This window comes from Pogoniulus pusillus, chromosome 40 (assembly GCF_015220805.1).
Source record: "Pogoniulus pusillus isolate bPogPus1 chromosome 40, bPogPus1.pri, whole genome shotgun sequence".
NCBI lineage: Eukaryota > Metazoa > Chordata > Aves > Piciformes > Lybiidae > Pogoniulus > Pogoniulus pusillus.
In genome coordinates, this window is record NC_087303.1 from 2,739,294 (window position 1) to 2,861,189 (window position 121,896).

Here is a 121,896-nt window from a genome sequence, read left to right on the forward strand (position 1 = left end):
CCACACAAAGCCAAGCAGTGGACCCAAACCCAGGCTGGATTTGGAAGCACCAAACTGCCCTTTGAAACGATTTGGGACAACTCTCAAGCTGCTGTGGTCACAGCTGGCTCAGGTTAAGAAGAACCAATTCAAAGCAGGCATTTTGAAAGCCTTTAGCAGAGGAGAAGAGGCTGGGACATGGAAATGGCTTCAACCAATCACCCCCACCCCCCCAAGCCACCCAGCTGCAGCAGGACCCAAACTCAAGCCCTCCAAGGGATGAGTTTGGCTAAGGATGTCCACTCTGGAGTGATGCTCTGCCAGGCTTGTCCAGAACGCTGCTAATTTGGGGTGGGGGTGGTGTTTCTTCCCACTGTGCCCCCAAACTCACTTGCTATATGCTGGCCCTGGAGGTTCCAAGGCCGTTTTAAGCTGCGGAAGAAGCCAACGCATCCCTTAACTCCTCACAGCCCGGGCCGGGAGCGGCTGCTGACCTCCAGCTGCATCCCACGCGTGGGGATGTGTCTGCAGTTAAAGTCAGAGCTGGGGGGGGGGGGAGGGAAAGCTTCGTTCGTTTCCCCTTTAATTGCCACAGGCGATTCGGTTCCTGTCGGGTAAAAGGCAGCTGCAGAAGCCGTCGGGAAGCAAACGAGCGGCGGAGCCCGGTGCGGGCACCCCGAGGGAGGCAGCGGGGACGGGGATGGAGGCGCGGAGGGATGCAGGACAGCGGCAGCAGTTTGCCCACACCGGGACCGGGGAAGCAGCGGGGTTGGTCCTCACCTGCCGTGCTCCGGCCGCGGCTCCAGCTCCGCCTGCGGGGATCGTCCCGGAGGGGACCCGGCACGGCCTCGCCTCCCTCCCGGGCTCCGCCACATCCGGGCCGGCTCTGGGCGGGCGGAGAGCGGCGCCGGGCGGCGGCAAACGGAGCTGACCCGGAGCTGGCCCCAGTCCGGGTATTGCCCGTTTCAGGGCCCGCCGGTGATGGCCAGCGGTGGGCACTGGGCAGAGACACGGGCACCGACGGGGTGGGTACGGGGAGCTGGAAGAGAACAGACGGCGTCTGTCCTTGAGGAGCACCTCCACAACGGGAGGATGACTCCGGTTGGAGGCTGGCACTGGTGCCAGTACCGTGGTGGTCCCCTCCAGCAGCCCATGGAGGGCACTGGCAGGCGATGGGCAGTGCCCGATGGGCTGCAGAGCACCCCTGGGCGTCCCAAGGGAGTCAAAGCACAGCAGTGGAACCCTGCACTTCAGACAACGACCCTTGGTTTGTGGAGAGGTTTCCTCCCCATCAGAGGGGCCACGGCAGGTGCCCAGGCAGAGACCCCCTGGGAGTGAGCCCAGCAGGAGAAACAACCCAACCTCAGAGGAGTGAGCCCAGCAGGGAGGGCTTGGACACACTTCTGTGGTCAGGACTCACCCTGATGGCTCTCAGATGCCCACCATACCCTGGGCTCGGTCAGCAGCTCCCTTCCAGCTCACATCTCCACCTGTAAGCAGCAGGTTCCACTCCCCCCAGCTCCTTCCCTGCTGCCAGGCAGGAAGCTCCTGTGCAAAGGCCACCAGCGAGCTGGACAGAGCCACAGAACCATGGAGCTGTTTGGGTGGGAGAAGACCTTTAAGGTCATCCAGTCCAACCATTCCTTAGCTCTGCTGAGGCTGTGGTCCCTCAGCACCACATCTCTGCCTCTTTTCAACACCTCCAGGGATGGGAATTCCACACCCCCCCCCGCCCCGGGCAGCCTGTGCCAGGCTTTGGGAACCCTTTCAGTGGAGGGTTTTCTCCCTGAGTGGGTTAAATATCATCATGCACAACCCACTGTGGATCCAAACCACCACTTAGCACTTCAGGGAGCCCTTCCTCACCACACCTCACCACGACCTGGGTCGAGTCCCTCAAAGGGACAACAACAACTCACAGGGTGAGAGGGAACCACTCTGCCTTGGCAGCCTCTTGACTCGTTTCATGTCAGGCTGCAGAGCTAAGCTCCTGTGTGCCAGGGCTGGGGTGGCAGCTGTGATGCCCAGAGAGGTGGGAGGGTGACTGCTCCACAGGCTGAGTTTCCTCCACACCCCACTCAAAAGGTGGCTGGGATGGCCTCAGCTGCTCCCCAAACGCTGCTTTGCTTCAGGTTACCTTTTAATTGTGTGCTCTTCATTAACAATCCCCCCCCTCCTCAGCCTCTTCATTAACATTTAATGACTGCAAATAGAGGTAACCCCAAACTTCAGCAGGCTCTTTGCTGCCCAGCAAAAAAGCCAAGTTGCAAAACCCTTTCAGAAGTCGTGGTGGTGGTGGTAGGACAAGGAGCAGCAGCCACAAGCTGGAGCCCAGGAGGTGCCACCTCAGCAGGAGGAGAGAATTCCTTATGGTGAGAGTGGCAGAGCCCTGGAGCTGCTCAGAGAGGTTGTCTGGAGTCTCCTCTGGAGACTTTTGAAGCCAATCTGGATGTGCTCCTGGGTGACCCTGCCCTGGCAGTGGGGTTGGGCTCAGTCTTCAGAGGTCCCTTCCAGCCCCCAGCATGCTGTGATTCTGGGTGAAATGAAAGCAACTACAAAGTCCTAAGGGGCTGCTAAATGCTGATTGCTCTAGCAGAGGCTGGCTGAGGGCTCTGAGCAACCTGACCTAGTCCAGGATGTCCCTGCCCACAGCAGAGGGTTGGCACCAAGTGACCTTTCACAGCTCCCTTTCCCAGCCAAAGCCTTGCGTGATTCGGGGTGGGAGGAGGGGGAAGGGTGAGAGATGCCAGACCAAGGCAGCCTCAGCCTCATGTGCCAGCTAAGCACAACTCACAGAGCTTTGCTTCACCCAAAGCCCAGAGCTATTTACCAAGAAATGGCCTAAAAAGGTACAAGTTGGCCTAGATCTCAGATCAGCAGAGAACATCAGCACAGAACAGCTGTGAGGAACAGCCTGTACCTGCTGTGCCTTCCTATCAGCATCGTTTGGTGTCTGCAGCTCCCAACTCTGGTGAGACAGAGAGAGAGAGAGAAGAGAAACCAACCCAAAACAACTAACCCCAAGATGCTGATGGTCTCCAGCATCACTTCAGCAGGCAGGAGCATCCCCAGAGCCTGCATCTCTTTAGTGCACCTCTTTTTTTTTCCATCACACTCAGCTTTTGGGTTGGGTTTGAGGTTGGTTGGGGATTTTTTTTTTGCCCCTCCATGACTCAGCTGTACTTTAAAACTGAGAAATGAATGTTTAGGGGTTGAGAGGATTGCTGGAGGTTTAGTGTATTACTGTGAGGGCTGAGGATGCTCAGCCTGGAGGAGAGCAAAGTTCCAGGGAGACCTTAGAGCTGCCTTCCAGTATCTAAAGGGGCTCCAGGAGGGCTGGGGAGGGATTTATGGCAAGGGCTGGGAGTGACAGGATGAGGAAGAAAGGCTTTGAGATGAGAGAGGGGAGAGTGAGAGTGGAGATGAAGAGGGTGGTGAGGCACTGGCACAGGTTGAGGGTGGTGAGACGCTGGCACAGGTTAAGGGTGGTGAGACACTGGCACAGATTGAGGGTGGTGAGACACTGGCACAGGTTGCTCAGGGAGGTTGTGGAGCACAGAATCACCCAATGTGATCAAAGATCACATTGGGTGATTCTGTGCTCCACAACCTCCCTGCAGGTGTTCAGGACCAGGCTGGATGAGCCTTGTGTTGGTGAGAGGTGTCCCTGCCTATGCCAGGGGAGTTGACACTGACTGAGCTTTGAGATCTCTTCCAACCCTTAAGGAGAGGAGATTGAGAGTGGAGAGGAGGAAGAAATTCTTGAGAGTGAGGGTAGGGAGACCCTGGCACAGGTTGCCCATGGAGGTTGTGGATGCTCTCTTCATGGAGATGTCCTGGCACCCCTGGATGCCCTGGCAGGGGGTTTGGAACTAGATGATGCTTCTGGTCCCTTCCAACCCTGCCTGATCCTAGGATTCTATGTTGAAGAGCCAGGCTGGATGAAGCCTTGAGCAGCCTGTGCTGGTGGGAGGTGTCCTTGCCCATGGCAGGGAGGGGAGGGGGTGGAACTGGATGTTCTCAAAGGTCCCTTCCAATCCAAACCACAGGCTGTAAACATCCTTAGGAAGAGAACATTTGTGGCTGTTTTGCAGCAGACACGTTAAGAACTGAATCATTTTGCCCCCAAGTTGTTAGCCTTGAGTAAAACTGAAAGCCTTCAGCACGTGGGAAAGGGGAAAGGCTCCGAGGTGGTCCTGATGCCAAAGAGCCTCCTGCAGCTGAAGGCAGTTAAAAATGAAAGCCCCGAGACGGTTTTTCTCCGCCTTTAACCGACCACTCGAGAGTTAATCTCCCCTGGGGGCTGAGGAAGGAGCTCTGTGGCTGCCCCCCTGCAAAGAGGGACCAGTGCTAGAATGAGGCAGTGCAGGCGTGGAGGGGAGCAAGGAGCTTGGGGTGGCATAAGGTGAGAGGGACACCTCTGTGAGAGGCCACCGGGCTCGAGGAGCAGTTTGCATCAGTGTCCTGAGGGCTCCTTTCATGCCTTGTTCAACTCAGAACCTGAGAGCTTCTGAATACAGCCTCTCTGAGCTCAGCCTCTCTGAGCTCAGCCTCTTTCAACTGAGCCTGTTTGAGCTCAGCCTGTTTGAATTCATCCAGTTTGAATTGAGCCTGTTTGAATTGAGCCTTTCTGAGTTCAGCCTCTTTCAGTTGAACCTGTTTGAGCTCAGCCTTTCTGAGTTCAGCCTCTTCCATTTGAACCTGTTTGAGCTCAGCCTGTTTGAGCTCAGCCTTTCTGAGTTCAGCCTCTTTCATTTGAACCTGTTTGAGCTCAGCCTGTTTGAATTCAGCCTTTCTGAGCTCAGCTTCTTTCATTTGAGCCTTTTTGAGCTCAGCCTGTTTGAGCTCAGCCTGTTTGTATTCAGCCTTTCTGAGTTCAGCCTCTTTCATTTGAGCCTGTTTGAATTGAGCCTTTCTGAGTTCAGCCTCTTTCAGTTGAACCTGTTTGAGCTCAGCCTGTTTGAATTCAGCCTTTCTGAGCTCAGCCTCTTTGAATTGAGTCTGTTTGAATTGAGCCTGTTTGAGCTCAGCCTGTTTGAGCTCAGCCTGTTTGAGCTCAGCCTGTTTGAGCTCAGCCTGTTTGTATTCAGCCTGTCTGAGTTCAGCCTCTTTCAATGGAACCTGTTTGAGCTCAGCCTGTTTGAACTGAGCCTGTTTGAATTGAGCCTGTTTGAGCTCAGCCTGTTTGAGCTCAGCCTGTTTGTATTCAGCCTTTCTGAGTTCAGCCTCTTTCAACTGAACATGTTTGAGCTCAGCCTTTTTGAATTGAACCTTTTTTTTTTGTTTAGCCTGTTTGAATGTAGCCTTTTTGAGCTCAGCCTGTTTGAATTTAGCCTGTCTGAGTTCAGCCTGTTTGAGTTCAGCCTTTCCAACTCACTCCTGTGCTGCTTGGGTCCACACTGGTTATGCAAATCCCCCAGCAGCAGTTTCGGATGCTCTGAGGCTGCACAATAAAGATGATTTCACTCCCTAGCCACAGTTCTGATCTTGTGTGGGGTCTGGTCAAAGGCAAGTCCCTTCCTGACCTTATTTGGCTGTTTTCATAGATTCACAGAATGGTTTTGGGGTTGGAAGTGACCTGCAAGATCATCCAGCACCACTCCACCCCTGCCTTGGGCTGGGTCCACTCCACCCCTGCCTTGGGCAGGGTCCACTCCATCCCTGCCTTGGGCAGGGACCTTCCATCAGCCCAGGTTGCTCAAGGCTTCATCCAGCCTGGCCTGGAGCACCCCTGGGGAGGGACCATCCACAACACTCACTCTGGAAGTGAACTCTTTCTCCTTTTAAGAGTTGCAAAAGTCACAACCAGGCCTTCCAAACCATGCAACTGCCTTTAAAGCCACCGAGGACAGCTCATGTGGCATCGTGGGGTGCAGCAGCTTTGCTTTTGAGCCAACAGCCCTTGGAGCCCAGCTCTTGCTTTCAGTCTTTCTCACAGCCATGGCAGGAATGATTTTGGGGTTTTAGCTGAACAGACACATCCCAGAATGAGTCGTTCCAGAAACCTGCAGCTGTAGAACACTGAAGTCTGCAGAGCTGGGCTGGAAGTCACCTCACAGCGTGGAGGTGGAGATGCTGCTCTGGATCTCCCTCTGCTTGTGGGGCACTCTGAGCAGTCAGCTCACAGCTCTGCATCCATTCCCTCCTCTCCCTGGAGTTTCCCATCCTTGCCCACACACTGGGAATAGAATCCCACACTCCCAGCATGGTGGAGGCTGGAAGGGACCTCTGGAGCTGAACCAGTCTGGTTGGGCACCCACAGCAGCTTGCCCAGCAGCACAATGTCCAAGAGGGGGTTGGAAGCTCTGCACAGAAGGAGACTCCACAACCTCTCTGTGCAGCCTGCTCCAGGCCTCCAGCACCCTCACACCCAAGGAGTTTCTCCTCCTGCTCAGGTGGAACCTCCTGGGGTCCACTTTGTGCCTCTTGTCTTGTCCCTGGGCACCACTGAGCAGAGTCTGCCTCCCATCCTCTTGCTCCCCACCCTTCAGCTATTGATCAGCATTGATCAGATCCCCTCTCATCAATGGGGAAACACCACCCAGGAGTCCAGACCAACCCTCCCTGGGCTGTGGCACAGCAGTGTGGTGGTTTCTCAGCCGTGGGGTTGAGTGGGTGGCAGCACCATGGCACTGGGGACATCCTTCCCCACCCAGGGCCCTGAAGCTCTTAGGAGCAAACCACAACAAACCAGCCCCCAAAAATGCTCAGTTTAGAGCACAGGGTGTGGGTGAGGAGGAGCAGGAGACCTACCTGCCCCCACCAAGGGGAGATGAGAGAGGGAAGTGACGCTGGTGGCTGTGCCCACTGGGGTGGTGGCAGGGTAAAAGGCTCAGCCCCAGGGCATGGCATGGTGCTGGGGGTGGCTGTGGTGGTGGCAGGGTTGGGGGTGGCAGGGTGAGGTGCTGAGCCCCAGGGCATGGCATGGTGCTGGGGGTGGCAGGGTAAAGGGCTCAGCCCCAGGGCATGGCATGGTGCTGGGGGTGGTAGAGCTGGGGATGGCAGGGTAAGGATCACAGCTCCAGGGCATAACATAGTGCTGAGGGTGGCTGTGGTGCTGGCAGGGTTGGGGGCAGCAGGGTAAGGTGCTGAGCCCCAGGGCATGGCATGGTGCTGGGGGGTGGCAGGATAAGAGGCTCAGCCCCTGGGCACCAGGTTGGAAGAGACCCTCAGAAGTCCTCCTGTCCCCCTCCTGCAGGGACATCACTCAGGTCACTGAGTCCAACCATTGACCCAGCACCACCAAACCATGGCCCCAAAGGTTTTGTCCACACATTCCCTGAGCACCTCCAGGGATGAGGACTCTACCACCTCCCTGGGCAGCTTGGGCCAGTGCCTGACCACCCTTTGCAGGACAGAAATTGTTCCTCATGTCCAACCCTAACCTGGTCAGTGTCTTTAGTGATGATCTGGAGCAGGGGACTGAATCCAGCATCATTAAGTTTGCTGATGACACCAAGCTGGGAGCAGTGTGGAGCTGCTGGAGGGAGCAGAGCCCTGCAGAGGGACCTGGGCAGGCTGCATGGGTGGGCAGAGGCCAAGGGGAGGAGGCTGAAGAAGGCCAAGGGCAGGTTCTGCACTTTGGCCACAACAACCCCAAGCAGCACTGCAGGTTGGGGCCAGAGTGGCTGAGAGCAGGCAGGCAGAGAGGGCCCTGGGGGTGCTGTGAGAGAGGAGCTGCAGAGGAGGCAGCAGTGCCCAGGTGGGCAGCAGAGCCAATGGCAGCCTGGGCTGGCTCAGGGAGGTGGTGCAGTGCCCATGGCTGGAGGTGTTGAGGCCAAGCCTGGCTGGGGCACTGAGTGCCATGGTCTGGTTGGTTGGGCAGGGCTGGGTGCTGGGTTGGGCTGGATGAGCTTGGAGCTCTCTGCCAACCTGCTTGGTTCTGGGATTCTATGAACCTAACTCTGCTCTGGTGCAACTTGAGGCCCTTTCCTCTCCTTCTATCACCTGAGACTGGGCAGAAGAGCCCAACCCCAGCTCACTGTAGCCTCCTCTCAGTTAGCTGCAGGATGACTCTACATAGACTGGTTTGGGTTGGAAGAGACCTTCAAGACCATCCAGTGCCAACCCCATTGCCATGGGCAGGGACAGCTCTCACCAGCACAGGCTGCTCAAGGACTGGTCCTGAACACCTCCAGGAAGGCTGTGGAGCACAGAAGCACAGAATGAGATCAAAGATCCCATTCCATGCTACAAAACCTCCCTGGGCAAACCTGTGCCAGGGTCTCCCCACACCTTCACTGCCAGCAATTTCTCTCTCATCTCCACTCTCACTCTCCCCTCTCCCAGCTCAAAGCCATTGTCCCTCATCCTGGCATTCCCATCTCTTGCCACAAGTCCCTTCCCAGCTCTCCTGCAGCCCCTTCAGGCACTGGCAGCTTACTCTAAGGCTTCCCTGGAGCCTTCAGCCTCTCCAGGCTGAACAACCTCAACTCTCCATCATGCCAGGCTGATGCTGATGCAATTCAAGCCCTTTAGTCCCTCAGAGTAGTGGCTGCTGGCTGCTGCCTTGCATCTCTTTGCACAGCAGAGCCACCAAACACCTGCTGCCTGTGGTCAGCTGCCCTGCAGGCTGTGAGCAAAGAGCTGCTGGAAGAGCTCTGAGCTGCAATCACAGCTTGCATCTCCTCCAGAGCCTTATCTACTCCACCACTGCTGTGCTACGTGTCTGGAGCTCAGGGCACAAGTAAACAAACAAACAAAGTTATTCATCACCCAAAACCAGAACAAACAGAGCCCTTAGCCAGAGCTGACTCAGAGGCAGAGCTGGTTTGGCTTGAAGCACAGAGGAATTTCTGTGCTTGCTCCCAAAGCTCCCCGAAGCTCTGCTCCCAAAGCTCCCCAAAGCTCTGCTCCCAAAGCTCTGCTCCCAAAGCTCCCCAAAGCTCTGCTCCCAAAGCTCTGCTCCCAAAGCTCCCCAAAGCTCTGCTCCCAAAGCTCTGCTCCCAAAGCTCCCCAAAGCTCTGCTCCCAAAGCTCTGCTCCCAAAGCTCTGCTCCCAAAGCTCTGCTCCCAAAGCTCCCCAAAGCTCTGCTCCCAAAGCTCTGCTCCCAAAGCTCTGCTCCCAAAGCTCCCCAAAGCTCTGCTCCCAAAGCTCTGCTCCCAAAGCTCCCCAAAGCTCTGCTCCCAAAGCTCTGCTCCCAAAGTTCTGCTCCCAAAGCTCTGCTCCCAAAGCTCTGCTCCCAAAGCTCTGCTCCCAAAGCTCTGCTCCCAAAGCTCCCCAAAGCTCTGCTCCCAAAGCTCTGCTCCCAAAGCTCTGCTCCCAAAGCTCTGCTCCCAAAGCTCCCCAAAGCTCTGCTCCCAAAGCTCTGCTCCCAAAGTTCTGCTCCCAAAGCTCTGCTCCCAAAGCTCTGCTCCCAAAGTTCTGCTCCCAAAGCTCTGCTCCCAAAGCTCCCCAAAGTTCTGTTATCAAAGATGGAAATGAAGGGGAAAAAAGAGGGGAAATAGAATCATAGAATCATAGGATCAAGCAGGTTAGAATAGAATAGAATAGAATAGAATAGAATAGAATAGAATAGAATAGAATAGAATAGAATAGAATAGAATAGAATAGAACCAAGCAGGTTGGAAGAGAGCTCCAAGCTCACCCAGCCCAACCTGGCACCCAGCCCTGCCCAACCAACCACACCATGGCACTCAGTGCCCCAGCCAGGCTTGGCTTCAACACCTCCAGCCATGGGCACTGCACCACCTCCCTGGGCAGCCCATTCCAGTGCCAATCACTCTCTCTGCCAACAACTTCCTCCTCACATCCAGCCTGAGCCTGTCCTGCCACAGCTTCAGCCTGGGTCCCCTTCTTCTGTTGCTGTCTGCCTGGCAGCAGAGCCCAACCCCACCTGGCTCCAGCCTCCCTGCAGGCAGCTGCAGGCAGCAATCAGCTCTGCCCTGAGCCTCCTCTGCTGCAGGCTGCACCCCCCCAGCTCCCTCAGCCTCTCCTCACAGGGCTGTGCTCCAGGCCCCTCCCCAGCCTTGCTGCCCTGCTCTGGGCACCTGCCAGCACCTCAGCAGCTCTCTGCAATGGAGGAGCCCAGAGCTGGACACAGCACTGCAGGGGTGGCCTGAGCAGTGCTGAGCACAGGGGCACAAGAACCTCCCTGCTCCTGCTGCCCACACTGCTCCTGAGCCAGCCCAGGCTGCCATTGGCTCTGCTGCCCACCTGGGCACTGCTGCCTCCTCTGCAGCTCCTCTCTCCCAGCAGCCCCAGGGCCCTCTCTGCCTGCCTGCTCTCAGCCACTCTGGCCCCAGCCTGCAGTGCTGCTTGGGGTTGTTGTGGCCAAAGTGCAGAACCTGCCCTTGGCCTTCTTCAGTCTCCTCCCCTTGGCCTCTGCCCACCCATGCAGCCTGCCCAGGTCCCTCTGCAGGGCTCTGCTCCCCTCCACCAGCTCCACACTGCTCCTAGCTTGGTGCCAGCTGCACACTCACTGCTGCTGCACTCAATGCCCTGCTCCAGATCCTCAATAAATACACTGCCCAGGACTGTGCCCAGCACTGCTCCTTGGAGGACACCAGCAGTGACAAATTGGAGCTGAGGAACAATTTCTTTGCTGTGAGAGTGGTCAGAGCTTGACACAGGCTGCCCAGGGAGGTGATGGAGTCCCCATCCCTGGAGGTGCTCAAGAAAGATACTGCCCTGGCACCTGTGGGCAGGGTTCAGTGGCCACAGTGGGGTTGGGCTGCTGGTTGGACTCAACGACCTTGAAGAGCTTCTCCAGCTGATACAATTCCAGGATTCCCTACCCACAGCACTTCACACAGACACCAAGCCGAGACCTCTGCTGGTGCCAGGGAGCAGATCTCAGCCTTTGCCTGGCAGAGCTCTTTCATTCCACACCCAGCCTGAGCGCTGCAAAGCAGCTCCCGCAGCCCAGCCAGGGGCAGCGCAACCTCGGCAGCTGCTTCCCTGCTCCCTCTCTCGCTTGCCCACAGATGGAGCTCACAAAGCAGTTTTGCGGTGCAGCTGGCAGCCTTCAGGAGGAGGAGTCCTCGAGGTGTGCAGGGAGAGGGTAGAGATGCTGAGAGCAGAGAGCTGATGAGAAAACCTCTTTTCGGCTCTTGGGTGAGGGAAAGCTTTGAGCTGGGAGAGAGGAGGCTGAGAGTGGAGATGAGGAAGAAATTCTTGCCAGGGAGGGGTGGGAAAAGCCTGGCACAGGTTTGCCCAGGGAGGTGTTCAGGACCAGGCTGGATGAGTCCTTGAGCAGCCTGTGCTGGTGAGAGCTGCCCCTGCCCATGGCAATGGGATTGGCACTGACTGATCCTGAAGGTCCCTTCCAACCTGAATCATTCTCTGACCTCTATGAATGTTCCCCTCAAAGCCAAGAAACCTCCAGAACTGAGCAGCCAAAGGCTCTGCACTCCCAGAAAACTTCAGCTCCATGACCTGTGTGAGAATCTTCTCCCATTTTTAGCTCTCAGCTCAAGAGTTTTTGTCTCCCTCCCCCCCATTATTTCACTGTCTCCCATCAAAAAATGTCTTTTCCAGCACAGGTCTCTTTCTTTCCTGCCCAGCTGCACTCAATCCCTCCACAGCAAGGTGAGAAGAAGCCTGGCATCAGGTTGCTGATCACTGAGAGAGCTCAGGAGGTTCTGTGTCAGCCACACTCAGCTCTGGGGGTGATTAACCCAAATCTCTCTGCCTTAGCATCTCAAGGTTTGCCTGGTGGTAATCCAGCTTCAGGCAGACTTTCTGGGATTAAAGGGGGATTGGTGGATTTGAAAGCATCCAGGTCAGGACAGCAAACTGCATTTTGAGGGCTCCTTTGTTCAGCTGCTTTGGTGTTTTCCTTCTGTGTGGCTGTGCTTAGGACACAGAATCATAGAACCAGGCAGGGTTGGAAGGGAGCACAAGGAGCAGGCAGTGCCAACCTCCCCCTGCCATGCCCAGGGACACCCTACCCTAGAGCAGCCTGACCACAGCCTCAGCCAGCCTGGCCTCAAACACCTCCAGCCATGGGGCCTCAACCACCTCCCTGGGCAGCCCCTGCCAGCCTCTCACCACTCTCCTGCTCAACAACTTCCTCCTCACCTCCAGCCTCACTCTGCCCATCTCCAGCTTTGCTCCATTCCCCCCCAGGTCCTAGCACTCCCTCACAGTGCTTTTTTGGAGCCCCCTTCAGATGCTGGCAGGCCACAAGAAGGTCACCTGGGAGCCTCCTCTGCTCCAACCTGCACAGCCCCAACTCTTTCAGTCTGTGCTCACAGCAGAGCTGCTGCAGCCTCTCAGCATCCTCCTGGCCCTGCTCTGGACACTCTCCAGCATCTCCACAGCCCTCTTGTCCCAGGGGCTCCAGAGCTGGATGCAGGACTCCAGGTGGGGTCTCACCAGAGCACAGTAGAGAGGGAGAATCCCCTCCCTGGCCCTGCTGGCCACACTGCTGCTGCTGCAGCCCAGGCTCTGGTTGCTCTCTGGGCTGCAAGTGCACACTGCTGGCTCCTGCTGAGCTTCTCCTCCCCCAGCACCCCCAAGTGCCTCTCCTCAGGGCTGCTCTCCAGCCTGGCACTGCCCAGCCTGGCCTTGTTCTTGGCATTGCATCGACCCAGCTACACTACCTTGAACTTGGTCTTGTTGAACCTCCTGAGCTTGGCTTGTGCCCACCTCTGCAGCCTGCCCAGGTCCCTCTGGATGGATCCCTGCCCTCCAGCCTGCCTGCTGCACCACACAGCTTGGTGTGGGCAGCAAACCTGCTGAGGCTGCACTCAGTGCCTCTGCCCATAGCACCCACAGAGATGCTGAACAGGACTGGTCCCAGGGCTGATCCCTGAGGGACTCCACTTGTCCCTGGAGCCATTGACAGCCACTCTTTGGGTGCAGCCATCAAGCCAGTTCTGTACCCATCTGGTGGTCCACCCCTCAGACCCATGTGTCACCAGCTTGGGGAGCAGGATGTGGTGTGGGGCAGTGCCAAAGGCCTTGCTCAGCTCCAGGCAAATCACATCAGTTGCTTGCAAACCTCCTGGTGGTGCTGCTGGGGAGCAGCTCTCTGGACAGGTCTTTTCCCAGCACCACCTGCTGCTGGTTCTGGAGTTGGGGGTTGGGTGGGGGTGTTAAAATCATCAAATCCTAGAACGGTTTGGGCTGGGAGGGTCCTGAAAGATCCTCCAGTTCCAAGCCCCTGCCATGGACAGGGACTCCTCCTGCTGGCTCAGCTTGCTCGAGGTCCCATCCAGCCTGGCTTTGAATCACAGAATCAAGGTTAGGAGCTGGAAGGGACTTGAAAAGATCATCCAGTCCAGCCCCCCCCCCTGCCAGAGCAGGATCACCTGCACCAGGCTTGGAGCCTCCACAGCTTCCCTGTTCCAGTGCCTCAGCTCCCTCACAGGGATGAATTTCTTCCTCATGTCCAATCTCAGTGCAGCTCCTTCCACTCTGAAGCCATCACCCCTGCTCCTGGCACTCCAAGCCTTTGGCACAAGTCCCTCCCCAGCCCTCCTGCAGCCCACTGCAAACACTGGCAGGCAGCTCTAAGGTCTGCCTGGAGCCTTCTCTTCTCCAGGCTGAACAGTCCCAACTCTCTCAGCCTGTCCTCACAGCAGAGATGCTCCAGCTCTTGGATCATCCCCATGGCCTCCTCTGGCCCCACTCCAGAGGAGCAGCAGGGAGAGGCCAACTCAGCTCCATCCCCTTGCAGTGTGGGAGAGGCCAAGGTGCTGTCTGAGGGTCCTGGCCAGGGCCAGCTGGCTGACACTGCTCTGTTCTCCTCCCAGTGCTCTGTGAGCCCAGAACTTCCAGTCCTAGCAGCGACCTGACCTGCCAGATCTGTAGGAGGCCTCGAGTCAGGGAGCACAGAGCAAGATCCTGCTCACAACACAACTTGGCAGAGCACAGAGCAGCTGCCAGAGCATGAAAGGCTTTGTGATGTTCTCCTTGTGTTCAACTGCCAGCAGCCACAGAACATCAGCACTCAGGCACCTCTGGATCCCCTGTGGCCAGGGACCACTTCAAACCGATGCCTAAAAGGAGATGTTCAGAGAGGGCAAAGCAATGGGGTGGGGAAAAAAAAAGGCCAAGACTGGCACCTGGCTGCCAGGGCAAGGAGCTTGGTTCTTGGTGTGGGCACCAGAGACTGCCACAGCTTCATGCTGCAGTTTGCTGAGGAGCTGTAGATGCTTCAGGGATTGGTGGCAGAGTGTCCTGGTGGAGTTCTGGGCCATCATGACAGATGACAGAGGCCCTGGGAGCAATTTCCAGCAGATATTAATAGGAGCCTTTCATCTTGGTGGTTTAAAAGCATTCCAGCTCTGCCCTTTGGTTTTCTCTTCCTCTTTGTGTCTGAGGTGCAGAGGCTGCAGCACTTAATGGGCCCCAACCAGCTTCACAGATTGCATAGGCTGGAAGGGACCCTCAAAGGTCATCTTAGCCAACCCCCCTGCACTCAGCAGGGACACCTCCAGCCAGAGCAGGCTGCTCAGGGACACAGCAAAGCTGATCTTGGATGTCCCCAGGGATGGAGTCACAGCCCTGGGCAGCCTGTGCCAGGGTCTCACCACCCACCCTCACTGTGCAGAGCTCCCTGCTGATGCCCAACCTAACTCTGCCCTGCTCCAGTTCCAAGCCATTGCCCTCCTCCTACCCCCACAGGCCCTTCTGGACAGTCCCTCCCCAGCCTGCCTGTAGGTCCCCCTCAGATATTGAAATGCAGCTCTAAGGTCTCCCTGGAGCCTTCTCTTCTGCAGGCTGAGCAGCCCCAACCCTCCCAGGCTGTCCCCACGGCAGAGCTGCTGCAGCCTCTGAGCATCTCTGTGGCCTCCTCTGGACCCTCTCCACCAGCTGCAGGTCCCTCTTGTGTTGGGGGCACCACAGCTGGGCACAGCCCTGCAGGTGAGGTCTGAGCAGAGCAGAGGGGCAGGATCCCCTCTCTCCAGCTCTGCCCACGCTGCTTTGGCTGTAGCCCAGGCTGCCCTTGGCCATCTGTGCTGCAGGTGCCCATCGCAGGCTCCTGCCCAGCTCCTCCCCCACCAGCACCCCCAAATCCTTCTCTGCAGAGCTGCTCTCAACCTCATCCCCCCCAGCCTGGATGGGCATGGACAAAACCACCCTCAGGCTGCACAACTTGGGGGTCCCAGAGCTGGCCCCAGCACTGCAGGTGAGGTCTGCCCAGAGCAGGGTGGCAGCTCTGGAGAGGGCTCTCGAGTCCAGGAGTGGGTTAATAAATCCCAGAGCCAGGAGAATTCAGGACTAAGCTTTCCTCATTCTCCTCTGCGCTGCTGCTCCCCAGGAAGACTCTGGATACCTCCCGGGGTTGGGGAGAGGGAAGCAGAGAGGCTGCAGAGCTTTCTCCACCCACCTCCTGCTGCAGCCTCTCCTTCAGCTGCCTCAGCTCCTGGCGGCAGAGCTCTGCTGGCCCCAGGTGCTGCGCAGCAGATGAGCTCCTTACACCAGCTGGAGATTCCCCTCGAGTTCACCGGATGAGGAACAAGTCCCGACAGGAATTGCCAAAGCTCTGAGCTAATAGGAAAGTCTCCTGCTCAGAGAAGCCTTTTGAAGGGTAGCTGCTGGGATCAGCAGCAGCAGCAGCAGCAGCAGCTCCTTCTGCTCACCCAGCTCTTAGCAAATGCTATTCTATTACTTTAAAGAGCTTCTCAAGTGACCCCCAAGCCCCTCAGCAGCCCCACACAGAGCTGGCAGAGCCTGCTGGAGCAGCCAACCTTGCTGCCAAGGTTGTGGAGCCACCACAATACCAGCTCCTAGAACTCAGCTTCAAGCTTTGGGAGCTGTTGCCTGCCAGCAGCTGCTGCCTTCCAGCCTCCCTCTGTGGGGGGGACAACGGAGAGCCCTCACTCTCCTTTCCTTTAGAATCACAGCATGGAATGGGTTGGAAGGGATCTCTGGGCATCAGCCAGCCCTACCCTCCTGCCAAGCAGTCGCCTTGGCAGGAGGGTTGGGCTGGCTGGTGCCCAGAGAAGGAGATCACCCAGAGAAGCTCACACAGAAGCACATCCTGGTGGCTTTGAATGCCTGCAGAGGCAGAGACTCAGCACCTCTCTCTGGGCAGCCTGCTCTGGGGCTCTATTCCCATCAAAGTAAAGTTCCTCCTCATGTCTAGCTGGAGCTGTGTGAAACTGAAGCCAAAGTGGCCCCCGTGGGAGTCACAAGCATGGTGTAAACCCACCCCTCCCCCTGATGCCACCCAAGGGAACCCTGCACCCTCTGCAGACACAGAAGCAGCTGCCCAGCACCCAGAGCCCTTCCTCTCCTCCCTGCACTCTGGGCACCCAGTCAAGCAAAAGCCAAGCAGTCACCTTGGCAGGAGGGTGCCCAGAGAAGGAGATCACCCAGAGAAGCTCACACAGAAACGCAGCCTGGTGGCTTTGAATGCCTGCAGAGGCAGAGACTCAGCACCTCTCTCCGGGCAGCCTGCTCCGGGGCTCCATCCCCAGCAAGTTCCTCCTCATGTCTAGCTGGAACTGTGTGAAAAGGATCCCGAAGTGCCCCTTGTGGCATCCGAAAGGAGGATATAAACCCTCCCCCCGCTCCGGATGCCAGCCAAGGGGTCCCTGCACCCTCTGCAGCCACAGAAGCAGCTGCCCAGCACCCAGAGCCCTTCCTCCCTTCTCTGCACTCCGGGCACCCAGTCAAGCAAAAGCTCAGCTCCTCCTCGATGACTGCAACTTCTTCTGGCATCCAGATATTTCTTGGTGGTCACTCATCCAAAAATCGAGGAGATTCAACCCGGTTTAACTTATCCTTTTTGACAGGAACACAGCAGGAGCCGGCGCGGGCACAGACCCCGCTCGGAGCCCTTCAGGATCAGCGCTCAGCGAAAGGCTGCGGAAGGAACCGCGGCGTAAGGAGCTCCCAAAGCGCCCCTGGGCTGAGTGCCCGAGCTGCCAACTGGACACTGAGTGCAAGCAGAAGGGCTTCAGGAGAGCTCTGCCCCGGAGGAGCACCACGGGCAGGGATTATCACGGGGTGGAAGCGCAGGGAGCAGGCTCTAAGGGCAGCAGAGAGCTGCGGAGCGCCAGAAAGGGGTTGGGTTGCAAGAGGTCTTCAAGATCAGTTTCAACTTCACCTCCCTGCCACGGACAGGGACACCTCCTGCTAGATCAGGTTGGTCAAGGCTTCATCCAGCCTGGCCTTGAGCAGCTGCAGGGAGGGGGAATCCATCAGCCTCCCTGGGCAACCTGTGCCAGTGTCTCCCCACCCTCACTGGCAGGAATTTCCACTGCCTGTGCCAGTGTCTTGCCACCCTCACTCTAAAGAGAGAAATGGTCCCCTCTGGGAGGGGAGGCTCTGCAGGTCCTCCCAACAACCTCACCTTGAAACCATGGCTGTCAGAGCAATGCCCAGCACCCAGAGATGCCCAGTGATGCCCAGTGATGCCCAGATCACAAAGGGACAGGAGGGAGAATTAAGAGAGAGTCAAGAGAGAGGCATGGAACCAGCTATGATGCTGAGCTCCCAACCACAGACATTGGAAGTGGCTTTGTGACTTTTCAGCTCTGCTTTGGCTTAACAGGATGCAGCAGGCTGGAAGGGACCCTCAAAGCTCCTCCTGTCCACCTCTCCCTGCAGTCAGAAGGGACAGCTCCAACTAGAGCAGGTTGCTCAGGGCCCACTCAAGTTTGGCCTTGAATGTCTCCAGGGATGTGACCTCAACCACACCTCTGGGTGACCTGTTCCAGTGTTCACAGAACCACAGAGGGGTAGGGGTTGGAAGGGACCTGCAGAGATCATCCACTCCAGTGACAAAGCTGGGGAGGGGCCTGGAGCACAGCCCTGTGAGGAGAGGCTGAGGGAGCTGGGGGGGTGCAGCCTGCAGCAGAGGAGGCTCAGGGCAGAGCTCATTGCTGCCTGAAGCTGCCTGCAGGGAGGCTGGAGCCAGGTGGGGTTGGGCTCTGCTGCCAGGCCCCCAGGGCCAGAAGAAGAGGACAGAGCCTCAAGCTGTGCCAGGGGAGGTCTAGGCTGGATGTGAGGAGGAAGTTGTTGGCAGAGAGAGTGATTGGCATTGGAATGGGCTGCCCAGGGAGGTGGTGCAGTGCCCATGGCTGGAGGTGTTGAAGCCAAGCCTGGCTGGGGCACTGAGTGCCATGGTGTGGTTGGTTGGTCAGGGCTGGGTGCTAGGTTGGACTGGGTGAGCTTGGAGCTCTCTCCTAGCCTGGTTAATTCTATTCTATTCTATCCTATCCTATTCTATTCTTGGAGGTCTCTTCCAACCTGCTTGATTTTATGATTCTATTCTATTCTTTTCTACTCTATTCTATTCTATTCTTGGAGTTCTCTTTCATCCTGGTTGATTCTGTGATTCTATTCTATTCTACTCTATTCTATTCTATTCTTGGAGGCCTTTTCCAACCTGGTTGATTCTGTGATTCTATTCTGGTCTTTTCTACTCTATTCTATTCTATTCTTGGAAGCCTGTTTGAACCTGTTTGATTCTATGATTCTATTCTATTCTATTTTATTCTATTCTATTCTATTCTAGGAGGTCTCTTTCAACCTGGTTGATTCTGTGATTCTATTCTATTCTATTTTACTCCATTCTGTTCTATTCTATTCTGTTCTAGGAGGTCTCTTTCAACCTGCTTGATTCTATGATTCTATTCTATTCTATTCTATTTTACTCTATTCTGTTCTATTCTAGGAGGTCTCTTCTAACCTGCTTGATTCTATGATTCTATTCTGGTCTTTTCTACTCTATTCTATTCTATTCTTGGAAGCCTGTTTGAACCTGTTTGATTCTATGATTCTATTCTATTCTATTTTATTCTATTCTATTCTATTCTAGGAGGTCTCTTTCAACCTGGTTGATTCTGTGATTCTATTCTATTCTATTTTACTCCATTCTGTTCTATTCTATTCTGTTCTAGGAGGTCTCTTTCAACCTGCTTGATTCTATGATTCTATTCTATTCTATTCTATTTTACTCTATTCTGTTCTATTCTAGGAGGTCTCTTTCAACCTGCTTGATTCTATGATTCTATTCTATTCCATTAACATCCATATCCCTCCACCCTTCCCTCCCACCCCCACCAGGGCAGGGGCTCCCAGGGTAGGTCAGACACCAACGCATCCAGGCAGGGCTTGACAATCTCCAAGGCAGGAGACTCCACAACCTCTCCAGGGGCCACCTTGCTCCAGCACCCAGCGAGAGGAAATTTGCTGCCTCCCAAATCCAGTGCCCACATTTTTGGTGCAGCAGCACTGCCAGAAGCAGCAGCAGCAGCAGCAGCAGCCAGGGATTAATGAGTCCTTTGCAGCAGTGCTTCATTATTGGCAGCCATGGCTCCAGAACTGTGGGGTTTTGTTGTTGTTGTTGTTGTTATTATTATTGGTTTTGATGGTGATGAAAACAACTAAAGAAGGTTCCACAACCCCAGGGCCATGGATGAAGTAGAGGCCAAGCTTTAATCAGAGCCCTAATTGCAGCCATCAGTTCTAATTAGTGATAAATAGGGGTTTTTTTCTCTCTAATTGTGGAAATGAAACAATTAGACATCCTTCCTTCCCTCCTCCAAATCTAATCAGCTCCCAAGTTCAGGATGCAGGCTGGGGGCCGTGGCTGCTGCCTTCTCAGCCGGGAGGGACTCAGCTTTGCCTTTCCTCTCCAGCCACAGAGCCCTGCACAAGCACAGCTCAGCCCTGACACGGAGCAGAGCCTCCAGCACGGCTGTTGGAGAGCTGAACCCACAGCCAGGTCACCTCTCCCAGGCTAAATCATCCCTCCCAAGCTGGCTGCAGGCTTCTTAGGGGGGGGTGCTTCCTAGCCCAGAACCCACCTGGTTGCATTGGCATTGGCTCTGACAAGCCCCAGCCTGCTGCTTCCCACCCTGGCAATGCCCTGGGCAGGGAGCTGCGGCTGGCACCAGAGCAGGTGCTGGCCCTGGGCACTCGGTGTCACCCAGCTCCGGAGGGGGGAGGGGGGAGGGGGCACCGGCAGGACCTTAAGGAGCCACAGCCCGATGAAGAGGGTGGCAGCTGGGGGCTGCCTGTCCCTCTGCATCCCTTGGTCCTCCCCAGCTGCTCTCGGGCTGTGGGAGGAGGGTCCCCAGGGAGGGAAGTGGCACGGAGAGGTCGGGGGGGAGACGGGGACGGACAGCAGCCATCTGCTCGGGAGCCTGGGGTCCGCAGGCTGTCTCAGCCCTGCCGTGCCACGTCTGGAGACAGCCGAGTGACAAACGAGGTTAATGTCCCTGGAGCGAGAGCTGTCACCGCGCGTTAGGGCCCAGGTGGCAGCTCTGTGGCACCGCAGCTCCGGCAGGCGCCGTGCGGGCAGAGAGCTGCTGGCAAAGCAAGGCAGAGCCCCGACCGAAAATAAAGGCTTTGGCATCAGGAAGGGAATGTCCCACACAGTGCCCGGGTCTGGTTTGGTGGGCACAAGAGCAGGGAGCAGAGCAGGGCCCCCAGCGAAGCATCCCGGAGGGCAGCAGTGGAAGGTGGCTCAGGGGATGGCACCGTGCCAGTGACCTGAGCCCCACCGGCAGGGCAGAGCCGCAGGTTGTTCATTTATTGAAGGCAGAGGCAGAGTTACCAAGGCTCTGGGTGTCCTGTTTCTGAAAGCAGCAGACCAGAGGCACCCAGCAGAGCTAGGCCTGGCCCTGGCAAGCCATCAGCTGTCGTGGGCACCCTTTGTCCTTCCTTTGTGGCCAGGGTGGGGACCAGGATGCTCCTGGCACAGGGCAGGAGGGGGGGATGCCACCCACCTCAGCTTCTCTGGTGGACACACAGAGCAGGCACAGGCTCCAAAGTAAAAGCCAATTTATTGTTGTATAAAGTAAGAACATGAAAGGTCCCTTAAACAAAACACAGGTTGGGTCAGACGGTCCCGGGCATCGCCACGGGCATGAGAGTGGCCACCCCGGGGATGCCCACGGGTGAGCAGCACCTGGGGCCATGGTGCAGCCTCTGGCAGTGGCTTGGTCTGGTGTCCCCCCAGCCCCTTTTACCTCCACAGCCTGTTGTGATGGTTTGGAGCTGCCGTGGGGCTGTGGGCCCAGGGGATGCCCGGGCTGAAGCTGGGGCATTTGTGCGTGGCAGAGCCTCCAGTCTGCGCTGGCAAAGAGGCACTTGTGGAAGGCCAACCCTGTCCCACGGCTCCCACTGGCACAGGGGCACCGGGGCCACAGCTCTGCCTGCGCTGAAACGTGCTGCCCACACCGGGGGCTGAGGTCAGACCTGGCAATAAGCCCCCCTGGCTGTGCCAGGGTAGCTGGAGCCAGTTCTGGCCTGGCACAGGGGGTGTTCAAGCAGCTTTGGTTGGTGCTCTTGGTGAATTAAGGCAATTTAGCTTCAGTTGGTTTAAAAATCAGTGGGCAAAACCAGCGAGCCAAACTCACTTAGCTCAGGGCCAGGTGCCTGGTTGGTAGAGTCTGGGTCTGCTCTGGCTTTGCTCTGAGTCACTGCTTGGACCCTGCGTGCCCGAAGGTGGGCACCAACCACAGACCCCACACCCCCACCCACACCAGCACCCGCTGCCACAGCCTCGCCTCTACCTCTACCCACACCGGGAACGTGCAGCCCAATACTGGAAGTGTCAGGAAGGGACTCTGGGTCGTTCTGGGGGCGATTGAGGCTCCTGCCAGCGGCGTGGGGTGGGCAGAGGGCAGAGGAGCCGCTCCGGGTCCCTCTGTCCCTGCTCCCTGTCACAGTGACCGGTCGGCAGCTCTCGAGTCCTCGGGGGCGAGGTGAGAGCTCTGCTCCGGAGCAGGCTGCTGCTGCCCACCTGCAAACACCCACCCGGGAAGCCCCGGGGGGAAACCTGCTTCCCCCCCAACCCCCAGCATCCCGGCGGGGTTGGACACACACACACACCCCCACGCTGGCCCCCTCGGCGGCTCTCCTCCAGGGGCAGCTGCACCCCGCGGTGGCCCTGGAGAGCTCAACCCCAGAGGGGAAGGTGCTGAGGTCTGCCCCATCCACCCCCATGCCACTCACTTCACGTGTCCTGGGAGTGCCAGGAAAGGAGCAGGGAGCAGCAAGAGGCTCAGATGGGAGATGGAGCAGCACTGGCTGGTACGAGTGCCAGAGCTGGGCACCCTCGGACCTGCCTCTTGCCTTTCCCAGCTGATGTGTCCTCAATTCCTGCCTCGTCCTTTGGTCCCACCAGGCTGCGGGCAGAGCCTGTGGCACTCCCGGGGGCAGTGACCCAGCAGGACACTGACCTTGTGGCTGTACCGCTCCTCCCCCACAGCCCGGCGCTGCCCACTGCCCGTCCAGGCAGGATGCCAAGCCCAGGCTGCCCAGGCTGCCGGGAACCATCCCTTAGGCATCCAAGGCTGAGCCAAGGAAGGATGAAAACCCTGATGAGTGCCCCAGGGGATCTCTGCAAAGGAAATAGAAAAGTTTGAAACCAAGTCTGATCGTCCAGGCCGGTCGGGTGCCAGGGTGGCACTCAGGGTTTCTCCATGACGCCAAGGTGGTAGGCGGCTACCACGGCTGCTCCGTGCCCATTGCTGTAGCCACCCCCAGCTGCAGCCACTTCACCCCTCGCTGTGCCAGAGACAGGCACCCACCAGCTCCCGCTGCCAGATGCCAGTTCCCAAGGAGAAGAGGACGAACCCAGGACTTGCTCCCGCGCGGTGCCAGCAGCTCTTGGCAGCTGCCGCAGCCGTGACCAGGCTGCGGAGTGCCGATGCCCAGCGCCGCCAGTCCCCGCGGCCCGCGGGGTGCCAGTGCCTCACACCACGGTGCTGATGGTGGACGACTCCTCCGACCTGCGCTGCTTGCTGGGCAGGGACTTGAGATACTCCAGGTGGCGCCTGGCATCCTCCTGGTTCTGCCGCACGTAGTAGACCAGGTAGGAGATCACCATGGCGAACCAGCCGAACATGGTGACCAGCATGGCGATGTCTGTGGTCTTCTTGTAGACGTTGCAGAAGTCTGTGTCGGCCATGACCTGCAGGAAGGCTTTGCCCACATGCTCCTCCTGGGCAGAGGAGTCGCAGACGATGCCAGCCGAGGAGCCAGCCGCCAGGTCCACCGTGCGGACCAGCTCCTGCAGGCGGCAGTCGCAACGCCAGGGGTTGTCGGACAGGTTGACCTTGGCTTTCAGGTTGCTGAAGGCTTCTTTGCTGACCGATGCCAGCCTGTTGGCAGACAGGTCCAGGGAGTGCAGGTGCTCTGCCAAGCCCTGGAAGGCTCCGCTCTCGATGCTGGCGATGGCATTGTGCGACAGATCCAGCTCCAGCAGCAGAGGCAGGTCCCGGAAGGCGTCGCGGGGCAGGAAGGGGATTCGGTTGGAGTCCAGGTAGAGCTTGTTGGTGTCGTTGGGTATGTCCCTGGGCACCTCGGTCAGGCGGGCGTTGCTGCAGCGGAAGGTCTTCAGCCCCTCCTCTTCCGAGGGGTAGCAGCCCTTGGGGAATGCAGCGGCTGAGAGGAGGCTGGAGGCCAGGAGGAGGCTCTGCAGGAGCAGCCACATGGTCACCGAGCGGAGGGGGACCCTCTGGGCAGCAGGCATGGTGCCACCTTGCCTTGGTCACGGGGACACCAGCCCGGCAGCTCACACCCGTGGTGGTTTCAGCTGGACTTGGAGCATCTGAGACAGAGACGGCAAAGGGGCAGCGTCAGACCAAGGGTGCCAAGAGGCAGAATCACCACTGTGCCCTCTGCCAGCATCAGAGCTACCCCAGCACAGCGGGATGGGGACCGGGGTGGGGACGAGGCCAGCCCAGCAAGGCTCACACATCCCCTACGCCTGCTACCAGCAGCCTCACTCAGGGCTCCTGCACAGCAGGATCAGGCCCCGAGTGGCCAAATGAAGCTGCAGCTCCTGCGTGGCAGCAGCTGGACCATAACAAACGGAGAGGCTCAGGCTGAGCCAGAGGTGGGGGTGAGCTCCAGCCCCGCCGAGGTCACTGCTGGAGGCTGAGATCCCACAGCAGCAGGCAGCAGGACGCAGCAGCGAGGCGAGCCCCAGCTCCGGCTGAGCCCCAGGGACCACAACAAGGAACAGAGGCCGAGCAGATTGCCAGCAGTGCCAGAGGCACGCACCGGGCATTTCCCTTTTGAGGGGAGGGGCACAGGTACGCGGCTGGGCACCGCTGTCCCCTGCCCGGTGCCATCCCAGGCGCGGGGTCGGGTGCCCGCATCGCCCCGTGACCATGGTCCTTTATTCCGGAGGGGAAAAACGTCAGCAGGAGAGAAACAAAAACAGCAAAAGGAAATCCACTGGAGCTGAGCGTGCAGAGAGTTCCCAGGGTGGCAGCAGCAGATAAGGGCCATGTCTGAGCCCTACGAGCGCTGCCCAGCTCTGCCAGCCACAGGTCCCTCCGCAGCCGTGGGCCACAGAAGGTCCCCGGCAAGGCCACAGTGAGGGAGACATCGAGGCAGGATGCAGGAGCTCTGCTACCTCCCCACCGTTAAAGGTACCTGGGTGAAAGGGCACCCCCTTGGCACCCCACCAAGGAAAGCCCCGTGCTGTGGGTACCCCCACACTGTGCCAACTGGGCACCTCCTGGGCAAGCTTGACTGCTGGTCCCGCCAAGCCCCCGATGCCCAGAGCGCTCTGGCCCCTGGCAAACGTGCTTTGGGGCTGCCCAGTGAGGGGCAGAGTTGCCCATCCAAGCATGGCACAGCCTAGGCCAGCACCTCGACTGCTGGGCACCATAACACAGCCCACCCGCGCCGCAGCACCCCAAGGTCACCCCAGTGTCAAAGCGACCCCTGCACTGCCAGCCCCACCCCGGGCTCCGAGGGGTCCCCGAGCGGGACCGGAGCTCAGAGCTGCCGAAGGGCAACAACGGGAGCCCAGCCCTAGGCTGGCACCTCCGCGGAGAGAGGGAACCGCCCCCGCCCCCCAGGTCTGCACGATGTGACCTGGGGGAGCCTCGGGACCCCCGTCCCGCTACCCGGGGACAAGCCCATGGCCTGGCAGCCCGGGATACCCACCGGGCTGAGGCGGGAACCTGTTCCCAGGCACCGGGGGTGCTTCCCCCGTGGAACCCAGGGGGCCCCCGCGAGTGGGACGCGGTTCTCACCGGCCCCGCGGGCTGGGGGCTCGGACGATACCCAGCCGCGGTTCTGCGCAGCGAGAACCGGCACAACCCGCCCCCACCGCCACAACGTCCCCAGCCTGCAGCCGGGAGCGGGGGGTCCCCGGTCCGGCACCGGGACACGCCACCAGCCTCGGGGAAGGCGGTTGTGGTTCCCGGGGGCTCGGGGCGATTACCCGGTTCTCCCTCACGAGCTCCAGGACCAGCCATGCAGCCGGAGATGCCCGGGGATACCCCCCCGGCCCCTCTTGGCTCCGGGGGCGTTGCAGGCGAGGGAAGCCCCGGTGCTTCCCCGGGGGAAGCTCAGCTCGGTGCTGCCGGGGACCTCCCTCTCCGCTGCCTCCCGCCCTGCCCGTTCCCATCGCCGGTGTCCCGGGGAGGAGGGGGCGGGGGAAGAGAAGGGGGTCCTGGTGAGGACTCACCTGCCGTGAGCAGCCCCGCGGCGGCGGAGCGGCCCCGCGCCCCGGGCCGGAGCGGCCGCGCCCCGCGCAGCGCGGCGGGCCCGGAGCCGGCGGCGGCGGGGCCGGTGGGCGGGATCCTCCGCCCGGGCCTCCCCGGGGCTCCCCGCCCCCGGACCGCCCCGCCGGGGGGGCCGGACAGCGCCGAGCACCCCCGGCCGAGCACCCGGAGCTTTTCCAGCTCCCCTCCCCGCCCCGCGGGAGAGATTCTGCCCCCGGTCCTCAGCCCAGGGTTGGGGGAGAGGGGGGGAAAAACCGGGGAGACCTGACCAGGAGCTGCCGGGACCCCCGATCCCGGAACAATCAGAGCTAGCATCTCCCGGAGAGACCCCCGTCCCGCCGCCTGTGCCCTCCCCGCCCCCGAATCGTCTCCTGAGCATCCCCGGACCTCCGGACCCGCCAGTCCCCCGGTGCTCTGCACCCCGCGGCTCTATCCCCGCCGCCTCCCATTGTCCAGAACCCTCCCAGCTCCTCCACAGACCCCGGGGCGAGCAGGACCCCCACACACACTGCGGCGGGATCGGGGTCTCCACACACACCGGCAGCCCCCGCCCGGCACCGGCATCGTTTCCTCGGGGAAACCCGAGCTGGGGCGGGGAGGACGGAGGGCAGGAGGGGCCCGAAGCGGCTCCCCAGCCCAGCCCCAAGCTGCCCAGGACCGGGGCTCGCTGGACCGGGCAGGAGCTCCGTGCTGCACGGGGTCCCGCCGCCCCGGAACACCAGAGGGGCCGGCTCAGGACCATGGAGAGCGGCCGCCGTTACCGGGCCCCGGTGCGTCCGGGGTCTCCGAGCTGGCCGAGACCCCCCCCCCCCCCCCCCCCCCCCCCCCCCCCCCCCGCTGCTGCTCAGGACACCACCGAGGCTGCAGCTCCGCCATCACCGAGGGGCGACCCAATGGGACCCCGGGTTGCAGGGCCAAGGTCGGGCCCTCCCCGCGATGGAGCAGCGGCCGCCAGCGCCCCGGTCCCGGTTCTCCCGGCGGGAGGGAGAGCCCGGCCCTGGGCGGCCGCATTGTGCCGCTGCTCGGGGAGGACCAGGCGGTTAGCAGGCTCCTGGCCTGGATCTCGGCTCCGTTAGAACAAAACCTGCCGGGAGAGACGCGGCCGGGCAGGGCCGGAGCCAGATGCCCTCCCGGGACCCTCCACGCTCCCGGGGGAAGACGCCCGGGCTCCAGCCGGGGCCGAGCCGGTGGTGCAGCAGGAGCCGGGACCGGTTCCACACTTCAGGGTGCTGCAGCCAGCGAGGGGATTGGTGGTTTGGCACACACCAGGGTGAGCTGTGGGCACGGCTCCAGGGCTGGGCTGCCAGCGGTGCCACGCTCGGGATGGTCCAGGTGGTTTGGTCATCGCTGGGGCTGGGACTCGAGCCAGGCCCGGTACAGAGCTGGGGGTCACTGGGGCAGGGCTGGCCTGGGACACGGCAGCAGTCAGAGAGCCACAGGCAGTGCCCTTGGACCCCTTGGCTGGCATCTGCCCACTTGGCAGGGAGCAGAGCAGCCATGCGCTGCCCACCATCGATGCCAGCACCACCGGGAGCTGTGCACAGAGCAGGACTGGTGCTGAGACCCGCTCTGAATCACACAGGGACAAGGCCTGCGGGAATCAGGGTGCCAGGCACGGCCCTAGGGGTGCTCAAGCTTTTGGGTCACCGAGCAAAGACCCCCCAGGTCTCCCCCTCCCCCTGCAGGGGATTCATGTGCCAGGACACAGCACCCAGTACCCCAAACCCCAGCACCTGCAGTGCAGCACCACCCTGCACAGACCCTTCCCCGCTGCAGCTGCAGCAAGGCTGGCTAAAAATAACCACCACTGGCACCACGCTGCTAAATATAACCAGCATCGACCGGGCAGCGGCACCGGGAGAGCGGGAGGTGGGCACAGCCCAGCAGCAGCAGCAGCAGGAAGGGCCTGGGAATCGATACGGGCACAGACCCGCTGGGAACAGGGAGAACCCAGGGCCAGGCAGCTGGCGGATGGGGCTGGCTCCCTCCCCCCCCACTTGGGAAACCCCCTGCCCCCCGTGCTGGGGTTCCCTGAGCTCGGCGTGGGGAACCCACGGAATGGGTGTCCCCCTCCCGCCCCCGCACTCTCCCCGGCAGCGAAAGGCTGCTGCTTGCTGCCGCCGCCGCCGCTGCTGCTGCTGCTGCTGCTGCATCACCGAGAGGGATTTAATATTTATGGGGGGTTAAAAATAGCTGCCGCAATCAGCTTGCCCCTCACGTGCGGTGCCAGCGGGGGGCGGGGAAGCTGCTAAATCCGATGGCACCGCGCTCGGGGAGCTCAGGCAGGCAGGAGGAGGGATAAAAATAGAGCCTGCCGTGCGTGCCCGGCTTCTCCTGCGGGGCAGGGCTGCATCCCGTGGGAGCTCCCCGCCTCGGCGTGTTGGCATCTCTCTTCCTTCTCACACGCTACCCCCCACCCCATCCTCCCGTGGGATCCCCCCGCCTTTGGCACACTGGCATCCCTCACACCTCACCCCCTCCCTGCTCCCAGGGGATCTCTCACCTTCGTACAGCAGCATCCCACACACCTCACCCCCACCAGTGAGGGCACTCTGGAGAAGCTGGGCAGAGACTTCGCTCTCCCTGGTGCCCATGAGCAGCCCAAGAGCCGCTTTAACCACATGTGTGCCCCATGGTGCCCAAGGCACACCGGGAGCAGTTTCCAGAGCTCTGGCTCCTGGAAACAGCCCTGGTGCCCTGCCAGCAACACAGTGCCAGCACATGGCACACAGGCAGCCCCAGCCCTGGCAGCCAGTGAGGTCTCCATGCCTTTGCCACGCTCAGCAGGCACCAAACCGCCTGCTGAGAGCTGTCTCAATCCTGAACCCAGTGCTGGGACTGGCTGGGGATACACAGGGTCAGGATGCCCGTCTCCACCTGGCATGGAGGCTCCGGGGCACCCGCCTCGGGGAACCCTCGGTGCCTTCTGTACCCAGCAGCGCTGTGAACTCACCCCGGCCGAAGCGGCAGGCTGGGAGCTGCCACGCAGGGCCAGGGGTGCTGCGAGTGGCACCGGCTGAGCTGCAGCATGGGCAGCCAGGGAGCATCACCCTGTGGGTACCACAACCAGGACTCTGCTCAGGCGCAGGACCCGGGCACAGGTCCTGGCAGGGGGGTTGCAGCACAAAGCGGTTTCACGGTGTGGCAGCCGCCGGCGGCACAAAGCCTGGCACAGATGGCCGAGCGCACCGGGGGACTCTGGCGGCACCAGGGATGAGCTTTGGTCGTCCTGCCAACAAAAGGCAGCAGATGGTCCCCACCGCGCCCCCAGCACGGGAATCCTGCACCCCCAGACCCTCACCTTAGCCATCCCGCCCGGGCTGAGATCGGCCACTGCCAACAGCCAGGGGCTGAGCCCCACAGGGTGCAAGCCCTGAGCAGAGTGGAAGCACCCAGAGGGCTCTGAGCCCTCCAAGGCACAGCCCTTGGGCAGGGTGGAAGCACCCAGAGGGGTCCGAGCTCCTCAAGACACAGCCCTTGGGCAGGGTGGAAGCACCCAGAGGGGTCTGAGCTCCTCAAGGCACAGCCCCTGGGCAGGGTGGAAGCACCCAGAGATGTCTGAGCCCTCCAAGGCACAGCTCTTGGGCAGGGTGGAAGCACCCAGAGGGGTCTGAGCCCTTCAAGACACAGCCCTTGGGCAGGGTGGAAGCACCCAGAGGGCTCTGAGCTCCTCAAGGCACAGCTCTTGGGCAGGGTGGAAGCACCCAGAGGGCTCTGAGCTCCTCAAGGCACAGCCCTTGGGCAGGGTGGAAGCACCCAGAGTGGTCTGAGCCCTCCAAGGCACAGCCCTTGGGCAGGGTGGAAGCACCCAGAGGGCTCTGAGCTCCTCAAGGCACAGCCCTTGGGCAGGGTGGAAGCACCCAGAGGGGTCTGAGCCCTTCAAGGCACAGCCCTTGGGCAGGGTGGAAGCACCCAGAGGGCTCTGAGCTCCTCAAGGCACAGCCCCTGGGCAGGGTGGAAGCACCCAGAGATGTCTGAGCTCCCCAAGACACAGCCCTTGGGCAGGGTGGAAGCACCCAGAGGGCTCTGAGCTCCTCAAGGCACAGCCCTTGGGCAGGGTGGAAGCACCCAGAGATGTCTGAGCCCTTCAAGGCACAGCCCTTGGGCAGGGTGGAAGCACCCAGAGGGCTCTGAGCTCCTCAAGGCACAGCCCTTGGGCAGGGTGGAAGCACCCAGAGGGCTCTGAGCCCCTCAAGGCACAGCCCTTGGGCAGGGTGGAAGCACCCAGAGGGGTCTGAGCCCTTCAAGGCACAGCCCTTGGGCAGGGTGGAAGCACCCAGAGGGCTCTGAGCCCCCCAAGGCACAGCCCTTGGGCAGGGTGGAAGCACCCAGAGGGCTCTGAGCCCCCCAAGGCACAGCCCTTGGGCAGGGTGGAAGCACCCAGAGGGCTCTGAGCCCCCCAAGGCACAGCCCTTGGGCAGGGTGGAAGCACCCAGAGGGCTCTGAGCCCCCCCAGAACGCAGCGCCCGAGCGGGCTGGAAGCTCCTAGAGGGGACTGAGCCCCCCCCAGATGTGAGGACTTTCCGGGGGGCTGCAGCCCCAGCTCAGGACTGACCGAATCGCGGTACCGTGAACCGGAGGAGCCACCGGTCCCCAGCAGCGGACCGCGCCAGAAGAGCTGCAAACCCTCCCCCCGGGCCCCGGCCCCGCTAAGCACAGCCCTGTCCCCGCCCCGGGCCGGCCTCTCCCGGTGCTGCCGGGACTACAGCTCCCGGCGTGCCGCGGCCGTGGGCTGGGACCTGCCGAGGTGGCCGCCGGGAGCGCACCGGGGCGGCGGGGAGCGCGGCGGAGTCAGCCCCGGCCCCGCCGAACCGAGCCGAGCCGGGCCGGGCCGGGCCGGAACCAGGCAGAGCAGCAGTGAGTGCGGACCGGGCGCGGCGGCTCCTCCTCGGTCTCTCCCGGGGCTCCGGAGCCGACCTGCGGTTCGGTGGGGCCCGGGCTGGAGGCCGAGCTCCGTTCCCGGAGCCGCGGGTGGGGGTAGCGGGAGAAGAGGCCTGGTTTGAGGCTGTCCCGGGAAGAACGAAACACTCCCAAAGAAACCAACCGGGGCTGGGATGGGACCGGAAAGCTCCGGGACGCGGAGGGGTCCCCGCGGCCACGGCTCCGGGGGGGGGGGGCGGGCGGGGGGCGGGCGGGTCCTGCTCAGGGCTTTGGGGGGAGGTGAGCGGGGTCCGGGACCCCCACGTGCGGCCGGAGACCCCCAAACGGCTCCTCGGAGCTGAGCAGGAAGGGACCGAGGGAGGCCAAGCCTCGGCTGCTCCTCCTCGCCCCTGCCCCGGGCCGCCGCAGCTCCTCCTCGGCCCCGAGTCCGGCGGCTTGGGGGTCTGGAGCCCAACCCTGCTCTGCCGCCGGCCCCACCGGCTGCCCGCCCGCTCACCGGGGCTGCCCCGCGGCTCTGCAGCCCCCCACGGTCTGCTTTGCAGGCTTCTCGACGTTGGAGAAGACCTCCAAGATCATCGAGCTCCAACCGTGCCAGCTGCTGGGCTGGCAGCTCCACCAGCTCCATCCAGCTCCTCCTGGCATCCCAAGGAGGAACCCAGCAGCTGTGGGGCTCAGGTGCGAGAGAGTTTCATGGCCCTGGTGGTCGCAGGTGAACGGTTGGACCCGATGAGCTCAGAGGTCTTTCTCCCACCTGAGCAATTCTGTGGTTCTATGCCAAGTCCAAACTCCCAACAGCCACCAGGATGTGAGGTGGTGGTGCCAGGGCTGGCAGGTGGTGCTCTGGGCAACCACCTTCGCCGAGGTCTTTGGTGAACCTGAAGCTCTGGTTGAAACCCTCCTGCCAAGAAGGGGTTGGAATCTGTACTGGCTGGGGAGCTGGTGATTGCTGGTGGTGCCAGAGATAGGCATCTGGGCTCCCCGGGGGCAGCCTGGCAGCATCGCCGTGGCTGGCATGCTGGGAACACTCGGGAAGATCAATCGAGATAAAAGCCCCGACCTGAGTCCTTCCCTCTGCAAAGCTCCTGCCAGGGACTGAGCCAGAGCAGGGTGCAGGGCCCAGGCTGTGATCCTGCAGGGGCTGCGAGGAGAGCGATGCCCCTGCTGGGGCCAGGGCACGGGGGGCTGGGCACAGGCAGTGGGGAAGGGGCTGCACCTCGGGGTGCTGGTGGCGTGGTTGTGGTCAGAGGCTGTGGGTCCTCTGCAAAGGGGAAGCTGCTGGTGTCATTCTCTTCCCCCCTCCCTTAGAAGTGGGGAGATGCTGCAAGAGCTCCAAGCCCCCCAGCATCTGTGCCAGCAGAGCTGTGGGCAGGGAGCAGGACATGGAGGATCAGGGGAAGGGCTCAGCTCCACCATCTGCTCTCACCCTTGACCACAGCCAGGACTTCTCCCCTCCTAGGATGGGCACTGTCCAGTGTCAGCACAGCCTTGACCTTCACACTGGCTCTGGTGAAACATTGAAAGCTCTCCTGTCCCCAAATGGCTGCAGTCCCAGTGGGAGAGCAGAGCTCCTGTGCCAGCCGTGCCAGGGGCAGCCAGAGGTGCTCCTGCTGCCACAGTTCCTGCAGCTGAACAGATTCCCACTGGAAAATCAGAAGGCAAACAAAGTGGGATGGGGGCAGGGATCAGACCTTTGGGAGCTGCTGGGCCAGGCTTTTGCAACACCGTGTGGTGCTTGCTGCCTGGTGTGGGCATGGGGCTTGGGCAAGGGCTGCAAATGCCAGGGCAGAGCGGGGGCAGATGCCCAGACAAAGAGGATTAAGGTGGGGAAAGAGAGGACTGGAGAAGCAGAGAACTGTCCCTGTTGCAGGGCTGATTGCTTGGTGGCTTCACCTGGACCTCCTGGCACCCACCACACCCTCTTGTTTAGAAAGGAGGAGACCAGGGCAAGGAGGAGGATTGCTTCACAAACAGCTTCCAAGGTTGGCCCTGGGCACCCTGCTGCAGGTTTGCCCTTGCCCTGGTCTGCAGCAGGGCCCGAGGAGAAGCTGCTCTTTGCTCTATGAGAATCCCACTCGTGGGTGTCCTCAGCTGGGAATGCCACTTCAGTCCCAGGCGGGCGAGGTGCAGCTCTGGCTGAGGGTCTGCCAGCTCCTGCTGCCTTTTGGTGACCTCATTTCCAAAGAGGAGGGTCTCAAAGAGGCCTCCTGCCCACCCCCACCCCTCCAAAGAGGAACCTCCATTCTTTAGCTTGATGGTGAAGCCCCCAGGGAGGTTTCCCACCAGCTCCACCCCAGCATCAGACCTCCTGCCTTGTTCCCTCCCTGCCAAGTCTCAGCCCTGCAGTTGTCTCCTTCCTCTGTGCTGCTCCTTGCAGGCTCTGAGGGCTTTCCTCAGCCTCTCTCCAGCCTAACCAAAGCCTTTCCCTTCAGGCTGTCCTTGCAGGTCATGGTTTTTTCCTACACCTCTGCTCATTCTCACTGCTTCCCTCCTTGGATTCCCTCCAGAACTGGACAGGATCTAGCTGAGGCCTCAGCAGTATCCAGAAGGATTATTCCCAATGTCTGGCAAAGAGCACTGTTGTTTACACATTCCACAGGGCTCTTGGCCTGCTTTTTTCTGTTGCAACAAGATGACTTCTTTGCACTGGTGCCATGCTTCACCACGACCCCTCCACTGCCCTCCAGAAGCCCTTCAGAACTGCACTGGATTCAGGATGGAGCCATTCTCCCTGCTAGGGCTGAACCCTGCCTCCAAGTCCTGCTCCCAAACCAAGCTTCAGGCTTCTCCCTCCTGTCCTGTGACCCAGGAGGCAAGAAAATGAGCACCCTGCAGCCTCTCCTCCAGATACAAGCCCTGGGACTGACCCTGGGTAGCATTTGCTCTGCTCACCCAGCAGCTCTGCCTCGCCACTGCCACCCACAACAGCCAACTGCACACTGGGAAGAGGTTGGGAAGTTCCAGGAAGCATCCCAGGAGCCAGAGGCTTGTGTTTGCTTCATGTCCTGGTCCTGGGTAGGAAGGATGGCAGGCCCAGGGAGCTCTGGCAGGAGCACACAGGGGGTGTGATGAGAGCTGACTCTTGCTCACCTCCTGGGACTGGGAGAGCTGGAGAGAACAGAAGCAACTTCTTCCAGCTGTGGGAGCCACGGGGCCAGACAGCAGGAAACAGCCCTCAGCGTGGGGTCCTCTGTCCAAGGAGGTTCTGACCCTGTTGTCTAATGAAGCTACATCCCTGTGGGACACAGCCAGAGATGAGTTTATGCCAGAAGGTCTCTGCTCTGAGTGTAAAGAAGCTCAGCTTCACAGCAGGTCTGAGTCGTGCTGTTTCCTGGAGTCCCTGGAAACCAATAAACCCAAACTCTCCTCTTCCCAGGAAGCTTCAAAGCTGACCAAATCCTGCTGCTGCTCACTGCAGCAGCTCCAAAACCTGCTCCCACACCTGCACCATCCACAGGGCACTGCCCCAGAGCTGTCCTCCTTCCTCACCTTCCTGCTATTGTTCAGCTTAGCATCTCTCTGTCCTCCCTGCCTGGCAGATGTTCCTTCCAGGGAGGGGAAAAGCCATCTCCTGCAGTTCCTGCTGCTGGACCATCCCAGCTCTTTCAGTTCCTGGAGAAGATTCTCATTCCTTCCCTGCAGGGGAATTATTTTTGTTGCCTTTTTTTTTTTTCACTCTCCCCTCCCTCCACCCCAGTCAAGTCTTAAATTGGAAGCAAACCATCTGAGGCAGCCCAAGAGCCCAGCAAGCCTGCAGAGCAGAGCCCTGCTAATTGAGTTGAGCTCATTAGGAGATCTGCTGATAGAGAGCTGCGGTGCCTGCACGCTGCAAACCCTCCTTGCTCTCTGCCTGGCTTCAGGGCCTGCCCAGCCTGGAAGAAGCTTCCCTTGCTGCATGTCTCAGCACTGTGGGGATGGTTTCAGAGGTGTCTGTAGGCTCATTGGGATCTTGTCAGGCTGCTGTGGGGATCAACTTTGGCACCTTGGCTCCAGGAAATCCTCTCAGCAGCTCACAGAGGATGTTAGGAGTCAGAAGGGACCTCTGGAGATCTTCAGTCTAGCGTAGGTGGCACAGGAACACATCCAGATGGATGCTTCTGTCCCTGATGAGCTTCCCACACTCCATTCCCACATCTTGGCCATTCCCAGATTCAGCTTCCCCTTGGGAGTGGAGCAGAGGAGGGAGGTGGCTCTGTGGCTTTGAAAGCAGAGTTCAGGTTTGCTCAACAGCAGGACAGGGCTGAGAGCCCTGCAGAGGGACCTGGCCAGGCTGGATGGGTGGGCAGAGGCCAATGGGATGAGACTGAACAGGGCCAAGGGCAGGTTCTGCACTTTGGTCACAACAACCCCAAGCAGCACTGCAGGCTGGGGACAGAGTGGCTGAGAGCAGCCAGGAAGAAAGGGCCCTGGGGGTGCTGGTGAATAGTAGGCTGAAGATGAGCCAGCAGTGTGCCCAGGTGGCCAAGAGAGCCAGTGGCATCCTGGGCTGGCTCAGGAGCGGTGTGGCCAGTAGGACAAGGGAGGTTCTTCTGCCCCTGTGCTCAGCACTGCTCAGGCCACACCTTGAGTGCTGTGTCCAGCTCTGGGCCCCTTAATTCCAGAGATGTTGAGGTGCTGGAAGGTGTCCAGAGCAGGGCAGCAAGGCTGGGGAGGGACCTGGAACACAAACCCTATGAGGAGAGGCTGAGGGAGCTGGGGGTGTGCAGCCTGAGGAGGAGGCTCAGGGCAGAGCTCATTGCTGTCTACATCTACCTGCAGGGAGGCTGTAGCCAGGTGGGGTTGGGCTCTGCTGCCAGGCACCCAGCAATAGAACAAGGGGACACAGCCTCAAGTTGTGGCAGGGGAGGTCTAGGCTGGATGTTAGGGGGAAGTTGTTGGCAGAGAGAGTGATTGGCATTGGAATGGGCTGCCCAGGGAGGTGGTGGAGTCACTGTCCCTGGAGGTGTTCGAGAAACGACTGCCTGAGGCACTTAGTGCCATGGTCTGGTTGACTGGCCAGGGCTGGGTGCTAGGCTGGACTGGATGATCTTGGAGGTCTCTTCCAACCTGCTTGATTTTATGATTCCCCAGGTGATTTGAAGTGTGTGTGTGCTGGGCGGGGGGAAAACTCTGACCCACCTCTGCTTTAGTTCCAGGGGCATTCGTGGCACAGAAGGAGCCAGCATGAACGTGGGCACTGCCCACAGCGAGGTGAACCCCAACACCCGGGTGATGAACAGCAGGGGCATCTGGCTGTCCTACGTGCTGGGCATCGGGCTGCTGCACGTGGTGCTGCTCAGCATCCCCTTCTTCAGCGTGCCTGTGGTCTGGACCCTCACCAACATCATTCACAACATGGTAAGGGCACAGCCTGGCTGAGGGGCACCCAGAGGTCAGCTCAGCTCCGATCTGTTCAGGTCTCTGTTGACACAATTCTCTCCTCTGTGTTTCCAAAGACCCAGGGTGAGTTACTCAACCTGCTCACCTCAGCTGGCACCTTTGCCCCTAGGTCATGGATTTCAATCCAGCTTTGGTCCTGATGAGACAGCAAAGATCTGCTGAGGCTGCTCGGGGTGGGGAGGGACACACACACACTGAATTCATTTGCCTGAGGGTTGAGTCCCTTTGTCATGTGCACCCCTCCCAAAAGAGGAGCAGCTGAGATGGGCACAGAGGTTGGCATGGCAGCTTTTGCTCTGTGGCACAGCCTGAATTGGCCTCAGAGTTAAAAAACATCCCAAGGGTCAACCCCAAACTTTGCTCTGATTCAAGTGAAAAGGAACTCCAGGAATGGATCATCTCCTCCTGTGGATCAGATCCCTGACTTGAAGGGATGTCAGAGCCCTATGCTGGGGGTACAAGGTGGGCACAGCACACAGACACATGTGCCAGAGGCACTGGAGCAGGCAAAGGTGGCAGACGCTGCTGTGTTTGACTCACTGGTGTGCCTCTGCCATCCTGTTGCACAGGTTTTGGGTCCTGAGCAGCCTCAGGCACAGGAGACACAGGGAGTCTGTTAGAGCTGTTGTGACCTTTATTTCAATCATCTCAGAGCCAGAATAGTGCAGAGAGACAAACCCAACCCCTTACTGGGATGCCAAACTACAAACCCACCAACTAGAGCTACCCAGGGCTCAGCTCATGAGCTGCCTGCTTCTGCCCCAGCTTCTTCCCTCCAGACTCTTCTGAGTGGCCCCCAGTGACAGGACAAGAGGTCATGGGCATCAATTTGAACGTGAAGAGGAACTTCTTTACTTTGAGGGTGGCAGAGTACTGCAACAGGCTGCCCAGAGAGGTGCCCAGGATGGAGTCTCCACCTCTGGAGCAGATTCATCTAGGGCAAGCCACACAGGAACACATCCAGGTAGGCCAGGACTCCTTTTGGCCCATCTGGATGTGTTCCTGTGTGCCCTGCCCTAGATGAATCTGCTCCAGAGATCATTTCCAACCCCTGCCATGCTGTGATGCTCTGACTCCTTCTCCTCTTCTGGCAGCTCAAACAGTTAGGTCCAGGGCACAGGAAGGACCTAAAGGCGGATGGAGGTCAGACCTGGGCTGCAGCCAGGCAGCTGCTCTTTATCTCTGCCCTGTGCTCCACCACAGCAGGAGACTCTAATCAGAGCAGCACCAGCCCCTCGCTGCCTGCAGCTCCATCAGCCTTGTGGCACCACACAGGGCAAGTCTGGGCTAATCTGATCCCACACATCCCAGGGCCCCAATCTCCAACCACCTTCTTGGCTGACACCCAAGAGAGGCCTGGCAGGAAGCAGCTCAGCTGAGCTGGCCTGGCTGGCAGCCTTTCTCCCAGGACTGCCTCCCTCCTCGGCTTGCTCTCCAGCAGCCTCCCTCTAGTGGCGTCCTCCAGGCTGCTGCAAGCGCCACAGCTGAGCTGTGCTGACTGCAGCTGAGGGGATGGGAATAAGTTGGGTTGGAAAAGACCTCCAAGATCATCCAGTCCAACCATCAACCCAACCCCACTATGGCCACCAAACCATGACCCCAAGTGCCATGACCGAACCTTTCCTGAACACCTCCAGGGATGGGGACTCCACTACCTCCCTGGGCAGCCTGTGCCAATCCCTGACCACTCTTGCAGGTTCCTCAGCTACAACCTAACCCTCCCCTGCAGCAATTCCAGGCCTTTTCCTCGCCTTCTATCACCTGATACTAGTGAGAAAAGCCCAACCCCAGCTCATTACAACCTCACACAGATCACAGCTATTAGGGGTTGGAAGGGACCTCCACAGATTACTGAGTCCAAGCCCTGGCAGGGCATGACCAGAGAATCCAGTGCAGGTCACACAGGAACACATCCAGACAGGGCTGGAAAGGCTCCAGAGAAGGACTCCACAACCTCTCTGGGTATCCTGTGCCAGGGCTCTGAGACCCTTACACTGAAGTTGGGCCATGGGGATGTTCAGAGGGCTGAAGCACCTCTGCTATGAGGACAGACTGAAAGAGTTGGGGCTGTGCAGGCTGGAGAATAGGAGATTCTCAGGTGACCTTCTTGTGGCCTTCCAGGATCTGAAGTGGGCTACAAAAAAGCTGGGGAGGGACTTTTTGAGGCTCTCAGGGAGTGACAGGAGTGGGGGGAATGGAGCAAAGCTGGAGGTGGGGAGGAAGTTGTTGAGCAGGAGAGTGGTGAGAGGCTGGCAGGGGTTGCCCAGGGAGGTGGTTGAGGCCCCATGGCTGGAGGTGTTTAAGGCCAGGCTGGCTGAGGCTGTGGGCAGCCTGCTCTAGGGTAGGGTGTCCCTGGGCATGGCAGGAGGGTTGGCACTGCCTGCTCCTTGTGGTCCCTTCCAACCCTGCCTGATTCTATGATTCTCAGTTCTTCCTTGCATTGAGGTGGAAAATCCCTGTGCTGCAGTTTCCATCCATGACCTCCTCTCAGGAAGCCGCAGAGCACAATGAGGTCTCCTTTCAGCCTCCTCTTCTCCTGACTGAACACCTCCAGCTCCCTCAGCTGCTGCCTGCAGTGCCCTGTGCCCCATGCTGCCCTTGTCTCTCCCCAGAGCATGTACATCTTCCTGCACACCGTGAAGGGGACTCCCTTTGAGACACCAGACCAGGGCAAGGCTCGGCTGCTGACACACTGGGAGCAGATGGACTACGGAGTGCAGTTCACAGCCTCGCGCAAGTTCCTCACCATCATGCCCATCGTCCTGTGAGTCCTCAGCTCGCCCTCAGCTGGCAGAAACTGCAGGCTGGGTGGTGGAGAAAAAAGCATTTTTAGGCTGCTGGTATGGAATGGGGGTTTGTGAAGCACCTTTTCAGGCTGTGGTGGTGTTGGGTCAGCGGTGGGATTCAAGTCGTAGAATCGGGGAATGGGCTGGGTGGGAAGGGACCTTCAAGGTCAGTCAGTGCCACCCTCCTTCCCCTGCCATGGGCAGGGATATCTCCCACAGGCAGGGACACCTCCCACCAGAGCAGGTTGCTCAAGGCCTGGAACTCCTCCAGGCAGGGGGTTATCCACAGCCTCCCTGGGCAACCTGTGCAGTCTCTCCCCACACTCACTGCCAAGAATTTTGTCCTCATCTTCAGTCTCAATCTGCCCTCTCCCAGCTCAAAGCCATTGTCCCTCATCCTGGCACCACAAATCCTCACAGAAAGGCCCTCCCCAAATCTCCTGCAGCCTCCTTGAAGGCTATTCTAAGGTTTTTCTGGAGCCCTCTCCAGACCAAACAACTCCCAACATCTAAGAGGTCTTTTCCAACCCAAACACTTCTGATCCCTTTGGGGCAGCTCCTGCGCCCATCCTCCTCCCCTACTCCTGCTGTCCTGGGAAGCACCAAACACTGATCATGATTTCCCCTCCCTCTCTTCCCCCCATCCCAGGTATTTTCTAACCAGCTTTTACACCAAGTACGACCGGATACACTTTGTCATCAACACCATCTCCCTGATGAGTGTCCTGATCCCCAAGCTGCCGCAGCTCCACGGCGTCCGCATCTTCGGCATCAACAAGTACTGAGCCTGGAGCCCATCGGAAGAGGAGCAGGGGAAGCTCCTTCTCTTTTCCCCCCCATCCTGGCTCCTCAGCCCTGCACACACACTGGGGACTGAAGCTCACAGCAGCTGTTGCAGGCAGTACCTGACAGACACACGCAGCATGCTGGCTCCTCCTGCCCAACAAAGCCTATGCCGGCTCCTGAGTAGAGTAGCGGGGAGCAGGATGCACGCCGCTGGGTTCCCTTCTCCTCCCAGCCTCCTCGCTAGGTGCAGATAACAACACTGAAACTCTGGAGGTACGAGGGTGAATCCATCCCAGATCCTGAAGGAAGAGAAAGAGGGATTGAGGGAGGTGGGGGGGGAAGGGGAAGCTTTTTTAGTGCTGGTACTATTGCTGTGGTAAATGCACTTTACAGTAGAGCTCCCATTCTGAAGCTTGGTGCTTTAAGCAGTTAGGTGAGGTGAGGGGGGAAATTCAAAGGGATGCAGCCAGACTGTCCCGAAAACTTGGATTGTTTGGGGGAGGGTGGAGTTCCTTTTTAAATTTTTTTGGAGGGGAGGGGTGAGGGAAGAGAAGAACTGATTTGATTTTGACACCACTGAGGAAAGAAGACAGCACAGGAAGGACCAACCTGCGACTGGACAAAGCTTTCAGCTCTTGACGGTACCGTTTGTGGAGGGTCAGGAAAGAGATGAACAGATCCCAAATCTTAACCTTTGTTCTTTTCATCTTGTGTATCCAAATTTCTCCCAAATTCCTCATTTTGTTGGTGCTGGTTCTTTTTTAAGCACATTCCAAACACTGAGGCAGTGCAGTGCTTGGATTAAGGGCTGCAGGTTGTGTTTAGTGATCGACCACAACCACCACTGAGCATCTCGGGACACACAGCAGGGCAGACCTTGAAGGCTGATTTGATTTCACAGAGCCAATGGGTGACTGCAGCTGGAGCATTTCTCCTCAGTCCAGCTCTTGGGTTGCTTCAGTCTGTCTGCACATTCCTGGGATTTGCCAGGGGACTTCAGTCTGGCTCCAGGTTCCGTTTGGTTCCACCTGAAGCCTGTCGCTCAGCTCCACGCACAAACCCTGCAGCAGCATCCCCTTGATGAGCCCTGAGGGGGAAGCAGCACCAGGCTGAGCTCCCAATGGGAGATTCTTTCCTCTAGGAACAAAACTCAGCCTTTTTTCCTCCTTAAAACTGCCACCTGAATAAAGCAGGTTCAGATCTCCTGGGTAAGACAGCTTCCTGCTGCTCCCAAGGGGGCCGTGATGGGTGAGGTGGTTTCTCCTCATGCCAGCTGTGGCTTTGTTGTCTTAGCGCTTAGATCACCTCCCTTTGGTTAGAAACATCTTAAAGATGCTAATTTTTGGTCCTGCATTAGCCAATTCTAGCTTTAGAGGTCATAGTGGATATTGCTGAGTTGTTTGCTGGGCTGAGTATAGGATATGGGTAGGGGAAGGTGAAGGCTGTGCAGATCTTGCACTGCTCCAGGTGTTATTTTAGGTGAGCTGCTTTACTGCCCTAAGCTCAGGCCTGGCCATTGCTGCAGAGAAGGCAACACTCAGTGCACCTCAGAGTGCTGCTGGAAGGAAGAGAATCAGAATAATTGGTGGGAAAAGGAGAAACAAAGAAGGGGGAAGGTATAAAAGAGTCTGGCTGGATCCTGAGGGCTGTTCTCCAGCAAGGGGGGTTGAGAGTTTGTTTGTTGGGGTGGGGAGGGGTTAAACCTTTTCAGCACCAAGGAACTGCTGATGAATTCAGGTACTGGGTGCCCTGAAGCTGATGTAGTCTTTAAGCTTTAAGACAATGACTTTAGAAATAGATTTAAACCAAACAGAGATAGTTCAGCAATCAGCTTGGAATTGGACAGTGTCAGTGCCCAGAATGCTGCCCGCTGGACAGAAGCTTTCTTTGGGTAGAAGGTGAGGGGAAAAGCAAACTTTGCTGTGACAGAAGCAGCTTAAAACCCATCACTGCTGCAGCCAAAGGTGCACTGCTGGCTTCTGAGGGGGTGCAGCTTGCACTCAGAGCAGGGTTGGTATTTTGAGTGTGAGCAGAAAGTGAAGGCCAAGGCCAGCTGAGCTCCGTGGAGTGCAGCACTTCACAGCTTCTTCCAAAGCCTGAGCTCTGAGTCTTTGAAGATGTTTGGGTTTTAACTGACACTGAGGACACCTGATCCTGTTGGGCTGAGTTAAAGAGCAGCTGTAAAATACAACAGGATCAGAAATGGTCCCCAAAAGGTAGGTTTTAAAAGCCTGAAGGCTAAAAGCTGTTAGGCAAAGCCTTAATTCTAACAGGAAACTTTTCTGCTGTAGCTTGTTCCACACTGAAGTAATTAAAAAGAAGACATTAGGCAGCTGGGGGTCCCCTGGCCAAGGATGTGATAGCAACACAGCTTTGCCATGGAACACCAGGGAGTGACTCAGAGTCACACAACTTCACCCAGGCAAGGGAAACACAACTGAAATGGTGGAGAAAAGGAGTGAGAGGGGTGAAGGAAGATTGTGTGTTAATGATGGAGGCTGTCAGTTATCTCCATGAGGTTAACAATTACCTGAACGATTCTGTAGCTGATGGCATCTTCCCCAGGGTCCCACTTCCCTCCTTCTTCCCCAAGGTCCCTCCTTCCTCAGGGTCCCTCCTTCTAGGTCAGCATCAATATTAATCAAAAGCAGACCCAGAACCCCCATGGTCATTGTCATTAAACCACAACTGCTACTTGTTAGGAGGACCTGAGGCAGTTCTGGCTGTTGGGTTCTGCTGGTCTCAGTGTAGGTTTATGGCTCCTTCCAGTTGGTTGTCACAGAGGTTGAGAGGTCTTAGCTCAGCTTCCAGCTGCCTGTGGTGGTGTGGAAGGACCAGACAGTGCTGGGTGTCCTGGAAGTTTACACTGCACTGGTTTGGGTTTGTTAAACCCAGGTGGAAGTGAGTTCAGCAGTGGAAGGCTGAGCTGGCACACACAGGGTACAGACACAGCACCCTCCTGGGGTACCTCGCTCCTGGGAAGGGCCAGCAGGATGCTGTGGGCAGGGTGAGGAGGGCTGAGGTGTGGACCTGCAGCTAAGTGAGGGAGAACCTTCAGCATGGAGAGGCAGAAGCACAGAGGCTGCCCAGCCCTCCTCTGAGACTGGAATCTTCTCCAGGTACCTGTGTGTGGGAGACAGTTGATTGTTACTGATTTTAGGTAGGATATGGATCACATCTGGCAGGTTTTCCTCTCAGACTTGTTCTGGCTGCCTGTGAGGAACATAGGGAGGAGAATTACAGGTGGGCTCCATCCTAGAACCAAGAAACAATCACTGGGGAAGGGGGGGAGAGGGGGGCACTGAACAGAGTTTTTTCCTCTTTAGTTCTGCCATGAATGCTGAAGGAGAAAAGCTGCACTTGAGCTGCTCACAGGCACTGGCAGAAGCCATCCCTCTGCCCCACACTCTCCTGGGCAAAGCCACTGCCAGAGCAGGAAAGCCAGGACACAACTGGAAACTTCCAAATGAAGGATCCTGTCTCCTGATCCCTTTCCCATAGCCAACAGGATGTCAGCCAGGCCAGTTCTGGGCAGGAAAACAAAACAAAAAGGCTTTAAATAGAGAAAAATCAAAAGCCTGAGGTCTTAGGACTGCTTCATTCCTGGGTACTTTGTTGAGGGGAGGGTTTAATCATTGTTTAATTTGTTTGTTTTTAATAGAAACATTGGAGCTGGCCTCTTGGAGAGGAGCCAGCAGCTGAGTTATCTTCTTTAACACATTCATATTTCTCCTGGTGACTTTAGGTTGCTTTTCTCTTTTGGCCTAAAGCCTCTTTTAAGCATGCAAGGGGAAAAACAAAAAGGATGTTTGTGACAACCTCTTCCTCCTAGGAGCAGTTTGTGAGCTCCATTTTGTTTGGTTTGGGGTTTTGGGGGGTTTTGTTTGGGGTTTTTTGGGGGGTTGCTTTCTTTTTAATGGGAAGTTGTGACGTTGTACAGAGTTTGAGGGTTGGCTGGTGGTTGTTTGGGGGTTTGTTGTTGTTGTTCCCCAGTAGCCTTTCTTTTTTGCTGTGTCTGCAGAAGTCTCACCTAGAGAACTTTCTAAAAGGAAAGTGTGAATATTTTTCTTACTCCTTTGTACAGTATTGGAAGAGAAACTAATAAAATATTCATGTAAAAACTCCTCTGTGAGGCTTTCCATCGCCACTGGGGCTGCAGAAGGGCTACAGGGAGGCTGAGGGGATTGGAACAGCTCTGTGGTGAGGAAAGGTTGAGAGAGTTTGGAGCTGTTGAGCCAGTAGAGGGCTACAGAGAAGCTGAAGGGAACTGAAAGAGCTCTGTGAGGAGGAGAGACCAAGGGCATCCTGGGGATGCATCAAGAGGAGTGTGGGCAGCAGGATGAGGGAGGCTCTCCTGATCTGCTCTGCCCTGCCCTGCTAAGGCCACATCTGGAGAACTGGGTCCAGTTCTGGGCCTCCTTCTGGAGAAGGACCTCAGGGAACTGCTGGAGAGGGCACAGCAAAGGGCTGCAGAGATGCTGAGGGGAACTGGAACAGCTCTGTGAGGAGGAGAGGCTGAGTTGGGGCTGTGGAGCCTAAAGAAGAGCAGCCTGAGGGGGGCTGAGCAGTGCTGAGCAATCCTTCAAGGGTGGGTGGCAGCAAGATGGGGCCAGGCTGCTGTCAGTGGTGCCCAGTGCCAGGACAAGGGGTAATGGGCACAGAGTGGAACATGAGAAGTTCCATCTGAACATGAGGAGGAGCTTCTGGAACTCAAGGGTGCTGAGCCCTGGAGCAGGCTGCCCAGAGAGGTGCTGGAGTCTCCATCTCTGGAGAGCTTCCAGCCCCACCTGGCTGTGCTCCTGAGTGCCCTTCTCTAGCTGCCCCTGCCCTGGCAGGGAGCTTGGCCTGGCTGTGCTCCAGAGGTCCCTCCCAACCTCCTACCATTCTAAGATAGTGTGAAGCATGGCAAAGGAATTGTGGGCAGCAATTCCCAATGCACCAAGTGATAGAATCCAGCAGAGCAAGGAGCCTGCAGCCCACACATGGGCCCCTCACAGGTGCCACACCCTGAGTGAGTGGCACAAACTCTCTGCTACCAGTGCTGGGCCACGGAGCACAGAAATGTGTGGCACTGCTCAAGGAGAGGTAACAAAAGCACCTCCAGAAACATGAAGTTGTTCCCTTGGAGCTCTCAGAGGTTAGGAAGATCCTCTTCAACCAGGGCACACTGCTGCTCATCCCAACCCACTGCTGCTCATCCCCACACACTGCTGCTCATCCCAACAGATCAGAGGTATAAATGAATCTCAAGATCCCATCATGGTGGGGTGGGAATGGACCTCTGGAGCTCACACACTCCAACCTCTCTGCTCCAGCAGGGCACCCACAGCAGCTTGCCCAGCAGCACAATGCCTAGTGGGGGGGAGTGGAAGCTCTCCACACAAGGAGACTCCACAACCTCTCTGGGCAGCCTGTTCCAGGCCTCCTGCACCCTCACACCAACCCAATTTTTCCTCCTGCTCACATGGAACCTCCTGGGGTCCAGTTTGTACCCATTGCCTCTTGTCCCTGGGCACCACTGAATGAAAGCAAAACCAGACTGAAACCGAAACAACTCAGCTGGGAAACCAGCTGAAGCCACCCAGCCCTGCCAGCTCAGACCACGCTGACCAGAGTCAATGACAGCCACTTCTGGGAAGAAGAATTGCCCAAGGCTCTGCTTTTTGTTTTGTGTGTGCCCTCTCCTCGCAGCTGCTTCCGGATCTGGCAGCAGAGGGGCGGGCAGAGAGCATTTCCCAGCCCACGCCTGCTCCGAGGCCACCTCTCTGCGGGGCACAGCCACTGTCCTGTGCCCTGTCCTACCACAGAGGAGATCCCAGGCACTCCACACAGGCAAGTACAGCTTCGGGAGCTTGGGGTAGGGAAGAGAGGTGAGACAGAGTGGTTGGAAGGTGTTCTTGGAGGGGGGTTTCTTCCTTTTGGAAGTCTCCCAACAGAGTGAGTCCTGTAGGTGCTACTAAAGGGATCCACGCAGCTAACCACACAGCTCTGTCATGTACTGTATCCTTTGGGATGGAGCTCTTCCTGCTTTCTGGAAGACTCAGGCTAAGTGAAGACCCCTGAGGGACGTTAGGGAGAGGGGAGGCAATGCCCTGCCCACCCCTCTGAGCCAGAAATGGGGAGCAGGCTGCCCAGAGAGGCTGTGGAGTGTCCTCTGGAGAGCTTCCAACCCCACCTGGCCGTTGTGCTCCCAGACAAGCTACTGTGGGTGCCCTGCTGGAGCAGGGGGGTTTGGCCTGGATGATCCCCAGAGATCCCTTCCAACCTCACATGCTGGAATTCTGGGCTCAGCACCTCTTCCCTGACCAGACCTGACAGAGGAGGGGCAGAGGTGAACTCTTTTCTCCTCCTCAATGAAATTCAAGAAGGTTCTTCACTTGCAGCTCAAAGTTCTTCATCACATCTAACAAAACAAGAAGCAAACCTGAAATTTTGGGGCAAAAAGAAGCCACAAGAGGAAACCAACAGCAATTTGGTTTCCTCTTCTTCCAGAGCCTGCTCTGCTGGGGATACAGGCAGAGCACACCAGGACATTCCCACATAGCTCAGCTGGAGAGTGGGTTTGGGGGGAGGAATCTGCCATGGAATAAACTTTCTCCCTTTCTCTCACCCCTACCCTGCTCACCCCTCAGCAATTTCACTTCCTATCAGCAAGGCTTGGACAAACTAATTTCTGCAATTCTTTTGTTTCAAAACGAGCCCAAAATCCCCTCCTGACTGCCAGGACTAAGTGGCACAGGAAGAGAGGAAGCAACAGAAACCAGCAAGAAGCTGCTGAAGCTTTTTAAGTTTTAGACCTACATCAGAGCAAGGTGATCATGACAGGGCCCAGGGTAAGGAGCCAGGTCTGGCAAGGACAATTATGAACGGCAGGGGTTGGAAAGGACCTCTGAAGGTCATCCAGTTCAAGACCCTGCCAGGGCAGGGTCACCTAAAGGTCACTCAGGAACACATGCAAGTGGGGTTGGAAGCTCTCCAGAGAGAGCTGGAGCAGAGGGGTTGGAGTGGGTGAGCTCCAGAGGTCCATTCCCACCCTACCATGATGGGATCTTGGGATTCATTTATACCTGTGATCTGCTGGGATGAGCAGCAGTGTGTGGGGATGAGGAGCAGTGTGCCCTGGTTGAAGAGGATCTTCCTAACCTCTGAGAGCTCCAACTCGTAGCCAAGGGAACAACTTCATGTTTCTGGAGGTGCTTTTGTTACCTCTCCTTGAGCAGTGCCACACATTTCTGTGCTCCGTGGCCCAGCACTGGGAGCAGAGAGTTTGTGCCACTCACTCAGGGTGTGGCACCTGTGAGGGGCCCATGTGTGGGCTGCAGGCTCCTTGCTCTGCTGGATTCCATCACTTGGTGCATTGGGAATTGGAAGGGACCTCTGGAGCACATCCAGTCCAAGCTCCCTGCCAGGGCAGGGGCAGCTAGAGAAGGGCACTCAGGAGCACAGCCAGGTGGGGCTGGAAGCTCTCCAGAGATGGAGACTCCAGCACCTCTCTGGGCAGCCTGCTCCAGGGCTCAGCACCCTTCAGTTCCAGAAGCTTCTCCTCATGTTCAGATGGAACTTCTCCTGTTCCACTCTGTGCCCATTGCCCCTTGTCCTGGCACTGGGCACCACTGACAGCAGCCTGGCCCCATCCTGCTGCCACCCACCCTTGAAGGATTGCTCAGCACTGCTCAGACCCCCTCAGGCTGCTCTTCTTTAGGCTCTGCAGCCCAAACTCAGCCTCTCCTCCTCACAGAGCTGTTCCAGTTCCCCTCAGCATCTTTGCAGCCCTTTGCTGTGCCCTCTCCAGCAGTTCCCTGAGGTCCTCCTCCAGAAGGAGGCCCAGAACTGGACCCAGTTCTCCAGATGTGGCCTCAGCAGGGCAGAGCAGAAGATCAGGAGAGCCTCCCTCATCCTGCTGCCCACACTCCTCTTGATGCACCCCAGGATGCCCTTGGCCTTCCTGGCCAAGAGGGCACATTGCTGGCTCCTGGGCATGCTGCTGCCCATCAGGACTCTCAAATCCACTTCCCTAGAGCTGCTCTCCAACAGCTCAGCCCCCACCCTGTATTGATCCATCAGCCTCCTCCTCCCCAGGTGTACGAATTCCCACTTGTCCTTATGGAATTTCCTTAGATGCTCCCTTCCCAGCTCTCTAAGTTAGTCCTAGTACTAATGGGGGGTTCTGGGGGAAGTCATTCTCCATCTGGACAAATTCTTCCTAGTGAATGCCTTTTGTTCCAACCTTATGATCATAATGAAGTCATTTTGCTTATCTCATCCCAGCCTCTTTCCCTAAGGCACACCCAGCCCCAGCAGGATGTTTAAGAAGGTCACCCAGTCCATAGTGAATCAGATGGATCCAGGAGGAGACCTGGTCCCAGTTTCCAGCATCTTGGACCATGAGCACTTCCAACCCCTCTGCTTAGTGAGGAGAAAAAGAAAAGCCATGTTCCAGCCAGCCCCCTGCTACAAACAGACCTGGTACAGGCTGGAGGATGTGCTGCTGCCTGCAGGAGGGGACAAAAACCCAGGTAAAGCCCACAGGTGCCACCACCTCCTCAGACAGAGCACTCTGGATCCCTTGGGCCTGAATTTCTTCCAGGGAGCCCTGTGCAGGTGGAGCTAACTCCTGAGGTCATTGCAGGCTCCCCCTTGCCCATTGGAGCCACTCAGGCTGCACAGCAGTTCACAGTCCAGAAAACCACCAAGGACAGGGTGGATGGGAGCCTAAACATCAGCATGGACTCCACGAGCATGGAGATCAAAGGAGCTGCCTCCTCCTCCAAAGGGTGGACCATCAAGCTGCAGAAGAACCACATCCCAGTGCCACAGCTCGACGCAGTGAGAGCAGAAAGGTAAGGGAGATCCCATGGTGCCCACTGGGCACCCTCCTGCAGCCCACTCCAGCTCGATGGGTCCTCAACAGCCAACATAAACACTTGAGAGCCCAACAACAGGGCAAGGGGAAGCAGGCACAAAATGGACCTTAGGAAGTTCCACCTGGACAGGAGGAGAAACTTGTTTGGTGTGTGGGTGCTGGAGGCCTGGAGCAGGCTGCCCAGAGAGGCTGTGGAGTCTCCTTGTGTGGAGAGCTTCCAACCCTCCCTGGGCACTGAGCTGCAGGGCAAGCTGCTGTGGGTGCCCTGCTGGAGCAGAAGGGGAAGGGCACAAGAACCACAGCCCATTTTCTGCCACCTTTTTTTGCCCCCCAAAAGCCTTTGCTGTTGTGATATTTGCTGCTTAGGGACATGCTTTAGTGGTGGGCTGGGGCTGGGTCTAAAGCTGAGCTAGGTGAGCTTGGGCTCTTCCAAGCCAGGACTCTGTGATCCTGTGTCCTACCAGGAGGAAGGACACAAACAAGAAGCTTCTACCCCTGAGCAGACTCAGGTGTGAGAAGTGGCAGCCAGGACACTGCAACCTTCTCTCATTCAGGAAGGTCAACATGGAGCACTCCTTCATCCAGCAGCTCCAGAGAGCAGACCAGAACCTGTACCTGGTTCATGAGTCCATAGAAACCTCAGAGGAAGCCAACTACCAGGAGTCCACCGAGGCAGAGGGCAGCCTCTTGGCTCAGCTCTATGCCAAGTTTTCTGCCAAGGTTTGATTTCTCTTTAGGCTCAGTGGTGTCTTTGTGGCACCCAGACCTGGCAACAGCACTTTTATCATTGTCCAGGGTGCCCAGGAGAGCAAACAGAGCATCACCATCCCCAAGGGCTGCACCCTGGCTTTCAGGGCCCTCCAGCTGGCCATCAGCAATGGCTCCTGGGGTAAGTTCCTGCCACAAGACCCCAACCCTCCCCTCCAAGAGACAGCACAGAAAGGGGGGAAAATACATTTTCTGAGGTATCATCCAGCCTCATGGCCACCCTAAGGCCACCTGCAGGGCCGCAGGGACCTGCTCAGGTAGGTGACAGGAAGAGAGCAAAATGGCCTGAAATTGTGCCAGGAGAGGCTTAAGTTGGGGATGAGAAAACATTTCCTTGCTGCAGAGTGGTCAGGGATTGGAAGAGGCTGCCCAGGGAGGTGCTGGAGTCTCCATCTCTGCAGACTTTCAAGGCTCAGCTGGACATGTTCCTGTGTGACCTGCCCTAGGTGATCTTGCCCTGGCACGGGAGGGGGTTGGACTCGATCTTCAGAGGTCCCTTCCAGCCCCTACCGTGCTGTGATCCTGCAAGATGTCCCTGTAGGGGGGGGGGGTTGGGCAGACCTTTGAGGGCTCCTCCCAACCTGATGCATTCTGTCATGGTGTGTGAGGTGTCCTCCTCACTCAGCACTGTCCTCTTGCTGCCACTGCAGAGCTGCAGTATTTCCCATCAAGAGTGACATCCAAGTTTGTGTCTGACAGCACAGGAAGGCATCAGGATCAGCCTGTACTCAGGAAAGCACTCATGGGTAAGGTAGAACCTCCCAGGACCAAGAGGAACCACCTGTCTGCTGCAGGGCACTGGCTGGCACCCAAGACAGGACAACTGTCCCACTCCAAACTGCACTTTGCTTTTGGAATGGTTTAAAGTCTAAGCTGAGCCAACCTCCTGCAGCATCATCCAGCTCAGCAGTGATGTTTGGACTCTTTCTGCTTTGCAGCTCCAACAGCAAGAAAATTTGATGCACTGAGGAGAGAAGTACAAAGCAGCTATGGAGTTCTGCACCTGAGGTTGGCTCCTAATCTGCCTGCCACATTTTTAAAGGCCATCAAAGCTGTAATGAGAGACAGGAACCTCTTTGAAGAGCTGAGCCACACAGTAAGTCAGGTTCTCCTCACTGCCAGGATTTGTAAATAGAGCTGACAGAGCATCACAGACCTCCCTGACCTTGCCCAAGGAGTCACCTCTCCTGGGCCACACCAAATTCCTTCCCTGGCCACATCTCTCTGGGCTCCAGGACCACACACAGAAGAAGGTGCTCAGAACAGAGCCATCCTGAACATAGCCCAGCCTGGAGGTCAAAGCCATTTCCATCTCATGTGCTAACTGGAGCTGCTGTGGATGCTAAAGCCTCACTGACAGCCAAATGAGCACCTGAGAAAGGGGAATCACAGATTCTGTGACCAGAAGGGATCAGCAGCTGCCTCTCCTGTGAAATCCTGACCTTCCTCTTTCTTGCTCCCCTAGATGGATGCAGTTCTAGATGGAGCTGAGAGCTGTGAGCTGCAAACAGCAAACCCAGACTTAGAAGAGCTGCTGAGCATCTTACAGCACTCTCCAGAACGTTCCAGGCTGGCAGAAGCCATTGCCTACACTCTTGATGCTTTGGAAGGTAAGGTTGGTCCTGCCCCTTGAACACACAACTCCAGCAGATGATGTCAAGAACATTCCCACCAACAGGACTGGCAGAGTAAGGAAACTTCAGAAGCATGAGGGACTGGCAGAGGGCTGACAGAAAGCCTTTTCTCAGCTGGTGGAAGGGGAGGTGGATTAGGTGTTCCTCAAGGGTCAGGACTGGGTCCAGTCTGTTTCAGCACCCTTAATGACTTGATGAAGGGACAGAGTGGACCCTCAGGCAGTTTGCTGATGGCATGAGCTGGGAGGAGTGGCTGAGAGTCCATCAGGCTGTGTTGCCATTCAGCAAAGACATGGACAGGCTGCAGAGTTGAGAGGGGCCTCACAAAGTTCAACAAGTGCAGGGTCCTGTCCTTGGAGGGGAATAGCCTCCTGCACCAGGACAGGTGAGGCTTAAGCCTCTCCTCAGCCCCTTGGCCTCTGCACTGGACCATCTGAAGGACTGAGACAAGCAATGGGCAGCCCTCACATCCCACCAGTTGTCCCTGGGGCACTGGAGGAGTTCTTCTGATCCAAACCTGGTTTAATTCCACAGAGCTAACAGAGGATCAGCTGCTGCTGCTGCTGGAGTCCTTGGACAAAAAGATGGTGTCTCAGCAGCTTCAGATGGTGAGAGCACAACATCATTTAGGCTAACAATGAAGGGGCAGGGGGGTGGTATTCCAACTAAAGCAACATTTAGGTGATGTTGAAGGTAGTGGAAATGTTCACAGCCATGCTGGGTGGGGCCTTGAGCGACTTGGTCTAGCAGGAGGTGTCCCTGCCCATAGCAGAGGGATTGGAACTGGATGATCTTTAAGCTTCCTTCCAACCCAAACCATTCTGTGACTTCTGGACACACCAAATTCACCAGAAACTGGGAAGAGGCTACACAGGAGCTCAATAACCCTTCAGTGGGAGAAGGCCCACGTGTTTACATGGACTTTCCAAGTGTATTTCATGCACTTGGAAAGACACCAAAGCACCTCACAAGTCCAAGAGCTCATTTCTTGAACACCTTCCACAGACAGGAGCATTAAAATACTGACTTGGCTTTGTTTCTTCTGGCTGTGAAGGTTTCAGGCATCCTGGCACAGGAGGAGATGTGGCTACCTTTTGACATGGCCTCCTTCATGCTCTCCTGCTCACAAGAGGAACAAGCACTGATCACAGCCATGCTTGAGAAGAGTGGGATGACACTGAAAGAAGATGGATCTGCTCCCTGGACAGCAAAAGCCTTCCCAGCTCTGGCAGCCCTGTATGCATCTCTGTACATCCTTGACCTGCTGAGTAACCCAGAGCAGCTTAGGGGCTGATTTAAAGGGAATCACTGTGACAACGTAGCTGAAAGCCTCTTACTGCTGTCCAGTTTCTCTCTCTCTAACCTTTATGCCTTCTGGGGTGACACACTCCTGGTTCATGCTTAGTGCTGCTTTGTAAAGAGTAGGGAATCAGCTTTAAGGCAAGAAAACTCCTTATGGAAGGCAGAAGTTGGATACAAAAAGTGACTTTTCTTTCCTCCCCCATGAATGCAGAGTGGCATTCACTCATGCAGTAGCCCCAAGAACTTCAAGCCTGTCAGCTGCACTTCGTGTGAGCCTGGATCCCCTCCAAAGCATCAGCACACAGCTGCTCAAGGGATGAAAAAGGCACAAAGAAATTAAGCAGCAGGAATGCCCTCAGCCTGCTCACCTCTGCCATTCACCTGGGGCTCAGGAATCAGAATCAAGCAGGTTGGGAGAGAGCTCCAAGCTCACCCAGCACAACCTAGCACCCAGCCCTAAGCCAATCAACCAGATCATGGCACTCAGTGCCCCCAGCCAGGCTTGGCTTCAACACCTCCAGCCATGGGCACTGCACCACCTCCCTGGGCAGCCCATTCCAGTGCCAATCACTCTCTCTGCCAGGAACTTCCTCCTCACATCCAGCCTGAGCCTGCCCTGCCACAGCTTCAGCCTGGGTCCCCTTGTTCTGGCCCTGGGGGCCTGACAGCAGAGCCCAACCTCACCTGGCTACAGCCTCCCTGCAGGCAGCAATGAGCTCTGCCCTGAGCCTCCTCTGCTGCAGGCCAAACAACCCAGGAAGGTGCTGAACGTGAGGAAGCTGAGGGGTCTTGGGAGCATTCGCAGGAGTCAAAGAGCTCCTCCAGCCCACACTAAGACCCCTCAGGGAAAGGCCTGGCACAGGCTCCCGAATCGGGTGACAAATGCTTTGACGACTGCTTTACAAATAAAGAGACTCTTCCCTTACCGAGCAACTGCACCTCCTCAGTGCCCACTTCTCAAGCAGCCTCTCAGCGGCGCTGCCTGCCCGGAGGCTCTGCTCCGCCTCGGGGCTCCAGGCCTGGATCCTCTCAGCCCCAGGGCCCAGCTGCGCTCCGTCTCCCACGGCCAAGGGCAGCGCTGCTCACCTAGCGCCACCCACCAATGGCTCCGGGGGCACCGTCAGGACGTGGGGAGCTCAGCAGCCGCCCCGAGCCCTCGGAAGCAGCGGCCCGGGGCCCAGACACCGCTTCCCGGGGCGGCGCCGCGGCGGCCTCACACCTCGCCTCAGAGCGACCGGCGAGGAGCAGCCGCGCATGCGCCGCGGGAGGGGCGGGAAGAACCGAGCCGGGGGGCGGGAAGCCCTCAGCGCCTGTCGGAAACACCCGAGGGCGGCACGGAAATAGCCGAGCGAGCGCGGCGGGAGGAGCCGAACGGTGCGGGTAGCTCGGTGCTCGACTGCGCGGGCCTGGCGGCGAGGCCGCCCGCGGCTGGTTCTGCCTGGCGACTCCCGGCGTGCGCCGCGCTTGTTGCAGTGTCACGGCCGGCCCGGCGCGCCCGGCCATGAAGCAGGAGGGAGCCTCCCGCCGCCGCGGCGACAAGGCCAAGGCCCCCCCCGAGGGGCCGCCGCCGGCACCTCCCGACGTGGAGATGCAGGAGGAAGCGGCCGCCACCACGGCGTCAACGGCGGCGGCCGAAACGGCTGGGGAAAAGCAGCCGCAGCGAGAGCTTGACGCCATCACGTTGGAGGGTGAGGGGTGGGGGGAGGGTAGGAGGGCACCGGAGAGGGGTCCCTGTGGTGGGAGGTAGCGGGGAGGGGTCTCGGGGTGGAGGAGGGGGATGGAGGGTAACGGGCATGTGCTGTGGGGAGCGCCGCCTGGGGGCTGGCGGCAGAGAGAGGGACCAAGGGCAGCTCTGCCTGGGGAACAGGGAAGCGGCAGGAGCCCCGGGGCCGGGGGGGGGGGATGATGAGCCCCGGGGCCCGGGGGGGGATGATGAGCCCCGGGGCCGGGGGGGGATGATGAGCCCCGGGGCCGGGGGGGGAGATGATGAGCCCCGGGGCCGGGGGGGGGGGATGATGAGCCCCGGGGCCGGGGGGGGAGATGATGAGCCCCGGGGCCGGGGGGGGAGATGATGAGCCCCGGGGCCGGGGGGGGGGGATGATGAGCCCCGGGGCCGGGGGGGGGGATGATGAGCCCCGGGGCCCGGGGGGGGGATGATGAGCCCCGGGGCCGGGGGGGGGGATGATGAGCCCCGGGGCCGGGGGGGGGATGATGAGCCCCGGGGCCGGGGGGGGGGATGATGAGCCCCGGGGCCGGGGGGGGGGATGATGAGCCCCGGGGCCGGGGGGGGGGGATGATGAGCCCCGGGGCCGGGGGGGGGATGATGAGCCCCGGGGCTGTGGGGGGTGTCTGTAGAGGAAGGGGAGTGCGGAGCTGCCTTTTTGGGGGTCAGTAGTGGGAAGGATGTTGGCAAAGGGGACTGTGAGCTCGCTCTGAGGAAAGGGAGCTGCGAGGGATGCTTATGGGGAAAGCTCTGGAGGGTCCCAGCGAAGGCCAGGGGGAGCTGCGAGGGATGCTTATGGGGAAAGCTCTGGAGGGTCCCAGCGAGGGCCAGGGGGAGCTGCGAGGGATGCTTATGGGGAAAGCTCTGGAGGGTCCCAGCGAGGGCCAGGGGGAGCTGCGAGGGATGCTTATGGGGAAAGCTCTGGAGGGTCCCAGCGAGGGCCAGGGGGAGCTGCGGACATGCTGTGGCTGGCACCTCGCAGGCCTGCACAGAGGGAATTAGGAGGAAGCGACCTCTGGAGGAGCCTTCTCCAGCCCCTTGCTCTGAGCAGGGCCAGCCACAGGTTGTGCAGGGCAGGTCGCCTGTGACGCTGAGGTCACTGAACAGCAGCAGAACAGCTCTGGGAGGGGCCTGGGGGGGGGTACCCAGGCTGATGGCACATCCCTTGTTTGTGCAGACATCAAGGAGCATGTGAAGCAGCTGGAGAAGGCAGTGTCCGGGAAGGAGCCTCGCTACGTGCTGCGTGCCCTGCGGGCGCTGCCCTCCACCTCCCGCCGCCTCAACTCCAACGTGCTGCACAAAGCCATCAGCGGCTTCTTCACCGCCAACAGCGCCCTCAGGGACTTCCTCCTGGCCTTCCTGGAGGAGGTATGGAGCCAGAGGGGACCAGCTGCTATGGGGGACCAGCTGCTGTCCTCGGGTTACCCACCCTGGTGAACGCGGGGCAGGCTGCGGATGGAGTTGACCCTGACTTGGGCAAAGGCTTTGGTGCTGTTTGCCACAGGCAGCTCCTGGCTGGGACAAGTTCACTCTGAAATGGGTCAAGAACTGGCTGCAGGGCTGGGCACAGAGAGGGGTGGTGAATGGTGCCACATCCAGCTGGCAGCAGTGGTGTGCCCCAGGAGTCAGTGCTGGGTGCAGTCCTGTTTAGTATTGTTGGTGACAATCTGGAGCAGGGCATTGAGTGAGTGTGCAGCTGGCACCAAGCTAGGAGCAGTGTGGAGCTGTTGGAGGGTAGGAGAGCCCTGCAGAGGGACCTGGACAGGCTGCATGGGTGGGCAGAGGCCAAGGGGAGGAGACTGAAGAAGACCAAGGGCAGGTTCTGCACTTGGGCCACAGCAACCCCAAGCAGCACTGCAGGCTGGGGCCAGAGTGGCTGAGAGCAGGCAGGCAGAGAGGGCCCTGGGGGTGCTGTGAGAGAGGAGCTGCAGAGGAGGCAGCAGTGCCCAGGTGGGCAGCAGAGCCAATGGCATCCTGGGCTGGCTGAGGAGCAGTGTGGGCAGCAGGAGCAGGGAGGTTCTTGTGCCCCTGTGCTCAGCACTGCTCAGGCCACCCCTGGAGTGCTGTGTCCAGCTCTGGGCTCCTCCATTGCAGAGAGCTGCTGAGGTGCTGGCAGGTGCCCAGAGCAGGGCAGCAAGGCTGGGGAGGGGCCTGGAGCAGAGCCCTGTGAGGAGAGGCTGAGGGAGCTGGGGGGGTGCAGCTTGCAGCAGAGGAGGCTCAGGGCAGAGCTCATTGCTGCCTGCAGCTGCCTGCAGGGAGGCTGTAGCCAGGTGGGGTTGGGCTCTGCTGCCAGGCAAACAGCAACAGAAGAAGGGGACCCAGGCTGAAGCTGTGGCAGGGCAGGCTCAGGCTGGATGGGAGGAGGAAGCTCCTGGCAGAGAGAGTGATTGGCACTGGAATGGGCTGCCCAGAGAGGTGGTGCAGTGCCCATGGCTGGAGGTGTTGAGGCCAAGCCTGGCTGGGGCACTGAGTGCCATGGTGTGGTTGGTTGGGCAGGGCTGGGTGCTAGGTTGGGCTGGGGGAGCTTGGAGCTCTCTGCCAGCCTGCTGGGTTCTAGGATTCTGCTGCCCCAAGCTGTCCCCAGAGTGCTGCTGTGCAGGGCTGGGAGGGCACTGGGAACAGCAGGGGCTTGGGGGCGCCAGGGACATGCAGCTGCTGGGGACTGTGTGTGAAATGAGCTGCAGCTCTTGGCAGGGGTGGAGCTGTAGTGTCAGCAGCCTGGGCTGGCTCTGTGGTCACACTGCAGGCAGAGGTGCACTGGTGCCAGGCTGAGGGGCACTGGGAGGGCTCCAGCACATCTCTCTCTCCCCCAGTCCATGGACACAGAAGCTGAGCTGCAGTTTCGCCCGCGGACAGGGAAGGCAGCCTCAGCCCCTCTGCTGCCAGAGGTAGAGACCTACCTGCAGCTGCTCCTTGTCATCTACCTGATGAACAGCAAACGATACCCCGAGGTGAGGTGCCCTGAGCTACCCCGAGGTGAGGTGCCCTGAGCTGCCCTGAGCTCTCCTTGTGGTGCTCCTGTGCCAGGCAGGGCCTGGAGAGCCTTGGGGGGGCCCTGCGGCTTCATGCTCTCACTTTGCTTTCAGCTCTTTGCAGCCTCTCTGCCCTTCTGGGCAGCAGTTTCCTCCTCTGCTCTGACCTTTTTGCCCCTCTTGCAGGCTCAGAAGGTATCTGATGATCTGATGCAGAAGATCAGCTCCCAGAACCGCCGGGCCCTGGACCTGGTGGTGGCAAAGTGTTACTACTACCACTCCCGCATCTACGAGTTCCTCAACAAACTCGATGTGGTCAGGAGGTAGGGGCTGGGTCCTTGCCCTTGAGCTCACCCTGACCTCAATCCTGCATGCCCCAGCAAGCAAGGCTCTTCCTCCTCCTCTCCCTCCTCCTCCTCTCCCTCCTCCTCCTCTCCCTCCTCCTCCTCTCCCTCCTCCTCCTCTCCCTCCTCCTCCTCTCCCTCCTCCTCCTCTCCCTCCTCCTCCTCTCCCTCCTCCTCCTCTCCCTCCTCCTCCTCTCCCTCCTCCTCCTCTCCCTCCTCCTCCTCTCCCTCCTCCTCCTCTCCCTCCTCCTCCTCTCCCTCCTCCTCCTCTCCCTCCTCCTCCTCTCCCTCCTCCTCCTCTCCCTCCTCCTCCTCTCCCTCCTCCTCCTCTCCCTCCTCCTCCTCTCCCTCCTCCTCCTCTCCCTCCTCCTCCTCTCCCTCCTCCTCCTCTCCCTCCTCCTCCTCTCCCTCCTCCTCCTCTCCCCCCTCCTCCTCTCCCTCCTCCTCCTCTCCCTCCTCCTCCTCTCCCTCCTCCTTCTCTCCCTCCTCCTCCTCTCCCTCCTCCTCCTCTCCCTCCTCCTCCTCTCCCTCCTCCTCCTCTCCCTCCTCCTCCTCTCCCTCCTCCTCCTCTCCCTCCTCCTCCTCTCCCTCCTCCTCCTCTCCCTCCTCCTCCTCTCCCTCCTCCTCCTCTCCCTCCTCCTCCTCTCCCTCCTCCTCCTCTCCCTCCTCCTCCTCTCCCTCCTCCTCCTCTCCCTCCTCCTCCTCTCCCTCCTCCTCCTCTCCCTCCTCCTCCTCTCCCGCCTCCTCCTCTCCCTCCTCCTCCTCTCCCTCCTCCTCCTCTCCCCCCTCCTCCTCTCCCCCCTCCTCCTCTCCCTCCTCCTCCTCTCCCTCCTCCTCCTCTCCCTCCTCCTCCTCTCCCTCCTCCTTCCATCCCTCCTCCTCCTCTCCCTCCTCCTTCCATCCCTCCTCCTCCTCTCCCTCCTCCTTCCATCCCTCCTCCTCCTCTCCCTCCTCCTTCCATCCCTCCTCCTCCTCTCCCTCCTCCTCCTCTCCCTCCTCCTCCTCTCCCTCCTCCTCCTCTCCCTCCTCCTCCTCTCCCTCCTCCTCCTCTCCCTCCTCCTCCTCTCCCTCCTCCTCCTCTCCCTCCTCCTCCTCTCCCTCCTCCTCCTCTCCCCCCTCCTCCTCTCCCTCCTCCTCCTCTCCCTCCTCCTCCTCTCCCTCCTCCTCCTCTCCCTCCTCCTCCTCTCCCTCCTCCTCCTCTCCCCCCTCCTCCTCTCCCCCCTCCTCCTCTCCCCCCTCCTCCTCTCCCCCCTCCTCCTCTCCCCCCTCCTCCTCTCCCCCCTCCTCCTCTCCCCCCTCCTCCTCTCCCCCCTCCTCCTCTCCCCCCTCCTCCTCTCCCCCCTCCTCCTCTCCCCCCTCCTCCTCTCCCCCCTCCTCCTCTCCCCCCTCCTCCTCTCCCCCCTCCTCCTCTCCCCCCTCCTCCTCTCCCCCCTCCTCCTCTCCCCCCTCCTCCTCTCCCCCCTCCTCCTCTCCCCCCTCCTCCTCTCCCCCCTCCTCCTCTCCCCCCTCCTCCTCTCCTCTTCCCCCCCTCCTCTCCTCCTTCTCTCCCCCCTCCTCCTCCTCCTCCTCCTCTCCCCCCTCCTCCTCCCTCCTCATCTCCTCCTCCTCTCCCCCTCCTCCTCTCCCCCCTCCTCCTCTCCCCCCTCCTCCTCTCCCCCCTCCTCCTCTCCCCCCTCCTCCTCTCCCCCCTCCTCCTCTCCCCCCTCCTCCTCTCCCCCCTCCTCCTCTCCCCCCTCCTCCTCTCCCCCCTCCTCCTCTCCCCCCTCCTCCTCTCCCCCCTCCTCCTCTCCCCCCTCCTCCTCTCCCCCCTCCTCCTCTCCCCCCTCCTCCTCTCCCCCCTCCTCCTCTCCCCCCTCCTCCTCTCCCCCCTCCTCCTCTCCCCCCTCCTCCTCTCCCCCCTCCTCCTCTCCCCCCTCCTCCTCTCCCCCCTCCTCCTCTCCCCCCTCCTCCTCTCCCCCCTCCTCCTCTCCCCCCTCCTCCTCTCCCCCCTCCTCCTCTCCCCCCTCCTCCTCTCCCCCCTCCTCCTCTCCCCCCTCCCCTCCTCCTCTCCCCCCTCCTCCTCTCCCCCCTCCTCCTCTCCCCCCTCCTCCTCTCCCCAACCTCCTCTCCCCAACCTCCTCCTGTCCCCATCCTCCTCTTCTCCCCCACCTCCTCCTCTCCCCATCCTCCTCCTCTCCCCAACCTCCTCCTCTCCCCATCCTCCTCCTCTCCCCCACCTCCTCTCCCCAACCTCCTCCTGTCCCCATCCTCCTCCTCTCCCCCATCTCCTCCTCTCCCCAACCTCCTCCTGTCCCCGTCCTCCTCCCCAACCTCCTCCTCTCCCCCCTCCTCCTCTCCCCCCTCCTCCTCTCCCCCCTCCTCCTCTCCCCCCTCCTCCTCTCCCCCCTCCTCCTCTCCCCCCTCCTCCTCTCCCCCCTCCTCCTCTCCCCCCTCCTCCTCTCCCCCCTCCTCCTCTCCCCCCTCCTCCTCTCCCCCCTCCTCCTCTCCCCCCTCCTCCTCTCCCCCCTCCTCCTCTCCCCCCTCCTCCTCTCCCCCCTCCTCCTCTCCCTCCTCCCTGATGTGCTCTCCCTCTCTCTGCCTCCCTGCCAGCTTCCTTCACGCCCGGCTCCGCACGGCCACGCTGCGGCACGACGCGGACGGGCAGGCCACGCTGCTCAACCTGCTGCTGAGGAACTACCTCCACTACAACCTCTACGACCAGGCAGAGAAATTGGTCTCCAAATCTGTGTTCCCTGAGCAGGCCAACAACAACGAGTGGGCTCGGTACCTCTACTACACAGGTGAGCTGCACGGGCGCTGCGCCGCGCTGCACCCCCACGGGCAGGGCTCTGAGCCTGCAGAGAAACCTGTGGGAGATGGAAGGGAAGGGGAGGGAGGCTTCCAGGCAGGGTTTGGAGGCCTACAGAGGGGAGTCTGGTTGAGGTTCAGCTGCTGTCTGGGCACCCTGCAGGGCGCATCAAGGCCATCCAGCTGGAGTACTCGGAGGCTCGCAGGACCATGACCAATGCCCTGCGCAAGGCTCCGCAGCACACGGCCGTGGGCTTCAAGCAGACGGTGAGCAGGGGCAGCCTGGGGGCTCTGCTGCCTTCCAACCCACCCCCTAGAGGAGCTCCCAGGTACTGGGCCTGACTGGCTGCTCTCTCTGTCTCTGCTGCAGGTGCACAAGCTGCTGATCGTGGTGGAGCTGCTGCTGGGGGAGATCCCGGACAGGCTGCAGTTCCGGCAGCCCTCGCTCAAGCGGTCGCTGATGCCCTACTTCCTCCTGACCCAGGGTATGGCCCTGGCCCTGCTCAGCACCCCCCACGGGAGCAGTGGGGGTGGGGAGTGTGGGGAGGGTGTTTCTGTCATAGATTCCTTCACAGAATGGGTTGGGTGGGAAGGGATCTTTGAGCTTAGCCAGTGCCAAGCCCCCACCGTGGGCAGGGACATCTCCCACCAGCACAGCCTGCTCGAGGCCTCATCCAGCCTGGCCTGGAGCATCTCCAGGGAGGTTTCTCCTCTCCCTTGGTGGGACTCAGCTGCAGGCTGGGCTTGGGGGAGAGAGGCCGCTCCTAAGAGGAGGAGCCTGGGAGTCGGCCCTGCCTCTCATTCCCTGCTCTCACTCATTGCCCAGAGCCCTGCTTGGAGCTGCAGCGTTGCTCATGGGCACCTTCTCTCCTCCAGCTGTCAGGACTGGCAACCTGGCCAAGTTCAACCAAGTCCTCGACCAGTTTGGGGACAAGTTCCAGGCCGACGGCACCTACACCCTGATCATCCGCCTGAGGCACAACGTCATCAAGACAGGTTGGCAGGCTGGCACACTGCGTGGCCACCTCACCACAGCCAGCTCCAGGGGCTTGGCAGGCCTAGGGCTGGCTGTCCCGGGGGGGGCTCCACACTGCTGCTCCCCGCAGGGGTCCGCATGATCAGCCTCTCCTACTCCCGCATCTCCCTGGCCGACATCGCCCAGAAGCTGCAGCTGGACAGCCCAGAGGATGCAGAGTTCATCGTGGCCAAGGTAGCTCCTGGAGCCACTGCACTGCCCTGGCAGCTGGCACAGCCCTGGCAGCTCCTCTGCTCCAGCCTTCCCCGGGGCTGGGGCTGACTCCTGGCCCTCAGCACCACCTCTCTGCAGCTTTGAAACCCCTCCGGGGGTTGGGGATTCAGCTCCCTCCCTGCAGGCAAACTGGGGGGGTTGGAAGGGACCTCTGAGGGCAGCTCACAGCCCCTGCTGCCGGGCAGCTCACAGCCCCTGCTGCCGGGCAGCTCACAGCCCCTGCTGCCGGGCAGCTCACAGCCCCTGCTGCCGGGCAGCTCACAGCCCCTGCTGCCGGGCAGCTCACAGCCCCTGCTGCCGGGCAGCTCACAGCCCCTGCTGCCGGGCAGCTCACAGCCCCTGCTGCCGGGCAGCTCACAGCCCCTGCTGCCGGGCAGCTCACAGCCCCTGCTGCCAGGCAGCTCACAGCCCCTGCTGCCAGGCTGCCTCTGCTTGGCCCTGGCTTTAGCTCCTCATGGATTGCTCCAAGTCCCTTTCCTGCATCCCAAACTGAGCACTGCTGTCGCATCAGGCAGCTCCTCCCCTCCCCAGGCCTGGGCACACAGTGGGTACCCTGGGCAAGAAATAGGTGTCCTGACCACGTGCCCTGAGGCTTGCAGGCCATTCAGGATGGCAGCTCACAGCTCCTGCTGCCAGGCTGCCTCTGCCCTGGGCTTGCCTTTAGGTGGTGACCTCTTACAGAGAGCTTCAAGCCCCCTTCCTGCACCCCAAGCCAATCGCTGCTGTCATTACAGGCAGCTGCCTTCCTTCCCCAGGCCTGGGCATGCAGTGGGTACCCTGGGCACACAGTAAGTGCCCTTACCATATGCCCTGGGACCTGCAGGCCATTTCACATGGCAGCTCACTGCCAGCCTGCCTCTGCCCTGGTCCTGGCTTTAGGTGGTGACCCCTCACAGATTGCTCCAAGTCACCTTCCCATGTCCCAAGCCAAACGCTGCTGTCGCAGCAGGCAGCTCCTCCCTTCCCCAGGCCTGGGCACACAGTGGGTACCCTGGGCGAGCAGTGGGTGCCCTGGGGCTTGCAGGCCATTCAGGATGGCAGCTCACAGCCCCTGTTGCCAGGCTGCCTTGGCCCTGGCTTTGTGTGCTGACCCCTCACAGATTACTCCAAGTCCCCTTCCCGCATCCCAAACCGATCGCTGCTGTCGCTGCAGGCAGCTCCTTCCTTCCCGGGGCTTGGGCACACAATGGGCACCTTGGGCACACAATGGGTGCCCTGACCACATGCCCTGGGGCTTGCAGGCCATTCGGGATGGTGTGATTGAGGCCAGCATCAACCATGAGAAGGGCTACGTCCAGTCCAAGGAGATGATTGACATCTACTCGACGCGGGAGCCGCAGCTGGCGTTCCACCAGCGCATCTCCTTCTGCCTCGACATCCACAACATGTCTGTCAAGGTGGGGGCACAGCTGCCCCCCAGGGGCACAGCTCTCAGCTGCTCCTCCTCCTCCTCCTCTGCTCACAGCTGTTCCTCCCCCTTCTTTTCTTGGTGGTGTTTTTTTGTGTCTTCCAGGCCATGAGGTTCCCACCCAAATCTTACAACAAGGACTTGGAGTCCGCAGAGGTGAGACCTTGGCACCGGTGGGAAGGGTAGAGGAGTGTCAGAGGAGCACAGGAGGGGTTGGGGTGGAAGGGACCTTAAAGGTCGTCTAGGGGCAGGGACTGTTCCTGCTGTGCCAGGACACATAGTTCATGTGTCCTGCTGGCACCAACCCTTGTGCCCCCTGGGCCTCCTCCAGCCTCTTGCCCACATGGTCCCCTCCAGCCCTCTTGTCCCCATAACCCCCTCCAGCCTCTTGCCCTGCTGGCACCAGCTTCCTGTCCCCATGGCTTCTTTCAGCCTCTTGCCCTGCTGGCACTAGCCTCCTGTCCCCATGGCTTCTTTCAGCCTCTTGCCCTGCTGGCACTAGCCTCCTGTCCCCATGGCTTCTTTCAGCCTCTTGCCCTGCTGGCACTAGCCTCCTGTCCCCATGGCTTCTTTCAGCCTCTTGCCCTGCTGGCACTAGCCTCCTGTCCCCATGGCTTCTTTCAGCCTCTTGCCCTGCTGGCACTAGCCTCCTGTCCCCATGGCTTCTTTCAGCCTCTTGCCCTGCTGGCACTAGCCTCCTGTCCCCATGGCCCCCTCCAGCCTCATGCCCTGCTGGCACCAGCCCTCTTGCCACCGTGGTCCCCTCCAGCTTCTTGACCTGCTGGCACCAGCCCTTGTACCCCCTGGCCCCTCCCCAGTCCTTTTGCTCCCTAGGCCCCCTTCAGCCTCACGCCCTGCTGGCCCCAGACTCTTGGCCCCTCCAGCTTCATACCTCACTGCTGTCACCAGCCCCTGTGTGCCCCCCGGGCCCACTCCAGCCTCATAGCTCACTGTCACCAGCCCCCATGCCTCCCCTGAGCCCCCTCCAGCCTCTTGCCCTGCTGGCACCAGCCCCCAGACCCCCTCCAGCCTTGTGCTTTGCCCCCAGGAGCGCCGGGAGCGCGAGCAGCAGGACCTGGAGTTCGCCAAGGAGATGGCTGAGGATGATGATGATGGCTTCCCCTGACCTCCTGCCCTGCCTCCACCTTTTTTATTTGTCCTGAGGGAAGATCCTAGCTGGGGGGGAGGGGGGGGGGAGCTGCTCCAGCACAGCCCTGCCCCCTCCCTCACACCCCTCTCCTCTCCTCCTCACCCCCTCCATCTGCCTGTCTTTTATAAGCACCTGCATGTCTGTCCTGGGGGAGGGGGACATGAGGTGGGGGGATGGGGGTAGGAGTGGGGGGGGGGGGGGGGGGGTCCCTGGGCCTGCAGCCCCCTGCCTCACTCTCCTGGCCCTCTCCACCCGTGGTGGGAACCCCTTTTTTTCCACCCCCCCTTACCCCAACACTCTTTTAAGGTTGCTTTGTGGTCACAGTTTGCTGAGCCCAGCAGAGGAGCCCCAGGGGCTGGCAGCTGGTGGGGAAGCAGGGCCCAGGACGGGGCGGGGGGGGGGTGAGAAAAGGGAGGGAAGAGGAGTTCAGCTCCTCAGGGCCCACCGAGGCCCCCCCAAGCCCCCTCCCCGGGCCCCCCCCCCCACCCCGAGCTCCCACAACGGTCATGGGGTCAAATTTTGTTAAGCTTCAATTATGACTTTTAAAATAAAAGCTGGAAAAACACCAGCCTGGGCCTGGCTCCTGCGGGGGGGGGCGGGGGGGGGGATGGAGCTGGCAGCTCTTGGAGGTGATGGGGAGGGACTTGAGAACCTCAGGGATGAGCTTCTGGGCACCCAGGAGCGGGCAGCAGGGCACAGAGATAGGCAGGGAGTGCCCAACGGGGCCCAAACCTGCTTCGTGCTGCAGAGCTGGGATCAGTAGAGAGGGGGAAAGGGCTGAGCCCCCCCCCCCCGCCCCGAACCCCCTCCCTCTGCTGGCAGAGGCAGAGTCGGGGTGGGGGGGGGGGGAGTCAAGCTGGGATCAGTACAGGGGGTAAAGGGCTGAGTCCCTCCAACCCCCTTCCTCTGCTGACAAAGGCACAGTGGGGTGTGGGGGGGTCAAGCTGGGACCAGCACGGGGTGGGGGCAAAGAGCCGAGTCCCCCCAGCCCCCTCCCCCTGATTTGATCAGCACAGGGTGGGGAAAGGGCTGAGCTCCTCCCAGCCCCTCCACTCCCCCTGCTGGCAGAGGCACAGTGGGGTGGGGGGGGGGTCAAGCTGGGCCCTTCTTTTACCCCCCCACAGCTGCCAGCACTGGGCAGTGATGGGCACAGGGCCCATGGAGCCATCCCGGCTGCATCCTGCCGGCATCGGGGACCATCTGGGAGCCTTCTCTGGGGAAATTTGGGAATCTCCCAAGGAGTCAGGGCTGGGCTGGGGGCCAGGGGCTGAGGGTCAAGCCCGGGGCTGCCCTGGGGCCACAGGCGCTGCCTGGCACCGCTCCAGGGCCAGCCCCGGGCTGGGGAGAGCAGGGAGGGCAAAACCGCAGCCAGCGGCGGAGGTGCCAGAGCCGGCACCGGGCACAGCCCAGCTGCTGGGAGGGGGCAGAGGATGCCCACTCAGGCGTCATGCAAAGGCAGGGCACGACTGAAGACAGTCCTCAGGGCCAGGCTGGGCAGCTCCAGCCCCGGGGAGGGTTTGTGCTGGGCTACCCCCACCCCACACCCACGAGGGTTTGGGTCAGGTCACCACTTCCTTCCCTGGAAAGCTGACAGGGGCCCGGGGGGGGCTGATTCATGTCCCCCCCCTCCCCACCCCCCAATTCTAGAAAGCACCAAGCTGATGAGATGGCAGCTGCCCACTGGGAGCCAGGGCAAGGGGAACTTGGGCATGCCCCACCAAGCCCCCTCCGTGCCCTGCCCACCTGCTCCAGAAGGGCCTCAGCTGCCCTCAGCTCGGGGGAGGGCACCACGGGCAGAGGGGGTCCCAAGAACAGGCTGCACTGCCAAGGTCCTTCAGCCAGGCTGGCAGCAGAAGGTTCAGTGCCACCGGAGGCTGAGGCTGAAGCTCATCCTTAGGTTCCAGCGTTAAGATCTGCCTCATGCCAGGCCCTGCTGATGCTCCCCGCGGCTGCCAGCAGGGTTCTTGACCCCAGCTCGGGGGGGGAAGCAGCTGCCCAGGCTTGGGGTGGCTCTGCAGGCTGTGCCCCACGAGCTGTACCCTACAGCCTGTACCCCACTGCCTCTTCAGCCTGTCCTGCTGCAGGGTCCCTGTCCCCAGGCTCTGCAGGGGGTCAGTGATGTGCCCCAGGCCAGGGGTCAGTAGTGCAGTGAGACCCTCCCCAGCGGAGCACTACCCCCGCACTCACCCTGCCTGGTGCCCTCCCACACCCCCCAGCCGTGGGTCAAGCGGCTGCCTCCCGTGCCCTGGGCAGCCCGTGCCGGGCAGGAGCTGACCCAGCTGGCACCGGCCCAAGGGATCATCCTGGAAGGGCTTGCGGGAAGCAGCAGGAGCCAAAATTCCCACATCAGCGCCGGGGGCAGGGAGCAGCTGCCCCACACCTGGGGCTGCCCTGGCAGCCGCTTCCCCGAAGGGCCAGGTGATGGGCATGGCACCTTGCCAGGGTGGGGACAGGCTCCCGCCGCAGCCGGGAGCTCAGCGCTGCCCACGGGGGTGCTGCGGCACCCAGTGGGGCAGGATCCGACCCCACGGTGCTGAGCCGGGGAGCTGCGGCGCTGGGCAGGTGCCAGGGTAGAGTCTCACCTTGGGCACCTCCAGCTGGTCTCACCACGCTGAAGGTCACACAGGTGGTGCCTGCCCTGACTCCGGGATGAGGAGCTTGGGCAGCTGGCACGGGAAGTGCCCACACGGGCAACGGTCCCAGAGGGACACCGCCCGTGGAATGCCACTGCCCCCCCCCTTGCCCGCTCAGGCAGGAGTGACCCCGCGGCGCTGGGCACCAGCCAGGCAGCGGGTTAATGAATCACCGCCGGGGCTCTAACGGGCACCCACGGCCACGCCAAGGGGTACCTCTGCCCACCAGCCCCGGGAAAGCCCCGTGGGCAGCGGGGAGTGGGCAGCGGCCGGAGCTCCCCGGGACTTGCAGGGTGGTGATTAAGACAATGAGGCAATCCCGGGGGGGTTGCCACATCGGTGAGAGCCCCGCGGGCCTTATAAATGCCCTGATCGATGAAGCCGCCCCAGAGCCGTGCCAAGAGCGAGCCGGGCCGGGCCGGGCCACGCTTACCGGGAGCTGGAGACGCCAACCATGTCCTGCCTCAGCCGTGAGTACCCTCCCGCTGCCCCCCGCAGCACCCACCCGCAGCACTCACCCGCAGCACCCACTGCATCCCAGCCGCCGCTGCCCCCTGGCTGCCCCCTGGGGGTGGTGGGATTCAGGCAGCACCCAGTCCCGACCCCCCCCCCTCCCGTTTAGAGGGTCCCTGCCCCTTGCCAGGCTGTGTTGGTGCCACTGTCATAGAATCATCCCCGGGGGGGTGGGCAGCCGAGTTCAGAGCCCAGCGCTGGGTGTCACCGGAGTGCTCACCCCCGACGTGGGCACTGAGCCGCTGTCCCCACAGGCCTGCTGGCGCTGCTGCTGGGCACACTGCTGTGGGCACCGTGGCGGGCACTGCACGGGGCACCGCTGGCAGAGCTCTCCGGGGATCAGGACTTCCAACTCTTCCTGCACAAGAGCCTGGAGTTCACTCGCAAGATCAAGGGGGACGTGGCCGCGCTGCAGCGCGTGGTGGTGAGTGCCCGGTGCCACGCTGGGGGGGGAGGTGGGCAGCGGCCGTGGGTGCTGCGGGGTGGCAGATAAGGTGACCTTCCCCTCCCCAGCCTTATCAGCCGCGCAAGGCCAGGAGCCAGCAGCGTCCCCTCTGCTGCAGCCACCCCCTGAGCTGCTCAGCCTTGGGGTCCTGGGGCACCCCCGGGGGCTGTGACCACAGCCATGCGCCCTGCTGACATGTGGGCATCTCCTCGGGGTACCCCTGGGGACTGTGACCACAGCCATGCGCCCTGCTGACATGTGGGCATTTCCTCAGGGGCTGCGACCATGGCCATGCACCCTGCTGACATGTGGGCATCTCCCTGGGGCATCCCTGGGGGCTGTGTCCATGGCCATGTGCCCTGCCAACATGTGGGCACCTCCCCAGGGCATCCCTGGGGGCTGTGACCGTGGCCATGTGCCCTGCCAACATGTGGGCACCTCCCCAGGGCATCCCTGGGGCTGTAACCATGGCCATGCACCCTGCTGACATGTGGGCACCTCCCCGGGGCACACCCCTGCCGGAGCAGCAGCCCCACAGCTTGCTCTGGTCCAGTCCTCACCTCACCAGGTGGCATCCTGCCCACCCCCTCCCTCCTCCCGGCTGGGCTGCGGGTGGCGGCAGGGCTCAGGGCTGGGGTGGCAGAGGTTGGCAGAGCCTTCCAGCCGCCCTGAGCCTCTGCCCCTCGCCGCAGTGTGACAAGTTCCAGCTGTGCAAGGAGGAGGAGCTGCTGCTGGTGCGGCAGCACCTGGGCATCGCGCAGGCAGCGCTGGAGCAGTGCCACAGCCGCACCTTCCAGGCGGTGAGTGCCACAGCCTGCCCCTGCCCCCAGCTGCCCGCCCCGCCGGTGCCCGGCTCGGTGGCCTGACTGTGCCACGCTGACCACGCTGTGCCCACCCGCAGGAGGCCTGCTTCAGCCAGATCCGTAATGGGCTCCGTGCCTACCGTGGCTCCCTTGCTGCCATCCTGGAGCTGCTGCCCGGGCATGCCAGCCTGGTGGAGACGCTGCAGCTGGATGCTGCCAACCTCTCCTCCAACATCCAGCAACAGGTGAGGGAGGGACTGGAAGATGTAGGGCGACAGGGTGGGCATAGACAGGGTCTGTACCCATGGGGAGATGGGGAGGGCACAGACTCTGGGGGATAGGGAGGTGGCACAGGGCTCTGCAGCCCCCCCTGGGGAAAGGGGAGGGCACGCAGTGGCACTGCTGGGTTTGGCCCCTTGGGGAGGTGGGGAGGGCACACAAGGACACGGAATCTGCACGTGTGGGGAGACAAGAAGGGCACAGGGTGGGCAGAGAGCATCCCTGGCTAGATGGGGAGGGCACACAGGAGCACCTCAGGTAGCTGGGGAGGGCACTCGGGGGCACAGGGTCTGCATCCTAGGAGAGCTGGGGAGGACACACAGGGCTACAGCAGGGAGGGCACACAGGGGCACTACCAGGATGCTGCTACTCTCCTTGGGTATCCCTGTGCCTGGCACTGATCCTCTGCCCGTGCCCGGCTGCAGATGGAGGACCTGGGCCTGACCACGGTGACATTCCCCACGGAGGCTCAGAGCCCTTTGCCCACCTTCTCCTCCCACTTCCACCACCAAGTTGGCAGCTTCTTCATCCTGGCCAACTTCCAGCGCTTCCTGGAGACGGCGTACCGGGCACTGCGGCACCTCGCCCACCTCTGATGCCAAGCCCTGGCACCACTGCACCCTATTTATTGATGTGTGTGTGTGTGTCCCCCCCCCTCAGCCACCCTCCCTGGAGCTGGCAGCTCTTTGCCTATTTAATATTTATGGCTATTTAATATTTATCTGGCTGGGGGATGCCCACCCCCTCCAGCCCGAGCAGGGTGCCCTGCCCTGCGCTGGCATTGGCATGCAGCTGCCCGTGGGCAGCATCACCCTTGTTTAATATTTAAACACAAGAGTATCTCTGCTACGAGGTTTGGGAGCTGGGCACAGCCCTCCCTGGGCACCACCTGTGTCTTGCTTTCCCTTTCTCCCTAGGCTGGCATGAGGAGCTGTGGGCACCATCCCCTGTAGCAAAACCCCATCTCTGGATGCCCTGCTTCAAGCTGGGGGTGCCCAGAGCAGCATCCCCCTCTGCCAGGGCAAGCCTCGAGGGGTGTTGATTCTATGAGGACTAATTACATTAATTAATATTTATTAGCCATGAAGTGAGGGAGGAGAAGGAGGGAAGTGCCACAGGGGTGGCACAGGGGTGGCACAGGGTTCTAGTGCCAGCAGCTGTGCCACTTCCCCTCTAAACTCTGACTATTTATTGCAGTTTAACTTATTTGTGCCCTTCTCCTGCCCCCCGGGGTCGGGGAGGGGAGCAGCTGGGCACTGCCACAGCAAGCAGGCACCAGCAGGACACAATTCTGGGCAGTTCAGCCCTGGCACGGGCTGTGCCAGCAGCTCCCCACGCCCCTCTCGGCCCGCGTTGGCACAGTTTTGTACTGTATTTATGGGTGCCACTGGGCACTCCCCAGGGCAAACCTTTGCTGCGTTTTTCTATGCCTCCAAAAAAATGGCAATAAAAGTCTTTATTTTTTCGGCTCCAGCCTTCAGCTGCCTCTGGGGGGGGCACACTGCGTGGGCAAGGAGTGGGCATAGGGGCACAGAGAGGTGGGGCATAAGAGGGACGGCCCCACCCGGGGCTGGCATTGATGCTCAGCGGTGCCCAGCCCCAGTTTAAATCAACGCTCCCGGTGCGAACCAGCACCCCCCCACACCCCCCCCCCAGCTCTCTCACCGCTGTGGCACAAACCCCACCGCGGGCCGGGAGGCACCCACGGGGTGCCAGGGTGTGGCTGCCCGTGTGGGCAGGGAGTGGGGATGGAGAAATGAGGCATAGAGGAATGGGGCTGGCATTGGCTCAGTGGTGCCCAGCCCTGGCACGAAGCCTCGCCCACAGCCCTCTCACCCCTGCGCTGTGGCACAAACCCCACTGAGGAGGCAGCCGTGGGGGTGCCCTGCCCGGGTGTGGCTGCTCGGGTGGGCACGGAGGCATAGAGGAACGGGCACATTTAGGGCTGGCGTTGGCTCAGTGGTGCCCAGCCCTGACACGAAGCCTCGCCCACAGCCCTCTCACCCCTGCGCTGTGGCACAAACCCCGCCGACGGCTGGCAGGCACCCACAGGGTGCCCGGGTGTGGCTCGCCGGGGGTGGCAGCTTCCTCCCCCAGCTGGCAGCGCCGCTTGGGCAAGAGCTGATTCCTAGAAAGCACTGGAGACTGCCAGTGTCAGCAGCCCTGGCACCGGCACCGTGCCAGGAGCCCTCCAGCAGCTGCTGTGGTGGAGGTTCAGAGCATCCCTGTGCCATGCAGGGAGTGCCAGGAGGGTAAGCACAGGTGTGAGGAGTGCCCAGGGCTCTGCAGGAGGGGAGCTGACGTGGGCACTGTGCCCTCACTGTAGGATGGCAGTTGTGGGGGTCTGTTCAAGAGCTGCCCGGGACCCGCCCGGAGCCCTCCCGGTGCCACCGCCGCGGGTTGGGACTCGCAGCAGGAAGAAGAGCAGGGGATGGGCAAACAGCTGTGCCCAGGGGGAAGCTGGCAGAGTCAGGAGACATGGGCACCACCCCAGCCCTGGCAAGCCCCAGAACCATCCCATGGCCTCTCCCCACCCCCTCGCGGGTGTTCTGCCACCCCGGGCTGTCCCCGTGCCCCCAGCTTTGCCCCCGGCGGTGCCCTCGCCCAGCTTCCTCCAGCGGGTCCCGTGGTTGGGTCCTGTGACCGTGGGCATCACTGCCAGGCTCAGCCCAGCGCCGCCGCCACTGCCACCCTCCAACAGGTGCCAAGAGGGTCTTCTTCCTGCCTTCTGCCAACTTGCCGGCCCTGGGAAGGGGTCGGAGAGCCGCCGGTGCCAGCCGCCGGTGCCAGCTGCGGCTCCTTCCTGCGCCGGCGCTTCCAGGAACGGCTCCGGCTCCGGCCCCAGCCCCTTCCCGGACGCTGCAGCTCTCAGCTGCGGCTGGCAAATATTGACAGAGGGCTGAGGCCTGCTCTTTGCTCCTGCTAACGGTAAAGAGCTGCCCCTGGGGCAGAGGGCAGTGCCAGCAGGACTCAGGCCCGGTGGGCACTCGGCCCCAGCCGTGGCACAGAGCGGGCACCAAGCCCTCTACCAGCCCTTGCCCTGCTCACCCTGCGCCCAGCCCTGGGACCTGCTTGCTGTCTGCCCTCCTATCAGAGGCTGGTGTGTGCCAGCTGCTGTCAGCTCGGTGCCAGGCTCAGCAGCAGATGCCATGGTGTGGGATGGGCAAGGACCTGCAGCCACCTTGAGCGTGGCAAAGCTCTACTGAGCCCAGCAGGGTCTGCCCCTCCCTGAGCAGCCAAGAGCTGAGCTCAGCCCAGGCAGGCCCCAAGTCACCACCCCAATGCCCTTTCCTTGCCAGCATCAGCTCAAAGCCTGGGGCACAGCTGCAGGGCTTCCCTGTGCCACATCTCCCATGGCACTGCCACAGCAACCCCAAAAGAGGAGCTGTGAACCCTGCTAATGGGGCAGGGGCAGAGCCCAGCCCCGGGGGGGGTGCAGCAGGGACCAGGCTGAGAGTTAAAGGCACTTGAGGGGCAGGCTGGTGCCAAGCTACCATGGGCACCACTTTGCCCTTTCTGGTGATTCAAGTGGAAAGCACAAATGAAGGGAGTGGGGTGAAGGTGCCCTCAGGGTCAGGGTCTGGGCACAGTTAGAGGCAGACAGAGCCTGGCACGGGTGGGGCTGTGGCTGCTCACTGCTCCCTGGGCTCAGCTCTCCCCGGGAGGAGTTTCCAGCAGGAATTGGCTCACAGCAGAGCAGCAAAATCTCCTCCACCCCACCCAGGCCCACGCTGCCAACAGCAGCACCAGGGGCAGTCCCCAGCCTCCTGGGCTCCTGCAGGGGCAGAGGGTGGGGGGGTCTGGGGCACAGCCAGTTCGATTTCCACCCCCTGGCACAGAGCAGCTCTGCCATCATCCTCCTGGCAGCAGAAGAGGGGTCTGGGGAGCCAGAAAGGAAGAAGGAAGGAACCAGAGCCTGGCACTAGGAAAGGGCTGAGCTGTGATGGCAAAACAAGCAGAGGGGAGCTCAGTCTCTGACAGCTCAGCACGGGGATGATGCCCACAGGCAGGGCCCAGGCTGAGCCTGCAGGGGCAGTGAGGCTGCCTCAGGCTGCCCCAAGGGATGCCCTCTCCTGCCTGGCAGCAGGGCCCAGCCCCGCTCAGAGGGCAGCGATGGCCTTGGCAGCCACCCTGCGGCCCAGGGGCAGGCTGAGGTCGGTGATGGCCAAGACAATCTTGGGGCTGGACATGGTGGAGACCTTCACCAGCTCTGAAACCTGCAAGAGAGAGGACAGACACAAACTGAGGCCTGGCAGGGAGCCACCAGAGCTGGGCCAGGGAGATGCCCACCCCTGGGCGATGCCTGTGCCCTGGGAGCAGCACCTCAGGGACGAGGAGGTGATGGGCACAGGACTCACCATGGTGAAGGGCATGAACTGGAGGATGCTGCCACGGCTGCCCTGCTCCAGGCAGTCCACACACTCCTCCATGAACCACTGGACAAACTGGGTGTGGGTGCCAGCTGTCTTGGCACCCAGGATGGAAGAGATGAGCAGGAAGAGGTTTGCTGTGGAGAGAGGCAAACGTCACAGGCCAGGCTGGGCTGGCCCCAGCCCCTCCTCAGAGCTGAGAGGTGCCCAGCAGCATCCCAGCACGGCTGGAGCTGCCCCCAGTGCCAAGCCCTGCCCCTGGCACCCCCCTTACCCAGCACCCTGTTCAGAGGGTCCCTCATGCTGACGCTGTGCAGCTGGGAGGCGGAGAGGGAGGTGCTCATGGAGCGATCTGGTGGGGAGGAGAGCAGGAGTCAGCCTTGGGGGGAGGCTCAGACAGCCTCTTAGCTCCCCCTGGCAGTGCCAGTGTGCCCAACCTGGCCATCCCCAGCCACTTCAGCTCCAGGAGGGGCTCTGCCATGAGCTACCCCGTGGAGGAGGAGGGACCTTGGGTCCTTGGCACCCTCTGTGCACTGACAAGCAGAGGCCCTGCTGCTTGGGCACATCAGTGACACACAGCTGGCATCAGCCTCTGCCCCATCTCTGCCAGGCATGGGCAGCCCAGGCCCACACACGCCTGAAGAGGGGAGACTGAGACTGGAGAGGAGGGAGAAATCCTTGCCAGAGAGGGTGAGGAGACACTGGCACAGGTTGCCCAGGGTGGTTGTGGCTGGCCCCTCCCTGGAGGGGCCTGGGTGAGGCCTTGAGCAGCCTGTGCTGGTGGGAGGTGTCCCTGCCCTTGGCAGGAGGCTGGCACTGGATGAGCTTTGAGGTCACTTCCAACCCAACCCATGCCATGACTCTATGCCCCAGGCACGATGGGGCCTGGGGAGGGCTCCAGATGCTGCTCTCAGGGTGTGACCCTTGGCTCCTGCACAGGGCAGAGCTGCTCTGAGCTTGACCCAGCCTGAAGGCAGCTGCAAAGCATCTGTGGGGGCCACCAGTGTGCCCCTGCCTGCTTTGCATCCTGGCTGTGCCTCCCCACTGCTGCCCTGCATGGGCAGTGCCAGGCCGTGCCACTCCCTGGCACCCTCCACAGAAGAGAGCACAACTGCTGAGGTTGGCTGTGGAGCCAGACAGATGTTCAACAGCTGCACAGCAACCCTCAGACCTCACCCCCCAGGGCCCAGTGCAGCTACCAGGGCTGAGCCACATCCAAGGGACTGGCAGCAAAGCCTGGGACAGAGCACAGGGGCTGGAGGAGAGGAAATGGCCTCAGGCTGCACCAGGGGAGTTCAGGTTGGGCATGAGAACAAACCTCCTGCCTGAAAGGGTTCTCAGAGCCTGGCACAGGCTGCCCAGGGAGGCGGTTGGATGCCCATCCTTAGAGGGCTTTCCAAGAGGCAGAGCTGTGGTGCTGAGGGCCAGGACTCAGCCCCAGCTGAGGCAGAGTTAAGGCTCTGAGGACCACCAAGAAGTTCTCCAACCCAAACCATTCTGTGACCCGACCCAAGCTGAAGCCCTGCTGGGTGCTCCTGCAGGAGAGGCTCTGGGATCATCTCCAGAGCCCAACAGGACAGAGACCTCCTCGGGCAGGCTCTTGTGGAGAGCTCAGAGAACACAGGCAGGGCCCAGAGCAGCAGGAGCTACCTTGTTCTGTGCTGGGAGGGGGGGGGGATGTGTGGGGGCTGAGGGATGCTCATCACACACCAAAAAAAAACCACCACTCAGAACCTTCCTCCCACACTTCTCATCACGAGGAGCTCCCTGGCTGCTGCAGGAAGCAGCATTTCCACATCACCACAGCAAAGAGCCCAACACAAAAAAGTCCTGAATGTCAGTGGGATGAGTTGGGAACTGCCTCCCAGGGTTAAAAAAAGAGAGGGGAAAGCCCCAAATAGCCCCAGCAAAACCACAGCCCTGAGGGGTGAGCTGAGGAGCAGCAGGAGAAACGATGACCCAGGAGCAACCTGACTCAGGGAGCTCAGGCAGCACACGTGGGAGCTGGGAGGGCAGCAGATGTGGCAGGAAGGCTCAGGGCAACCCCCCCCTGGAATGTCCTCCCAGAGCTGTCCCAGCCTGTGGCCCTGAGCTGGGGGACAGAGGTGAGGCAGCAGAGACTCAGCAGCTCCTTTGGCTGCCTCCTTAGCAGGATTGGAACCCCAGGATGACAAAATGGGTTGGGTTGGAAGGGACCTTCAAGGTCAGCCAGTGCCAAGGGCAGGGACACCTCCACCAGCCCAGGCTGCTCAAGGCCTCATCCAGCCTGGCCTGGAAGACCTCCAGGGAGGACACATCCACAACCTCCCTACCCTCACCACAAACAGTTTCTTCCTGCTCTCCAGTCCAAAGAGCAGAGGAGGAACATTGCTGTGCCAGTGCACATCTCCCACCCCAGAAAGGAGCAGAAAGCAAAGGGCTGCCCACCCTCACCCACCCCCAGGAGCCCCCTCCCCAGCCACACTTACTGGGGCTGGAGAGGATGTTGGCATCCTCCTCGTTGGAGCTGAGCAGGCGCATCAGCTTGGAGGGCTGAGTGTCGTCCAGGGGGAAGAGGCTGATGTAATCCTGGGGGGCAGCAGAAGGGCTTCAGCCTCACTGCTTCCTCTCTGAAGGGGAGTTCCTAAGCCCCCTCCCCAAAGCTGAGGCCCACCCTGGGCTCCACACAGCTCTGGACCACAATCTCTGCTCACCCCCAGCCTGGACCAAGCATACTCAGACCACCTCATCACCAACCCCCCTTGGAGGGGAGGGGAGGAGAGGAGGAGAGGGGGAGGGAGAGGAGGAGAGGGGGAGGGAGAGGAGGAGAGGGGGAGGGAGAGGAGGAGAGGGGGAGGGAGAGGAGGAGAGGGGGAGGGAGAGGAGGAGAGGGGGAGGGAGAGGAGGAGAGGGGGAGGGAGAGGAGGAGAGGGGGAGGGAGAGGAGGAGAGGGGGAGGGAGAGGAGGAGAGGGGGAGGGAGAGGAGGAGGGAGAGGAGGAGAGGGGGAGGGAGAGGAGGAGAGGGGGAGGGAGAGGAGGAGAGGGGGAGGGAGAGGAGGAGAGGAGAGGGGGAGAGAGAGGAGAGAGGAGAGGGGGAGAGAGAGGAGAGAGGAGAGGGGGAGAGAGAGGAGAGAGGAGAGGGGGAGAGAGAGGAGAGAGGAGAGGGGGAGAGAGAGGAGAGGGGAGAGGGGGAGGGAAGGGAGAAGGGAGAGGAAGGAAAAGGGAAAAGGGAGAAGGGAGAAGGTCTCTGTTTGAAAGTCTGAAGAGCTCAGCCAGCCCAGAGATGCCAGGCAGGGTTGGCTCTGGTCTCAGCTGCCCACTCCTGCCACCATCACCTCCTGCAGACTCTGCTCACAGTCTCCACCCCAGCCCTCACCTCGATGTCCTCTCGGTGCCTCTTTTTCTGCCTGCTGGAGGCCTGCCCCTTGTTGTGAGAGGAGTAGGAGCTCAGGGCACACCAAACAGAGAGCCTGGGGACAGAGCAGGGACACTGCCAGTGCTGCCAGCCCACTCAGATGACAGTGAGAGAGCAAGGGAAGGTGGCAGAGCTCAGTGTGCCCCAGGAGGGGACACAGCAAGGCCCTGCTCAGTGAGAGGCAGGAGGATGGCACAGGATGTCTGCTCCTGGCAGCAGTGTGCCAGGGCCAGAGCAGGAATTGTGGCAGCTGGGACCCCTGGCCTGGCACAGAGCATCTCCCCAGCTCCACTGACAGGCCCACCCAGCCCCGAGGAGATGATGCCCACAGATCTGGGGTCTCACTTGGCCAGGGCCTTGCCCGGGGGGTCCATCAGGGTGTGCCACTTGGAGGAGTCTGTCAGCAGGTTGGGCAGGATGTGGCCCAGCAGGGTCAGCGTCAGCTGCTGCATGTCCAGGCAGAAGATGGCATAGAGCAGCTCCACAGCCCTCAGGGTGTGCTCCTTCCTGGTCTCCTTCAGCAGCTCCTGCAGGGTCAGAAGCAGGCAGGAGGAGGAGGCACAGACAGAGCTGGACCTACCCCAACCACACCTCTTGGGCACCAGCAGCACCAGACCCTCCTTTCATAGAGCCACAGAATCAGCCAGGCTGGCAGAGAGCTCCAAGCTCACCCAGCCCAGCCTGGCACCCAGCCCTGCTTGGCTTCAACACCTCCAGCCATGGGCACTCCACCACCTCCCTGGGCAGCCCATTCCAGTGCCAATCACTCTCTCTGACAACAACTTCCTCCTCACATCCAGCCTGAGCCTGCCCTGGCACAGCTCCAGCCTGGGTCCCCTTCTTCTGGCCCTGGCTGCCTGGCAGCAGAGCCCAACCCCACCTGGCTACAGCCTCCCTGCAGGCAGCTGCAGGCAGCAATCAGCTCTGCCCTGAGCCTCCTCTGCTGCAGGCTGCACCCCCCCAGCTCCCTCAGCCTCTCCTCACAGGGCTGTGCTCCAGGCCCCTCCCCAGCCTTGCTGCCCTGCTCTGGGCACCTGCCAGCACCTCAGCAGCTCTCTGCAATGGAGGAGCCCAGAGCTGGACACAGCACTGCAGGGGTGGCCTGAGCAGTGCTGAGCACAGGGGCACAAGAACCTCCCTTGTCCTGCTGCCCACACTGCTCCTCAGCCAGCCCAGGATGCCATTGGCTCTGCTGCCCATCTGAGCACTGCTGCCTCCTCTGCAGCTCCTCTCTCACAGCACCCCCAGGGCCCTCTCTGCCTGCCTGCTCTCAGCCACTCTGGCCCCAGAGTTGGTTTGTTGTGGCCAAAGTGCTGAACCTGCCCTTGGCCTTCTTCAATCTCCTCCCCTTGGCCTCTGCCCACCCATGCAGTCTGCCCAGGTCCCTCTGCAGCACCCTCCTCAGCGCCCAGCCACGACACTGGCACGGGTGGGCAGCCCTTACCTTGACCAGGTTGTTGCAGAACCAGTAGACCCCCCCCATGTGCAGGAGGGTGTCCAGGATGTGGATGGAGCAGCTGTCAGCCCAGCCCCGCTCCAGCACCCTGCTGAACACTGCCACCAGCACCTCCCGGATGGGCTTCTTGGGGGGCAGCAGGTTCCAGTAGGGGATGGGGTCCATGCCTGCCGAGGGGAACTTGATCTGGGTGGCAGTCTGCTGCAGCACATCGGCACACATGTGCTCCAGGATCGAGCTCATGATCACCACCCTGCCGAGCACAGGCCTCAGCGCCGCCGGCAGAGGGCAGGGCAGCAGAGGGGGAGGGGGGAGGAGGAAATGGAGGGAGGGGAGGAGAGGGAGAGGAGGTGGAGGGAGGTGAAACTGGGGGGCAAAGCGAGGGCAAGCAGGGGGGAAGGGGGTGGAAGTGCAGAGAAAGTGGAGAGGAAGGCAGGGGGAAGAGGAGGGGAAGTTGGGGGAGGAAGGGGAGAGGAAAGAGGCAGGAAGTGCCGGGAAAGTGCAGAGGAAGTGGGGAGGAAGGCGAGGGGAAGTGAGGGGGAAGTGAGCAGGAAGGGTGGAGGAAGCAGAGGGGGGAGGAGGGTGAAATAGGGGGACAAGGTGGGCAGAAGTGCAGAGGAACTGTGGAGGAAGTTGAGGGGAAGCAGGGGGGGAGCAGAGGGGAAGTGGGAGGAGTGAAGGGGGAGCGAGGGGAAGCAGGAGGGAAGAGGGAAGAAGGGGGAGAAAGTGGGGGGAAGTGGGAGGAACCAAGACAGAAGTTGGAGGAAGTGGGAGGGAAGTGCAGGGAAGGTGAGGGGGAAGTGGAGGGGAAGAGGGAGGAAACGGGGGGGTAAGTGGGGGTAAGTGGGGGGAAGCAGGGGGGAAGCAGGGGAGAAGTGAGGGGAAGCAGAGGAGGAATGGGGGGGAAGAGGGATGGAAGTGGGAGGAAACAAGAGGGGAGTGGGAGGGCAGTGAGTGGAAGTGGGAGGAAAGCGGGAAGAAAGTGGGAGGGAAATGGGAGGGAAGTGGGGGGAGGAAGTGGCAGGGAAGCAGCAGGGCAGTGGGGGGGGGAAGTTTGAGGAAGCGAGGGGAAGTGGGGAGCAAGCAGGGGGCAGGGAGGCAAAGTGGGAGGAAAGGATGGGGAAGGGAGGAAGTGAGAAGAAGTTGGGGTGGAAGTGGGAGGGAAGTGGGAGGGAAGTGGGAGGGAAGTGGGAGGGAAGTGGGAGGGAAGTGGGAGGGAAGTGGGAGGGAAGTGGGAGGGAAGTGGGAGGGAAGTGGGAGGGAAGTGGGAGGGAAGTGCACATCCCCCCCAGGGCCAGGCTGGGAGAGCTAAGCCTGTTCAGCCTGCGGAGAGACCTCAGAGCTGCCTGCCAGCGCCTGCAGGGGAGCTGGGGAGGGACTCGTGGCAAGGGCTGGCAGTGCCAGGAGGAGTGCCAATGGCTTTGAGCTGGCAGGGGAGAGGCTGAGAGTGGAGATGAGGGAGAAACTGTTGGCAGTGAGGCTGTGGGGAGACCCTGGCACAGTTGGCACAGGGAGGTTGTGGAGCACAGAAGCACCCAATGTGATCGAAGATCACATTGGGTGCTTCTGTGCTCCACAACCTCCCTGGAGGTGCTCAGCACCAGGCTGGATGAAGCCCTCAGCTGGGTAGGAAGAAGCTGAACCTCCTGGGCAGGGGTGGGGGCAGGGCATGTGCCAGGCACTCACCGCTCGTTGTAGAACTGCAGGGTGCTCTCCCCGTGCAAAGGGGTCGCCAGCTGCTGGATCATCTGCAGGGACTTCTCCCTCTCATCCAGGCCCAGCATCCTGACGTGTGCCACCAGCCAGGCCACGGCACACACTGCCATGCTGCACACCTTGCCCTTGATGCTGTCTGTGATTTTCTAAGGGGGGGGAGGGGGCAGGGAGAAGAGCAAGGTGAAGCTTTGTGGGTGCCAAGGGCCTCGCCTCAGGTGCCAACTCCCGCGGCTGCAGGTCGCCGCCGCAGGCTCCAAGCCCTTCTCTGTCAGCTGAGCTTGCCCCCTGCCAGCTCCACTGCCACCAAGGGCTTGGGGCTATGCCAGTTCTCCTCCCCAGGTAGGAAGCAGGCAGCAAGTTGTGTGGTGGCATTCAGGGCAGGAGGGCACAGCACGGTGCCAGTGCCCTTGGTTTGTCCCACCTGGCTCACCTGGATGGCCTCTGCCTGCCCCCTGCCAGCTCCACTGCCACCAAGGGCTTGGGGCTATGCCAGTTCTCCTCCCCAGGTAGGAAGCAGGCAGCAAGTTGTGTGGTGGCATTCAGGGCAGGAGGGCACCCTGGTCACTCCTCAGGGCACAGCACAGTGCCAGTGCCCTTGGTCTGTCCCACCTGGCTCACCTGGATGGCCTCTGCCTGCCCCCTGCCAGCCCCACTGCCACCAAGGGGCTTGGGCTATGCCAGTTCTTCTCCCCAGGCAACAAGAAGGCAGCAAGTTGTGTGGTGGCATTCAGGGCAGAAGGGCACCTTGGCCACTCCTCAGGGCACAGCACAGTGCCAGTGCCCCTGCTGTGCCCCAGCAGACTCACCTGGATGGACTCAAAGGTGAGCCTGCCCTCTGCCAACCTCACTGCCATCAAAGTCTCGAGGCTATGCCAGTTCTCCTCCCCGGGTAGCAAGCAGGTAGCAAGTTGTGTGGTGGCATTCAGGGCAGGAGGGCACCCTGGCCACTCCTCAGGGCACAGCACAGTGCCAGTGCCCCTGCTGTGCCCCAGCAGGCTCACCTGGATGGACTCAAAGGTGAGGACTCCGTTCTCCCAGGCGTTGAGGATCTCCAGGATGGCAGCTGAGATGCTCAGACAGGCCTCGTGCCACTTCATCTGCCTGGCAGGGAGAGAAGGAGGCCCAGGAGGGCATTCAGGGTGGGGGTCAGAGAGCCAGGGAGGATGGGGTGGGTGCTCCCCTCCTTGCTCTGCCCCAGCCTGGCAGGGTGGGTGTGCAGGCCCAGCTCTTACACCAGCTTCATCTCCGAGGAGTTGTTGAGGAGGGCAACCAGGGACTCCACCTTGGTGGAGTCGGGGCGGAAGCAGGGGTGGTCAGGGTTGAGGATCTTGCCCTCCTCGGGCATGCAGGTCAGCATCCAGGTCTCAAAGAAGGGCACCTCGCCAGGGGGGCTCGACTCCGACAGGATCACCTGCAGGGCAACCACCACAGGCTCTGCCACGCTGCCAACCTCCCCCGGGAGGCTGCTGGGGTCCCCCTGGCAGAGGGAAACCCTTACCCTGGAGACTGTCCCTGCACCCCGGGGTCTGTCCCTGCACCCTGGGGTCTGTTCCTGCACCCTGGGGTCTGCTCACACCCTGGAGTCTGTCCTCCACACTCTGGCGTCTGTCCCTGCACCCTGGGGTCTGCTCCCGCACCCTGGGGTCTACTCCCACACCCTGGAGTCTGTCCCTGCACCCCGGGGTCTGTTCCTGCACCCTGGGGTCTGCTCTCACACCCCGGGGGCTGTCCCTGCACCCTGGGGTCTGTCCCTGCACCCTGGGGTCTGCTCACACCCTGGAGTCTGTCCCTGCACCCCGGGGTCTGTCCCTGCACCCTGGGGTCTGCTCTCACACCCTGGGGTCTGTCCCTGCACCCTGGCGTCTGTCCCTGCACCCTGAGGTCTGTCCCTGCACCCCGGGGTCTGCTCTCACACCCCGGGGTCTGTCCCTGCACCCCGGGGTCTGTCCCTGCACCCCGGGGTCTGTCCCTGCACCCCGAGGTCTGTCCCTGCACCCCGGGGTCTGCTCTCACACCCCGAGGTCTGTCCCTGCACCCCGAGGTCTGTCCCTGCACCCCGAGGTCCGCTCCCAGCCGCGGGGAGCTCAGGGCCATGCGGACAGCGCCGCCTTGTGGCCCCTGCGCGCATAGCGCCCGGGAGGCGCTGGTCAGCGCTCCCAGTAGGGCTCTGGTTTCCAGCCTGCGGCCTGTGGGTTTCCCCCTCTACCACAGGACTCGCCAGGGGGAACCACAGCATCTCTTGGGGAGATGCAAGGCCAGGACATGTCCCGAGGGACTGTGAGTGTGGCATTGAGGTCACTGCAGCCTGCCCAGAAAGGGCCACTTGTGCCCTACCCACCAAGCTGTGCCAGCTGGAACATGGCACTGTGGGGTTGGGGTGCACAGCCCAGGGCTGGGGGGAGTACAGCTTAGGACTGGAGCAGAGAGCCTGAGATCATGGCACAGAACCCAGATCAGGAAGCTGAGCCCAGTATTGGGGCCCAGGACCCAGGACTGGGGTGCAGGGCCCAGCTGGCAGCCAGCTGGAAGGGCTCCTGGGAGGGGATCCAAGCTGGGAATGCCACAGCCTGCTCCCCACTGCCACCCCAGGGACACCATTTGGACCAAAAAAGTTCTGTTTGGCTCAGCTGCTCTGCAGCAGCTGCTCAGCAAAGTCACTCTGGGCTGGACTGGGGGGGATGAGACCTCCTCAGGCAGCCCTGGACACATCTGCAGGAAGCTGCCTGCAGTCAGGACCCTACTCCCTGCTCCCTGGGGCTGGCCCCTGGCTCCTTGTCTATCCCTGCCAGTGTCTTGGTGCCCTCTGGGTGCCCTTTGGGTATTGTTTTGTCTCCCAGCACACAACCAGATGAGGAAACCTGGAAAATTCCTCATGCAACTCAAGTGCTGCTTCCTGAGCAGGGCTGCAACTTCCTCCTCTCCACAGGGGGAGGGCTGCTGATGTTCATCCCAGCTGCATGGACACCCCCCAAAACCCAGACCAGAGTGGAGCAATGCTGGGAAAAGCCTGCTAAGATCAGAGCCAGTCCAGAGAGGAGGCTGGAGGCAGCACTGGCACTGATGCCAGGGTACCATAAAGAGCCCAACCAAAGCCCTCAGGAAGGCTGCAGCCACCCCTGGTCCATCAGCTGGTGCCAACAGCCCCCACAGGGATGGGTCTGGGTGCAAGCAGGACCAGCTGGCTTTGCCCCAGCTGCCGAGGTGCTGCCAGGGAGGATGGGGACACGAGGACAGTGGCAGACTGGCCACTAGAGGAGGCTGACAGGCTGCAGAGCTGAGCTGGCAAGGTCAGAGCCACATCCCTTACCTCGGAGCCGTAGGTCTGGGCCACATGGCAGAGCATGAGGAAGGAGATGTCAAAGAGCAGAGCCCGAACCGGGGCAGATTTGGCTGAGGGAGGAGAAGCAGAGAGCTGGGAGACCTCCAGCCTGGGCACAGGGCCCTGCCAGCTCAGGGAACAGGATCCTGCTCCCTCCAGGCAGCTTTTCTAACCCACAAATGCTTGTGTGTGAACCCAGAGGTGCCAACTGCCTCCCCTTCAGCCCATCTGCCTCCTTTCCAGCTCCCAGAGCAGCTTTGCCCCTGCAAGGAAGGCAGCCCCAGCCCATCCCTGAGCTGTCCCCACACAAGGAAGGTCAGAGCAGAGTTTCATCACTGCACTCAGAGTCCTTATCTGCAGCTCCGTGCTCCACATCATCCCTCCCAGGGAGGCAGCCACGGCAGGGCCAGCCCCAGGGGCCCCACGGGCTGGGTCGGAGGGAAGCAGCTGATGCCCCCCTGAGCAGAGAACACCCCACACTGGAGATGGCCACGTGTGAGGGCAGCAGCTCCCCAAGTGCCCAGATCCACGCTGGCACCTGGCCACGCGCCCCCTGTGCCAAGCTCCCTGCTGGTAGCCCCCGTCTGAGCCTGGCACAGCTCAGCTGACTCTGCCACCACAGCTAGTCCCAGTTTAACCCAGCTGGGCCCCACAGCATCCCCCCAGACACAGAGCAGCTGTGGGCAGCACAGCTCAAAGCACCCCACAGAGGGACACAGCCACTCACAGCCTTCGCCGCCGATCTGCTTGGTGAACTCATTCAGCCTGCAGGGAGCAGAGAGGGCACAGTGAGGCGGTGGTGACACAGTGACAGCAGGGGAGGTGGCACCTTCCCAGAGCCCTTCCTGCACCCCACGCCAGCGGGCAGGGCCCAGCTGTGCAGACAGCCTCCGGGTGCAGCAGGGCCAGGACAGCTCCTCCCTCGCTGCCTCTGCTCCCCCTGCAGCCAAACAGGTCCAGCGACGCTGCCTCTCCCCACGGCCTCTCGCCCGATCCGGCCCTGCCTGCCTGCCTGCATGGGGCTCTGAGCCTCCAAAGAGCCACGCTGGGGTGGGCTGGAGCTGCCCAGGGCTTCCCCACTGCAGGAAGCTCTCACACAGCCCTATGCATGCCAGGGCTCTGTTGGCAGCAGGACATGGATGGCTGAGAGCACAAAGTGCAGGCAGGAGTGCCCTGGACCCGAGGCTGTGCCAGTGCCCTTGGCCCTCCTCAGCCCCTGAAACCAACCTGCCCTGGTCAGGGAGAAGAGAAGGGAATGGGAGGCTGGGGGGGGGTAGGGAGCTGTGGGGTGCAGCCTCCCTCAGATCAGCCAGTAAGGGTGGGAAGTGGCCTTTAAAGGTCACTCTGCTGCAGCCAACCTAGAGCAGGCTGCTCAGAGCCCTAAACAACCTGACCTGCAACGGTGCCAGGGATGGGGCAGCTCCCACCTCTCTGGGCACATCAAAAGCTTCTTCCTTCTCTCCCTCTTTGAGTTCAAACCATCCCCCCCCTTGTCCTGTCCCAACAGGCCCTGCTCAAAACCATGCCCAGCTTTCTTCTCAGCCCCTGAAAGGCCACCACAAGGTCTCCTCGGAGCCTTCCCTTCTCCAGCCTGAACACTCCAAGAAGCCCTCTCCAGGGCTCTGCTGAATCCAATCCTGCACAGACACTGGTGCAGAGGCACATCCAGCCCTGCTCTGGGGGAGAACTTGTGGAGCTTCCCACTCTGCCCAGCCCCTCCCTGGTCAGCAGGGACAGCAGCACCCAGGTGGGCACTCACTTGATGAACTTCCGAGCAAAGGATTTCAGCTTGCCCGTGGCTGCCGCCGCTGCCAGCAGCAGGTCCAGGCTCTTCCCAGACAACATGTGACCCAGCACCCCCAGCAGGCCCTCGGGGGACTTGGAGTGATCTGCATCCATGGTCTAGCAGAGAAAAAGAGAGAGAGAGAGGAAAAGAGAAGTCATGGGGAACGCTGTGCTGCAGGGCAGCAGCAAAAGCCCAGCCACGGGGCAGAGCTGAAGGGCTGCCAGAGCTGTCCCGTGAGGACTCGGTCGGTGAGCAGGGCATGGGGGAAAAGTGATAATGAAGCCCTCCCCAGTGACCCACAGGGTTGGTGGAGGTGGTAATGGCAGAGCAGAGGAGCATGACCAGCAGCCAAGCATCCTCTTGAGGCGAGGAGAATGATGCAGGGGGTGGGAGGAGGCTCCGGGGAGCAGGGGAGATGCAGGTGGGGAAGCGGCTGAGAGCAGGATGGGCAGAGCTGGCTGGGCTCAGGCTGCTGGCACTCGACAGTGTGCCACCTGACAGCTCCTCCAGCTTGCTGGGAAGGAGGAGGGGAGCTCCTGGTCTCCATGGCAGAGCAGCAAGGCTGGAAGTGATTCCTCTATTTCCCCATCCAAGCGTGTTGGGGAGGGCGGGGCGGGGGGGGATCAGGCACCTCCCAGGCGCTCCGGCTGCCTGCTGCTGCTGGGAACAGGCTGTGAGGCCAGGGCAGCTTGCCCAGTCTGGAGACAGGAGGGGACTCACCTTCAGGATGTTGGTGACAGTTGGCTCAGCCCTCAGGATGAGGCCAGGGTTGGGCTGGATGTTGGCATTCTCTGCTGATTTCAGGTGTGGGGCATGTTCTCTGTCTGCATCCCTGAGGGCCCAGAGGAAGAGTCAGGGAGCAGGACCTGCTCGCACTGCCCCCCTCAACTCCACCACCAGCACCCCTAAGGGAAGGCCACCACCACCTCAGGGCCACCAGCAGCTGCCACTCCAAGAGGGCAGAGTTTGGCTGTGCCAGAGCTGCAACTGAAAGCAAAGCCTCATCTCTGCAGGCCAGCATCTGCCAGTGGCATCACAGCTGCCTCCTGACACTCCTCCACCCGTCCAAGAAGGGTGAGATGAGGTGCCCCAACCCCCCCCGGGCACACAGACTGCTAAGGGAGGGAGGGAGGGGGCTGGGCTGTACCTTTTGGCAGTCAGGTTGTTCATGTTGGTCTCTGAGAGCAGCCCCTGCTTGTTGCACTCCTGCAGGAGCTGGTACATGCAGTTGCAGCTGGAAGAGAGAGGAAAGAACTGCCTGGGAGAGCATTGCTGCTGCCCTGGGCGATGCTGCAGGGCAGGGGCACTCCTGGGTTGTCCTCCCAGCCCTGCTCCCACTCCTCCAAGGATGCTGCAGGGCCTAAAGCAGCTCCAGACATCACACAGCATCACCAGAACATCCCTCAGCCATCAGGCACTCGCTGCCTCTCTCACTTGGCAGCGTCAGGGCCTCGAGGAGGAGGATTTGGATCAGAAACTGACAAAGCCTGGCCAGAAGCTGTTCCAGCACGTCATAGCACAGCTCCCAGCAGAGGAGATGAGGTTGGTGTGGCCCAGTCTGGGCACAGGCTGGCTGCAGGGCAGCCCTGGGCAGGGTGAGCACTCACTTGCATCGCTGATCGACTTTGTCGAGCAGAGGAGTGAGCTTCAGCAGGAACTCGAAGGCACAGTTGACATCCTCAGTGAAATCCTGCTGCCCACAAGGCCAAGAGCTCAGCTCAGAGCCAGCTCAAGCCTCCCTCTTCCCCTCTCCCCCCACCACTTTGTCTGTCAGAGGAAGGCTGTGGACTCACAGGACCATTTCCTAGCCCAGCCACCCCCAGCTCAGTGCTGCTGACAGCCTCCAGGGCTCACCTTGTCCCCTTGAGGATACTTCTTGAGTTTGACCAGGACCTGGGGGATCTGAAAGGCATAGGGCAGGAGGTGAGTGGCTGAGGCAGGCCCTGTTCTGCAGGCAGGACCCCCACAGAGCAGCAGCCCCCACATGAGACACCTGCAAGCAGCTGCAAACTGGCTGGGCCCAAAAGGTGGTGGGGACTGCAGTTGGCTCCAGCTGGGGGCCACTCACAAGTGGTGCCCCAACCCCAGGGCTGTGCTGGGACCAGGTCCCATTGGTGTCTGTATCAATGACAGAGGGGATCCAGGCACCCTTGGATCAGCAGTGGTGTGGCCAGCAGGACCAGGACAGGGACTGTCCCCCTGGACTGGGCACTGGTGAGGCCACACCTGGAGTATGTGGGTCAGTTTTGGGCCCTTCCCTCCATGAAAGGCATTGAGGGGCTGGAGCAGGTCCAGAGAAGGGCAATGAAGCTGAGGAAGAGAGGCCCTGAACAGCAAGGGTGATGCTCAGCAGGCTGCAGAAGAGCCAGGGCATGAGGGGACAGGAGAGGAGAACAGATTTTGTGCCAGGGTTTGGGGCTCAGCAGGGGCTGAGCAGGAAGGGAAAAGGCAGCAGCAGTGCCAGGGATGTGCTCATGTGGGGCTGGGCTCTGCCTTCAGGGAGGTGAAGGCTGTGGAGCTGTGCTGGGCTCTGCCTTCAGGGAGGTGAAGGCTGTGGAGCTGTGCTCATGTGGGGCTGGGCCCTACCTTCAGGAAGGTGAATGCTGTCCACTTGAGCTCCTCTGTGCCCTCTGGGGACTCGATGAGCCCCACGAAGCAGGCCTTCCAGATCTCCAGCACGAAGAGTGGGGTGGGGATGCGCTGCAGGGCACGAAGGGAAAACCCAACCAGTGCTGGCAAGGCCAGAAAGTGCCTCCCCCCAACCACAGCCAAGCCCTGAACCCCCTGTGAAGGTGTGGATGGGCTCCTGCTGCTGCCAGCAGCTGCAGCCATACCCTTGGAGCAGGACAAGCCCTGAGAGGTTACACAGCTCAGAGCCACAGTGAGGTCCTGGCCCCACAGCTCACCCCTGGCAGCAGAACAAGATGCCCCTTCTGTACCTGCATCCTCTTCACCATCATCAGCTGCTCCACCAGAGGCTGGGTCTCTCCTGTGAGGTTCATGGTGCCCTCCAGCAGCACCAGGGCATGCACGGTGGGGAAGCCAGTCTTGTTCAGCTGCTCCGAGTGCACTGACAGCATGCTGGGGATGCTGGGGGCACACAGCACAGCCTCGCTGCAGCCCCCCCAGGGATGGATCCTTCCTCCTCCTGCCACATCCTCCTTTCCCAGCTAGGCCCCTGACCTCTGCTCTTGGCTGTAGCTCCTTTGTGCTACCACAGCCCAGGCCTTGGGAGCGTCTCCAGGGGGATCCAGAGCCAGGATGGCAGCCCTGGTGTGGCCACAGCAGCTGAGGGGGCCCCAGGGTCACCACAGAAGCAGGCTCTGGACCAGACTCTGTCACAGCAAGTCACCACCAGCCCTGCCCCCACTCCTGCCCCGGGGCCTTCTGTCAGCCCCAGCTCGCTGCTGGTGCAGGGAACTGAGCTGGGAAGGGACAGGACAGCAGGGAGCCGGCGTGAAGGGGAGCAGGAGGCTCTCAGCCCCCTCCCCACAGCAGCTCAGACCCAAGCCCCTGGGGACAGCAGCACAAAGCTACCTCTTGGTGAGGGAGATGCAGTCCTCGGCCTGGCTTCGCAGTGGGGAGCTGCTGAGGCTGCTCAGGCTCTCCCCCAGCTTGACAAGAGACTGCTCCACGATGCTCCAGGAGGCTGGGGAGGGAGGACAGGCAGTCAGTGCCACGCCAAGAGGCCAGGCAGGCAGCACACCTCTGCTCAGCCAGGCCAAGGGTCTATGTGCCACCCAGCAGCTCCTGCTTCAGGCTCAGCCTGGCACAGCCTCTCGGCCAGATGCAGGCAGTGAGTGGAGGTGCAGGGCTGTGCCAGGCAGGCTGGCAGAGCGCAGGACACGGCAGGCGCCCAGGAACAGCTCCTGCAGCCTTCACATTAATTCTGCCTCTCTTCCAAGGGCAGCACGGAGGGAAGGGAGGGGGCAGAGGGTGGCACAGAGCCAGGGAGAAGACGGTTACAGCACTAGGGCTGGAAGATGGATGGGCTTGGAGCTGCAGGGACAATGCGGCAGGAGCCGGGCAGGGGGAAGGGAGAGGTGGCAACGACATCTCCTCAAGGTAGGGCAGAGCAGGAGGAAGCCCTGGCAGTGGGCACGGGCAGAGCGTGCCACGGGGCAGGGCAGGGGCAGTGACATACAGGCCTCCTCCAGCTTGGCAATGTGAATCAGGGCACGATTCTTGGTGCTGCTGAGCATCTTCTCCAGCCGCTCCAGGCACATCTTCAGCTGGCTCTCCGCTGCCACCTGCTCCAGAGGCTCCTTCAGCTTCTCGCCGTAGAAGGTGGCACAGCGCAGGAGCCAGGTGAGGGCACTGATCAGTGCCCGGCACAGCCCAATGCACTCCTCTGCCTTGCCATGGCAGCTGGGAAGGGGAGAGCAAGGAGCCTGAGCTGGCTCTGGAGGCACAGACACAGCTCAGGGATCCCAACCCCACAGCCCAGCCCAGCCCAGCCTGGCAGCTCCCCTGCCGCAGACCCCAACTAGAGCAGCCCCCAAGCATCCCCCTGCTGAGTCAGGGGACACCAAAGCTTGCCCAGTGCCATGGCATCTGGAAAGGGGAGAGCAAGGAGCCTGAGCTGGCTCTGGAGGCATAGACACAGCTCAAGGATCCCAACCTCACAGCCCAGCTCAGCCCAGCCTGGCAGCTCCCCTGCTGCAGACCCCAACTGGCACAGTCCCCCTGAGCATCCCCCCTGCTGTGCCAGGGGACACCAATGCTTGCCCAGCACTGCCTCCTCTCTGGCCACTCTCTGCCAAAGGGAAACTTTCCAAGCCTCTAATGAAATTATCTTGCTCAGAGGAGGCTCAGCACCAACCCAAGCACTGCGAGGGGCCAGAGCTTCCCCCTCCCAAGGTACAACTCATGGAGGCAGAAGTTCTGATGGAGCTAAGCAGAGGATCAGAGCAGGCAGAGGTTGGACTCTGTGCCTGAACTCTGTGCCTGGCTCTGCACTTGGCCAGCAGCAGCTCCTTGTCAACCTCTGTGACCTCTGCACATTCATTGCTGCTGCTTCATTTCACCTAACCGAAGTGCTGCTACCTTCCTCTTCTTCCTCCTCCTCCTCCTTCTGCAGCCCTGCTCTCTGCTCCAGCCTCCCAGAGAAGGCTCTCAGGGGTTAACAGGAAGATTTCTGAGCTTACTAAAAAAGTTTTGCTGCCTTTTTTTTTTTCCTTCTTCTTCTTCTTTTTTTTTGTGGCCTGAATTGTCTGCACTCCCCTGGGCCCTGCAACACCAACGGAAGAGCACGAAGCAAAACAAGGCAGCTGCCTGGGGCAGCCTGAGACAGGGCCCTGGGAAGCTGCAAGAGGCCACACAAGAGAAACCAAAGAGCCTGAGGGGAGAGATGGCCTCAGCCCGCAGGGCTCATGCCCACCCCTATCTACCTGAGCTGGGCAGGAATATGCCAGCAGAGAGGTTTCTTTCAGAGTAAGCTGGTTTGCTGCAGCCTCCCAAAGAGCTGCTGGGCTTTAGGACTCCCTTTGCTCTTTCTCTCTGCTGTGGCAGCCAGAGTGGGACAGCAGCTTGGGAATGGATGTGGGGCCTGAAGGGGGAACCTGCTCCATTCTGTCAGGATGAGTGCCCCGGGCTCAGCCAAGCCCCACTGGGTCTGGATAGTGCCCACCCGGGGCCAAGGTGGCAGCGCTGGAAGGGCCAGGCAGTACCTGAGGCGGTCACAGAACATGTCGAGGATCTCCAGCAGGGACTGCACACACAGGTCCCGCGAGAAGTCGTCGAACTAGAGCAGGGGCAGAAGGAGGGAATCCAGATGGGGGCTGCTGGCTCCAGCAGCTCCAAAAGCCAAACTCAGCTCCTTCCTGCGTAGCCTGGGCTGGGCTCTACCGGCCGCAGGATGCCCGCTCTGGCAGCTGCCCAGCAGCCACTCGAACAAGAACTAGGTCAGAGCTGTCGGACGGCTGGGTCGTGCCCTCCGTGCCGTTGTGGGAGGCAACAACGGCAGCAGGGTCGAGGCTGAGCTTTTCTCAGCAGCCTCCACAAGACAGCGCCGAGGGCCTGAGCTTTTGCCGCGGCGGCGGCTCGGCGCCAGCCCGTGTGCCCATCCCCGCCTCGGCGGGGTTGGCAGCCTGTGCCAAGAGCCCGGCCGGCCGCGGGGCTGGGAGGATGGTGGGCAGCAGAAGAGCAGCAGAGCAGATGGGGCCACCCTGCCGGGCCGGAGCTAGCCTGCAGCTCTGTTCTCAGCCCATGCTGCTCTGAAGGAGGAGGATTCAGCTCTCAAGGTCAGCTCTACCCAGCCTGCTGGAACGGGCAGCCAGGAGGGCACCGAGCCTGCGCCGCTCGCAGCAGCCCTGCCGCTGTGCTGGGTGCTGGCTGCCAGCCGGCCCTGCGCTCCCCGGGCAGCGCCACAGCTCTGCTGTGCCCTCCTCAACCCCGCCGGGGCTCTGTGGGGTGTTCATGGCACAGCTCTAACCTGTGGCACCCCAAAACCACGCTGGCATCGGAGGAGCCGTTAGCATCTTTCCCTTCCTGTCCCCCAGCAATCAGGGGGAGGTGAGGGGGAAGGGAAATGTCCCTCCTTGAATTCTTCCTCTTCAGATCATCTCCCCTCAAATTCCCCTTTAAATTCTTCCCCCCCCCCAAAATCAATCATTCTCCTCCTAAGTTACTCTCCCTTAAATTAATCTCCTTTGAATTATTCTCCCTTCAATTACTCTCCCTTAAATAACTCTCCCTTCAGACCAGAGGTCACCCTGGCAGAGCTGCTGCCCGAGGAGGCTGGGGGCAGCCTGCAAGGGGCTACCAATGCCCCCCTCCCTCCCCCCCAGGAGCAGCCCCAAACGCCAAACAGAGGCAGCCACAGAGGGCTCATCCCCACCAAAGCACCAGAGACCACCAAACCCCCATGAGAAGGCAGCTGGCCACAGTGGCACGGCCAAGGTGCTGGCAGCCCTCCTTCTCTCCCTTCCCTCCCTCTCTCCCTTCCCTCCCTCCCTCCCTCTCAGGTTGTTTTCCCATGGCCAGCTCCGGATCCCCGCGGCACTGCCAGCGCCGGCGCCCGCAGAGGGCTGCGGTTTCCGGCAGCCCAGGCGTGGTTTGACACGCAGGGTGCTGCGGGGCAAGAGCCTGCCAGGCCCCACACGACGGAGAGGGATGAGGATTTCACACCCACGACCGTGCCCCTACAAGCAGAGGAGGCAGCAGCCTGTCCTCAGCCAGCCAGAGAAAGGCTCGGGGGCTGCCTGGGCGCTGCCCGCCCGCTGCTGACTCAGCAGAGGATTTCGTTTTCCACTTGACCTATATTTGGTGAGAGTGGCGGTGGGGAGGGAAATGCATCCACGGGGGCAAAGAGAACCACCTCGGGCAGCACCTGCCAGAGCCATACCTTGCTGATGGCAGTCAGGACCGTGGAATACGACACCATCTAGGAAGAGAAAACAGCCCACGGCGAGCGCGGGGCAGCGGCGCCTTAGCGGGCACAGGGTTGCCAACGCCGTGCCCGGTTGCTGAGGAACGACAAGGTCAGGGCATGGCCCCCGCTGCCTGTCACCCACAGACAGGGCTGGGGCCGGGCTGCTGACCCGGCACAAATCCAAACAGACATTTTTAGGTGAAGGCTGATTGGTTTCACACAAACTGCAGGCGGCGTCAAACGCCGCGGCTCAGGATCTGCCTGGGCTGAGGATCTGCGCCCCATGTGCAGCCTGGCAAGGGGCAGAGGCTATTTACAGAACCCCCGGGCATACATTGGGCACTTCAGCACCTGCCCGAGCCTAGGAGAGGCGTGGATGAGAGACTGAAGGGCTCAGCACGCCAGTTTCTTTGCTCACTTGCTAAGCAGGACTGCGAGGAGATGCCCGGCAGCAGGCTGGCAGGGGGTTGGCAGGCAGGGGGTGGTTACCTGGGAGCTGATGGCATACTTCAGGTAGGACAAGATGAGTGGGTTGGGTGAGGGCCCGATCATGGCCTGCTCCAGAAGAGCCTCTGCAAGCAAAGGAGAGGGTTCAGGTCTCAGCTCAGCACCTGCACAGCGCAGGGGCACTCACACCTACCCACGCTGCCCTCATCCCACGGGCAAGGTGGCAAGGGCAGACTGTGCCAACCATGGCAACTCTGTGCTGCTCTTCCCCGGGTTCAGCCCAATCCCACAGCTTCCTAATCCCCCCACGGCAAAAGGCAGTGAATAATTCAGGCAGCCTGAGCAGCCTCCTGCTAACTCAGCTCTGCTCTGGCACCCTGGCCCCAGAACGCTGCCTGCTGCTCTCCAAAGCACCTTCCCCTCCCTCCCACCACCTGCCCAGGAGCTTCTCGCATCCTCCAGCCAGCGCTGTGGGGGTTTTTTTTTCGCTCTGGCACCTGGGGCTGAACTCAGGGCAGACAGAGCCCTGCCCCCCTTCCCCACCCCCCCAGCCAGGACCAGCCCTGCGCGTCTGGCCCTCCCTGCCGCCGGCTGCCTGCCAGCGCCGGGGCCGGTGCCGGCTGCAGGGGCTCTGCCCGTCCTATCTGCTCAGTCAAGCCTTTAATTGACCATTTGAACTATGGCAGAGCACAGGAACCACCTCCGGAAAACAGGCCCCGGGCTGCTGCACGGGCTCTAAGTAGGTCAAAGCACCCAGATGCAAGAGGGGGCAGGAGCTGTTTGGGAAGTTGTTGCCCCAAAGACAAGGAGGAAGAGGAGGAGGAGGAGGAGGGAGGGAGGGGAGCGCGGGGAGGAGCCGTCGCTGGATGCCAATCACGAGAGCAGGAGACTCCCTGGGTCTTGCTGGAAGGCTGAGACCTCGGCCAAAAGCATCCCAGCTCCAGGACAGAAGGCTGATGGCAGCCTCCCCCTCCCCAGCCAGTCAGGGAGTGTCACTGCGAGCCAGCCACATGCTGCTCCCCGCTGCAGAGGTGTCAGCACACATTTGCTGGGCAGCGCCGTGATCCTGGCAGCCCGTGCCAGCTTCTCCTCCTTTGTGCTTCCCAGCTGAAAGGCAGGAGCTTGGGAAAGGACAGCTCCAGGGCCCGGGGAGCAGCCTCCCTGCGTGCCCACAGCGAGGCTCCTGCTGCCCAGGATGGCCTCGGTGTCAGCTTCCCTCCTTTGAACTTCCCTTTCCCAGCCCCTTCGAGTCAGTTTCACCTCTATCTCTGCAAGGTCAAGCCCCACAGACCCAGCTCAGCTCCTCCAGCCCCACAGACTCAGCTCCTCAGTTCAGCATCTCCAGCTCCATGGCCCCAGCTCAGTTCCTCTAGTTCCACAGCCTCAGCTCAGCCCCACCAGCCCCACAGCCTCAGCATCTCCAGCCCCACAGTTCCAGTTAAGCTCCCCCAGCCCCACAGCTCCAGTTCAGCATCTCCAGCTCCATGGCCCCAGCTCACTTCCTCTAGTCCCACAGCCTCAGGTCAGCCCCACAGCCTCAGCTCAGCTCCTCCAGCCCCACAGACTCAGCATCTCCAGCCCCACAGTTCCAATTTAGCTGCCCCAGCCCCACAGCTCCAGTTCAGCATCTCCAGCTCCATGGCCCCAGCTCAGCTCCTCTAGTCCCACAGCCTCAGCTCAGCTCCTCCAGCCCTACAGACTCAGCATCTCCAGCCCCATGGCCCCAGCTCCTCCAGCCTCACAGTTCTAGTTTAGCTTCCCCAGCTCCACAGCTCCAGTTCAGCATCTCCAGCTCCATGGCCCCAGCTCAGCTCCTCCAGCCCCACATCAGATGGGGCTGGGCACATCCACACACTGACCCCAGCAAAGGCAGCAGCAGGCAGGGAACAAACCCAGCCTGAGGGTGAAGCCTCCCAAAGCCCACCAGGTTAAAAAACAACCAGGGTGGGATGGAGGGAGGGCCAAAAGGACCCACTGGGGAAGGGTGTGGGGTGAAGAGCATCTCTGCCTGCAGCAGGGCTGCTTCCCCTTCGACCCCCTGGCTGCAGCAAAGCCTCTGTTTGTTTCTCCAGGGCTCACACACACACAAATGCTTGCTGCAGGAGGTGAAAGAAAAAAAGATATTAAAGGAAAGAAAGAAAAAAAAAGGAAACCAAACCCAAACCCCAACAAACCTAGCAACAAGTTTCTATAATTGGCATTAAAAGCCTGGCAAATCTTTAAACCAGAGAGCTCAGCAGGTACCAAGGTTTGGCAGCACTCGTGTCAAACGCCCTTGAATGGGGATGGGGAAAGCAAGCTGGGGGTGGGAAGCAGCACCTGGCTCCTTCACAGAGCTTTTCACTCCCTTGGCTGGACACAGTGAGAGGGCAGATGGGGTCCTCAGCTGCTCTCAAGCGAGGAGAAACTGAGGCAGCTGGAGGGAAGGGATCCACGCAGAGGGAGCTGGGCAGGCTGCAGAGGTGGGCACAAGCCAGGCTCAGGAGGTTCAGCAAGACCAAGGGCAAGGTCCTGCTGCTGGGGCGAGGCAATGCCAAGCACCAATCCAGGCTGGGCAGTGCCAGGCTGGAGAGCAGCCCTGAGGAGAGGGACTTGGGGGTGCTACTGGAGGAGGAGCTCAACAGGAGCCAGCAGTGTGCACTTGCAGCCCAGAAAGCCAAGCAGAGCCTGGGCTGCAGCAGCAGCAGTGTGGCCAGCAGGGCCAGGGAGGGGATTCTCCCTCTCTGCTCTGCTCTGCTGAGAACCCACCTGGAGTCCTGCATCCAGCTCTGGAGCCCCTGGGACAAGAGGGCTGTGGAGATGCTGGAGAGTGTCCAGAGCAGGGCCAGGAGGATGCTGAGAGGCTGCAGCAGCTCTGCTGTGAGCACAGACTGAAAGAGTTGGGGCTGTGCAGGCTGCAGCAGAGGAGGCTCCCAGGGAACCTTCTTGTGGCCTGCCAGGATCTGAAGGGGGCTCCAAAAAAGCTGGGGAGGGACTTTTGAGGCTGTCAGGAAGTGGCAGGAGTGGGGGGAATGGAGCAAAGGTGGAGGTGGGGAGAGTGAGTCTGGAGGTGAGGAGGAAGTTGTTGAGCAGGAGAGTGGTGAGAGGCTGGCAGGGGCTGCCCAGGGAGGTGGTTGAGGCCCCATGGCTGGAGGTGTTTCAGGCCAGGCTGGCTGAGGCTGTGGGCAGCCTGCTCTAGGGTAGGGTGCCCCTGGGCATGGCAGGGGGGTTGGAGCTGGCAGATCCTTGTGGTCCCTTCCAACCTTGCCTGATTCCATGATTCTATCAATCTGTGTGGGGAATGGAGCAGCAGAGATTCCTTTTGAGGCCAGGCTGGGCAAGTTGGGGTTGCTCAGCCTAGAATCATAGGATTAGTCCACAACCTCCCTGGGCAACTTGTGCCAGTGTCTCACTACCCTCACTGCAAAGAACTTCTTCCTAACATCCAGTTTCAGTCTCCCCTCTGCCAGTTCAGACACATTTCTCCTCCTCCTGTCATTTTAAGACCTTATCAATAGTCCCTCTCCAACCTTCCTGTAGCCCACTTCAGATACTGGAAGGCAACTAGAAGGTCTCCTTGAAGCCTTCTCTTCTCCAGGCTGCACAGCCCCAACTCTCTCAGCCTGTCCTCAGAGCAGAGCTGCTGCAGCCCTCTCAGCATCTCCATGGTCCTATTCTGGACTGGCTACAACAGTTCCATGTCCTTCCTGTGTTGGGGGTTCCAGAACTGCACACAGTGCTCCAGGTGGGATCTGATGAGAGCATCCTGAAGGTGTTTTCCAACCAAAACCACTCCACTACGATTCCAGCAGCCTTTCCACACCCATCACTGCCCCCCAGCTCTCCACCACCAGCTGAGCTTCAGGCCAGCTTCACCTCCAGCCCAAAGCAACCAGACCACCCTTAGCAAGTCACCCCAGACCCAAAGCCCCATCCACCTCACTCCTGCCCACCTGCACTGCCCACCCCCAACCCCACGGCCCCTCTAACTCCTTCCCCTCGCCCCACACCTCCCAGACCTGCCAGGTTGAGGATGTCCCAGGTAGCCCCACGAGGGAAGAACTTCTTCATGTTGATGGCCCACTGATAGTCGCTCCATCTCTCCTTCCAGGCCTGCAGGATGGCCTGCTTCAGGTTCACCACCTTCATGGCTCTGCAGGCGGCAGAAAGGAACGAGCCAGGAGCAGCTTTGAGGCAGGGAGGCAGCTCCTGAGGCCGCAGCCAGGCCGCAGCCACCCCGGGGCGGGCTGGGAGGACTCCAGAGCCAGCCCCCCCCACCCCTCCCCCGCCACCAGAGGTACAAGGTCCGGCTCCGGAGATGCCCCCAACGCCGCCGGTTCCGCCTCGCCGCCCCTCACCTTGCCCCGGCACCGCCGCCACCGGCCAGAGCTTCCCCTAGCGCCGGGGCGCCGCCATCCTGGCACCCAGCAGCAAGGCGAGCGCTGATTGGGCGAGGGCGGCGCGGGGGGTGCTGGGAGATGTAGTTCCGAGTGGCGGCCGCAGGGGCACCGCGCGGGGGGGGGGCAGGGCCTGGGCTGGGGGCCTGGGGGGGGTCTGCGAGTGCCGGGGTGGGGGGGGGGGGCAAGAGGGTGACCTTGGCGGCCAAGAGCGGGTTGAGAGAAGTTCTTCTCTCTCTCTTCCGCTGCCCTGGCTCGGCGGGGCCGCAGCTGGAGCACAGGGCTGGGGAGGGGCCTGGAGCACAGCCCTGTGAGGAGCCCTGAGGGAGCTGGGGGGGTGCAGCCTGCAGCAGAGGAGGCTCAGGGCAGAGCTCATTGCTGCCTGCAGCTGCCTGCAGGGAGGCTGGAGCCAGGTGGGGTTGGGCTCTGCTGCCAGGCAGCCAGCAACAGAAGAGGGGGACCCAGGCTGGAGCTGTGGCAGGGCAGGCTCAGGCTGGATGTGAGGAGGAAGCTGCTGGCAGAGAGAGTGATTGGCACTGGAATGGGCTGCCCAGGGAGGTGGTGCAGTGCCCATGGCTGGGGGTGCTGAAGCCAAGCCTGGCTGGGGCACTGAGTGCCATGGTGCGGTTGGTTGGGCAGGGCTGGGTTGTGCTGGCTGAGCTTGGAGCTCTCTTCCCACCTGGTTGATTCTGTGACCAACTGTGGGTTCCCCAGCTCAAGAGAGAGCTACTGGGCAGAGTTCGGTGGAGGGTAAGGAAGCTTGGAGGAGTCTGAAGCATCTCTGTGAGGAGCAAAAGCTGAGAGCCCAGGGGATGAGAGCCTGAAGAAGAGCAGCCCCAGAGCAGATCCGAGCAGTGCTCAGCAAGAGCTAAAGGGGGTGGAGGGCAAGAGGATGGGGCCAGAGTCTGCTCAGTGGTGCCCAGGGACAGGACAAGTGGACAATGGGCACAAAGTAGACCCCAGGAGGTTCCTTCTCAACCGGAGGAGAAACTTGTTTGGTGAGAGGGTGAGAGAGCCCCGGAGCAGGCTGCCCAGAGAGGTTGTGGAGTCTCCTTGTCTAGAGAACTTCCAGCTCCCCCTGGGCACTGTGCTGCTGGGCAAGCTGCTGTGGGTGCCCTGCTGGAGCAGGGGGGGGTTGGACTGGCTGAGCTCCAGAGGTCCCTTCCAGCCCCCACCAGGCTGGGTCTCTGAAATGCTGGGGGGTGCAAAGGTGTGAGTGTGCAAGCAAGGCGTGAGGCAGGGCGTGGAGGTTCAGAGGTGTGAAGAGCTGGGGGTGCACGCGTGGGGGGTGCAGGGGCTGGGGGGGTGCAGGGCGTGGGGATGTCCACGAACGGAGGGGTGCAAGGGCTGGGGGGTTGCAACAATGGAGGGGTGCCGGGGCTGGAGGTGTGCACACATTGGGGGGTGCAGGGCCTAGGGGTGTCCACGAATGGAGGGGTGCAGGGACTGGGCTTGTACACACGTGGGGAGGTGCAGGGGCTGGGCTTTTGCACACTTGAGGGGTGCAGGGGCTGGGGGGGGGTGCAAACATGGGGGGGGTGCATGCATGGCGGCATGCAGGGGCTGGGGGTGTGCGCACAAAGGGGGTGCAGGGGATGGGGGGGTGCATGCATGGGGGGGTGCAGGGGCTGTGGGGGTGCACACATGGGGAGGTGCAGGGGCTGTGGGGGTGCATGCACCAGGGGGTGCAGGGGCCGTGGGGGTGCACACACCAGGGGGTGCAGGGGCCGAGGGGGTGCACACACCAGGGGGTGCAGGGGCCGTGGGGGTGCACGCAGGAGATCTGTGCACGTAGCTGGGCGTGTGAGTGTGCTTGTGTCACGCCATGCCCGTGGGCACACGCGTGTGGGTGTGCACACGCCTGGGCACCGATGCACACTCAGCCACGTGAGCGTGAGCACGGCAGGGAGCAGCCGTGGCTGCACACACTGACACACACGGGGAGTGAGCGTGCCAGCGGGCAGGTGGGCACACACATGTGCCAGGCGTGGGGGTGCGTAGCTGCACGGTGGGTGCCTGCACACGCGTGTGTCTGCTCCTGCACACGTGGGCCCAGGAGCCATCACCCAGACACACGTGTGTGTGTCTGTCTGTCTGTCTGTGTGCAGACACAAAGTGCCCACGGGTGGGTGTGTGCCAGGAGCTGCCCGTGGGTGGGCACACTCCCGGGTGTGCACGGGTGAGCTGCAGACACGCGTGTGCGTGCACACGTGCGGCCGTGGGGCTGCTCTCCCCCCACCCCCAGGCAGTACCAGCAGCTAAAAATACCCCCATGGCTGCTGCCAGCCATCGCCATGGCAACGGAAGGATGGGGAGCAGGGACACCCCCACCCCCCCCTTAGCAGCCCCCCCCTCCCCCCTCCACGGGCATGGGATGAGCCCCACAAAGCTCAGGAAGGGGGTGGGGGGAGGGGAAAGCAGAGCTACTGCTGTGGGGTGGGGACCTCGGGGGTCTGCTGTCCCTCAGCACTCTCGGGGGGGGGGGCCCCGAGGCCCCTTAATCTCCCCGCTGTGAATCATTCATGGGGCCGGGGCGCTGCAAATCCCCCCGCGCCGGGGCCGGGATTAGGAGGGCGAGCAGCGGCTGCCTGGGTGCGGGGGGCCCTGGTGCCGGAGCCGGGCGGGGGGGGGGGACCTATTCATCAGGAGGGATTTCCTGTGCCGGGGCGGGGGTGGGATCCCTCTCCCCACAGATGGTGGGGGAGGACCCACCGGTCCCTGTCCTTTGGGTACCCAGAGGAACCCCTCGGGACTGCCCCCTCCGCGGCAGAGCACCCCACAAACCACCCTGGGTGTGAGATGCGCTAAGGTTAAGGGGGGTGGAGGGGGAGTCGCAGCCCCTCCAGGCCAGCGTGGAGGGGGCCAGGGTCGGGGGGGGGAAGGCGTCGAGACCTGGGCTCGGCGCCCCGGCCGTGGCCTTGGCCTTGGCTGGCCGCCCCAGCCCAGCTGCCTCCAGCCGGGGAGGGGAGCGAGGGGGGGGACACGACGCCGGAAGGGGCCGGGGGCAGGCAGGGGGCGGGCGGGGGCCAGCGCGGGGGGTTTCGCCTTCCCACGGAGGGGGGAACCGACACAGCCTCGACCCCCCAGTGCCAGTGGTTGCTGGGGTGGGGGGGCACAGGGCTGGTTCCCACCCGCCTGTGCCGGTGTTTGGTGGGGTGTGAAGGGTTTGGTTCCCAGGAGGGGAGTGGGGGGGGGGGGGGGGTACGGGACACCCCCACCCCCCCAAAGCTGGACGTGCGGGGAGACACCATCTAGGCTGGGCGGGAGGGAGCCTCGGGGGTGTCTGGGGTGGGGGGGGGAAGACATCCTCGCGTGGCCACCCAAGACCCCCAGGCAGCAGCGAGTGCTGCCCCCGTGGGCACCTCCAGCGATGGAAGGGGTGCACTCACTCGGCATCACCCCCTCTTTGCAAGGGGGCCCTTGGGGGGGCTCGGGGTGGGTGCTGGGGGGGCCCCGCTTGGCCGTGGCACTGCGCTGGGGCTATATATAGCGGCTCGGCGGAGCAGAGCGCTGGGATGCATTTTAATGAGCCTGTTCCGGCCGACCGCGCTGCGCCCCGACAGCAGCGCAGCCCCTCCGCGCCCCTCCTCCGCGTCCGTGTGTCCCCCAACTTGGGGGGGGGCTGCTGCAGAGCGTGGGGTCCCCACCCTGCCCCTGCGGGTGGCACCGAGCGGGGGGCATCTGGCAGGCTGATGGAGGGAGGGAGGCTGGCGATGGGTGGGTGGGAGAGGAGCCTGTGCGTGTCCCGGCGGGTGACACCCACCCAGCCCTGCCTCAGTTTCCCCCTCGGAATGGAGGCTGCTGGTGGCCGCGAGTGGGGGGATCTGGGGACGTGGTGTCGGGCGGAGGTGACCGAGCTCGGTGGGCCAGGCCCGGCCGCAGCCTTATCTCGGGCAGGCGGCGTCGTGGGGGGGGTGGCCGCGGACGTGCCGTGTTTGCCGAGGATAAAGTGTACGGTACACGCGGGGGCCAAGCCGGGGGTGCCGCCACCCTGCCCCTGCCACGCTGGCACCCCCTCTGCCACCAGCCTTGGGGATGGGGACCTTAGGGTGCCACAGGGAGCGGGAGGGTCGTGGGAACCTAGGGGACAGCAAGAACCAGAGGGCTGTGGGGACCAGGAGGGCTAAGGGCATCAGGGGGTTATGGGGACAGGGGGGCTAAGGGGTATCTAGGGGGATACAGGGACCAGGGGGCTAAGGGGTATCAGGGGGATACAGGGACCAGGGAGGCTAAGGGGTATCAGGGGGATACAGGGACCAGGGTGGCTAAGGGGATCAGGGGGTCGTAGGGACCGTGGAGACTAAAGGGATCAGAGTGTTGGGGGGACCAGGGAGGCTAAGGGCACCAGGGGAATACAGGGCCCAGGGGGCTAAGGGGACCAGTGGGATACAGGGACCAGAGGCAGTGCAGGGACCAAGGGGTCATAAGAATCATGAAGCCACCCACCAGCAGCCCAGGCTGTCACCTTGCCCCCAGGCTGAGGGCAGAGGGTGGGGTCTCTGCTGTGCCCCAGGGACCCCCATCCCCCAGGTATTCCCATCCCCTGGCCAGCACTGTCCCCTTGCTGTCTCCAACCCTGGAGCACCACTGTGCCCCGACAGCCGCTGTGCCCCGAGGACCTTTCTCCCCATCCCCTGGGTACCTCCCTTCCTGGAAGCCCCCTCCTCTGGAGACATCCCCTCTCCCTCCGCCCCCCTCCTTAGCTCCTGGTGATCCCTGTCCCCCGGATGCCACCGCACTGCCTGTACAGCCCAGGGCAGTCTGAGCTCCCCCCCGGGGGTCCTAGGGCTGAGCTATAATGCTCAGGGCTCTCGGGGTGGGGGTGGGGGGGGGCACGACACGGAGCGGCCCTTTAATCCTGGGCATGATGGGATGTGTAGTCCGGGGGGGGGCTGCACGCAGGGACTGCTGGGAAGGTGGTGGGGTGGGACGGGAGAGTTGAGAAGACTCTTTGGGGGGACCCCCAAGCTCCTCCTCAGCGTTTTCCCCCCACCGCGCACCCCCGCGCCTGCTGCCACCCCCGTGGCGGGGTCCAGCCCCCCAACAGCTCCGGGCCAGGACCCACCGCCGGTGTGGGTGCCCCGTAGGGCGGGACCCTGCCCCTGGAGGGGGCCGTGGGGGGGGACGGACGACTCCCGTGTCCCAGGCGTGTGCCACCCCGGGATGCTGAGCTGCCCCCTGCCTTGCAGGCGTCGTCACTGCTCGCTATGGGTGCCGACCTTAGCCCCCCGCGGGCACGGTCTCAACTCCACAACGAGCGCTGTCCCGGCTGCCCTGTGACCACCGTTGCCAGCTTCCTCTGGGTGCTGTCCCCAGCCCCTGTGGGCATCGTCCTTCATTACCCTTGGCACTGTCATGGCATCCTTGTGGGTGCTGTAGGCAACTCCCCGTGGGCATCGTCCTCACACTGTGATGGGCACCATCCGCAGGCCTCTGTGGGCATCAGCTCAGTCCAACTCGGGTGCTGTCCCCAAACCCTGTAGGCAGTGTTGCCAATGCCAGCTGTCACTGTCACTGCATCCCTGTGGGCACCGTTGCTCTGTCTCTGTAGGCACCATCCCCACTCTGTGGTGGGCACACTATGCCACGGGCACCATCACTGGGGCCTTCTGGGCATGGTCCACCAGCACTTTTTGGGTCCTGATCTCCATCCTTGTGGGCACCAACCTCTGTCGCTGTAGTTGCTGTCCAAACATTCCCTGTGGGCACCATCCCCACACTGTGATGGGCACCATCCCCACACTGTGATGGGCACCATCCCTGGGTGGTCTGTGGGAATCTGTCACGGAACCCCCGTGGATATCATTCCCTGTCCACACTGTCACTGACCCAGCATCCCTGTGGCCAGCACCCTCTGTCCCTCTAGGCACCACCTCCACTGTGCCACGGAGATTATTCTGGGGCCTCTGGGGGCACAGTCCCAAACCTCCCTTGGGTACTGAACCCAACCCTGCGAGCACTGTCCCCACTGTCACTTCCGTGTCACCCCCATGGGCACCCTCCCTTGTCCCCATTGTGGCTGTCACGGCGTCCCCGTGGGGACCATCCCGGTGTCCCTACACGTGCCATCAACCACCCAACCACGGGCACCATCCCCAGGCCTTCACCCTCCCCGTCCCGTGGGTGTGTCCCTCCCTTTTCTCTCTGTCCTCTCCGCTGCTCCCCGTGGGTCCCCCCACGCGGGTCCGCGGGGCGGGCGCGGCGGGTGCAGGGAGCGTCAGCGGCCGGCGGAGGGGGCTGCGGCCGCGGCGGAGCGGGCGGGCGGGCGGCGCGGCGGGGCCGGGGGAGGAGCCACGCACCGGCCGCCGCCGCCACCGCCGCCGCTGCGCCCCGCTCCGGTCCGTGCTCCGGTGCCCGCTCCGATCCTTGCTCCGCGCCCACCGCCCTCCAGGTACGGCCCGAGAGGGTCTCGCCGTCGCTCTCTACCTCTGGTCCTGGTCCCGCCGCCGCCCGGTTGTTTACCGACGGTCGCGATTCCCCAACCCCCACCCCAAACCCCGGCCGCCCGCGGGCTGAGCTCGGGCGCAGTTCGGTGCGCGCAGTGGGGGGGGGCGGGGGTGTGTGTAAGGGTGTCGGAGCGGGGGTCCGGGACAGGCGGGGAACGGCGCCGTCGGGGGGGGGGGCCCGGCCCGAGCGCACCGGGAGGAAAAACCACGGGTAAATATTTTTCTTGCAAAATCCGGGCGTTCGGCGGGGGGGGGGCGGGGGGGGGCCTTGTCCCCCGGTGGGGCGGGAACCGGGAGTGGGAGCAGGGGGGGCCGCGTTCCCCGGTGGGCCGCTGCTCTGTGTGTGTGTGTGGACTCGGGGTGAAAGCCTCCTTTGGCCCCCCACCCCCCCCCCCCGCCATTCCCTCTCCGCCTCCGGTGCTGCAGCGCGGGGCCCGGCCGCTGCCCACCGCCAGCCACGGCACGGCCCGTGGGGGAGTGGGGTGGGGGGGGGCATTGCACGGCGAGAGCAGCTTCCCGCCCCCCCCCCTCCCCCCCTTTACACACCACCTCCAACCCCAGCCCGGCCCCGCGACGGCTGCGTGGCCGTGGCGGCGTGGCGGGGCCCGTGGGCCCGGCGTGGCTCTGCGGTGACGGGTGCGGGGCCGTGCCGTGGGCAGGCCGTGGTCTTAGCGCGAGACAGACCGGGGGGGGGGTGGTGGTGGGAGGCACATACGGACGGGACACAAGACGGAGAAGCTGGAGGGGCGGGGGGGGCGCCCGTGGTCGCCGCCGCCCGCTCCGGTCGCCGCCCGCCGCCGTTCCCGCTCCCGGCAGGAATGTCGGAGATTTTTTTTTTTGTTAATTTTTTAATTATTATTATTTTTTTTCCGCGCTGGGAGCGGGCGGGGGGATGGGCGGGGGGGGGGGGGGAGGTGCGGGGTGGGGAGCGGGGAGGAGTGTGGGGCGGTTCGGCCGCTCCCGGTTGGGGCGGGGGCAGCGGGGTAGAGGGGGAGACGTCCGCCGTTGTGGGGCGGGTCGGGGGGTCAGGTCCCGCACCCCCAGGCTGAGCGGGGTGTGGCGTTCCCCCACTCTCCGCGGTCCTTCGTGGATGTGGGGGGACGCGACTCGTGTGTCGCTGTCGTTCGTCCGTTCCCCAGCTCAAGCCTAGGAGGGCCGAATTCTGCCCGGGCTGTGCGGCGGTCCTGGTGCCACCGGCGGTGCGTGGGGCTGCGGTCCCGGGCGGGCTCCGGTACGATGCGGGGAAACTGAGGCAGAGCGAGCGGGCACCGCGGCCAAGGTCACCCCGGGACCGGCTAGCCTTGCCCGGGCCTCCGGCTCGACCTCCTCGTCGGCACCGGCCGAGGCAGCGGCCCCGCGCCGACCTTCAGCCTCCGTGACCCCCTAGCCCCCCGCAGGGCTGGCACTGCTACCAACGGCCACGGAGTGGGGGGCCGGGACCGCGCCTCACCCCGCCTGACCCCCGCCGGCACCGGGGACCCCCGGGCCTACAGCGGGATGGGAGGGGGCCGGGACAGGTCCCGGTGGAACCGGTTTGGGGGGGGCTCTCCCGCCTGGGGGGGTCTTGGCGCAGGGTGGGGGCGCGGCGCATCTCCCCCTCCCCCGCGGCTGCCGTGCGGCTGCGTGAGTCCCCCCTGCGATGTCCGTGCAGCCCCGCACCCACGGGAGGTTCCCGGGTGGGGGTCCCCGCGATACACCCCCAGGCTGCCTACGGCCGTGACCTTCGCGGGGCGGCTCCACGGGCGGGGGTCCCGGTTCCACCCTCGTTCTCTTCGCGAGGAGGCGGCTCCAGGAAGTGGGACCCCCCCCCCCCCCTCCGCTCCCCGCCCCACCGGCAGAGCCTGGAGCAGGGGCCGCAGCTCCCCCCACCCCCGGGGGTCCCATTCCGTGTCCTCCGCTCCGGTCCCTCCGGACCCCGCGCAGCCGCCGGTGCTTGGTGGAGGGCAGGGGCGGGGCCGGACACTCGGGACCCCTCTGCCAGTTCGGAGGGGAACAGAAGAATGGGAGGGGGGCTGCGGTGAAAGCGAAGGTGGGTGTGGGCAGGGTGCCCGGAGACCCCGCGCTGGCTGGATGCGACTGGCAGGGCGCGGCTGGCATCGGGGACCCTCATGTCCCAAGAGCAGGGTCACACAGAGGTGAACCCGGCGCTATGGACCCCTGGCCAGGCAAGGATCAGGTGGTCGTGGGGACACCACGAGGAGTGTCCTCTGAGCCCCCTTCCCGGGTGAAATGGGTACCCCCAGGCCAGGCTCGGAGCTGGGACCCGCGTCCTGCCGGTGGTGCCAATCGCGGGCACCTCGTGGCGAGGTGGAACCCAAGAGCCTTCCCTAGTCCCCGGTGCACGTGAACCGGAGCCCCCGATTTAGAAACGTCCCCGTCCCTGTGCCAAGCTCCAAGGGCTGAGAATAGCTCCCCGCGGCACAGCAACAGGGGCACCCGCGAGGCTCGGCACCCACAGCTGCCCGGGTGAGCTGAGACTGTGGGCACTCAGCACATGCCAGGCGCCCACAGGTCACCGTTGGGTGACCTCCACGGCCAGGAGAAGCCAGGCACAGGGGTTTGGCCACATCCTGGTGTGAGGGGCACAATGCTGGGGTTGGGGCATTGTGGCTCTTCCTCTGCCAAGCAGCCAGTGGCCCCCGGTAGGGGGGGAAAAAGGTGGCACACCTGAAAGCTGCCAAGAGGGGTGTGGGTAGCGGAGCTGAGGCTGTCCACTTGTCCTGGCTGCGTGTCAGGGCACTGTGGCTTTGGTTGGAGGTGGCACCATCTTGCAGTTTGTGGTAGCTGTGGGGTCGTGGTTGGGGTCGTGGACAGGGGTCCTGCAGCGGTGGTGATCCAGGACCCGTCGAAGGCACAAGGCCACAGCGGCCTGTGGGTGCCCGGTCAGTGCCAGGGCAGGTCACCATCCCCGCGACCGCCTGCCCTCCATTGGGTGGTGACTTGCCGGAGCTGCTGAGCTGCAGAGCCGATGTGGACTTGGGCTCAGCCAGCCTGTACCGCGGCGCAGACCTTGTGTGAGCAGGAAGGGGGCACCACGCAAGTTCCCCCCCATGGCACAGGGTGGGCTGCCCTGATGTCAGGCCCATGGCATCCCCCGCGCTCGGGCTGCCCAGCTGCTGCGCATGCCTGGGATTCCTGCAGCCTGCCGGCACACTGGCCCCAGTGCACGCTGCCATGCGTGCCCCGCAGCACCAGGCACCCCGCAACGCCAAGCACCACATGGCACTGAGTGTAGGGTGCCATGCTCCAGCAGAGGTGTGAGGCGGGCATATGGCACCACGCAAGGACACACGTGTGGCACCGGCCGCAGCCGCACACATGGGCACCAGCGTGTGCCAGGTGCTGCCAGCTGTGCCACAGCAGGTGACCCTATGCCTGGCTGTGTTCCCATGGCGTAGCCATGCCAGCTGGTGCAGGCAGGGTTTCTCTGGCTGGGGCAGAGGGCCGCTGCTGCTGCCGCCGCTGCCCCGGTGCCCACCGTGCTGCTGCTTTCGAGCTTGCTGTGCCAGTGCCCAGCCAGGCATCCCGTGCTGGTGTCCTGCGGGTCTGCCCGTGACGCCCTGCCCCCAGCCCGCACTAATCGCACTAATTGGCACCCTAGCTAAAGCGCTTAGGCCCTCACCTCCCTGACCCGACTGGCAGCTGGGTGGGGGGAGGGGGCACCCGGGACCCCCGGAGTCCATCTGTCCCCGGGGGGCAGGGACACTGACAGGCGTCCCTTGTAGGGTGCCATTGGTACCCAGCATCCGAATCTGGCTGCATGGATGCAACCAGCGCCGGCATGGAGGTGTGCCCCCTGTGCTGCTGTACCCATCCCAGGGGGTCCCTGGAGGTGGCGTCCATGGGGAGTGGGGTACTGGGTGCCCCCCGCGGGGCGACGTGGCTCCCGCCGCCGGCCCAGCCCTGGACTTTGCCCCCAGGTTGTTTTCCACCGCCTGCAACCACCCGAGTCAGCAGAAACGCTCCCCTGGGCGTGGGGCTGAGCTGGGGGGGGGGGGGATGTGGGGGCTGAGGGGGGGGGGACACACTGGCTGCCACCCAACTCCCACCCAGCCTCTGCACCTGGTCTCGCAGGGTGGGGTCGCACGGCTTGAGGTGCCACTGGGCATAGGGAGGGCTGAGACCTGCCTGCACTCATCACACGCGGGACACGCAGCTGGAGGAGGAGGAGGAGGAGGAGGAAGAGGGGAGCCGCCTCTCGTGTCTGTCTGTCTGTCTGTCTGGGCCGCCCCAGCACACCCGGGATTCCTCGAGTGACGGTTCCTGGAGCGGCACCGCGGGCTCAGCCGGGCACTGGGTGCCGGCGGTGCCGGGGGTGTCGGCGGGGGCTTGGCGGGGACGCTCCCTGGCGCGGGCGAGCTCCGACTTAGCGGCGCTGAGCCCTGGCTTTAGCCCTAAGCCCCTCTAATGCCACAGCGCTCGCCGGCCCTGCCGCCCCGCCGGGGAAACTGAGGCAGCGGCGGCCGAGCCCACCTTGTGCCAAGCTTCGGAGCACGCCCTGCCCTCTGGCCGATGCCAGCTTTGCCATGGTTGGCGATGCGATGCACCCACACATGCACCAAACGTGTCGGGGCTCTGCCGGTGCACGGGGTCCCGGGGAAGGGTGGGGGTGGGGGCTGGTGCCCGGCGGGGCTGCACAGCCCTGGCACGCTGCCAGTGCCTATACTTGGAAGTCTCTGCGCGCCGTTCCCATATGGAACAAACATTTGCTGCAGCCCCCGGCCGCGCCGCCCCAGCTCGGTGGGTCCCACTGGCAGCCGGCCCCAAAAGCTCGGCCTGGAGCTGCGATGAGGGCACCCCCCCCCCCCAACACCCCTACCCCCCCCCTTCTCTGAGCCGCCTCACCCCCAAGCTGGGCAGCAAGAGGGTGCTGAGTGCCCTGCGCTGCTTCGGGTCGCCCGCTAAGACAGGCAACGAAGGAGCAAATCCCCCTCCCCAGCACACACAGAGAGCAGTGCATGTGTTGGGGTGGGGGTTTGGAGGGGTGGTCTCTGAGGACCCCTGCTCCCATTCCCCCTCCTCCCCGCGCATCACAGATGCGCACCCCGCAGCGGGGTGTGGGATGCCTGCAGGGTGCAGCTGGGCGCCCATGGGTGCAGCATCTAGGCGGTGCCCGGGTATCCCCGGCTGGAGGGGGGCCAGGCTGGGGTGCCCCGTGGCGTAGCTGTTTGGGGGGGCGGGTGCCGGGGATGTGCGTGTGTGTGGAGTGCTGGGGGGGGGGGGGGGGGGGCGGGGAAGGGGGGGGGCAGGCACAGCCAAGCCTCGTCCGCTGCGTTTTAAATCCGCCGGAGGAATTTCTGCGGCGGCCAAGACAAACGTGACCTACTTTCTGCCTGTCCCCGCACGGAGCGGAGGAGCCCCGAGGCCCCGGGCATGAAGCCCAGCGCAAACACACCCCCCAGCCCCCCCATATTCCCTCCTAACACCCTGGCCGGTGCGGGATGGGGGGTGTCCCGCACCCCCACCCGCTGGGGTAGATTCACAATGGAGGGAGGGAGTTGCTCGGTACTGGAGGTCCCCCCCTGATCCTACTGCGTGTGCCAGGCAGACATGAGGGCTTTGGAGCGTGTTTAGGGGGGTGGGGATGGTGTCTGCCGGGGTCGTTCTTTGCGGGGGGGGTGTAGCAGTAGGTGGCACTGGGTGCCCCCAGCCGATGCCGCCATGTTTTTGCTGCAGGAGAGCTTGCAGAGGAGGCATTGCCCAGGCCCCACACCCCGGTGCCTGCAACCCCGTAAGTCTCGTCCTCCAGCCCCCTGGCACATGTGGTGAATGCATCGGGGCTCAGTCTCCCAGGGGCAGGGAGGGGCTGCCCTATGCACTCTCCTCCCTCCCCCCGGTTCTTCTTGGGAGGGTCCCTCCCAACCCCTCCAGCCCTGCAGGTTTGTGCTTCCCCACACGCTTTTGCACGCTGCTGCACAGCCTTGCACACCTGTGCAGGCTCCCACCCAGCCCTGCCTGCTCTTGCACGCCCCACAGGCTCTCCTGCACAGCCTTGCACACCTGTGCAGGCTCCCACCCAGCCCTGCCTGCTCTTGCACGCCCCACAGGCTCTCCTGCACAGCCTTGCACACCTGTGCAGGCTCCCACCCAGCCCTGCCTGCTCTTGCACGCCCCACAGGCTCTCCTGCACAGCCTTGCACACCTGTGCAGGCTCCCACCCAGCCCTGCCTGCTCTTGCACGCCTCACAGGCTCTCCTGCACAGCCTTGCACACCTGTGCAGGCTCCCACCCACCCGTGAATGCTCTTGCACACCCCACAGGCTCTCCCACACAGCTTTGCACACCTGTGCAGGCTCCCACCCAGCCCTGCCCGCTCTTGCATGCCCCACAGGCTCTCCTGCACAGCTTTGCACACCTGTGCAGGCTCCCACCCACCCGTGAATGCTCTTGCACGCCCCACAGGCTCTCCTGCACAGCTTTGCACACCTGTGCAGGCTCCCACCCACCCGTGAATGCTCTTGCACGCCCCACAGGCTCTCCTGCACAGCCTTGCATACCTGTGCAGGCTCCCACCCACCCGTGAATGCTCTTGCACACCCCACAGGCTCTCCTGCACAGCCTTGCACACCTGTGCAGGCTCCCACCCAGCCCTCATGCTCTTGCACATCCCTCGTGCTCTGGCTCAGCCCCGTGAGCTCCACACGGCCTTGCATGCTCCCTGCAGCCTCGCTCTCCCACCCAGTTCTGCTCACTCCTGCATGCTCTTGCACACTTGTGCACTGTCCACATGTTCCTGCATCCCTACTCCATGTGGACTTGCACACTTGTGCATGCTTCATGTGTTCTTGCACCCCCAGCATGTTCTCACCAGCCCCACTCCACGTGGCCTTGCACACCCCTTGCACAGTCCTTGCCAGCCCTGATCACCCCTGCTTACTCCTGCACGCTCCACGTGGCCTTGCATGGCCCTTGCCAGCCCTGCTCACTCTTGCACACTCTACGTGACCTTGCACGTCCTTTGCACATCCCTTGCCAGCCCTTGCACACCCTTTGCACACCCCTTGCCAGCCCTTGCATACCCTTTGCACACCCTTTGCCAGCCCTGCTCACCCCTGCCCACTCTCACACACTGCCCATGGCCGTGCACACCGCACACCCTCTTGCCAGCCCTGCTGGCTCCCACACACTGGTGCCTGCTCCACGCATTCCTCCGTGCCCTGCATGCCCTCGCCCAGCCCCCCCCAGTCTTGCATGCTCCACGCGTTCTTGCACACCCTGCAAGCTCTTCCAGCCCTGCTCACTCTTGCACACTCCTCGTGTTTTTGCCCCCCTCCCCAGCACACCCTCGCCCAGCCCTGCCAGCTCCCACATGCTCCACGCGTGCCCCCCCCACGCACTCTCACCCAGCCCTGCACCGCGGTGCCAGCTCCCCGAGGGGGGTGGGAGTGGTGTCACTTGAAGGGCTGCACCCCCCTTCGGGCGGTGCACCTCACCCCACTCCCCTTGGCAGAGGTCTGGGCTCAGCCAGGGTTTGTCTCGGCAGGGTCCTGCCCGGGATGCTGCGCGGAGCTGAGCACTGAGGTGGGCGCCATGGGGCACGCGTCGTAGCCCCCCGCCGTGCCCCTCCTGCGCGTGGCACCGGTGGCGGCGCCCACTGGGTCGGTGCTGAGCGCTCCTTGATGGAATTGCGGTGAATGGAACAGAAGCCCAGCACCCTGGACCCGCTGTCGGAGCCAGAGGACACCCGGTGAGCCCCCCGTGCCCACCCTGGCACTGCTGCTGCCGCCCCCTCTCTCCCCGTGTCACTGTGCCCGATGCGTCCCCGCGTGTCCTCCTGCCCTTTGCGACCCGGTGCCTCCCTGCATGGTCGTGTACATGCCCATGCCCTGTGCATCCCAGTGCCTCCTGTGTCCCCAGGTGTCCCCCGTGCCCTGTCTGTGCCCATGCCTAGTGTTGTCTCTGTGCATCTCTCCCTTGTCATGTATGTGTCCGTGCCCTGGGTGGCTCCATGCCCTGTGCATCGTAATGTCTTGTGTGTCCCCATGTGTCCCCGTGCCCTACGTGGCCCAATGCCCAGTGTGTCCCTGTGCATCCCAGCATGGCTGTGTACACAACAATGCCCTGTGTGCCAATCTGCCCATCCGTGCCCCGAGTGTGCCCGTGCTTCAGGTGTCCACCCACATCCATGTGCCAGAGGAGTCTGCACATGTGCCTGTGCCACGTCTGTCCTTTTGCACTGCTGTGCCCCACATGCCCATGCCCAGTGTGTGCCCATAGGCTTTTTTGTGTAGCTCTCTGTGTGTCCATGTGCCACATACTCCTGTGCCCTGTGTGTCCCATGTGTCCCCATGCCCCAGATGTACTCCTGCACCCCACATATCCCCATGCCCTGTGTGCCCCCATGCCCTGGTTGTGCCTGTGTCCTGGCTGTCCCCATGCCCTGTGTGTGCCTATGCCCTGTGTGTCCCCAAATCCCAGGTGTCCCCATGCCCCAGGTGTCCCTGTGCCCTGTGTGCCCCAATGCCCCAGGTGTCCCCATGCCCTCTGTGTCCCCATGCCCTGTGTGCCCCCGTGTGCCGGGTGTGCCTGTGCCTTGTGTGTCCCCATGCCCTCTGTGTCCCCATGTCCCAGGTGTCCCCATGCCCTGTGTGCCCCCATGCCCCGGGTGTGCCTGTGCCTTGTGTGTCCCCATGTCCTGTGTTCCCATGCCCCGGGCGTGCCTGTGCCCCTTGTCTCCCCAACCCCCCAACGTCCCCGTGCCCTGTGTGCCCCTGTGCCCTCTGTGCCCCCACGCCCCGCGTCTCCATCTCCATGCCCCGCGTGTCTCCCTGCAGCCGCCGTGCCCACACTCGTGCCCATCTCTTCCCAGCCCCCCCCCCCCCCTCCCCCGCCGGGGCCCCTCCGCCCGCCCTGTCCCGGGGCTATTTCGGGAGGGCCGACGGCGCTCACGTGCCCCGGGGGGAGCCAGCCCCGGGGTCACCTTGCGCTGGAGCCCAGGACCCCCCCACCCCCTCCCCGGGCTGCGCCGCGCCTCTGGGTGCAGGGACACCCTCGCCCCCCCCTCCCCCCTCCCTCCCCTGCAGCAGCCGCAGGTGCCCATCCCCGCGGCGCTCGGTGCCCTCCGCGCCGTGCCAGGCGCCGCCGCCAATGGGCTGGTGCCGTGCGGGCGAGGCGCGGACCCCCGGCGCCCGCCATTGGCGGAGTCCCTCTGATGTCACTTCCCCGCTGAGCCAAAAGGACATTTTGTCTTTGAGTGTAAATGAGCCCCTCCCCCCCCCCCGCCCTTCCCTGCCCCTCCCCCCCCCGCCCTTCCCTGCCCCTCCCCCCCCCTTTTCCCTTCCCATTCCCCCCCCCCCCCCTTCCCCCTTCCCAACTTCCCACCCCCCCCGCACACACTCCCAGTCCTTAACTCAGCTCCATCCTGAGCGATGCTCCTGTCCTGGGTTAGGGGTCCCCAGAGCCCCCACCTCATCCCGCACCCGTGGGTCTGTTGTGCCTTGGCACCGAGGTGCCAGATCCCAGATGTGGCATTGCCCCTGCCCGGGCCCCGCAGTGAGCGGTGCCCAGGGCCCAGCTGCGAGCAAGATGGGGGCCAGGGTGTGTGAGGGACATCGTGGGGGGCGGGGGGGGGGGGTTGGTCTTGGGGACCGTGGGGCACTGTGCCAGCCTGACCCCTCCCGCAGGTGGCTGGATGGGAAGCGCAAAAGAAAGAGCAGCCAATGTTTGGTGAAGAGCAGCATGTCAGGTACGGGCACCCCCTGGCACCCCTTGGCACTGCAGGGCACCCCTGGGCACCCCACATCCTCACTGGGTTCCGGGGCCACCCTGTGCCTTGCCTGCATCCCACAGGATCCTCCTGTCCACGCCGAGTACCCTGGGGTCCGCTGGGCACCCCATAGCCTTGCTGGGCACCCCACGTCCTCACGGGGTTCTAAGGGCACTGCGTGTCCTGCCTGCATCCCGCGGGCTGCCCACATCCCCGCTGAGCCTCTCGGGGTCCACTGGGCACCCCCTACCCCTGCCGGACACCCCTGGGTCGCTTGGGCACCCTTGCTGGGTTCAGCAAGCACCCCGTTGGCCCGCTGGGCACCCCACAGTGCCCCAGGCACCTCACGTCCTTTGTTGGGCATCTCAGTGTCTCCTGCGCACCACAGGGTCCGCTGGGAACCCCACTCTGCTGGCAGCCCCCCCCAGGCCCCCCCATATCCCCTGCCGGGCTCCCCAGGGTCCTGTCGCCCCGCACACCTCTGTGCCCGCTCCGTGCCCGTCCCCCTGCGTGCCCCGGGCCGGTGCTATCGGGGCCGGCAGCGCCCTGGGGTGGGAGATAAGGGGGGCCCGGCCGGGCGCTGCCCCCCCAGCCCTGCCCCATTCCCCAGCGGGGAGCGGCCGGGCCGGCAGGATCCGGCTGGGCGGGAGGAGGGGCAGCTGCAGGGGCTCAGCCCAACCGCCTGCTCTGGGAGGGGGGCAGCATCCGGGCCCCCCCTGGCATCCTGCACTCTCAGGGCAGCAGGGTGGGCTCTTGGGGTCCCCCGCCCCTGGGTTTGCTCCGTTCCTAGGGAGCTGTGGGGATCTCGGGGTGCCGAGGAACCCCTGCCCGCTCCGTGCCTCAGTTTCCCCACGAGGCCAGTGACTGGGGGAGGGGGCTTAGGGGGGCTGTTCCCGGGAGCTGCCAGGCTGGGGGACCCCAGACAATGGTGGGGACAGTGAGGCCATTGTGTGCTGGGGAGACAGGGACACCCCCCCCGCAGCCCGCTGGATAATGGCAGCTTTATTGCTGCGGGGGGCTCGGGCAGCCCCCCTCGACCCCCTCCTCCCAGCCTTTAACCCTTGCACTGCTGGTGTGGGAGGCAGTGGATGGGCTGGGCAGGGAAACTGAGGCACGGGGTGGGAGGACCCTGGGGTGGGGGTGTCCCCAGAGCAGTGTGTGGCAGGGGGGTTCCTGATGCAGGGTGGGAGTCCTGGGTATGGGAGGGGTGCCCAGTGCAGGTTGTGACTGAGGTCTCTGACACAGGGTGTGAGAGGGGTCCTCAATTCGGGGTGTGGTGGGGGTCTGTGACACAGGGTGTGAGAGGGGTGCTTGATTCAGGGTGTGGTGGGGGTCTGTGACACTGGGTGTGAGAGGGGTGCTTGATTCAGGGTGTGGTGGGGGTCTGTGACACAGGGTGTGAGAGGGGTGCTTGATTCAGGGTGTGGTGGGGGTCTGTGACACTGGGTGTGAGAGGGGTGCTTGATTCAGGGTGTGGTGGGGGTCTGTGACAGAGGGTGTGAGAGGGGTCCTCGATTCGGGGTGTGGTGGGGGTCTGTGACACTGGGTGTGAGAGGGGTCCTCGATTTGGGGTGTGGTGGGGGTCTGTGACAGAGGGTGTGAGAGGGGTCCTCGATTTGGGGTGTGGTGGGGGTCTGTGACAGAGGGTGTGAGAGGGGTCCTTGATTCGGGGTGTGGTGGGGGTCTGTGACACGGGGTGTGAGAGGGGTCCTTGATCCGGGGTGTGGTGGGGGTCTCTGCCATGGGGCGTTGCAGGGTCTCTGCCAGGCTGTGGCCGGGGTCCCTCCTGCAGGCAGGCTGTTGCAGGGTCCCTGCTGCAGGCGGTGGCAGGGGTCCCCGGGGTGGGGCGGGGGTCCCTGACGCCCCCCTCCCCGCAGGGTACATCCCTAGTTACCTGGACAAAGATGAACAGTGTGTGGTGTGCGGGGACAAGGCCACAGGCTACCACTACCGCTGCATCACCTGCGAGGGCTGCAAGGTGAGAGAGGGCTGCGAGGTGGGCAGGGGGCACGGGGGCTGGGGTGGGCTCACCCAGGGCTCACTCTGTTGTGTGTGTCCCCTGCTGCCACTGCCACCCCCAGGGCTTTTTCCGTCGGACCATCCAGAAGAACCTGCACCCGACCTACTCCTGCAAGTACGATGGGTGCTGCGTCATCGACAAGATCACCCGCAACCAGTGCCAGCTCTGCCGCTTCAAGAAGTGCATCTCCGTGGGCATGGCCATGGATTGTGAGTGATGAGGGGGCAGGGCATGGGGTAGGGCAAGCACACCTGGGGTGAGTGGGACAGGTTTGGGTCGTGGCGTTGTGTGGGGGTTGGGTTGGTGCAGGTCTGTGGTCAGTGGATCGCAGTTAGGGGTTGGAAGGATCATCGAGTTCAACCCTCCCCTGTCTGAGCAGGATCACCCAGAGCAGGTCACACAGGAATGCATCCAGGTGGGGGCTTGAAAGTCTCCAGAGGAGGATCAGAGGATGTTAGGGGTTGGAAGGGTCCCAAAGGGATCACAGGATCACAGGATGTTAGGGGTTGGAAGGGTCCCAAAGGGATCACAGGATCACAGGATGTTAGGAGTTGGAAGGGTCCCAAAGGGAACACAGGATCACAGGATGTTAGGGGTTGGAAGGATCCCAAAGGGATCACAGGATGTTAGGGGTTGGAAGGATCCCAAAGAGATCGTCGAGTCCAAACCCTCTGTCCAAGCAGGAACACCCAGAGCAGGTCACACAGGAATGCATCCAGGTGGGGCTTGAAAGTCTCCAGAGAAGGATCAGAGGATGTTAGGGATTGGTAGGGTCCCAAAGGGATCACAGCATGACAGAGGTTGGAAGGGACCCAAAGTGATCATCAAGTTCAACCTCCACTGTCACACAAGAGTGCATTCAGGTGGGACTTGAAAGTCTCCAGAGAAGGATCAGAGGATGTTAGGGGTTGGAAGGATCCCAAAGGGATCACAGGATCACAGGATGTGAGGGGTTGGAAGGGTCCCAAAGAGCACATCCAGTCCAAGCCCCCTGCAGAGCAGAACACACAAGCTAGCTCAGGGCACACAGGAACACATCCAGACAGGCCTGGAAAGGCTCCAGAGGAGGAGACTCCACAACCTCTCTGGGCAGCCTGTGCCAGGGCTCTGGGACCCTTCCAGGCAAGAAGTTCCCCCTTGTGCTGAGCTGAACCTCCTGTGCTGCAGCTTCCATCCATTGCTGCTTGTCCTAGCCCAGGGAGCAGTGAGCAGAGCCTGCCCCCCTTCTCCTGACCCCCCAGAGCCTGCCCCCCTTCTCCTGACCCCCCAGAGCCTGTCCCCTCCTGCTCCTGACCCCCCCCAGCCCTCAGATATTGATGACCATTGATTAAATCCCCTCTCAGCCTTCTCCAGCCCGTGTGTGCCGATCCCTTAGGTGCGGGTGGGGCTGCCTGGCACTTCGCGTGGCCGGGGTGGGGGTGGGGGGGCAGTGCCAGCTGATTCGTGTGCGTGTGGGGGGCGGGGGGGGCTGTTTGTCCTGGCAGTGGTGCTGGATGACTCGAAGCGGGTAGCGAAGCGAAAGCTGATCGAGGAGAACCGGGAGCGGCGGCGCAAGGAGGAGATGATCAAGTCCCTGCAGCATCGCCCCAACCCCAGCGCCGAGGAGTGGGAGCTGATCCACGTGGTGACGGAGGCTCACCGCAGCACCAACGCCCAGGGCAGCCACTGGAAGCAGAAGCGGAAATTCCTGGTGAGGGCACAGGGCGAGGGGACCTTGGCACCGCCGCCCACCTCGGCGCACCTCTGGCAGGCAGCGTCCCTGCGGCGCGGCGGGGCCAAAGGGTTGGGATGTCCTTCAGCTTGGCACCCCCCCCCGCCGCCTTCACAGAGAGGTTAAAGGGATGAGTGGTGACCGAAGGGGACAGCTGTGCCCTGCGGCTTGGTGGCTCCGGTCCCTGTCGCTGTCCCTGGCACACAGCTCCCTCTCCTGGCCCCTGCCGCCGCTTCCCCTTGCCGCGCTGGAGGGGGAGGGGGGGAAGAGTCCTGGCGCGGCGAGGCGGTGGCATCGCACCCCCTCCTAACGCCACCGCCTGTCCCTGCAGCCCGAGGACATCGGACAGTCGCCCATGGCCTCCATGCCCGACGGGGACAAAGTCGACCTGGAGGCGTTCAGCGAGTTTACAAAGATCATCACCCCGGCCATCACCCGCGTGGTCGACTTTGCCAAAAAACTGCCCATGTTTTCGGAGGTACGAGGGGGTGCTGGGGCGGGGGGCAGCGGGGCTGAGCTCACACAGCTCCCCCCCGAACGCTGGCATCGTCCTCATCGTCAGCCGTGGCACAGCAGTGTGCCCAAGAGGGAAAATGTATGGAGTGTGGCCAGCGGGGCAAGGGAGGCTCTTCTCTGCTTCTGCCCTGCCCTGCCCTGCCCTGCTGAGGCCACATCTGGACCAGTTCTGGGCTCCCCGGTTCAAGAGGGACAGGGAACTGCTGGAGTGAGCCCAGTGGAGGCTGTGAGGATGATGAAGGGACTGGAACATCTCTGCTGTGAGGGGAGGCTGAGAGCTCTGGGGCTGGTTAGGCTGAGAGGGGACCTGAGCCATGTCTGTAAATACCTGAGGGATGAGTGTCAGGGTGAAGGTGCCAGGCTCTGTTTGGTGGTGCCCAGTGACAGGACAAGGCACAGCAGCTACAAGTAGGAGCCCAGGAGGTTCCACCTCAACAGGAAGAGCAAAGGCTGAGAGCCCTGGGGATGAGCCTGCAGAAGAGCAGCCCCAAAGGGGATCTGAACAATGCTCAGCAAGAGCTAAAGGGGGTGGAGGCAAGAGGCTGGGGCCAAACTCTGCCCAGTGGTACCCAGGGACAGCATAGGGGGCAGCAGGCACAAACTGGACCCCAGGAGGTTCCACTTGAGCAGCAGGAGAAAGTCGTTTGGTGTGAGGCTGCTGGAGGCCTGGAGCAGGCTGGCCAGAGAGGTTGTGGAGCCTCCTTCTCTGGCAACCTTCAAGGCCCACCTGGATGCAACCCTGCGTGCCCTGCTCTGGGTGCCCCTTTCTCTGGCAGAGGTGTGACATGGACAGTGCCACTGAGTGCAGCCTCAGCAAGTTTGCTGCCCACACCAAGCTGTGTGGTGCAGCAGACAGGCTGGAGGGCAGGGATCCATCCAGAGGGACCTGGGCAGGCTGCAGAGGTGGGCACAAGCTGATCTCAGGAGGTTCAACAAGGCCAAGTGCAAGGTCCTGCAGCTGGGTCGAGGCAATGCCAAGCACAAATCCAGGCTGGGCAGTGCCAGGCTGGAGAGCAGCCCTGAGGAGAGGGACTTGGGGGTGCTGCTGGAGGAGAAGCTCAACAGGAGCCAGCAGTGTGCACTTGCAGCCCAGAAAGCCAAGCAGAGCCTGGGCTGCAGCAGCAGCAGTGTGGCCAGCAGGGCCAGGGAGGGGATTCTCCCCCTCTGCTCTGTTCTGCTGAGACCCCACCTGGAGTCCTGCATCCAGCTCTGGAGCCCCTGGGACAAGAGGGCTGTGGAGATGCTGGAGACCGTCCAGAGCAGGGCCAGGAGGATGCTCAGAGGCTGCAGCAGCTCTGCTGTGAGCACAGACTGAAAGAGTTGGGGCTGTGCAGGCTGGAGCAGAGGAGGCTCCCAGGGGACCTTCTTGTGGCCTGCCAGGATCTGAAGGGGGCTACAAAAAAGCTGGGGAGGGACTTTTGAAGCTGTGAGGGAGTGGCAGGACTGGGGGGGATGGAGCAAAGCTGGAGATGGGGAGAAAGTTGTTCAGTATGAGAGTGGCAAGAGCATGGAATGGGTTGCCCAGGGAGGTGGTTGAGGCCCCATGGCTGGAGGTGTTTAAGGCCAGGCTGGCTGAGGCTGTGTGCAGCCTGCTCTAGGGTAGGGTGTCCCTGGGCATGGCAGGGAGGTTGGCACTGCCTGCTCCTTGTGCTCCCTTCCAACCCTGCCGGATTCTGTGGGGAGGAGTTGGGTTGAACTGGGCTGCCTCCAGAGGTGCCTCCCAAGCCTTCCCATGCTGTGCTGGTGCCTGCAGCTGCCTTGTGAAGATCAGATCATCCTGCTGAAGGGCTGCTGCATGGAGATCATGTCCCTGCGGGCGGCTGTGCGCTACGACCCCGAGAGCGAGACGCTGACGCTGAGCGGGGAGATGGCAGTCAAGCGAGAGCAGCTCAAGAACGGAGGCCTCGGCGTCGTCTCCGATGCCATCTTCGACCTGGGCAAGTCCCTCTCTGCCTTCAACCTGGATGACACCGAGGTGGCCCTGCTCCAGGCTGTGCTGCTCATGTCCTCAGGTACTCTGCGCTTGGGCACGGTGAGGGAGGGCAATGGGCTAAGGGAGCCGTAGGGTGCGTGAGGTGGGCAGCCTGATGCCCAAAGCCTTCAACATCTTGGAAGTGTGTTGGGTGGGCACCTTGATGCTCAGAGCTCCCAGCAGCTTGTGGTGAGCTCAGTGCCCAGAGACCACAGCATGCTGTGGGCACCTTGATGCTCAGAGCTCCCAGCAGCTTGTGGTGAGCTCAGTGCCCAGAGACCACAGCATGCTGTGGGCACCTTGACGCTCAGAGCTCCCAGCAGCTTGTGGCAAGCTCAGTGCCCAGAGACCACAGCATGCTGTGGGTACCTTGATGCTCAGAGCTCCCAGCATTCTGTGGCTCTCTTTGATGGTGACCCCAATGTCTGGAGACCTCAGCATGCTGTGGGTATGTTGGATGGGCATCTTGATGCCCAGGGCTACCAGCATCCTGTGGGTACGTTGGGTAGGCACCTTGATGCCCAGAGCTCACAGCATCCTGTGGGTATCTTTGCTGGTGACCTCAATGCCCACCGACCTTAGCATATTGTGGGCATGTGGGGTGGCCACCTTGATGCCCAGAGCTCCCAGCACCCTGTGTGTATGCTGAGTGGCCACCACAATGCCCAGAGGCCCTGGCATCTTGGGAGTGTGTTGGGTGGGCATCTCAATGCTCAGAGCCCTCAGCATCCTGGGGGTACATTGAGCACCCCAATATCAGAGCAGCCAACATCCTGAGGGTGTGTGGCATGGGCACCTTGGGTAAATGGCACCCCACTGGGTCGTAGGGGATATGGAGTGGGCACTGCAGTGCCCCAGTGTGCATGGGCTGCAGCTTCCTGGGAGTGTAAGGTGTTGGCACCCTAATCCTCAGTGCCTCAGGAGCAGAGGCTGGGCACCTTGATGCTGAGTTCTGCTTCATCTTGGGGGTACAAAGGATGGGCACCCTAATCTCCAAAGCCTGAGGAGAATGGAGTGGGCACCTTAATCCCTGCTGCTGCAGCCTGAGGGTCCATGGGGTGGGTACCCAAATGCCCAATTCTGTAGCCTGAGTGGCTATGGCATGAGCACCCTAATCCCCAGTGCCCATTAGCACAAGGTGCATGGGGTGAAGACCTTGATGCCCTAGGCAGCTGTGCCAGGCTGGATGAGTCATGCCAGGCTGAAGGCGGTCTGTAGAGTGAGTACCCAAATCCACAGTGCCCAGCAGTGCAGGGTGCATGGAGTGAATACTTTGATGTCCTGGAGAGCTATGCCAGGCTGAAGAGGGTCTGTAGGGTGGGCACCCTAATCCCCAGTGCCCAGCAGTGCAGCGTGCATGGAGTGACCACTTTGATGTCCTGGAGAGCTGTGCCAGGCTGCAGGAGATGTGTAGGGTGGGCACCCAAATTCCCAGCGTGGGTTTCATGGAGCAAACACCTCCATGTCTTGGGCTGAGGAGGGTCTCTGAGGGATGCACCTAGGAGGGGTTAGGGGAGGGGTGGCACAGGAGGACCCATCCTGTGCCTCACACCTGGCAGTAGTGCGAGGTGACCCTGGGCGGGGACTGCCAGCTCCCGGACGATGCTCTTTAGTAACTCTGCTCTCCTGTGCCCGCCCTGCCCCGCGCCGGGTGCCCTCCTGGCTGCGTGCCCAACAGACCGGACGGGGCTGATCTGCGTGGAGAAGATCGAGAAGTGCCAGGAGACCTACCTGCTGGCCTTCGAGCACTACATCAACTACCGCAAACACAACATTCCCCACTTCTGGCCCAAGCTGCTGATGAAGGTGACAGACCTGCGGATGATCGGCGCCTGCCACGCCAGCCGCTTCCTGCACATGAAGGTGGAGTGTCCCACCGAGCTCTTCCCCCCTCTCTTCCTCGAGGTCTTCGAGGACCAGGAGGTGTAGGGCTGCCACCACCTCTTCTCCACCTCCCCGTGCCCGCCCTCACCCATCTCCTCCTCCTCCTCCTCCTCCTCCTCCTCCTCCTCCTCCTCCTCCTCCTCCTCCTCCTCCTCCTCCTCCTCCTCCTCCTCCCAAACCCCTTCCATTTTTTATCTTCTCCCCCTCCCACCCAAGGGTGAGGGCAAAGGGGATGCTGCGCCCAGGGCAGAGAGGTGGTGGTGGTAATGTGGGGGGTGTCCTGCTGTGCCACCCCCACCCCGAGACTGGCTGCCCAACCCCACCCCTCTCCAAATACACACACACACACACTCTCCCCCTCCCCCCAAAACCCCCCTCCCCCAAACCCCAGAGCCCCAGGACTTGATGACTTTTGTTTGTTTGCACAGGGAAGGGCCCCGACGGTCGAGAGTTTCCTTTATTGTCCTTCTCTTCTTAGATTATTATTTTTTAAGCATTTATTTCCCTCCCTGAGAGGCTAAAAATATTAAACTAACTGCACTTTGGAAGGAGAGAGGAGGAGGAGGAGGAGGAGGAGGAGGAGGAAGAGCAGAGGAGAGGAAAGGGGCTCTTGGAGGCTGCACAGGGAGGAGGTTTACCCCAGCCAGGGTCGAGGGGGGAGGCCACCAGGGCCACAATGCACTTTGGGCCAGGCAGCAACAGAAAGGGGCAGGAGCTGGGGAGTGGCTGCAACCCCCCCACCCCAAACTCCACCTTCCCCCCCCCTCGCCCCATCACCACCACCAACACAGTGGGGTGCGGGGGGCACCTCGGGGGGGCATCGCGGGGAGTGAGGGGGGAGCAGCAGCGCTGAGAGTGGAGGGGAAACCCCAGCCCGTGGTAGGGCACAGAGCTTTTGGGTGTGCCCCGGGTGGGGTTAACCCCCTCCTTCCTGCCCCCCCAACCCTAACCCTGCACTCTCCCCACCCCCCCCAACCTCCAAATTCGGGGCCAGATGCTAGGTCTGGTTTTTCTCTGGGTTATTTAGGGGGCGGGGGAGGGGGGGGTGCCGAGAGGAGAGGACTTTGTGCCAAGCACCGGCAGAGGGTGGGCACTGCGGGATGCCATTGAGGTGGGGGAGAAGGGGGGGGGGGGGTGTAAAGACCCCCTTGTGGCTCTGTGTGTGTGTGTGTCCCCCATCCTCACCACCACACAGACCCCCCCCCCCCCACCTTCTCCCTGGTCCTCTTTTTGTTTTCATTTGGTTGTTTCCCTCCCCCCCCCCCCCCCCCCCCCCCCACCGCGTGGGTTTCTCTGTCGTGTCCGTCAGGAGTTGCAATGGCCCCGGAGGTGCTGGCAAGGG

General features: G+C 62.0%; 9 protein-coding genes across 11 annotated transcripts; 6 read left to right on the forward strand and 3 right to left on the reverse strand.

Annotated features, from left to right (window-relative positions):
- Positions 1–20,653: 20,653 nt before the first annotated feature.
- On the reverse strand, positions 20,654–25,390 carry LRRC3C (leucine rich repeat containing 3C). The gene is made up of 2 exons (XM_064174591.1): positions 25,325–25,390; positions 20,654–23,446 (listed from the first exon to the last, which is right to left on the reverse strand). Exon 2 carries the CDS (start codon positions 23,366–23,368, stop codon positions 22,589–22,591), a length of 780 nt encoding a protein of 259 aa, XP_064030661.1. The 5' UTR covers positions 23,369–23,446; positions 25,325–25,390; the 3' UTR covers positions 20,654–22,588.
- On the forward strand, positions 24,131–30,364 carry LOC135191720 (collagen alpha-1(III) chain-like). Its single transcript, XM_064174250.1, has 5 exons — positions 24,131–24,219; positions 24,525–25,592; positions 25,668–26,631; positions 28,218–28,414; positions 29,899–30,364. The coding sequence occupies exons 1-5, from the start codon at positions 24,131–24,133 to the stop codon at positions 30,362–30,364; spliced, it is 2,784 nt and encodes a 927-aa protein (XP_064030320.1).
- Positions 30,109–43,311, forward strand: ORMDL3 (ORMDL sphingolipid biosynthesis regulator 3). Of its 2 annotated transcripts, none has more exons than XM_064174158.1 (4): positions 30,109–30,218; positions 35,369–35,576; positions 38,231–38,382; positions 39,054–43,311. In XM_064174158.1, the coding sequence occupies exons 2-4, from the start codon at positions 35,403–35,405 to the stop codon at positions 39,187–39,189; spliced, it is 462 nt and encodes a 153-aa protein (XP_064030228.1). In that variant the 5' UTR covers positions 30,109–30,218; positions 35,369–35,402; the 3' UTR covers positions 39,190–43,311. The 2 variants fall into 2 exon arrangements, with proteins under 2 accessions (XP_064030228.1, XP_064030227.1); XM_064174157.1 differs by lacking the exon at positions 30,109–30,218 and adding an exon at positions 30,549–30,917.
- Positions 43,312–47,473: 4,162 nt separating this feature from the next.
- Positions 47,474–52,685, forward strand: GSDMA (gasdermin A). The gene is made up of 9 exons (XM_064174236.1): positions 47,474–47,706; positions 47,820–48,030; positions 48,608–48,773; positions 48,849–48,942; positions 49,472–49,567; positions 49,760–49,917; positions 50,287–50,431; positions 50,990–51,063; positions 51,510–52,685. The coding sequence occupies exons 1-9, from the start codon at positions 47,493–47,495 to the stop codon at positions 51,747–51,749; spliced, it is 1,398 nt and encodes a 465-aa protein (XP_064030306.1). The 5' UTR covers positions 47,474–47,492; the 3' UTR covers positions 51,750–52,685.
- Positions 52,686–53,127: 442 nt separating this feature from the next.
- PSMD3 (proteasome 26S subunit, non-ATPase 3) lies at positions 53,128–63,955 on the forward strand. Its single transcript, XM_064174330.1, has 12 exons — positions 53,128–53,445; positions 54,658–54,848; positions 56,294–56,431; positions 56,639–56,775; positions 59,386–59,576; positions 59,747–59,850; positions 59,954–60,068; positions 60,460–60,579; positions 60,690–60,793; positions 62,074–62,229; positions 62,346–62,396; positions 63,289–63,955. The coding sequence occupies exons 1-12, from the start codon at positions 53,259–53,261 to the stop codon at positions 63,364–63,366; spliced, it is 1,572 nt and encodes a 523-aa protein (XP_064030400.1). The 5' UTR covers positions 53,128–53,258; the 3' UTR covers positions 63,367–63,955.
- A 2,522-nt stretch (positions 63,956–66,477) lies between these two features.
- On the forward strand, positions 66,478–68,659 carry CSF3 (colony stimulating factor 3). Its single transcript, XM_064174404.1, has 5 exons — positions 66,478–66,493; positions 66,791–66,960; positions 67,674–67,781; positions 67,883–68,029; positions 68,489–68,659. Exons 1-5 carry the CDS (start codon positions 66,478–66,480, stop codon positions 68,657–68,659), a joined length of 612 nt encoding a protein of 203 aa, XP_064030474.1.
- Positions 68,660–71,984: 3,325 nt separating this feature from the next.
- MED24 (mediator complex subunit 24) lies at positions 71,985–96,339 on the reverse strand. 2 transcript variants are annotated; one of them, XM_064174261.1, is made up of 26 exons: positions 96,261–96,339; positions 95,922–96,055; positions 91,966–92,048; positions 91,450–91,488; positions 89,774–89,847; positions 88,249–88,472; positions 87,642–87,753; positions 87,044–87,194; positions 86,691–86,804; positions 85,959–86,006; positions 85,712–85,794; positions 85,252–85,338; positions 84,825–84,936; positions 84,078–84,220; positions 83,046–83,083; positions 82,307–82,389; positions 80,232–80,410; positions 80,001–80,100; positions 78,970–79,145; positions 77,272–77,536; positions 76,173–76,354; positions 75,789–75,882; positions 74,902–75,001; positions 72,708–72,785; positions 72,422–72,570; positions 71,985–72,280 (listed from the first exon to the last, which is right to left on the reverse strand). In XM_064174261.1, the coding sequence occupies exons 2-26, from the start codon at positions 96,049–96,051 to the stop codon at positions 72,164–72,166; spliced, it is 2,961 nt and encodes a 986-aa protein (XP_064030331.1). In that variant the 5' UTR covers positions 96,052–96,055; positions 96,261–96,339; the 3' UTR covers positions 71,985–72,163. The 2 variants fall into 2 exon arrangements, with proteins under 2 accessions (XP_064030331.1, XP_064030332.1); XM_064174262.1 differs by lacking the exon at positions 91,450–91,488.
- Positions 77,551–78,952, reverse strand: LOC135191789 (uncharacterized). The gene is made up of 2 exons (XM_064174386.1): positions 78,874–78,952; positions 77,551–78,798 (listed from the first exon to the last, which is right to left on the reverse strand). The coding sequence occupies exon 2, from the start codon at positions 78,564–78,566 to the stop codon at positions 77,553–77,555; it is 1,014 nt and encodes a 337-aa protein (XP_064030456.1). The 5' UTR covers positions 78,567–78,798; positions 78,874–78,952; the 3' UTR covers positions 77,551–77,552.
- A 6,248-nt stretch (positions 96,340–102,587) lies between the features above and the next one.
- THRA (thyroid hormone receptor alpha) lies at positions 102,588–121,102 on the forward strand. The gene is made up of 10 exons (XM_064174372.1): positions 102,588–102,690; positions 108,422–108,476; positions 110,229–110,432; positions 112,369–112,430; positions 114,329–114,429; positions 114,533–114,680; positions 115,956–116,161; positions 116,514–116,660; positions 118,452–118,710; positions 120,349–121,102. The coding sequence occupies exons 3-10, from the start codon at positions 110,380–110,382 to the stop codon at positions 120,597–120,599; spliced, it is 1,227 nt and encodes a 408-aa protein (XP_064030442.1). The 5' UTR covers positions 102,588–102,690; positions 108,422–108,476; positions 110,229–110,379; the 3' UTR covers positions 120,600–121,102.
- The last annotated feature ends 794 nt before the right edge of the window (positions 121,103–121,896 follow it).

Excerpts from the sequence above, each read along its gene's own strand:
- LRRC3C (XM_064174591.1), bottom strand. The coding sequence starts at position 23,368 with ATGCCTGCTGCCCAGAGGGTCCCCCTCCGCTCGGTGACCATGTGGCTG.
- GSDMA (XM_064174236.1), top strand. The coding sequence starts at position 47,493 with ATGTTTAAGAAGGTCACCCAGTCCATAGTGAATCAGATGGATCCAGGA. Across the intron at positions 47,707-47,819 it reads AGGAGGGGACAAAAACCCAG|GCTCCCCCTTGCCCATTGGA; the intron begins GTAAAGCCCACA and ends AGGTCATTGCAG. Across the intron at positions 48,774-48,848 it reads ATGCCAAGTTTTCTGCCAAG|GGTGCCCAGGAGAGCAAACA; the intron begins GTTTGATTTCTC and ends ATCATTGTCCAG.
- THRA (XM_064174372.1), top strand. The coding sequence starts at position 110,380 with ATGGAACAGAAGCCCAGCACCCTGGACCCGCTGTCGGAGCCAGAGGAC. Across the intron at positions 114,430-114,532 it reads TCACCTGCGAGGGCTGCAAG|GGCTTTTTCCGTCGGACCAT; the intron begins GTGAGAGAGGGC and ends TGCCACCCCCAG. Across the intron at positions 116,661-118,451 it reads AACTGCCCATGTTTTCGGAG|CTGCCTTGTGAAGATCAGAT; the intron begins GTACGAGGGGGT and ends TGGTGCCTGCAG.
- MED24 (XM_064174261.1), bottom strand. The coding sequence starts at position 96,051 with ATGAAGGTGGTGAACCTGAAGCAGGCCATCCTGCAGGCCTGGAAGGAG. Across the intron at positions 80,101-80,231 it reads TCCTCGGAGATGAAGCTGGT|GCAGATGAAGTGGCACGAGG; the intron begins GTAAGAGCTGGG and ends TCTCCCTGCCAG. Across the intron at positions 72,571-72,707 it reads CCCTCTGAACAGGGTGCTGG|CAAACCTCTTCCTGCTCATC; the intron begins GTAAGGGGGGTG and ends CTCTCTCCACAG.
- CSF3 (XM_064174404.1), top strand. Across the intron at positions 67,782-67,882 it reads ACAGCCGCACCTTCCAGGCG|GAGGCCTGCTTCAGCCAGAT; the intron begins GTGAGTGCCACA and ends GCCCACCCGCAG. Across the intron at positions 68,030-68,488 it reads CCTCCAACATCCAGCAACAG|ATGGAGGACCTGGGCCTGAC; the intron begins GTGAGGGAGGGA and ends GCCCGGCTGCAG.
- LOC135191789 (XM_064174386.1), bottom strand. The coding sequence starts at position 78,566 with ATGTGCACTTCCCTCCCACTTCCCTCCCACTTCCCTCCCACTTCCCTC.
- LOC135191720 (XM_064174250.1), top strand. The coding sequence starts at position 24,131 with ATGTCTGAGCCCTACGAGCGCTGCCCAGCTCTGCCAGCCACAGGTCCC. Across the intron at positions 25,593-25,667 it reads CCCCCGGTCCTCAGCCCAGG|AGCTAGCATCTCCCGGAGAG; the intron begins GTTGGGGGAGAG and ends CGGAACAATCAG. Across the intron at positions 28,415-29,898 it reads CAGCCAGGGAGCATCACCCT|CCCCAGCTCAGGACTGACCG; the intron begins GTGGGTACCACA and ends GGGGGGCTGCAG.
- ORMDL3 (XM_064174158.1), top strand. The coding sequence starts at position 35,403 with ATGAACGTGGGCACTGCCCACAGCGAGGTGAACCCCAACACCCGGGTG. Across the intron at positions 35,577-38,230 it reads CCAACATCATTCACAACATG|AGCATGTACATCTTCCTGCA; the intron begins GTAAGGGCACAG and ends GTCTCTCCCCAG. Across the intron at positions 38,383-39,053 it reads ACCATCATGCCCATCGTCCT|GTATTTTCTAACCAGCTTTT; the intron begins GTGAGTCCTCAG and ends CCCCCATCCCAG.
- PSMD3 (XM_064174330.1), top strand. The coding sequence starts at position 53,259 with ATGAAGCAGGAGGGAGCCTCCCGCCGCCGCGGCGACAAGGCCAAGGCC. Across the intron at positions 60,069-60,459 it reads CTACTTCCTCCTGACCCAGG|CTGTCAGGACTGGCAACCTG; the intron begins GTATGGCCCTGG and ends TCTCTCCTCCAG. Across the intron at positions 62,397-63,288 it reads AGGACTTGGAGTCCGCAGAG|GAGCGCCGGGAGCGCGAGCA; the intron begins GTGAGACCTTGG and ends CTTTGCCCCCAG.